The following is a 136,398-nucleotide window of genomic DNA, read 5'->3' as shown; positions in this document are numbered from 1 at the left end:
TGCGTGCGTGCCACATGCGGTGTGTGTGAGTGTATTTTATATAGCCTTTCCTAAGTATTGCACATTCTGCCATTTGAAAGTTAAAAGGGAAATGGCGGGAAAGGGTTCCCGGCGGGAGCCTCCCATGCCAGACAGCTTGGCAGAAGAAAGCCTGGAGTGTCTGCAGAATAGAAAGGAGGCCTGCGCGGTGCCATGGGGCAGAGAGGGAAGGAGCAGACTGGATGAGATAGGGGGGCAGAAAGGACAGACAGGTCATGGTAATGTGCACGGCTTTTACTTGGATTTTACTCTAGATGGAGTGAAAAGCTATTGGAGGGTTTTGAGCAAGAGGAGAACATGGTGTCGTTTGTATTTTCAAAAGTTCTCTCTGGCTGCAGGGTGATAAGTGGATTAGGGCAGAGCTAGATGGGAAGCTGGGCATGCAGTTGGGGGCACTGAGCAAGTCACTTTGTCTCTCTGAGCCTCAGTTTCCCTACCTGCAAAATGAGGTGAAAACAGGAACCAGTGCAAAAACTTGTTGGAAGAGTTCAATGAAAAAAAGCTCAAACAGAACTTAGCAATGTGCCGAGTGTGGTGACCTGGGCCAAGCAGTGGACATAAAGGGCAGTGGATAGATTTTAGATATATTTTGAGAGCATAGGCAGGACTTACTGGGTGCCTGTCTGCCAGTAAGCAACTGTGTTATCAATGCAATTTGTCACTTCTTTGTGTAAGTCACACTAAATGTTTTCATTTGGAACTTCTTTATGAGAGTATATACTGTTACTTCTGTGCGATTCACAGGATTCTAGAGACACTGACTTTCAGAGAAAAGCAGGCATATATTCAATGTACTTCTAGGATAGTGTTACTGTTACTGTTAGAGTTTCAGCTTCGGGATAGGGTTAGGATTTCACTCTAGTGTTATTGTTAGGGTTAAGGTTTTGCCTTAGGGTTAGGTTTGGGATATGCATAGGGTTAGAGTTTCATTGTAGGGTTAAGTTTAGGTTTTTGTCTTATGGTTAGTTTCAGGTTAGTAATAGGGTTAGTGTTAGGATTTTGGGCTAGTGTTACAGCCAGGATTTTGAGCTATGGTTAAGGTTAGGGTTAGAGTTGCATGTAGAGTTCTTTAGAAAGAACATTAGGTTTGTTGTATCAATGTTACCAGAAACTATAAACACTGCTTCAGTTGACAGGGAAAAACAAGTTGTAGTCAACACCCTTTGTCAGTTCTTTGTGTAAGTAACTAAATTGGTATCCTTGGAGTATCTTCATGGTATAACTTATTCATGGATGTTTTCTAGTAAACTGTACACTCTTTTTCTATTCTCGGAGAAAAGCAAGTGTGTAATTGATGTACCTTGTCACTTCCCTGCGTTAGTCACTGTAAATATTTACCTTTGTAAGTTTTTTATTTAATAATCTTATTATCTTTGTAATAATCTTATTATCTTTGTGCCCTTCACCATTATATAATGACCCTCTTTGTCTTTCACTACTTTTGTTGGTTTAAAAACTAAATCGTCTGAAATTAGAACTGCCACGCCAGCCTTCTTTTGGCTTCTATTTGCTTGGAATATTGATCTCCACCCTTTTACTTTTAGTCTATATGCATCCTTGCAGGTTAGATGTGTTTCCTGAAGACAGCATATACTTGGCCTGTATTTTCTTATCCATTCAGCCATCCTATGTCTCTTGAGTGGAGAGTTTAAGCCATTCACATTTATTGAGAGAACTGATAGGTAAGGTAGATTACTGTTCATTCTGTTGGGTTGGATGTTGTTGCTATGATTTCTGTCTTGAGCCATTGTAATATCTGGCCTTTAATATCTTTGGGTTTTCATTGTTTTTATATTCGTGGGTTATTATTATGATGTTCCGTGCGTAACGCTGTTTTAAGTACTTCTTGTAGGGCTGGTCTTGTCTTGGTGAATTCTCTGAGCCTTTGCTTGTCTGAGAATGTCTTAATTTCTCCTTCATATATGAAGCTTAGTTTTGCAGGGAATAATATTCTAGGCTGGGCATTGTTTTGTTTCAGAAGAGTGAGAATGGGGCCCCAATCTCTCCTTGCTTGTAAAGTCTCATTAGAGAAGTCTGATGTTATTCGAATTGGCTTTCCCTTGTATGTTACTTGCTTCTTTTGTCTTACAGCTCTTAGAAGAGCCTCTTTAGTTGATACTTTGGTCAGTCTGATGACTGCATGTCGTGACGTCTTCATGTTTGCATTGAATCTCCCAGGGGTCCTCTGAGCTCCTTGAACTTGTATATCGAGATTTTGAGCAAGGGCTGGGAAATTTATGCATCCTTGCAGGTTAGATGTGTTTCCTGAAGACAGCATATACTTGGCCTGTATTTTCTTATCCAATCTTATCCATTTTCTTATCCATTCCTATGTCTCTTGAGTGGAGAGTTTAAGCCATTCACATTTATTGAGAGAACTGATAGGTAAGGTAGTTTACCGTTCATTCTGTTGGGTTGGATGTTGTTGGTTTGATTTCTCTCTAGCCATTGTATTATCTGGCTTTAATCTTTGAATTTTGATTGTTTTTATATTCATGAGTTTTTATTATAGTGTTCCATGTATAACACTGTTTTGAGTACTTCTTGTAGGGCTGGTCTTGTCTTGGTGAATTCTCTGAGACTTTGCTTGTCTGAGAATGTCTTAATTTCTCCTTCATATATGAAGCTTAGTTTTGCAGGGAATAAGATTCTAGGCTGGGCATTGTTTTGTTTCAGAAGAGTGAGAATGGGGCCCCAATCTCTCCTTGCTTGTAAAGTCTCATTAGAGAAGTCTGATGTTATTCGAATTGGCTTTCCCTTGTATGTTACTTGCTTCTTTCATCTTACAGCTCTTAGAAGGGCCTCTTTAGTTGATATTTTGGTCAGTCTGATGACTGCATGTCGTGACGTCTTCCTGTTTGCATTGAATCTCCCAGGGGTCCTCTGAGCTTCTTGAATTTGTATATCGAGATTTTGAGCAAGGCCTGGGAAATTTTCCTCTATTATATCTTCAAATAGCTTGTCCAACCCTTGAGTGTTGTCTTCTTCCCCTTCTAGTAACCGTAAGACCCTCACATTAGGTTTCTTCACATAATCCCACATCTCTTGTAGGCTTTGCTCTTTTCTCTTGTTTCTTTGCTTTATCTCTGTTACTGTTTTATTTAGTTGGAGGGTGTTATCTTCAATCTCTGAGATTCTTTCTTCTGTTTGACCTACGTTGTCTTGAGACTTTCCACTGTATTTTGTAGTTCCCTGAATTGATTCTTCATTTCCAGGAGTTCGGTTAAACTTTTCTTCATTGTGTCTATTTCTTTAGTGAACTTTTGTTCTAGGTCCTGGAGGCTTTTTGTGGTTTCTTTGTGTTGGTTATTGAGCTGTTTTTGCAGGTCGGTTAGTGTTCTTATGATCCCCATACGAAATTCCTCTTCTGTCATTTTGGTTGCCTGATTTTGGTTGGTGTCCGTTTCTAGGGAGCTGGTGCTCCTCTTTGGGGGTGTGTTTTCCATTTGGTTCTTCATATTTCCTTAGGTCCTTAGCTGATTTCTTCCCATGTCGATCAGTTGTTGTTTCTTTTCTTTAGGTTTTTGTTTGGGTATTCACATACCTTGTTTAGTTTCTGAGCCGGTAGGTGGTGTCTGTGGGTGAGATTTGACCACTCCCTGTATAAGGAGTCAGTAGGTGCCATGAAAAGGGTGTGCAGGATGTCCTCCCTGTCAGTAGATGGTGCTTGGTGGGAGGAACAGGCTAGGCTGTTATTTTTGTGTCCTGTTATCAGCTCTTGTTCCTGTAGAGAGAACTCTAGTGCCTCAGGTGGTGGGTGGGGCCCTGGGACTTCCAGGTGTGTACTTTTCTCCCCTCAGTGAGGGCTGGTCTAGGAGAGAGTCTGGGCGGAGCTGGGTTGGGTAAGCCTGCCCTCAGGCACCATCAATGCCATTAGCAGGGGTCATAGTTCTGTTCTCTGCTTCCAGGAAAAGCTGTCAGGTAGGGGTTGGAATGGCCCCGCTCAGTCAGAAAGTCTACATGTGGGGGTGGGGCTGTCTGAGACCCGCAGTCTGGAGCGGGCCTGGCTTCTTTCCACCCTCCCCAACTCCGCAGCTACTCCTGGGCCTCTGCCAGCAGGCCAGACCACACGCCACCAGGCCTCCCCAGACTGTGATGCCGGCTGGGAGGATCCCTGCACTGGAACGCCACCTGGGTTGGGCGTACGGCCTCCTTTTGGGAGGAGGGTTGCCCTCTAGGATGCTGATCTGCCCCTGGAGGCACACACACCTCAGTAGGCTGTTCACGTATAACCCTTCTGTTCCCCGGGCAATGCGAGAACTGGGTGTACAGGATCTGGTCTGTGGGTCTGACCTCTGGGCCCCAGAGTTTGAACTATATCGCCACCAGGGAGAGGAGTGCCGGTCCCAATTCGCCCACAGGGAGCCCAAGCTGGGTCTATGTCTCTCAGCCTCAGGGTCTGCACCGTTCTCCTGGGATCACCGTGCCAGCAGCACCTGGGAGGGCTGTCAGGTAGGGAGCTCACAGTCTGAGTTCCCCTTAGTCAGCTGTGGGTTCCCAAAAGGGAACATCCCATTCCCTGGAGGTGCCTCCGGCTGGTGGCTATATTGTCTCTTGGACAGCTGCGGGTAGGGTCGGGGGAGGGGAGAAGGAGGCAATATGTCGCCTGCCGCACGGCTTGGGTCTGTGCACATGGGGGTGCCCCGAGGGATTTGGGAGCCTGGTGCCGCGTCCGCTATAGGGTTACCCCTCTCTGGTGGCGGCCATCTCTGGTCTGGTATCTGCAGGTCTCTCCACCCACTGGGGAGCCCACCAGCAGTCCAAGATGCAGGGGAGAGGAAAGGTGACTGATCCACTCACACTTCCCACTGGTCTCTGGGCTGCTCCGGCGGTCTCAGCTTCCAGTTCTCCTCCGCAACCCCCTGCCGTTGAGTCGCCCATGGTCTCAGGTACCCCTCCTTCCAGCCCTCATCCGCTGTAAGCTCGTCTTCTTGCTTCTTTTTTCTAATTTCTGCTAGAATCTGTCTTTTCTGCAGAGACACTGTGTCTGGTGGTGTTTCTCGTCCGCCATCTTGATCCTCCACCCTGCATTGGAGTTTTAGAATCTAATTCTATCTTGTACATTATAAACTTCTAAGAGGAGAAAATAAGGTATTTTAACAAGAATAATGTAATGTTAGAATGGAAACATCTTACCTGTGAAAACACTACAACTCATTGAAAGAAAGCAACTACATGTTCACTTGTTTTCATGTTTGCTTAACTCTGAACTGAAGCAGTATATTGTAGGGGACTGACATATATTTTCCTAGTTTAAGAATTAAAGTTAGTGAGTAATGTACGTGTTCTGCCCAGAGCGTTTGAAAGTAATCTGTTATGGACAGGCTCCCTGTGATAAACAACGGTGTTGCCTAGAGGCATAACAAAGTGTCCCGACCCGCGGGACCTTGTTACTCGCGGGGGCGAGGGGGACCGTGCCTGAAAGAGATGAGCGAGAGAAAGGAACGAGACCAAGCGAATGATTGTCAAGGTCTACTTTACTTGGATTTTTAGTAGGTTTTATATACAGAAAACAAGGAAGTAGAAACAGAAAAATAGAGTGGGGGAATAATGAGGCTTTCCTGTGGGCTAATCAGCCCCAATCAGCATCCCAATGGCACCGGAAGCTCTTTGTGATGGATCTCTCAACCCCAACCTGGCAGGGGGTTGGGAACAATTGCAGGTGGCATGCCCTGGAGCAAGCATGGCATGGAATGCATTCTTCTTGGAACTACAGCTGGGGAGCTGGGTGCTATTTTCCAGGACGAGGAGGCCCGTGCATAGGGCAAGTCGTTGGAATATGAAGGGTCTTAGTCTCCAACATCTCCCCCTATCTTTATTAATATGAGGGAGATTTACGCAGGTTGGTGGAGAGCCTGTCTTAGGCTACGCGATGGGCTTCCGCGACCAGCACCCCAAATATAAGATCGATATGGCGATCGAAATGTCGGTGAGGCCTCTGTCTTAGGCTATGTAGGTGGCATCCAGCTCCGGCACTTCTGATTATGAAGTGTGCCTCCGGGCATGGACCTACAATATTCCCGTCATGGAGTTACCTCACAGCTGGTGGGGTGTGCACCTGGTACGCGGCATCGCGATAATTCCGTCATGGGCGTCTCCACAGCCTTTGGAACCAACTGCGTTCCATGTCTGAGGCAAGGTCTGAGAAATTTAGACCTTCAGTGGGTGTGTTGGGAGACTCTTCATGGAGGTCTTCTCTGGAGCCTCTTAGTTCTAGCCGTTGGTAAAACACGGAGACCGATTTTTGTGTGGCTGCGTCTACCTGCGACTTGACAAAGTTGGTTAGTTTTTTGAATGCCCAAGGCCCAAAAGTGAGAAGCAACAAAAAACCTATAAACGGCCCTAAGACACTGGGAAGCAATGTGGATAGCCAGGGGGATGTGGAAAACCAATTTTGATACCATGCCTCACTTTGTTCCCTCTGTTTCTTTCTATTTTCAAGGCTTTGTCTAACTCTCTTAATGCTATCTTCTACCAGGCCTGTTTTGTCTGCGTAGAAGCAGCATTCTTCTTTGAGTGCTGCGCACAAACCTCCCTCTTGGAGGAACACTAAATCTAAGCCTCTTCTATTTTGTAACACTACCTCAGAGAGTGAAGCGAGGGACTCCTTAAGATATTTTAGACCTTGCTGCAGCTCTCGGAGGTCATTATCGATGGCTACAGAGAGCTGTAGGTATTGTTGATTGGAGGTGACCAGAGAGGCTATGCCTGTTCCAGCCCCTGTGGCACCAAGGCCTAGAACAACTGCGAGTGTTATGGCCGTGATGGGCTCTCTTTTTTCCCGGGGCATTGTGGTGCCTCGCTCCCAAAACTGAAGTAACTCATTAGCAGGATGTACAGTGAGTCTGGGAAAGAGCATGACTAATACACAATACTCTCTATGCTCAAGAAACGTTGCAGAAACTACATACGGGGTAAGGCCAGAAGAACAAGCAAAATAGGAGGTGTTAGATGCCTGAATATACTGAAAAGTGGAGTTGACAGTAATTGACTGATTGCATATTTTCTCTAAGGGTGCGGGAGGGAGCATCCTTGGGCTAAGAAGGCAAAGACCTAGGCCTGTGACTTGGCTGAGCGTCAGGCCATCATGGGTCTCTAGACCCCATCTGAGTCTGCTGGTGTCATTAGTAAATAATGGCTCACCAAAAGTAGCGACGCCTTCATAGAAGGGAGGCCGGGGGGAGTAGCATACCCAACATTCCTGATATTCTGAATTATTGGCCTCTCGGATGGTCCTGACAGAGGCGTTGACTAAGGAGAGAATTAGTTCTGCCGAGGAAGGGGGCCCCTCGGGCAGGGTAGGTTGGTATAGGGAGGTGCTGAGCGGAGGAGGGGACACAGTTGGGGAGGAGGGTAGGTCCCTGGAGGGACCGTGAGGTCGAGGTGGGTGAAGGTTGTTATTAGGGCCTAATGCGACTGTAGGACCTCTGGGGAGGCTTTTAATTAACTTGATTTTAAATGTGAGACCAATATCTCTCCCAGATATGTAAAGTCTGAGCCCCCATTCAAATCCCCTGGACTGGTCCCAAGAAGCCTTTTTTCCAGCTTCAGTGAATGAAATTAACAGGGGGTTGCACCACTGGTTGCTACACTCTTTTTTAAAGGGGACCGGACCGCTGTTGAGGTGGTATGGGGAAGGGGATTTTCTTTTAACTGTTATATAGTCCCAGGAGGAGGAGGGGCTCCAGTAGGTATCGCCCGTAGTCTCACAGCCCCAGGAGGCACAAAAGAAGTCAGGGGCATAGCCACATGCTTCAGCAAGAGAACGGTCTCGATGAGCCCCAGGGCAAACATATATAGGGGCCATGGTTAGATAGGTTCTTCGAACCCCAGAGCTACAGCCTGGCCGAGAACTGGTGTCTGGTTCTCCCGTGTTAATGGGTTTTACCTGTGGTGCAAAATGTGAGGACGTGCCCCAATAGTCATGGGCTCCAAGGGCCAACACGCATAGGTCAATTTCTAGTGGATCCCATGGCGTAGTGGCAGAGAGGTGCGAGGAGGAATTGGCAACGTCTCCTGCCTCATTAATTATTTGCCATGTATAGTTGTAGACCTGGTGGATGTTGGCTGCGGTGGTGTTCTTGACCGTGGCCAGAACTAGGCACAGGAGGATCAGCGTCTTCTCTCGGGGAGTCATTGTATTTCTGGAAGAGAACAGAATTAAGAATTCTTCTCAGGGGATTCCCTGGGTGGGTTATATAACTTAATTACTCTTTCTGGTAGCCATCTGGCATTTCCTGCCTGGGTATCGTAGATGCAGGCATGACCTTTTCCCCATATGAGGACAGGGTCAGGCCCCAGCCATTTGCCTGTAAGCGGCTCCTTCCATAAGGCCTGTGCATAAGTATCCGTGGTGGATGGGTGCCAAAGGCGGTCGGCAGCTGTTTTGCCGGCAGTGTCAAAGGTGAGAAAATTTAAAATGAACAGGGCATGATTAAGCAGGGTTTTGGAATTACCTGTCAAAGGGTACAAAATTCCTCCTCCCGATTGTAGTTTGGAGAGCATATTTTTTAACGTCTGATGAGCTCTCTCTACAATACCTTGGCCCTGAGGGTTATATGGAATGCCTGTAATATGCTTAATGCCTAACTGAGCACAAAAACTTTTGAAGTTGGAGCTGACGTATCCCGGGCCATTGTCAGTCTTAATAACTTTAGGCTGAGGGAGGGAGGTGAGACAGGCTATAATATGGTTGATAACGTGGCGGGTGGCCTCGCCTGTTTGTAGGGAAGCAAAGATAAATCCACTGCAAGTATCTATAGAGACATGTACATATTTAAGCTTTCCGAAAGGGGGGTAATGAGTGACATCCATCTGCCAGAGCTCCCCAGGGATCAGGCCGCGAGGGTTGACTCCTAGGTGTGGCTCAGGAAGAAGGGTAAAACAAGCCCTGCATTGGCGGACGATTTCTCTGGCCTGTTCTCTAGTAATGGAGAATTTAAGCCTGAGGGTATGGGCGTTGAGATGGTGTAAGTCATGAGCCTGGCGTGCAGCGCAGACAGGATCAACAGTGATATTGTGAACAGCACCTGCAACGCGAGTCGCCTGATCAACAAGATTATTTCCAGCTACTAGAGGCCCAGGAAGGCCAGTGTGGGCGCGAATATGGCCTATAAAAAAGGGCGCAGAACGGGAGTGAATGAGCCCTTGTAGTTGCTGGAACATTTGAGTGGTATTGTTGGAGGGCCGAATATGAGGCACAGTTTCCAAAGCGGCGACAGCATGAGCAACATAAGAACTATCAGTATACAAGTTAAATGGTGACTGATCTACGTATTTGAAGACTGCGACTAAGGCTGCTAACTCAACGAGTTGAGCAGAGGAGAATCTGGTGGGAAAACTGCGGACCTGGCCATTAATGCTATAGGCCGCGGTGCCTGAGGAGGAGCCGTCGGTAAAGACTAAGACGGCTCCTGGAATGGGGGAGACTCTTGTTTTCCTGGGAAATATTACAGGTGTCCGATAGAGGAACTGAATTAATTTATCAGGGGGGTAATGATTATCTAGTTTGCCCTGGAAAGACGTACAGTTAACCGCCCAATCATCATCATTTTGTATTAGCCACCGAATTTGAGAAGCATTATAAGGGAGTATTATGATATCTGGATCCTTTCCAAAGAGCTTAAGGGAGTTTTCTCGCCCCAGGCGAATAATCTTAGCTACTAAGTAAGGGTAGGTGGGGAGGACTTTAGGGGAGGAAGCCGATAGGTGAACCCAAAAAAGAGGCTTGCCCTGCCAAAAGAGTCCCGTGGGTGAAAAGGGGGTGGGGAGGACAATAAAGTACAGGTGGGAATCTGGGGAGAAGTAGCCAATGGCCTGGGCATTTATGGCCTGCTCGACCAAATTAAGCGCTTGCTGCCCTTCTTTAGTTAGGGAGCGGGGAGAGGTTGGGTCAGTATCTCCCTGCAGGATGTCAAATAGGGGTTTTAACTGTCCTGTGGTGAGTTTTAAATATGGGCGAAGCCAATTAATGTCGCCTAGAAGACGCTGAAAATCATTAAGGCATTGAAGAGAGTCTTTCCTGATCTGTACTTTTTGGGAGAGGACCTTATTGGGGAATAATTCAAAACCTAGGAACAGGTGAGGGGGACAGACCTGAATCTTTTCGGGGGACAAGCGGAGGCCTCGAGCTTGTAAGGCCGAGACAACCTGCATAGTAACTTGATGTAAAGTTGCCTCGTCGGCTCCAGCAAAAAGAATGTCATCCATATAATGAATTATATATATTTGAGGATATTGAATTCTAAAAGAATCAATTGTCTGAGCTACATATTTTTGGCAAAGGGTAGGGCTGTTGGCCATGCCTTGAGGCAATACTCGCCACTGGAAACGCGGGGAGGGTCCTATACAATTTACTACCGGAAGACTGAAGGCAAAGCGCTTACAGTCATCTGGGTGCAATGGTATGGAGAAAAAGCAGTCTTTTAGGTCAATGACTATCTTATAGTAGCCTCTGGGGATAGCTACGGGCGAAGGCAAACCAGGCTGGAGTGCCCCCATGGGAACCATAGTTTGATTAACAGCCCGCAAGTCTTGTAGCAGCCGCCACTTGCCAGTCCTTTTTTGAATGACAAAAATAGGGGTGTTCCATGGTGAAGTAGAGGGCTCTATGTGTCCAGCAGCTAATTGTTCCTGCACCAACGCTGTAGCTGCGGCTAGCTTGTTAGATGGGAGGGGCCACTGATCGATCCAGACAGGTGAGTCACTTTTCCAAGTGATTTTATCTGCCTGAAGTGCAGGGGGATCAATGGCCCTTACAAAAAATGTTTTTTGAACCCTAGTCCTGATCTGTCTGATTTAGGGGGGGTGGTCAGGGGTGCTCTTAGTCCCTGACCCTCCTTGCCTAAGCCCTGTCCTGGGAGGAATCCCTGTTTAAGCATTTGGCTGGCTACAACTTCATTGGGGCTACACATAATGACATTCATCTGTGCAAGGATATCACGCCCCCATAAGTTAACAGGCAGGTTTGGGACTACAAGGGGTTGGGTGGTGCCTTTATTTCCCTCAGGGTCTTCCCATGTTAAAATTTTTGAGCTCTGGAGAGTATTATTAGACTGTCCTATACCTTGCAAGTGCGTAAGGGAAGGCTGTAGTGGCCATGATTCGGGCCAGGCGTCCTGGGCAATAACTGTGGAATCGGCGCCAGAATCAAGAAGGCCTTCAAAAAGTTTACCATCTAACTTTAACTGCAGGGTGGGTCGTTTTTTGGTGATAGCTTGGACCCAATAAAGATCAGAAGAGCCAGGGCAGGAAGCACCTCGGTTAGAGGTGATGGCTGGGAAGGATGTATTAAGGGGCAAGGGCAATGCCTGAGCTAAGCGCTGTCCCTTAGAGACACACACAGGGCCAGTAAGCGCGCTGGCTAAGATGTTAATCTCCCCGGTAAAGTCACTATCTACTATGGAAGGGTGAACTATGAGCCCTGCAAGAGTGGAGGAGGCTCGGCCTAGAATAAAAAAGAACATGTTAGCCGGTGGGGGTCCAAATGAGCCAGTAGGCAAAATTTGAACACCATCTTCAGGTTTTAATATTGTGTCGGAGGAGGCACACAAGTCCACTCCGGCACTCCCTGTGGTGGCTCGGAGCAGTCTAGGGGCTGGGGATCCTCTTGTCGGCTGTTCCCCGAGGCCGACTGAAATTGAATAGGACGAGGGGCCCGGGGCTGGCCCCTCAGGCCGTTTCCCGAAAGGGGTGGCAAGGGATTTCTAAGGGCATTGGTCTTAGAACGGCACTCACTAGCCCAATGGTATCCCCTCTTGCAGCGAGGACAGAGGGAGGGGGGCCGAGTTGGCCTGCCTGGTGGTCCACTGAGGCTAGGGGCAGCAGAGGAGGTGGCTAAGGGACACTGTCTCACAAAGTGCCCTGGCTGACCGCACTTAAAACAGCCTCTCTGTGCTGCAGTGCCTTGAATGGCAGCCCCGACCGCAAGCTGCACAGCCTGCGACACCTTATGGGCGAAGGGGTCAGCATCATTACACATTCTAATCATGTCATTAAGGTCTTTGTTTTTAAGTTTGCCCCTGAGGATGGCCTTGCAAGCGCTGTTAGCATTTTCATAGGCCAATTGTTTAATAAGTTTATTATCACCACCCTCCTGTCCGAGGGTCCTCTCAGCAGATTCTAAAAGCCTACCTACAAATTCACTAAAGCCCTCTTGAGCTCCCTGGGTGATTTTTGTCAGGGGAGTGAGAACAGATCCCGTAGAGGGAAGTGTTCGCCAGGCGCCGAAAGCGGCTGCGGCGGTCTGAGACAAAAGCCCGATTGGGAGTCCCCTTTGGCGCTGTTCAGTGGCAAACTTCCCTTGTCCGCTAAGTTTTTCAAGGGTCCAAGAGGCAGAATTGGGGTTTTTTAAATTATTATTAGCCGTAGTTTGACAACGGTCAAGAAAATCGGCTTTCCACGAGAGGAACTGTCCGCGAGAGAGGACTGCCTGAACCAGCCTGGTCCATTCTCCGGGGAGCAAGTAGCCGCCTCCCGAGGCTGCCTCTAGGAGGGAGTAGGTAAAGGGTGCATTGGGCCCATATGTCCTAACAGCGGAATTTAATTCTTTTAAAGTCTTAAGTTTTAGTCTGCGGAACTCAGTGGGCTCTGCAGTGGGCCCCGGGACTGCCTCCTCTGGGGGGTCATCACTATCACTTTCCCTTTCCCTCCCTTCCGTATCCTCATTATCTGAATCTTGGGGCGGGGACTGGCTCGAAGAAGGGGCGGTAAGGTCTCCTCGCCTATTAGACCTGGTAACTACCGGGAATGCTAGGGCTTTATGGGAGGATTTTAAGGATTTTTTATTTAAGGTGGCGTGTGACTGGGCGGTCTCCTGACGTGGGTGGCTAATGAAGACCGACTCTTTAAGCGTATCTTGGAGGGAGGACAAGTCTTTGGAAAGCTGGGCAAACTCTTTTTGAAGTTGTAAAACATCCTTTAATTGCGTAACCCTTTGACTTAAGTCTTCTTTGGTACGCAAAAGTAAGGGCATTGTAAGGGGAGGCATTAACGAAGGTGCGCAAATCTGGGGCGCGTAAGGAGGAGGCCATTCGGGATTGTGATATCGGGCCGCTTCCTCTCTGAGGGTTGCCTCTTCTGCGGGGTCGAGGGACTCTCGGAGGGGTTGTTTTTTGAACACCGGGTAATTAAATGCATGAGGGGCTGTACCCTCCGGTAAGGGAGGATAGAGGGTCTTGGTGTCTGGCCTACTAATCGGGGGCTCCTCTCTAGATGTTTGGAGCTCAGCTGAGGGGTCCTGAGGGGGCATATTAATACAAACTGAGGGGCAAGGGGAAGGACATGTTGGTCTCTTGAAATTATTAGGAGAAACCGGCCCTTCGGCTGTCTTTAAAGACGTTCTCGAAGCGGACCGCGACACGGGTCGGAGGCAGAATTCTGCTACTGAGAGCAGCTGCTTTTTATTGGGGTCTGAATCTGCCCCTTCAACAATATCTCTGATTAGTCCCCAGTACGAAAAAACAGATACAGGGACGGCATCTGGGCCCTGACTTAGAAGTAAATCATTTAAATCTCTACCTACTTTTTGCCATTTGTGTGGGTGAATCTCAGGTCCACCAATAATAAACCAAGGACAAGCACGATCAATGAACGCAAAAAACTTTACTAGATCCTTTTTCTTAACTCTAATTCCTCTCTCTCTGAGTGAGGCCTTGAGATCCTTAATAAAAACGGCCTCTTTAGACAATGAATGGCCCATCTCGATGGGGTGACAATGTAAAATTTTACTCACCAGACCGTCGACTCTGTGAGCGGCAGAACGAGGGTCTCTGTAGGGTTTCCTTCGGCCGAAGAGCACTCCGTGGCGTCACCCGACAAAAGTCCGTACCTCGAGCCCCACGTTGGGCGCCACTTGTCCCGACCCGCGGGACCTTGTTACTCGCGGGGGCGAGGGGGACCGTGCCTGAAAGAGATGAGCGAGAGAAAGGAACGAGACCAAGCGAATGATTGTCAAGGTCTACTTTACTTGGATTTTTAGTAGGTTTTATATACAGAAAACAAGGAAGTAGAAACAGAAAAATAGAGTGGGGGAATAATGAGGCTTTCCTGTGGGCTAATCAGCCCCAATCAGCATCCCAATGGCACCGGAAGCTCTTTGTGATGGATCTCTCAACCCCAACCTGGCAGGGGGTTGGGAACAATTGCAGGTGGCATGCCCTGGAGCAAGCATGGCATGGAATGCATTCTTCTTGGAACTACAGCTGGGGAGCTGGGTGCTATTTTCCAGGACGAGGAGGCCCGTGCATAGGGCAAGTCGTTGGAATATGAAGGGTCTTAGTCTCCAACAACAAAGGACCTGAGCTGCAACTAGCAAGAGCAGCCCCACCCTACGGCATTGGGAATCTGGAAGCCACACGATAAACATATTGTTCCTGTGATTGCTGTGTACACCCTATAAGATGGCTGGTTAGTGAATGACAGGTAAGACCCCACAAGGGAGGGGCGACCCAAGCCAGGCACAGCCGCCAGGTTTCAGCCGAAGATCTTAGGGGGTCACCCTAAGAGAAGCTGGGGATGAGAAATGCCCCCTGTGGCTCACCTTGCCCATCCTTGCTAATCTCGGTCCTTTATCTATGCCTAGTGCCTAGAGCAACCACCTTGAAATTCTGAGTCAGGGGATATCTGCTTCCCTAAGGCTATTCCAGAATTTACAGCTATCGCTGCCACACCTGGGCGGTTGCATACAAGGAACTAACTTTAATCTTTTAGAGTATAAAAATAAAACAGACCTGGTGTATTATTACTCGAGTCAACCGTTTGTACATGTGTCTGTGGTTTTCTTTGTGTTCTGTGCATTTGTGTTTTATGTTCTGTGTTTATCCTCCATCCTGCAAATGGGCCACGACAGTATATTCTGTTTTCTATCAAACTCCTCCATTTAGTAAAAGAAGTTACAGAGATGGATCTTTTAGGAAGTTTGCATGCATTGGCATTTTAGATCCTGACTCTCTCCTGGGCCTCATAAGCTTCTAAGAGGAGAATAAAAGCATTTTTGCTTAAGCCAGGCTAAAGACATTTGCAAGTATGTAAAAAGGCCTTCTCTTCTCACTAAATATTTTTTGTCTTTGAATGTATCATTATTTTTCATGAAAATGTGTTACCTAATATATAATGGGTTTATTGTTATTTTTTAAACATTTCATACATATTTTAAGCATCTTAGTTTAATTTCTAATATGGTAAATAATCATAGGTATAATTTCTATCAGGAAAATTTGGAATCTCTAATAATTTTTAACAGTGAAAAATAATCCTGGAACCAAAAGGTTTGAGAATCATTGCTCCATGGTGTGGCAAAAAGACTTTTTTTTTTTCTTTAGCACTTAAAGCCTTATGGTCACAGCAACACCATAAACACATTAATAATGCATTGCACTATGAGTTATGATGGCTGTGACATCAGTAGGCGACAAGAATTTTTTAGCTCCATTATAATCTTATGGACCACCATTGTATGTGGTCTGTTGTTGACCAAAATGGCATTACGTAACATATGACTGTATTTTCTTATTCTGGATGTTTTATATAAATGAATCAGACAATATGTGCTGTTTTGTAACTGCCTTCTTGCACTTAGCATTTTTTCAAGATTCATCCATGTTGTAGCATGTATCAGTAATCTGTTCCTTTTTATTGCTTAATAATAATCCATTATATGGATATACCACAATCTATCCATTCATCAGTTGATGGACATTTAGGTTGTTTTACTTTTTTGCTATTATGAATAATGCTGCTATGAATGTTCATATACAAGTTTTTGTGTGAATTTATGTTTTTATTTTTCTGGGAGGGAATTTATTTGTCAGCTAGGAGGGAATTGTTGAATCATATGCTAACTCTGTCTTCAACCTTTTGAGGAAAATACCCAACTGTTTTCCAAAGTGGCTGCACCATTTTACATTCCCCACAGGAGTGTATGAGCATTCCAATTTGTCCACATCTTCTCTAACATTTGTTATCTGTCTTTTTGATTACAGTCATCTTAGAGGGTAGGAAATAGTATCTCTTTATGGTTTTGATTTGCATTTTCCTGACCTCTAATGATAAGCCTTTTTTGACCACTCCTATTTATTTATCTTCCAGCTAAGTCTAACTTTATGTTTTAGTTACAGGACACTTGTGAGTGTGGGTGTGTGTGAATCCAGAACCTGGAGTCCAGGGTGTGCTTGACCCAAGACGTATGGAGACGTATGAATGTGTGGATGACGTCAGAAAAGACTGCTCTATAAATAAAACTGGAGGAAGCCATGGAGAATAGGAAGGAAGTGACAGCCCTTCCTCCCTATTCTCCATGGCTTCTTCCAGTTTTATTTTTCTGTCTACTTATCACCATCTGACATACCATGTATATTTCATTTGTTTAGTTATTGTCTGTCTCCTCCCCTAGAGGGTAAACTCCAGGAGGACGACAGAGGTTTTTGTCTTTTCTGTCCTCTGCTCTATTCTCAATGACTATAGAAGCTCTGTCCAATGGAAATATAACACAAGTCACATTTATAATCTTAAAATTTTTAGTAGCCACATATTGAAAAGTTTAAAAAAGGTGAAATTAATTTTAATTATAGTTTTTAAAATTATATATATCTAAAACATTATCATTTCAATAAGTAATCAATATAAAATATTAATAAGGAGCCATTTTACATTATTTTGTTCCAAATCTTTTGAATTCAGTGCACATTTTACGCTAAGCACACATCTCAATTTGAACTAACCACATTTCATATGCTCAATAGCCACATGTGGCTTGGCTAGTATGCTTCAGTATTGGACAACACAGCCTAGAACATTCATTCAATGACTGTATGGATGACTTAGAGACGGCTCACTGCCCTGGGGACAAGGAGGACTTTCATAAACATATTTACATATGGTCTAGGGTGTAAATGATAAGCCTGGGCTTAGGTTTCCAATCCCAACTTGCTCACAGGACACTTGCTTTGTCCTTGGGCAAGTCATTGTCCCTCTCTGAGCATCCACTTCCTGCTTCTTTAGCTGAGAAATAATCTTTATGGTCCTTCCTACACTTTCAGTATTTGAGAGGAAGGTGGAGTGTCTTTAGGGGTGAAAATAGCACCTCAATGCCTCAGTTCTCCATACTTTTTAAGAGCAGGTTGCTTTCACCTTGGCTGAGAAGAGCTCTTAATCAGACAGAAAGATGGTTCCAGAAGGTCTCTGGGAGAACCGCAGTGAGCTGGGGGTTTTGTGGTTGTAGAGGTGGCCCTTGGCATTATGATTTACATGAAAAGAACAAAAGAATCTATCTTGGAATCCCTCACCCTTCCCAAGCTTCATCACAAGGGCAACGTCAGTGCCTCCAAAGAATTTACCCTAACATGAACTACCTTCCAGAATTATCTTTGTAGCTCTCCCAGGTGACTCTGGGTTCCTCAAAGGCAGACTTTGAATGATTAGATATTCATTTCTGTGTTTAGAGGATTGTTCGGAAGTCTGTGTTGAAAGGATTCTAATTTAATTCATTTCCCTGCATCTTTCTGATTAACCCGAGAGAATAGGGGATTCAGCAGATTTTTTTGCCATTACATTAGCTTCTGCTTGCTCAAGCATGTTTAAAGACATCATAAGGTGTCACTTATATTAATCATAGAATCTTCAGAACATTCTGCAAGATGTTAAGTCCATTTTACAGGTGAGGGAATGGAGGTTCAAGTTCACACATGTCGAGAGTCTCAAAAGAATGAGAATTGGGCCCCACATTTGCCTGAGGACCTTCCACTATTGCTCTGGCACCTTCACTGAGAATGGGGATTATCCTTTTGAAAGTGGCAATGAGTTCCTCTGTCCTCTCCAGAGACTTTGAAAATAGTCTTTCAGGTGTTCGCTCCATTAACCTTTCAGCCTGAGGCTCAGCTGCTCTAGGAAGAGCCAATCCCATTGGCTGGGAGTCATTATCTGCTTTGAGGGAGGCTTTATGACTGTTTATATACCGTCCCCTGAACTTGACCTGTGGACTCAGGCAGACAGAGCAAAGCATGTGTCAGATGGTACCCCATTACCTCCCCAGAACAGAGTCCAAGCAGCTTAATGTGATAGATGTGTGAGGGTCTGGACTCAGCCTTTCCCCAGCCTCTTCCCACCTGGCCCTTTGCTCTCCAGCCCTTGGTTTCTTCACATGCTGTATGATTGTCATTCACCTACATGTCTTTGCTCACACTGCCCCTTCTTCTTGGCACCTTTTCATTCCCTGATTTCTGTCTGGAAAATTGGCCTCCCTTAAGTCTTGTCTGCTTGTGACAATCTCTGTCTGCTCTAAGCCCGATGTTACTCTGTCCCCTCACCCCTAGTTCCAAAGTTATGCCAGGCTTAGAGCACCTGCACACCCTGGAGTCCACATTGCAGCACATGTTACAGTGGATTGGAATCAACTGTTTGAATATTTGCCCTCTAGACGAGTGTTCTAATGGAAAGGATACTGCTCCCTACAGAATATTTTGAATGGTATAGGCTGTTTTGTAGATGCAATGACAAAAGGATGCTATTTCCATTTAGTGGATGGGGGCTGGGATGCTGGGTGTCCTGCAATGCTGGGACAGTCCTGCCCAGTGGAGAATGTTTTATGTCCTGCAGAACTTTGTGAAGTTCAACCATATACTCACATAGGTAACACACCTGTTTATTATGATCTGAGTTTGGAACCTGTGTTTTACAAATAAACTCAATACTTTTTGCATTATTTTAACATATGCTGAATTGTCCGGGAATACAAATATTATATAAATTAAAGGAAAGCTATATTTTGTTCAAAACTTTAGCAAGGGTTGGAAAATCACATCAGTGATGGCAACATGACTTGTGATTGAGAAAGAAGAAATTAACTCATATGCCTGCTGGCAACTGAGAATTTGCTTGACCATGGTATAAATCCCATGCAATACACCTATATCCATCTGCATTTCTGGATACTGCCACCACTGTGATTCATGGTATGATAAAATTTACTTTTTTAGCTCTTATTTTTAAATGCCAGAGCCAAGGCACAATGGCTTATACTTGTAATCCCAGTGACTTGGAGGCTGAGGTGAGAGGATCACTTGGGGCCAAGAGTTTAAGACCAGCTTGGGCAACATAGTGAGACCCTGTCTCTACAAAAAAAATTTTTTTTAAATTATAGTGAGGCACAGTGGCTCAAGCCTGTAATCCTAGCACTTTACCAGGCAGAGGTGGGAAGATCATTTGAAGTCAGGAGTTCCAAACCAGCCTGAGCAAGAATAAGACCCCATCTTGACAAAAAATAGAAAAATTAACTGAGTGTCATGGTATACACTTGTAATCCCAGCTACTTGGGAGGCTGAGGCAGGAGGATCCCTTGAGACTAGGAGTTTGAGACTGCAGTGAGGTATGATGACACTACTGCACTCTAGCCCAGGCAACAGAGTGAGATCCTGTCTCAAAAAAAAAAAAAAAGAAAAGAAAAGAAAAGAAAAGAAAGAAAAGAAAAATTAGCCGGGCATGGTTGTGCCTACCTATAGTACCGGCTGCTCGGGAGGCTGAGGCAGAAGGATCACTTGGGCCTAGGAGTTTGAGGTTACAGTGAGCTATGATTGGACCACTATGTTTCAGCCTGGGCAACAGAGTAAGACCTTGTCTCTGTCTCTCTGTCTGTCTGTCTGTCTGTCTCTCTCTCTCTCTCTCTCTCTCTCTCTCTATATATATATATATATATATATATATATATATATATAATAAAAAATGTGGCCTGAATATTATCATACCTTTCTTAAATCCAAAGTTATATGCACGTACAAGCATGGGGGTGCTTGATTATGTCTTTTATAGTGTTAGACCCGAGCATTTACATATTGAAACAGATATTATAGCACTCCTTTTATTTCTCTTTCCTATTACAGTTGCAGTATTATGTTGATTTTGTTTTTGCATTATGTGTATAGTGGGTTATATTATCCATGCATTTCATTTCAGGATGGTAAAGAAGATATTCAAAATATTTACTATAAAAAGGGGCATCTGACAGCACTGAGAACCACTCAAAAGTTCAAGAGGCGGGGACTTCACCTCCCCTGTGTCACTACCTTCTCTCTTGTGCCTAGCATAGGGCCTGGAATATAGTAAATGCACAGAGAATTATTTTGAATTAATGACGAGCTGAGGATGATATCCTGGTTTTAGGTTTGGGCAACCAACTAGGTAGGTGATGGGGCCCTTTCTGGGATGGGAACATGGGAGAGAAAGCAGTTGTGGGAGAAAGTGATGAGTTTAGTTTTTAGTGTGAAAGTTTGGAAGGCTTCATCTGGATCCATTATGAAAATAGAGCTGATCTCCAATCTTTTGGCCTGAGCAACTAGGAGGCTGAAGTCAGATTTTAAGGAATGGAGGAAGACCGTGGGAGGGAGCAGGTTCCCTTCTATTCCTTGTTCACATACAGAAAGAAGTTATAGCAGAGGATAGATAACATTTTAAATTTTGATGTTCTCTTCTGAACACAAATATTTACCAAGATGCTAAAGTCCTCCTAATGATCACTTTTGAGGGCTGTGTGGTAGTCCATTCAGTTCATTTACCCTGAATCACATAACCATTTCCTCTGTTAATCATTTAGACTTTTAATTTTCAAAATTATAAATAATCCTATAATGAATATCTTTGTGTTGATGGCTTTTTTTCTTTCTGGATTTTTGGAAGAGATTAATTCTGAGGAATGGATTTACTAGGTGAAAGAGTAAGAACATGTAATAGCTCCTGAGACACATTGCTGAAGTGTTTTCTAAATGACTGTAGCAATTTATAGGGCCAGAAAAAATTTAGAGTGTAGAAGTTTCACCATAAATTAAATTGTATAGAGCATTAACACATTATTAATATTTCCTAATAAAATGGGTTAAAAAGTAATTTTTTAAAATGTACATGTATTTGATTACTGTTAAGGTTGAACTTTTTTTCAGTTTATTTGTTTCTTTGGGTGTGAACTGATTGTTCAGATCTTTTTCCCATTTTTTTACTAAAGTCCTAATATCTTCCTTACCAAGTCATAGATCTTTTTGTAAAAATGAGATAGCTATGAAACTTTTGTCAATCAAATTTTTAATGAAAATAATATTTTAAATAAACTAGGGAAACTCTGTTGAAAAGAATTTGTGTTTCTTTTGTAAAAAAAAAAAGCATTTGCTATGTAAATAATTATATTCTGTTTTGCTGATTTATTCATTTAAAAATTGCTATCTTTAGCTGGACACAGTGGCTCATCCCTGTAATCCCAGCAGCTAGGGAAGCTGAGGTGGGAGGATCACTTGAGGCCAGGAGTTTGAGACTAGCATGGGCAACATAGCAAGATCCCTGCCACTACAAAAAAAAAATAGTTGGGTGTGGTGCACGCACCTGTGGTCCTAGCTACTCAAGAGGCAGGAAGATCATTAGAGCCCAGGAGTTTGAGGCTACAGTAATCTATGATTGCACTACTGTACTCCACCCTGGGTGACACAGTGAGACTTGATCTCTAAAAAAAAAAAAATTTGCTATTTTTTTCTCTTTTAAATAGGCACAGAACCAATGCATAAAAATTGCTATCTTGATGATAGTAATTTTTTTTTCCCAGAGTGAAGCACATCTGGATTGGATAGTGCTTGTAGTCACGGGATGAGGGTGCATCTTCTAGATCCTTCTCAGTGGCAAAGTTTTCCCAGTGTAATCCAAACATACCTGCTGATAGTATCTCTGGACATTACACAGTGCAAGAGTCAAAGACAAAGGGTTTGTCCAGAGGAGAGACCTGCATCCTGAAGGAACTGGGGGCCTCTGGGGCCTGAGGGCTGACTCAGGGAATGAGCTCAGAATGAGGTCACTTGGTCTTCACTCATGTTCCTCCAGCTGCTGACATTTTACCTCTTCAAAGACAGATTCAAATGCTATCCCCATTGCGGAATCAACACCCTCCCCAGCTGCCCCCTCCCCATCTGAAACTTCCTCTCTCACTAGACCTGGAGGACAGGGCTTGGTCTTATTCATTTCTTTGTTTTCACAGTGCACCTGATAGGGACTCGGTTTGGCAAGTCTTTGTTGAATTTGGCTCCATGAACAAACACAAAATGACCTCTCTATATATGATTTCCCTGTAGCTTTTGGTTGGTTTTTTTGTTTCTTTGTTTTGGGTTTTGTTTTGTTTTTGAGACAGGGTCTCTTTCTGTCGCCTGGGCTAGAGTACAGTCTCTCTGTGTCATCGTAGCTCACTTTAGCCTCAAACTCCTGAGTTTAAGCGATCCTCCTGCCTCAGCCTCCTCAGTTGCTGGGACTAAGGTACATGCCATCACACCTGGCTAATTTTTCTATTTTTTGTAGAGACAGGGTCTTGCTCCTGCTCAGGCTGGTCTCGAACTCCTACCTCAAGGGATCCTCCCACCTCTGCCTCCCAGAGTGCTAGGATTACAGGCATGAGCCACCAGGCCTGGTCCCTGTAGCTTTCTTACTGTAACTTCCTTATTGTAGCTTTCGATGCTTTGGATTCCCAGGCCAGTAGGGATCTATGACCGGGACCAGAACATTTAACTAACATTTTTACCTTTCAAGTTGTTTTCCAGAAACAGTGGATTCTTTGCAGGATAACAATGCCAAGACTCACCATTTATCACTAGCTTGTGATTGACTTTTTTGGAAGGACAGTGTCTCAGAGTGTAGTGATGTCATCATAGCTCACTGCAACCTTGAATTCCTGCTGTCCCGAGAACCTAGGACTATAGGTGCATACCACCATGCCTGCTAATTAAAAAAAATATATTTATAGAGATGGAGTCTCACTATGTTTCTTAGGCTGGTCTTGAACTCCTAGTCTCAAGGGATCCTCCTGCCTTGGCCTCCCAAAGTGTTAGATAGGATTACAAGTGTGAGCCACTGAGCCCAGTCTAACTTGTGATTTCTGGATTAGACTCCTGCATGTGTTGATTTCAACACAACCTGCTGCACTGCACATAGCTGCCTTCCTGAACCCCTTATAAAAATCCCTACCCTCAATTGGTTAGAGTGATGGATTTGAGGCAGTTCTCCAGTCTTCCAGCTGATGGTATTCATAATAAATTCCCTTTCTTCCTTGGCATTCCTCCTTGTCTCAGTAACTGGCTTTCTGTGGCAAGTACCCAGACATAAGCCGGAACTCCCTTGCGGGTTCAGTAACAGCTGTACCTCAGTCTCCTTATAGAGTTGTGAAGATTGAATGGAAATTGGACAGTGTTTATTTTATAATCCCTGAGCAGCAAGTATTCTTAGTGTACTAGTCTCTGTTCTAGAAATACATAAGAGATCATCTCTGGGCTTGAGGAATATCTTCTCAGTGGCACACAGCAGGAGAGAATATGAATAGATTTCCAAGAGAGCTTGGAGCCAAGTACTAGGGGACTCTGAGTAGAGAGAGAGGACACATGGGTAGGCCTTGGGGCTTCCCACAGCAATCAACATCTGAGCTGAGTCTTGACAAGTGGCTGGAATTTCAAAAATAGAAATGAGGCAAAAGGGCATTCCAGCTGAGGGAAGGGCATGAGCACAGGTGGAGGGGCAAAATATGGCAAGCATTTGGGAGCTGTCCAGCAGCCCTGGTTGGCTGGGGCTACAGGTCTTTGGGGCTGGAAGGAGTGGTGCGAAATGAAGCCAAAAAAAAAAGACAATGGTGTGGGAGGAGAATGCAAGGGAAAGCCGGGATGAGTGAGCCCTGGTCAGAGATGTGCTTGAAGAGGAGAGGGGGCTGTAGGGAGAGAGGACGGGGAGGGGCAGATTGGCAGGGGAAGAGGCTGTTGTAAGAGTCTGGGCGGGTGGTCAGGCCTGAAGGAGGGCAAGGGTGACAGTGGGGGTGGAAGGACCATGGGAGAACACTTCAGGGTGACACTGCCAGGACCTAATGGGGGGAAGGGCCCCAACAGGAAGAGGTTCAGAGAGCCCTCCTTCCTGACAAGGCCACAGATTTAGCCGCAGTTTATTATTTTATTTCATGAAAGCCCTTGGCACCACTTCTCCACTGCACTCAGCTCAGAGGTGGGCAGCTCCTCTCTGGACTGAGCCCTTTCCAAGGTGGGATGAAAGGGATCTAATCTAAATCAACCAACCTCCCCCTGGCACCTAGCTAGGGGTCTGACGATCAGTAGGAGCTCAGGACTGTCTGTGATTGATAAGGAGAGGATGAGGGGGAAAGTGAGTATGGTTGTTATTTCCTCAGAAAAGCCTTCCCTGGCCTCCAGGTTAGGTTTGGATCAGGTTGCCTGATTTTGCTTTGCCATAGCTCTTTTTTTTTTTTAATTTAATGTTAGCTTTAATGAAATAATGCACAACAGTTTGAAAAGTTTGTTATAATAGACTTTGCTCATAAGCAGGGCTTCCAGAAATAGCTTTTGTCTGCTAAGTCACAACCTCCAAGCTGGCGAAAAGGTCCAGGCAGTCTGGCATTGTCCCGAGTGAAACACCAAGGAAAAGTCAAGATAATTATTGCTTTTAGAATTGAAACGTGGGCTGAGGCCACCACTTCTGGGATGCCTCCTAGCCAGTTTGATGTGTTGGGGGTAGTGGGGGGGAGGCTTGGTGGGGTCTTCCTCAGGCAGGTCCTGGGAGCTGAAAATCCAGCCCTTTCTTTGCCATCAATTATGTGCCAAGGTGCCCACACAGAGGAGCCTGGCCGAGGAAGGATGGACTCTGGGGTGGCTGGGACCCCAGAGGAGCTAGTGGGGTGGCTCTGGCAGCACAGATGGAGCTGATCCTCCACAGGGGCTTGAGCAGGTAGGGCAGGGAGGCTGGGACTCCATGACCTTGTCCTCATGGGGTTAGGAAATAAGCTTTCTGTGGAAGGCAGTGCTGAGTCTCACCAACTGGGTGGACTGGTGGGGCTTCACTGTGTGTCTGACTCTAGGCCCAAACCCTGGGGAATAATCACTGGACCTCCAGTGCCTGTTGCACGTTGGCGTTATACCATAGAGCTCCTTGCTCTTTTTGCTTCTTGACACAACAGTTTTAATGACATGTATTTGTGTGATACTTGATTGACGCCTGTCTTTCCCAATGGGCCGTAAGCACCAGCACTTAGAACAGTGCCTGGCATCTAGTTGGCACTCAAAAATATTTGTAGAGCTACAAAGACAGATCAGTAGTTGCCTGGGACTGAGGATGGGAGGATTGAAAATGGGCACGGGCACATTTTTGTATGTTCAAAAACTGGATTGTGGTAATGGTTGTGTACTGTTTACATATACTAAAAATTATCCAACTGTACACTTACAGTGAGTGAATTTTATGATATATAAGTTATATCTCAATGAAAGTGTTAAAAAATCAAAATCGGATTCAATAAGGGCCAGATCAAAAAACTTTTTGTGGAATGAGAAATTATGTCTTCCTCCACGGCACTGTAAGCTCCGTGAGAAGCGCTATATGCCCTAACTCTAGAAAATTACCGGCCACCTAGCAGGCGCGGAGCAAACGTCTCGGCCTAGAAGCAGGTCATGAATGCAGGAGAGGAAGGAAGCTTCCCGCGGATCCCAACCAGGCAGCTTCCGGGCTGCAGCCCAGCAAGTCGCCGCGAGCCGAGCCGGGCGATTGGCCAGCGGGGAAGCGCGGGCCCGCGGGGGCGGGCTTCAGGGGGCGTGGCCACGCGGGGAGGCGGGGTTCCGGGGACTGGCCGGCGCTTGCGCACACTGCCGCCGCTGTAGCCGAGGTGAGCCGAGGGGACGCGATGGCCGTGCCCGCGTGGATCTCCAAGGTGAGCGCTGGCAGGCCGGCGTGTGGCGGGCAGCTCGGGCGGGCGAGCAGGCCGCGTGCTGGACGGGGCCGAGCGCGCGGGCCGGTGGGGAGGCGGTGGCGCGCGGCCCGCGGGGACAGTTTGGGAGCCCGTCCTGGTCGCCTTTGCGGCGCACTCCGTGGCCGGCGCGCAGTACGTAGGAGCCCTGCCTGGGGACAGCGGCGCCTGAGGCCGGGACGGCGTCAAGGTCAAGGCGGAGGCGCCGGCCCTGCTCCTAGTGACACCCGAGCCACTCCCCACGTCCGCCCGGCCAAAGGCCAGGCCTAGCGCAGAGCCAGGGACGGTCCTGGCAGTCTCCCCCGCCTCTGCCATCCGGCCGCCTTCGAGGCTGGGGCCCTGTTGCCGTGCTGATCGCGCGGACAGGCCCCCAGCACGGCGCAGGCCTCTCCTCCGGTGGCTGGTCGCTTGACTGAGTAACTGCAGGGACCGCGGGCGTTGGGTTTGGCACGATTTATCAGGCGAGGGAATGCCGGGGCCCCTTTTCCTGCCAGATATTTTTCCTCTTGGAGCTCTTTCCAGTCTGACCTCTGGTGCTCTTGTAGCTGTTTCCCTTTCAAAGGACAAAGGGCATCTTACATCTTGGAATTAACCATCCGAACCCTTGGGAGGGGATTAACCAGCAGCGCCTGCCTTCTTCCTTCTATCCGTGGGAATCCTGCGATATAGAGAGCTTTAGCTCTCCTCGGCAGCTCAACCGAAACTGGAAAGGGTTTCAGATTATCTATGCTATTTCTTGGTTTCTCTGAGGAGCTAACCTGTGTCTGTAGACCAACTTGTTCAAGGTCACACAGGAAGTCGGTGCCAGAGTTGGTAGAGGAACCCAAGTGTCTTGTTTCCCAGTTCTCAGTTCTGTTCTGCCTGCTGTCTGGCCAGAGTCCCATAGCACATTATGGGTACAGGGGAAAATAGGCCTAGGGTCTCCTTCCTGTTGCTTTAATCTATCATAAGCAATTTAATTTTTTTCTGTAAAGTTTTTTTTTTTTTTTTTTTTTTTTGAGACAGAGTCTCACTTTGTTGCCCAGGCTAGAGTGAGTGCCGTGGCGTCAGCCTAGCTCACAGCAACCTCAAACTCCTGGGCTTGAGTGATCCTTCTGCCTCAGCCCCCCGAGTAGCTGGGACTACAGGCATGCGCCACCATGCCCGGCTAATTTTTTATATATATATATCAGTTGGCCAATTAATTTCTTTCTATTTATAGTAGAGACGGGGTCTCGCTCTTGCTCAGGCTGGTTTTGAACTCCTGACCTCGAGCAATCCGCCCGCCTCGGCCTCCCAAGAGCTAGGATTACAGGCGTGAGCCACAGCGCCCGGCCTTCTGTAAAGTTTTATACTACTTTTCTCCTTGGTTTTCAATTTAAGAGAGGGCCAGAGATGCACTGTTATTTAGTCAAAAGATCTCTTTGCTGGAATTTAGGAGTCTCAAATTTAAATCCTGTCAATGCCACCACTGATTAGCTGTGTGACCCTGAACAAACTACTTAACATCTAGAGAATCCTCAGTATGCCTATCTGTGAAATCTGTATGCTTGTGTCATGGAGTTGTTTGAGTAGTAAATAAAATAATGTATGTGGGCTGGGCACAGTAGCTCACGCCTGAGGCAGAGGCAAGAGGATTGCCCAGAGTTCAAGACCAGCCTGGGCAACATAGTAAGACCCCATCTCTAAAAATAAATAAGTAAGAAAACTTAGCCTGTGTGATGGTGTGCACCTGAAATCCCAGTGCATTGAGAGGCTGAGGCAGGAGGCTCAACTGAGCCCAGGAGTTCAAGGTTGCATAGACACAGGGTATCACCACTGCACTTTAGCCCGGGCAACAGAATGAGACCCTATCACACAGACACAGAAAGTGATGTATGTGAAAGCACACCTAGTTCAGAAGGAAGACAAAAATCTGGAGCTTTCTTAGCTATCAATATATTTATCTTTGTGGTCGTCACACAGGCAGTGATTCTTGAGCACCAATAACTGGAATTTTTGCTCAGTAACTGGATTCTAGTTTGTCACCCTCTTGAGACCAGATTTTTTTTTTTTTTTTTTTTTTGTCACAAGTTAATAGAGGCAAGAGACCAGATTTGCTTAAGATAGTATCTATGTCACATTTGCTCCCAAAGGTAAGGCAACTTCTGTGTGACTGAAAACAGAAATCAATCCTTTAATCACTGAGCTTTCACTTAACACCTAATTCATTTTTGGTAGATACATTAAGCCTTCAGAATGAGGGACTATGGACCGGGCGCGGTGGCTCACGCCTGTAATCCTAGCACTCTGGGAGGCGGAGGAGGGAGTATTGCTCAAGGTCAGGCGTTCGAAACCAGCCTGAGCAAGAGCGAGACCCTGTGTCTACTAAAAATAGAAAGATATTAATTGGCCAACTAAAAATATATAGAAAAAATTAGCCAGGCATGGTGGCGCTTGCCTGTAGTCCCAGCTACTCGGGAAGCTGAGGCAGAAGGATTGCTTGAGCCCAGGAGTTTGAGGTTGCTGTGAGTTAGGCTGATGCCATGGCACTCAAGCCTGGGGAAGAGAGTGAGACTCTGTCTCAAAAAAAAAAAAAAAAAAAAAGAATAAGGGACTAAAGCAACACTGTTAATGAATGTGCTGGTAAATTTGTTTTACCTTTAGTGTGTTCTACAAGAAAAAAATATCTCATAGTAGGTGTTCAAAAAGGGTTGGGTTGTAGAGTCAGAAGATGAGGTTCTCTTCTGGCATGGACTTGCCATGTGACCTTTGGCAGAGTCATTTGACTTCTTCTGGGTCAGTTTCTCATTTTAGAGGTTGGAACAGAAGGTGCCTCAGAGGCTGACCCCAGGATGGTGGGGATGCTGAGCCAGATGCCAGTTTCAATCACAGCAGTTCTTCTATTGGGTCTCCATTTAAGATTTTATTTGGGGGACGGGGGAGGGGGAATAATCTGCAGCTTTAAAAAGTTTTTCATGGCCGGGCGCTGTGGCTCACGCCTGTAATCCTAGCTCTTGGGAGGCCGAGGCGGGCGGATTGCTCAAGGTCAGGAGTTCAAAACCAGCCTGAGCAAGAGCGAGACCCCGTCTCTACTATAAATAGAAAGAAATTAATTGGCCAACTGATATATATATAAAAAATTAGCCGGGCACGGTGGCGCATGCCTGTAGTCCCAGCTACTCGGGAGGCTGAGGCAGCAGGATCACTCGAGCCCAGGAGTCTGAGGTTGCTGTGAGCTAGGCTGACGCCACGGCACTCACTCTAGCCTGGGCAACAAAGCGAGACTCTGTCTCAAAAAAAAAAAAAAAAAAAAAAAAAAGTTTTTCATGTAGAGAAAATAGTGAGTTTCTAAAGACTTCTGCCTCTAAAATACAATAATTATAACGAGCCAGTTCCCCATCAGCAAGGATGTACTGAGTCCTGACATACATCCAACACTATATTTATACGTTTTTAAGTTGGAGTCTGAAGGTAAAAAGGGAAATGAGGAACTATGGATTAAGATGGCCCAGAACATAAAGTCAGAAGTTTGGGGTTTTGGTCCCGGCTCTGTGACCCTGGCTTCAGTTTCCTCATCTGAAAAGGGCCACTGATACCTGTCTCTCCAGATTTTACAGAAATATAATGATACATGTATAAGTACAATATAAAGTAGGAAAGAGCCTATGCTTTAAAAATTTTGACTTAAAATTCTGGGTCTTTCTAATGACTTAGATGTAGTACTACTTTATTCTAGGATCATGGAGGAGAGATGACAAATATGGAAAAAACTGGTTGCTAAAGAAAATCATTGCAGGTATTAAGGCTGTTTGTTAGAGTGGACACTCTCTTCAGATAGAGATATGATTGAGGCTGGACTCCATGTTTTCAAAAACTATCGAGTACCTACTATGAGCCATGCACTGTTCCAGGCACTGGAGATACAACAGTGACCAAAACATAAAAATCCGTGCACTTGGGTTTGCCTTTTTCTTTTTTTTTAGAAAAAAATATATAGTCTTTTATTTTTTTATTTTTCACCTTATATTTAGTTCATGCATGGATTTGCATTGTAAATCATTTTTTTTGGTCAGGTCTTCTGTCACAAGGACATGAATCTGTTTTGTGTGAATGTCTTTTCCCTACTTGGGGGTGAAGTTAGCAGAAGGACTCCTGTCAATTTTATACTCTGCTTGTCACAACATAGCCTTTAAATGGCCTCCCTTCCATAGCCCATTTGCTGGTGGATGAATCATGTCCTAGTATTAAGATTTTGGCTAATGCTTTTGGCATGGAATATTCTTTGGGGTTTGGCCCTTTTATTTTGATCCGGAGACATGACTATAGATACCAGAAGATTAGAGAGCACAATTTGTTCATACGTTTTTTGCCTGTTGGTTAGTATCTCATTATTAGCAGTAGCCACTGTTTCAGCAAAGGTTCAGGCCCCAAAAAGGAAGACAGACAGGACATAACAGATGTATCTTTGCTCATGTATCTAGCATGAGAAAAAGTTACCTTTAAAATTGTCAATGAATATTAATACTTTTAGTTTATATACCTAATTTTTTAATATTATTATGATATGGTATGACTTTAATATAATATGACTTTGTACCAGTTCTCAAGGACTGAGTTATTAAAGTTCAAAATACCCTTTTAAATTTATTTCTGGTGTATGCTAGTATTCATTGGGAGGAAAAAAAAAACAAAAAACGTACCAATGGTAATATCTTGGGATGGTGGGATTATTGGGTAGTTTTTATTTATGTCTTTCCCCAGTCCCAGCAAATAATGACCATGTTACCTATATTATCAGAAGAAATAAATTATTTAAAAAATCTTCATTCTGTATAGCATAGGCATTAAGTGGTATTAAATGAACTTTCTTAGATTTTTAGTATAAAAGGTAATTTCTTAATATTCATGGGAGAAGAATAAACATAATGTGTTATTGAAAGAATGCTGAACTAGGAGTCAGAAGACCTGGATTCTGGTTTCCATTTTGCTTGTTAGTCACTGTGTGACCTTATGCAAATTCTTACTCTTTGAGCCCAGTGTCTCCACTTACAAAATAAGTGAGGTGTGCTCTGGATTTCATAAGAACCTCCTGGCTCTGAAATTCGTATTTTCTTGAAGTATGTGTTACCCCCAAATTGATCTGGTAGTCAAGAATGTTGACATAAAACCTTCCAGATCATCCAAGAAAAGTCCAGTGTTTGAGCTAAAAAGTATCTTTTGCTTGACATCTTTGTTTGACAATGCATATTCTTAAAATAGACTTTGAAAATATATAGTACTTAAATTCTCAGATCAAAAGTAAAAAACTGGGCTGAGCGCGGTGGCTCACACCTGTAATCCTAGCACTCTGGGAGACTGAGGCGGGAGAATCACTTTAGGTCAGGAATTCGAGACCAGCCTGAGCAAAAGCAAGACCTTGTTTCTAATAAAAATAGAAAATATTAGCTGGGCATGGTGGTGCATGCCTGTAGTCCCAGCTTTCGGGAGGGTCAGGCAGGAGGATCACTTGTGCCCAGAAATTTGAGGTTCTTGTGAGCTAAGCTGATGCCACAGCACTCTACCAAGGTGACAGCAAGATTCTGTCTCAAAAAAAAAGTGAAAAACTGAATGTTTAGGTTTTCAAATCTGAGATAGCTTGCCACATGGAGCTAATATGTGAGAAAAGTGTTCCTGTCATGTTCCTGAATATATCTATGCAGATTTGTAGCATTGTCAGCTGTCAGCATGGTTTCATCTTCATCTCCACTGTTTGGTGTATGTGGTTTAATTCTATGCATGACATTTCTCTGTTGATATTAATACAGGTCTCTCGGCTGCTGGGGGCATTCCACAACCCAAAACAGGTGACCAGAGGTTTTGCTGGTGGTGTGAGTATAATTATGTCTTTTATTTTTTCGTTTTAGAAGTTTCTCAAGAAAGATGCTCTAATACATTTATTATCTAGCATTTTATCTCCATTTATTTAAAACTAGGGAAAATTGGCCTTATAATGTGTATTGAAATTATTAGCTAACATGCACAAATCTATTAGATCACTTGCATCTGTAAAAGAATTATATTATAGCCATCTATGTAAACTTATTGCATTAATATCTTGGAGGAGCCATGTTAAAAATAGATAGAAATGCCACTTGTGTCTGTTATTTTATTTCAGTCTCCTTTTGGTGAGATAGTTTTTTTAAAACTAGTACAAGTTGAAAGAAAGTTGTTGAGAAGCTTCAAAACCTGCTTTGCATTTTTATTTTGTGAGCTTCCCTAAAAACAGTAGATTGATTGCCAATTGGGAATGCTTGAAACATCTATAAGCCCTGTAGGCTTATACAGTCATTATAGAGTCTCATGTTAGTGGATCATCTATTGCTCATTAAATCTGCTGCTTTTAGAATTCCCAGCATTGGATTTCTGTGCTTTCAAAGCTGATACCACATTATTGGAACATTCTAAGACTGTGGGTCAGTGACTTCCTATTTGTTTTTGTTTTACCCCCTATTTATGGGAATCTGATTTGGATTTCATAATTCCTGTACTCCCATATAACTTCTTAGGCCATGAGGAATTTATTAGCCCATAGTACATTTTTTCCCCATTTACTTCCTATACTGTGGAAGAAAAGTATTAATAGATTTTCTGGTAGTTTGATGACATTCATTATTACATATTGGGAAAACAGGAAGAAGTAGCCAAAGGGTTCTTTTGACTCCTCTTATGCAAAAGAATGTGGAACAAGGCTTATACTTCAACTGAAGGATAGCAAAGCTAGCATTTCAAACGCATTCCTAAAGCTGATGAAATAATCATTGCTCTCTACTATAGTTTAATTTTCAGGCTTTTCGTTAAAAGAAAAATATTAGCCTGGTAAAGGAGATTATTTTTGAAGAAATAAGAGGAGATACTAATTTTTACAAGGGTTTCTTCAATTGTACAGAAAAATTCAGAAATAATTAGTCCACCTGTCCAAGGGATATCATTAGAAGGGAGAGTACCAGGAAACTTGAATTAGTGATTTTTAAAAAATGTAGCTCAAGCAACTGGAACTGAAAAAGGCCAGGAGCCATTGTCTGGGCCAAACTCCTAGGTGGGAGAAAGTCCCCAAATAATAAAATGTATAGTTCTCAAATGGAGAGAGGAGGTCTGAAAATTATCTTACCTCATTTAAATCCTCTGATCTTTTCCCCTTCCATATTTTTCATTTGCAATGCTGGTTTCATTTTGCATGAAGCCTTTGAAAGAAGTCATTGATGTTATATTGTAAATGTACTTACTGTCATTCTGAATGTGACTCGGGCTTTGCAGGTATGATCACATATACTATTCTTACAAATCAACTTTGCTGAGCTTATTTAGATTACTCTTATCTTAAAGGAGTCAATTTTATAGAGAAACAAAAAAAAAGGAGGTTTCTCTCTTTGATGTGAAGTCTGATTTTCTCTGAGTACTACAGCAGACCTCAGTGATATTCTGGAAATGTATCTGAAAGTATTTTGTAAGTCTAAAGAAGTTGCACAAAACACTTTTTAGGATCAATTGGAAAGGAAAGCACTTGCCTTTATGAGAAACTGTCTAAATTTTAGGTAGAGAACATTGTTAATATTTTTTGCTGTCTCTGCCTTTAATGATTTGAATTAATTGGTCTTTGTATAGCTTCTCTGAAAAGAAATATCAGTTGGGAAGTCTACTTGGTAATCTAATTTATAAAGAACATCATTTGAATTCTTTTTAAACCTTTGAACTCAGGTAAAGAGTAGAATTGTGGAATCTCTTATCCATGGATTCCTCCCTCCCTTCAATGATCCTGGGGGAGGTAGGGCTGTTTTCTTAACAGCATTTGAATCTTTTTGAGACACCCCATACTGTGGATTTCTCTGTCAATAATATTCTTTTTTTAAATTTTCAAAAATAAGTTCTTATTGTCTTCTTTGGTGATTTCTTATATTCAGGTTCAGACAGTAACTTTAATTCCAGGAGATGGTATTGGCCCAGAAATTTCAGCTGCAGTTATGAAGATTTTTGATGCTGCCAAAGTAAGTGGGCTTAAAAAATATGTTTAGCAATAATTCCTTGAAAAGTTTTCTTAGCCACTTGGATTCTGTGAACTCTTACAATGAATTATACACATTTCTATAAAAGTTGGTAAGGTCTGTCATTAAAATCCACAGATTGTTACTTTAACAGCATGTGTCTCAGGGCTGCTTGCTATTGCCATTGTTGATAGTTTAAGCTGTTACTTTGACATCAGTTACATATAAAGTAATGAAAGCAATACTGCAGTGTTTGTGGCTCTTTGAGCCCTGCTTGGGTTTAGGGTCTTTGAAATCCTTCCAAATTACCTCATTCTACCTTTTTGTCTACCTCATTCTACCTTTTTGCAAAAAGAGAATAAAATCAAACAACTATATAGGAGCTTTTGAAAGAATCTTTAAAAAAACCTTCTGATATATTATCAAAAATGAGGTGTTATTGCTTCTAACAGGTAGATATTTTTAAATATTTTTGTTTTGGGGATTTAGGGCACTTGGCCTTTGTTTGACATGATGCTTTGTTGTTATTTACAGTCGTTAGGTGAAATAACATGTAAGATTAAATCAGTGATGGTTATGACACCAATAGCTATAAGTTGAAGAACGAAATTTATTTAAACTATATGAACATTTTTTGTCTATATGAGTTTCTAATTGAAACTGCTACAGAGGAGATGATATTCGTCAAGTGGCAGATTCTGCACGGGAACTGCAGTATGATTGTTTACTCGGTTGTAAGCTCCTTTTGAACAGCACTGTATCTTACCCTGCGCTTCTGTTCATAGAACATGCTCAGTGTGCTGGCTGTCAATGTTGCAAACATACATGAAGGATGTAGGTTGAAAGAAGGGGGACACTATACCTTAAACTGGTACCTTCATAGATTATATAATATTTGTTTTCTAAAATAGCTTTATTGTGATATAATTCACTCATTTAAAGTATATGTTTCAATTCAATGGTTTTTAATATATTCACAGAGTTATGCAATCATCATTGAAATCTAATTTTAGAACATTTTCATCACCCAAAAAGAAATTCCATCCCTCATAGCAGTCAGTCACTCCTTGTTCCTCCTCCTACCCACCCCTCACCCATTTCTCTGCCCAGCCCTAGACAACTAACCAGTCATCTACCTTCTGTCTATATAGATTTGCCTGTTCTGGGCATTTCACATGAATGGAATCTTATAATACATGGTCTTTTATGACTGGCTTCCTTCACTTAGTATGTTTTCAGGGTTCATTCATGTATCAGCACTGTGTAATGTTTTCTATGAATCATATTTCTCTGCTTCTTGTGATAATTTAATTATAGCCACCTTAAGAGTCCTTGTGAAAAAAATAAGTGGGCAGGTGGTGGCTAGGAGTGATGGCTGGGTGTGTGTAATGTGGTAAAGAGGAGAATGACCTCTCCTCTTGCATGCCAGGAACTTTCTGGACCTTCAGTGTACCTGTGTTTACCAGTTGCATCCCAAGTTGAAGAAGTTTGTTTATCATCATAATGTGAATGTCAGTCTCACTTAAGTCTTTCCAGCTCACTGTGCTCTGTGGTGGCATCTAGGCGCCTATTCAGTGGGAGGAGCGGAATGTCACAGCCATTCAGGGACCCGGAGGAAAGTGGATGATCCCTTCAGAAGCCAAAGAGTCCATGGATAAGAACAAGATGGGCTTGAAAGGTAGCATTGGAGGGAGACGATGGTTATGATTTATTTCTGCCACAGGTGTTATATTTTTGAAAGTTTATGCATTTAAGCTAAATAAGGCCTGGGCCATGTGGGATGATGGTGAGGATTAGATAACATCAAGCACATGATCTTAATACAATGCTTGGTCCTCAGGAAGTTGTCAAAATGAGAAATGCAGTTAATGTTCCAGAAAGCTTCCATGAGGAAATTTCCTCCTTCCTTTGATGGAAAGGGTGAAGTTAGAATACATTTTGCAAAGTAGCCCAGGTGGCTTGGTAGGTCACACACAAGACCAGAATGCATTCTGTTGTCATCTGGGTATTCTTCTTTATTACAGGCCCTTTAAAGACCCCAATAGCAGCCGGTCACCCATCTATGAATTTATTGCTCCGTAAAACATTTGACCTTTATGCGAATGTCCGACCATGTGTCTCAATTGAAGGCTATAAAACCCCTTACACGGATGTAAATATTGTCACTATTCGAGAGAACACGGAAGGAGAATACAGTGGAATTGAGCATGTGGTATGTTCACCTCAGATACTTCAGATACTTCTGTTGCTTTCTGTGCAGTTGGGACAGTTGTTCAAACTCCCAGTGGAAAATATCTCCCAAAGACAGATTGTTTTTACCTCTGTGAGGAGTTGTGTGTGTTTGTCTTGTTGCTGAGTCTCTGGCCAACAATGCTCCAGTAGATACCAGGAGGATCAGGGTGTTGGTGGTTCAGGACACCGGCCTGGGAATACATTTTTTGAATTTTGATTTTGAATCTCCTACTTCACAGGTATACTCTTGGGCCAGTGACCATCCCTGTACTTCAGTTTTCCTTATCTGTGCAGTGGAACTTACAATACCTTCCTCATGGGGCTAGGGTTAATATAAACCCCATTGATATACTGTGTGGGTGATGCTAGCCATGCTAGCTGGCACTGTATAAGCATGCCACAGATGACACCATCTGCACACCACCAGCTGTCTCAAACTGAGTTGTTGCCATAACCTTTCCAGTGAAGTGATTCTTCCTCTCTTTGAGATCGTTGATGGAGTCGTGCAGAGTATCAAGCTCATCACCGAGGCGGCAAGCAAGCGCATCGCTGAGTTTGCCTTTGAATATGCCCGAAACAATCACCGGAGCAATGTCACGGCTGTGCACAAAGCCAACATCATGTGAGTACCTGCAGGGGCTGGCGCCCTGCCTTGCTTTATTGTGGGGAGAGCAGTGACGGAGCCTCCCTTTTTTCTCACCAGCTCGGTCATTGATTCCTGATATCTCTGGAAAAGAACCTCGTGACAATCAGAGAGTCTGGCATTTCTGTCATCTCCTTTCTGTGCTTCACTGGGTGAATGACAGGAGCAAATGAGGAGGGGCAGGAATTCAGGTCTTGGAAATTTCAGGAGGGGACCGAGGGTTATCAGAGAAGGAAGCTGGAGACTCTGGGTCCCCAGATACTGTGGCCAGCAGCCACATTAAGAAACAGGTTTCCTAACAAGAAAAATGTTGAACATGCAAAATAATAAAGTAATTTAAATTAAGTTAACCTTTTAAAGCAAGTTTAATAATATTAATGCATATTTCTTAGTTCTTGCTAGATAACACTATAAAAATATAGTCTTTAATGATCAAACTATTTCCATGCTTTTGCTCTTTTATGCTTTAAGAAGGGTTCCAAAACATTTTCAACTTGCAATTTATTAACTACCTAAGAAATAATTTTACTGTAATTGAAATCAGACACCTTGGCTTCTGGAATTTTAATTTCTTGAGCTTACTTTACTTCTTTGATTTGATTGTCTTCTTTATGCAAGTCTTTGTTCTCAGCAGTTTTTATTTGATTAAATACAGGCGGATGTCAGATGGGCTTTTTCTGCAAAAATGCAGGGAAGTTGCAGAAAACTGTAAAGATATTAAATTTAATGAGATGTACCTTGATACAGTATGTTTGAATGTAAGTATATATGCACTTATCTGCTACTTTTTATGGTGAATAGTATGTGTGTACTGTGCAGTTTTTGATTGCTAAATACACAAATGTATTCCTTATAGATGGTACAAGATCCTTCCCAATTTGATGTTCTCGTTATGCCAAATTTGTATGGAGACATCCTTAGGTGAGTCTGACTGCATTCTTTTTAGTCTATGGTTTATTTATAAAGATTCCTAAAATATAGCTTAAAATTTTCAATCAAGTATTTATAAAGTATAGCATTTATTATAAGATATGAGTTGAATTTTAACAATTCAAGTGGTGATATCAATTATTACATGTTGGGCAGGTTGTTCGTTTATTTGGAAATCGATGCTGGGCTATTTCTGCCTATAATTAGTTCACTCTTCCTGTTTTTCAGATATTTTATTGATTTATTAATTTCAATGTTTTGTTTTGTATAGCTAGGTAGATGGATGGTCATTTATAAAATTTTTTATAACTTTTGACATAATTTCAGACTAACTGAAAAGCTGAGAATAGAACAAAGAATTTCCTTACACTCAGCACCCAGATTCCCCAGACATTAATTAACATTTCACCACATGTACTTTGTTACTTCCCTGCTTTCTTTCTTTTCCCTTTCCCTCTCTTCCATCTCTTTCCTTCTTCTTCCTCCTCATCCTCCTCCTCCTTCTTCTGCCCTGTCTCTCTCTCCTCCCTCCCCTCCTACCCCCAACCCGGACATAAGGTGCTGGCTAAATGGTGATTTTTTTCTAGGCCTGTCATTCCTTCTACATTTATTGTTGGCAGTCTACCGTAAGGATAAGATCTTCTTGTTTATTTATTTGTTTACTTATTTATCCATGTCACTATAGGCTCGTGGTATTCTATTTTATTCAGTGGTATATCCATCACTATTATCATTTATATTGATACTCAAGTTACCCCAACTTGGCCAGTGGGGATCCCTTCACTGTCCCCTGTGTCCTTTTGACAGGGCCCTTAATTCTTTGAGCTCCTCCTTGCTTTCTGGCCCAGGTTGATGCTCCAGCCTCATGTGTAATTTCCTAACCTTAGCCCTGGAATCAGCCATTTCTGCAAGGAACCCTGGATCCTTTTAGTGGAGAATGGTATTTCAAAACTAAAATCTGGGTGCTAGGTGAGATGTTTTATTTCTCAAAGTATCCTTTGAAATGTGTTTCTGTCCCTAGTGACCTGTGTGCTGGATTAATTGGCGGTCTTGGTGTGACACCAAGTGGCAATATTGGAGCCAATGGGGTCGCAATCTTTGAATCGGTAAGGACCTTGACACCTAAAGTAGAATTCAGGTCAGAAAAGCATGAGAACTCAGGAGGAGTTATCTGTATAAATATGTTTTAACTCTTGAGTTTTTCAAATTGTAAAAGAAAACGGTGCTTTGTTTTTTTTTTATATAAAGCATGGTTTGTTCCTTCATTTCCCTCCAGATATTTCTTTATTATGTATACTTCCTTCCTCATTAAGATACTTTACCAAAAATTGACTAGAAAAGATTGTTGGTCCATATTTTTATACTTCTCGTAGGCTTCATTTCTAAGATCTGTGTCAGATGAATTGCACACAGTAGCTTTCAGTAAATATTTCTTCTTAGAGAGCAATTAGTTCTTGTCTCCCTCCTGAGGCTGAAACTTTTCCTGGTGCACAGGTTCACGGGACTGCCCCAGACATCGCAGGCAAGGACATGGCCAACCCCACGGCCCTCCTGCTCAGTGCTGTGATGATGCTGCGCCACATGGGACTTGTTGACCATGCTGCAAGAATTGAGTCTGCCTGTTTTGCTACAATTAAGGATGGAAAGGTAATGGTAAACTTGACTTTCTTATGCTGGGTAAAAATACATTTCTTCCACATGTTTTATCTGTGTGGCAGGGACAGATAATAGTTCTCAAGAGAGCCAAGGATTTGATGTTGAACAAGGATGCTTACTGTGGGCTCCCCTATTGAACTGGATATGCGTGCACATGTCTGTGTTTTCTGAGGATCAAATGTTCGTCCAAGAAAGCTTAAGCACTGAGCAGAGACATCAGTGTGCAGTGGAAAGCAGTGGTTTGGGAGCCAGAGTCATGTGCAGGCCCAGTTATCCTGTTGTTAACTGTGTGATTATGGCCAAGTTTAGTAATATTTATAGGCAGCTTTTTCCTCCTCACAACAGACATCTATTGAATGTACATTATAAGGTGTGAAAAATGTAATAAAATGATGAGTAAGATAAGGTCCTGGGTCTCAAGAGTCTTGGAATCTAGTAGCAGATACAGATGTGGATGTGTCTATGGTACAATATTCTTATATGTTATACTATCTGCATTTATAATACAAAAGCAATACAGAAGTTGTATAAAAGTAATAATCATGGGGGTTTTTTGTTGTTTTTTTTTTTTTTTTGAGACAGAGTCACCCAGGCTAGAGTACAGTGGCATCATCATAGCTCACAGCAACCTCAAACTCCTGGGTTCAAGCAATCCTCCTGCATCAGCCTCCCAAGTAGCTGGGACTACAAGCACATGCCACCATGCCTGGCTAATTTTTTCTATTTTAGTTGCCTAGCTAATTTTTTTCTGTTTTTAGTAAAGATGGGGTCTCACTATTGCTGATCTTGAACTCCTGACCTCAGGTGATCCTCCCGCCTTGGCCTCTCTGAGTACTAGGATTGTGGGCATGAGCCACCACGCCTGGTCAATGGCTAGTATTAATTGAATACTTACATGATTTTAAGTTATATATATATATATATAATCTCAGCAAATCTTTTCTACTACTCTGTGAAGTAGATACTATTATTAATCCCATTTTATCAATGAGGAAACTGAGGCACAGAGAGATTAAGTAATTTGTCCAAGGTCTCATAGTTCCTAATGACAAAGTTGGTGTTCACACTCATTCCAGCTCTTACCTAACAAGCTTCACTGCCTTCATAGCAGTCGTGGCCTGTGGAAGGAGTGTGGTGGATTATTCTCAAAGTGAGGGGGGTCAGAGGAAGTGATGGCTTCACGAGTCTGGGCCTCAAAGATCCCTCTGATCCCTAATTTGACATCCTTTTTTAAAATTGTTAAAAATATATATATACACAGACACACAATTTTCCATTTGAGCCATTTTTAGATATACCGTTCAGTAACATAGAGTATTATTATGTCATCATCACCACCAATCGTCTCCAGACCTTTTTCATTTCCTGTACTGGAACTCTGTCCCCATTAAACAATAACTCCTCCTTCCACCTCCTCCCAGCCCTGGCAACCACCGTTCTACTTTCTCTCTCTATGAATTTGACTACTCTAGGTGCCTCACCTAAGTGAAGTCAGACAGCATTTGTCCATAGTGTCTGGCTTATTTCACTTCGTATAATGTCTTCAAAGTTGGCTCCTTCTTTTTAAAAAAATTCTGTAACTTGAAATTAAATCTTCTGGCCAAAATGCAAGAAATCCAGGCTTGTTTTTGACAGCCTTATAATTACAATACATTAGAGGGCATAAGATTTCATTTTCATTCTGAAGCTATACTTGGAAAGTTATACTCTGGAGCCTAGCAGAGAGGTACTTGAATGACACAGTGGGCCCTTTGAATTATGTAAGGTGGGAAAATAAAGACAATTAAATATATTGAGGTCTGTTTTCAGTAAAGAGAGGATAAACTGTCAGAACAGTTTGGTTGTATGGATGACTTTCTTTCCTAAAGAGGGATGTTTAGGCCGGGTGTGGTGGCTCACACCTATAATTCTAGCACTCTGAGGGGCCGAGGTGGGCAAATTGCTCAAGGTCAGGAGTTCGAAACCAGACTGAGTAAGAACAAGACCCTGTCTCTACTAAAAAATATAGAGAAATTAATTGGCCAACTAAAAATATACATAAAAAATTAGCCGGGCATGGTGGCACATGTCTGTAGTCCCAGCTACTCAGGAGGCTGAGGCAGAAGGATTGCTTGAGCCCAGGAGTCTGAGGTTGCTGTGAGCTAGGCTGACACCACAGTACTCTAGTCGGGGCAACACAGTGAGACTCTGTGTCAAAAAAAAAAAAAAAAAGAGGAAGGTTTCAGAATTAGTGATTTAATTCTGTGGTATTTAGTATTTGTTTACCAGCCACCAAAAATAAATCATAGTCTTAAGTTTTTTCACCTTTAAAAATTCCCCAAGGACTTTATGAAACCTTTGGTTTAGATTTGCTTTCAGTTAAGTGTCCACAATCAGCCAATTTTTCTTAGGGTCTATTATATGAACAAGGAGAAAACTTCCCTGCTTCCCTTTCCATCGAGAACACCTCGTTCTTTTTCAGGGTGTTCTGTGTACATTATCTTATTGGATTTTCCTGATCCAGGGGGTGGGCAGGTGGGGGGTAGCACTTCACTTTGAAATGAGGCACTAAATGAAAGTCAGAGCAGCCCAGTAACTTCCTTGGCTGGCAATCTCCTTGAGGGCTTTAAATAAAATTACCTTTGGTTTAGTTTAGCATGTGAATACATTTTTATTTTCCCTTTTTCCATTTCTCAGAGCTTAACAAAAGATTTGGGAGGCAACGCAAAATGCTCAGACTTCACAGAGGAAATCTGTCGCCGAGTAAAGGATTTAGACTAATGCTTCTACAAATGGTATTCATGTCAGTCACTCCAAATGGACACCATATAAACCTCTATTTAGAATACCTACCATTACATATGCATTTGGTCTGCTTGTTTCTTGACAGAGTACATTTTTAGATCTGGCCTTTTCTTAACAAAATCTGTGCGAAGGATGCAGGTGATATCCATAGGCCTGCTTTCAAAGGACTTTTTCCAAGTGCTTGTGTTATTTATTAAATGTCTATCCGATAAACATTTTTTTGTAAACTCTAAGTGAACTGTATCATTTGCCATTCTTAACTATTTTTCACTTCAGTTAAAATAGTTTTTCCTCAGCTGTAAATATCATGATACAGAATTAATAAGAAAAATATCTAACTTTTTAAAGAAAAACCGTATGTTCCTTGGTTTATGAAAAACAATGGAAATAGAATAGGATATCGACATGATAGCACAAGAGGACACTCTTATAAAACAGGCACAAAATAAATTTCCTGGGAAAGTGCAAATCAGAAACAGTGAATGTGGTATATTTCCTGATGATGTGGAAAATAGAGACAGATTTGTCCTTTAAATGAATTACTGAGTATGAATAAAAACTTCAGATCCAAGAAATATATAATGAAAAATGTAATTTTTGTTAATAAGATATAGGTAATATATTAGGTACAAATACACATGCATTGTGTGTTCAGTTATTTTGTTATCTTGAGATTTTAATACTCTTGGAAGAGCTTTTCATAATGCAGAGGAGCAGTACCTCCTTTTTTCATTGGACACATTTTAAGCGTCATGAGTTGTCACAGCCTCTGAGCCCCTGTCCTTGATGCTCTGAGTCAGGCCAGGGAAGCTGACTGTGTTGTGCATTTATTCTTGCATTTTGCTATCTGGAAATAGACCCACTTCAGCTGGTACTGCTAGGTATGATACTGCTGAAAGACCTAATCACATGTATTTTTGTTGCAGTTGAGGAACTTGGGATGCTGGCTATTAATTTTATGTTTCAGTGACTGCCCTTTTAGGAAACCAAAGCACTGCCCTCCACCTCAGCTATAGCAGCACAGAATGACATTGCAGAGATGAGCTGACTCGCCCAAGTTGATTTACAAATTGCACCACCTCAGGGCTTGGGCTTGAGCTCAGCTTCTGACCTTCAGGCACCTCCTACCCACCCTCCCCTCCCCTCTTCTGCAGCATGATTTTTCTTAATCTTCAGATACAAGTCACTATTTTCATGAACTATTACCTCTTGGCCCCACACCAAAGGCAACTCATGGCCTCCCTTGGCCCTGTGAAACATTGCAAACCTGTGGCAGTGTACCCAGGTCTCAAGGGGATTTCCTAACAGCAACAAATATCCCTGTCTGGGTCATTTTAAGCTTGTAACCAGACTTACAATCTAACATGTATTTTACTTTGTTTAAGCTGCTGCTTCCTCTGTTTTATTGGATTGTGCTAATTATCAGTGGTTCTTGGGTTCAAAATAATAAATAATTCCAAAAATGATTGAGATGAATGCTTTTTCTACCTGTTTTGCTTAGTTGTTCCTGGCCTAGCTTGCTTTTTCTGGTGGAGTGGCCTGGTGGCAACAGGCTAACTCCACAGTTGGCTGCTTTTACTAGAATGCCCCACTTGATACCACCCCCCTGCACCTTTGTTTATTCCAGGGCACTAATGATTACTTATATTCCCATTGCACACAGTCCTGTGGGTTAAATGCCCACTAGTCTCTGGACTGGTCCCATCTGCTCGATTGGCCAAAAAATCAGGTCTTTGTTAACAGTTCTGTTAAAAGGTTTAATATTCAAATTACACATTAAATAGAATCAAATAGGCAGCAGCAATTTTATTAAGCATCAAGTCAGTTGGCATGTGCGTGGTGGAGGAGTGCCTGGTAATGGGATAATAGAGTCAGCAGTGTCCAGCAAGATTCTGAAGTAAATCAGGCCGCTAGGTGAGTTATAACTGTTTGCTTTCCCTGTGGGACACACTAGTAATACCAGCTGTCTCCCCCACTTCCCTCCACAGCCTGCTGCTGGCTGGCCCATTAGGTGAGCTAGCAGTGTGTTAATCTACCTCAAACTAAGGCCAAAAGTTATCTGCGCTTTAGTTCTGGAGAGCTGATCTCATCTATTACCTGAATGAAAAGCAGTACTTAATAGAATTAAAACCATCCACATGTGAAGCTTCTCAGAATTGTCAGCTATTGTTGGCCTAAGACCTGGCAAACAGGAGCCAGTGCCACCCCTCACCTGGTGACCTAACAGGTCTGCCAGAGGAGTGCCCATGCCCAGACTGAAGAGACCCGGGGCTCAGGAAGACACTAGGGAAGCCTGCCATCCATCCTGAAGGAACTTCAAGCATGGCCCCTGGTTACATTTTCTCTTCTTAGTAAAAAGAGTCAATGATATTTTTGTACTTCTCCAAAACTGTGAGCCGCTTCAATTTCATTGTGGGACCTAAAAGAGAAAATGGAAGAAATGAGTGAGGCCCAGGCTCTGAGAATTTTGAGGAGTGTGTCAAAGACCCACATTTCGGGGAGTCCTGCAACTCTGGAATGAAGCTGGACAGTTAGGACAGACAGTAGCCAGCCTCCAAGACAGAGCCCTCCTGGCATTCATGCCCCTTGTGTAGTCCCCTCCTATGTTGTGCCATCGTTGGTCGTGTGGCCCACAGAGAGGAAGCAATGGTGTGATACTGCTGAGAGTTAGGTTATAAAGGACTAAAGTGGTGTAAGCCACGTCCACCTTCTCCTTGACCTACACCCATTCTTGGTCTTTGATCCATTTTCTATTCTGCCCCTTGAATGAATAAATGATTTGAGCAATCAAAAATAAAAAGACTACAGTTTATTCCTTGGGCTCCCTCTTGGATCATTCTGGGGTAAGCCAGCTGCCACGTCCAGAGGACACACGGGCAGTCTATGGAGAGTCCACTGGCCAAGAACAGGTCGCAGGCCAACAGCCAGTGAGGAGCTGAGGCCAGCCCACAGCCACATGAGTGAGCGTAGGGTGGCCCTCCAGCTCCACATGCCTGCTGGCCCAGCCCACACTGACTGCAGCCTGAGGGGGGACCCGAGCCAGAACCACCCACCTCAGCTGTTCCTGAGATGCTGACCCACAGAAATGTAGATAGTAAATGTTTCCGGTCAGGCTGGTGGGTCACACCTGTAATCCCAGCACTTTGGGAGGCTGAGGCAGAAGGATCACTAGAGCTCAGGAGTTCAAGGCCAGCCTGGGCAAGAGTGAGACCCCGTCTCTACTAAAAATAGAAAAAGTAGGTGCCATGGTTGTGCACCTGTAGTCTCAGCTACTCGGGAGGCTGAGGCAGGAGGATCACTTGAGCCCGTGAGTTTGAGGTTGCAGTGAGCTACGATGACACCATTGTACTCTACCCAGGGTGACAGAACAAGGCTCTGTCTGGAAAAAAAAAAAGGATATTGAATCCCCCTCTCCACTCCCCACTTCATATAAAACAAATAAACATTTTAAGCTGCTACATTTGGGGATAATGTGTTACACAGCAACAGATGACTAATACATCATGTCTATTTTTGTGAAAGTTCCTACAATGTTGGACATTATGCTTTTTTATGTGTGTGTGTATGTGTGTGTGTGTGTGTGTGTGTTGTTTTGGGGTTTATTTTTTAAAGAGAAGAGGCCTCATGCTGTTGCCCAGGCCTGAATGCAGTGGTGGGATCACAGCTCACTACAACCTCTCACTTCTAGGCTCAAATAATCCTCCTGCCTCAGCCTCCCAAGTAGCTGGGACTATAGGTGTGCACCACCATACCTGGCTAACTTAAATTTTTTGTAGAAATGAGATCTTGCCATATTTCCCAGGCTGGTTTTGAACTCCTGGCCTCAAGCAATCCTCCAGACTCAGCCTCCCAAAGTGCTGGGATTACAGGCGTGAGCATCCATGCCCAGCTGCCATTATGCTTTGATGGATTGTGATGGGGCAAGAGAAAGCCCAAGTTAGGGGAAGCCTCTGCCATGGTCTTTACAAGAGATTTTCACCAAATCTCTTCTCTTGCCCTTGGTTTCCCCCCTCTAAAGCGAGGTTGAAAGGGTTCTCATTTGAGGTCCTGGGTAGCTTAAAGTCATTTTTGTGCTTAACTCATTCTTGACTGTGTAACTGGAAACTTCAGAATCAGTCATTACTGTTAACTGCTTAGAGAGGACTCCTGTCTGATTGTGCATTCAGTGTGTTGGCACCAGACAACCAAACAGGCTCCGAGTCTCTGCCTGCAGCTCAGCATTACTGTAGATAGTTGCATCTGGGTTCAGCTTTGTTGGGTTTGAGGGAATCTCACTGGAGAAGCCATTTTCACCTCCACATCCCATGAGCACCACAAGATGCTACAGCTGAGAACCACCTCATCCAACCATCTGAGGTTGCATCAGAGTTTTTTTCTTGTCCTGTGGGCTGTGGTCTATAATGGCCTCATCCCCTTACCTGTCATATGAGTTGACTTACTGAAGATTACTGTAGTCTCCCACCTAGAGCCAGGTGACTCCAACCAGAACACCAGCAAGGCCTTGGTGTTTGACTGATAGTTCCACTGGTTTTAGGAGAAAATGGTCCCATAGTCAAGGCAAAATTAAATGTCCTGTGTTCAAATTAGTAAGTTCTTGCACATATACATTCAGCAGGCTCTACACATTGACAAGCCCATATCCTGAGCAATCAATGTGTGCCCACAAGAAGATAGGTGTCTCCCAAAGCCCTGTCTGTGACCTTCTCCTTGCCATGGCAGCTTCAGAACAGGTGCCTCCCAGGTCCTGCCATGGCCTCTGCCTTCCTGCACAGCCCCTGGAATAGTGAAAAGAAAAAAACCTACCGAACTCTCCACCTGAAATGGAGAAGTCCCTCTCAAGAATGGCCCACTTCTGGATGTGGTAGGGTCGGGCTGCCGCATTCAAGTTGACCCTCTGGATGCCCTCTTCGATGGCCTGGTACACGGCCCCATCCTTCTTCCCCACGATCTCAGACACTGTGGTGGCTTTGCTGCCCACCCTCTGGCAGAACTCCACAGCTTGTTCGGTCAGATTATCAGTTGGGTCAGAGGTGTCTGGGTCCAGAGTGCACTGAAAAGCCAGAGATAAGATGAGGGCCAAGACTCACCCTGTAAGACACAGCCCTGGTCTTGGTGGAAGTCTTACTGCTGCTAATGGTAAGGTGTGAATCATGCCAGCTATGTTTCAAAGAGATGGTTCTAGAATGAGTAGGGTGCTACTGTATTGAGCCCCGTGGTGTGGCGGAAGGAGCAGTGGTTTGGGAATTAGAAGACCTCAGTCATGAAGTCATTATCTGTAGCACACCCTGTAACTCCCACCTCTCTGCTCCCCAGGGGCATGAGCATCTGTGAAGGCAAGGGACAGTGGGGAGCAGCACTTTGTGAGCTGGCATGTACTGGTAACGTCACAGCTGCATACTGGGGACAGAGGGAATCTGCATGTGCTACAACTGTCCCCACAGTGCAGACAGCACTGACTGCACTTAATCCAGAATAAAGCCATGAGACCCAGGTGTGCCCTGGGCCAGACCCCCAAACCCCCACTCCTGGCTGCTCCTCCAGAGCCAGAGTCCCCTGGACACACCTTCAAGGTGAGCAGCATGGACAGGAACTTCCTCTGGTCCCCGATCAGCATGGCATTGCTGACAATGGGCAGCTCCATTTTCACGGCCTCCTCGATGGGCACAGGGGGCACATTCTCCCCTCCAGCTGTGATGATTAGTTCTGGGGAGGCAAGGCCAGGCCCCCGGCACAGGCTGTAGTCCCAATGCCCCGGCTGAACCAAGACCCAAGCTTCAGCAACAGCCTGGGAGCCCAGAAAGCAGGCGTGCTGCTAGAGACGCCCCTTCTCTGGGAGCCAAGAAGCAGTGCCACGCCCTCTGAAGCACTTCACACCTGCTGGGGGCGGTGGCAGGTGCCAGAGGACAGATGCTCACTCAGTGCTCCCTCGCCTCCAGTCATCCGAGACAGCCTGCTCAGATGTCTCATCCATGGCCCCCTTCTGCCAACTCGAGTTCCTCAACAGACCTCCCACCCTGTCCCCTGGATAGCCTGGTGGCTCCTCCTTCTGCCCTTGCTCATAGCCTCCATCGCCATCACTCACACAGCGCTCACCACCACGCTGAGTGCTTCACATACAGTAATGTTTAATCCTCACAACAATTCCAGAAAGAAACAGGCGCTCATTGCTTTGCAGATGAAGAAACTGCAGCACAGAAAGGTCCAGTAACTGGTCCAAGCTCACACGCTAATAAGTAGCAGAACTAAGATTTTAAATCCAGCCCAGTTCCAGAGCCCATGCTTTTATCCGCACTGCTGTGGCACCTCTCACCTTGTTTGTCTGTCCTGCTGGAATACCCCTTCCACTCATTCCCTCCTTCCCACACACTTTGGGAGCTGGCCTGTTCTAGGGCCAGCTCGCTTGCCTCCTTCAGGAAGCCCTCCTTTCATTCAAATGTTTATGGAATGTCGCTGTGCAATGCCAGGTGGTAGGCACTCAGTGTACTGGTCTGCTGTTCTCTGGATGATGGCTTACTTCCAGGCTTGATGGTTGTAAATTCAATAAAATAAAGTGTGTGTGTGTGTGTGTGTGTGTGTGTGTGTGTGTGTGTGTGTGTGTGTGTGTGTTTGAGAGAGAGAGAGAGAGTGTGTGTCTCGGTTGCCTAGGCTAGAGTGCAGTGGCATCATCATAGCTCACAGCAACCTCAAACCCCTGGGCTCAAGTGATCCTCCTGCCTCAGCCTCCCAAGCAGCTGGGACAACAGGTACATACTAACATGCCTGACTAATTTTTCTATTTTTTGTAGAGATAGGGTCTCCCCGTGTTGTTCAGGCTGGTCTTGAACTCTTGGCCTCAAGCAATCTTCCTGCCTCAGCTTACCAAAGTGCTGGGATTACAGGTGTGAGCCACCATAGCAGCCATAAATAAAATTTTTAAAATTTCTATACTAAAACCTATGCAATACACTACTGAGAGAAAATTTTTAAAGACCTAAGTAAATGGAGGGATGGATATACCACGTTTATGGATTAGAAGAGTTAATATTGTAAAGATGTACATCCTCACCAAATTAATCTGTAGATTTAATGACATCAAAATCAAAATTCCTACCAATTTTTTTGGGAAATTAATACGATGATTCTAAAATTCACAGTGAAATGCAAATGGCCAAGAGTAGCTAAGGTCATCTGGAAGATGAAGACCAAAGCTGTAGGACTTACACAAGCATGTATCTAGCTTTATCATAAAGCTACAGAAATTAAGACACTGGAGTATTGGTGCAAGGATAGGCAAATAGGTCAATGGAACAGAATAGAGTCCAAGAATAGACTTCTCAGAGACAGTCACTTCATGAATGACACAGGTGGCACTGCAAGGCAACAGGGAAAGGCTGGTCTTTTCTATACGTGGTGCTGGGTTACTTGGATATGTATTTGGAGAAAAGGTATCTGGACCCTTACCTCTCACCATACTAGTTCTAAGAGGAGGGCCAACTCTGGTTGCACTGTCTGGCTACTGTCCTCGCTGTACTGGGATGTCCGTCCCCTCACCTGCTGTTGCAACGGGGGACGCTAGGCGGCGCCCGTGCGCCCGGCTGCCCCCGCCGTCGCCGGCAGGGCGCTAGGAGCCCTGCACTCCTGGCCGCGTCCGCAACTCCGTGCGGGTCGGTTAGACCCTCGGCACGCCGCACACCGCCCGCCGGGGTGGTTTCCAGGAAGCCGTTTCCCCACTCGCGGAGCCCCACTATCCCTGGGAAAGCCGGGCCTGATTCCCACGTGGGTGCTGCGGCGATTACACCCACTTAGGCACAGTGAGCAAAGTATCTTTCCACGGAGGAATCCACAACTAATTTCCTGTCTGTGCAAGCAATTTCTCTGAAATTTTGTGTGTCATTTTTAATTTTATATCTAATGTGCATTCTGTTCTTCATATCCGTGTTTGCATGTAAAAATATATATTTATGCCCTCAAATTTTCCAGAAAGATTTGTGTTGTTTAGGGGATTTGAATCCTAGCTTCATCATTTACTAGCCGGGTGACCTAAGGCAAGTTACTCAGCCTGTTTGGATGCCCTCACTGGTAAGTCGGGGTAATATCAGTACCTGCCCCCCAGGAAAGTAGAGTAAGTGAAACGACGCAGTAAAGGTGTGTGACACTGGCGGGGCATGAATAGCGGTGGGAGTCGAATTCCTCCTGTGCCCCACTGTAGTCTCCAACCCCCCCCAGCAGGCCAAGGCACTCACCTTTGAGGCGCCCAGTGATATAGAGGAAGCCATCGGCATCCAGGCGGCCAGTATCACCTGTGTGCAGCCAGCCCTCCTCGTCAATGGCCTCACGTGTCTTGTCCTCCATGTTTAGGTAGCCCATGAAGATGGTGCGGCCCCAGAGGCAGATCTCACCGATGCCCTCTGCATCCTGGTTCACCAGCCTCACCCGGCAGCCTGGCACCACTTTGCCTGAGCTGGCCATGAGGGGGAGGGGAGGTGTGGTCACAGGGGGCTGTCCCCCTAAGCCCAGGATCAGCCTCCACTGGGGAGCCGGGTTCCCAACCTCTCAGTCTTTACTGATGACTAGAAGGTGTCCCCTCTCTGGGTTTTTGTATTTTAATAGGGGACTTCAAGCTGAAAGGTAGAGCTAATTAAAGGGTTTTTGGTGACGGGAGGTAGGGAGGGAGGGAGGAAATGATAATGGTAGAACTTGGAGCCTGTGGTAGGCTGGCGGGGAGGGGAGGTATTTAAGCACAACAAATGATCCTTCAATCACTCCCCAGAGCTGACTGTCTTCCCCACCCACTAGAAGGCTGACCTGGTTACCTCACTCCCACCAAAACCGGACCCTGGGCCATCAGCTATCCTGGAACACCTTCTAATACACCCCACCCTACCATAGGGGTAGGACAGAGGGAAATTGCTCCATCAGGAATCAGGGTACCCCTAGGCTGTTCAGGCTGTTTTCAACTGCAGTCTCACATGACAGAGTGGCAGAGACCACCCCACCAAGATGGCAGTGTTGGCACTCAGGGGCCCCACAACCCAGTGGCCAGGTCTCTGGGATCTGATCAGTGTGCAAAGAGGTGAGAGTCCCCAGGGCACTCAGCAGGGGGCACAGGTGGTGCCAGCAAGGGTACATGGATGTGCACATGTGCAGCAGCCTTGGGCCTCACCTGTAGAGCCGGTAGTTGCAGGGGCTGGACATGAAGTGGGGGCCTGAGGTCTCGCTGAGGCCATAGCCCGCATACAAGCGAATGTTGAGGCCCAGGAAGAAGTGCTGTGTCTCTGCAGCCATGGGCGCCGCTCCATAGAAATTCTTCTGACACTTGGCAAAGCCCAGCGCCTGGCGGACCTTGGCTAGCACCAGGTAATCTGCCAGTCTGGTTGTGAAGGGCTTCAGGTCACTAGTGGGAGAGGGAGAATGGTCCATGGGAGAAAACACACATGTACACATACATTAAAAGAATTGGTAGTCAATGGGGACACATGGGCACGGCCATGCCAGTTGTCTATTCTGATTGTTTGGAGCCAGTGCTGAACATGCTGAATTTTGAATATTGGACCTGCCTTTGAACATGCATGCAAACGTAGGGTGTGTAGGTGATGCACATAGTATGTCTTGAGCCAGGAAGTTAGACAAATAGGTTCAGGTGTGTACAGGTGCACAGGCCACACAGATGCATGCCAGTTTGCACATGCATTACACACATGTGCAGAGACTTGAAGTATGTATTCATGGACACACATGTGTAGAGGTATATGATCCCATTGAAGCCCAGGAATGTTTTGTTCATGCATATCTGTCTGTGCAAATGCAGCTGTGGGTGCACAAATGTATACACGTCTCATGAAACATACTGTTTCACAGACACATGGTAATAGAAACTACTTCCAAATGGAAACCAGGTCAGATTCATGTCACTGACCCTCCCACAGTGCTGTGTGGGAGCTTAAAAGGCAATCAAAAGGGTGTGGGGAGAGAGCCGAATGGCTGCTTGGGATGCTGGAAAGGCTGGTCCCCATCGCTATGGCCCCTTCTCCGGCCCCTACTGAAGTCAGAAGACCTCAGGAGACTGGCAGGAACTTCTCCCAAGGAGGTGACTTCCACCTCAGAGGAAGTGAGTCAGTCCTGCAGTCAGAAGGAAGAGGACACCCAAAGACGGAGTGACTGTCCTCAGCAGGGTCTGGGAGGAGGAGAGGGGCGCAAGCCCAGCCATTGACAGGGCCTCTGCCCGGGGAGCCCGGGACCGCCAGGCCACTGGAGCCGCGGCAAGCCTGGCCTGTCAGACCCATGGTGTGTGCTGGGTGGGACCCAGCCCTGCTGCATCCCCAGGCCTGCTGCCCCTGGGTCCTCTGTACCTGGCAGAGCAGGTGAGGTTCTGCTCCAAGGTCACCGACATAGCCCACAGCAGCATCTTGCGCCGGATGAAGCCAGACTGAGCTGCCACTTCCTGGATCCGCTCCATGATCTTCTCCCACACGCGTGGCACGCCCATGTGGGATGTGGGCTCCACCTCCCGCAGTGTGTTCACCAGGCTCCCCTGTTCACCGCAGGGAGAGGCAGGCCTGCTGGTTCAGGGCCCACCAGGGTCCAGGAGCCCCTCTCACCAGAGTGAGTTGTGTACACACCTCACAGGCATGCCCGTGCACAGATGCTCAGACAGTGCGCGCACACACACACACACTTGCGTGTGACGTGCAGCACATACTGTCGGCTCAGTGGCCGTTGCCTTGCTCTTCTTTGCTGACAGAACCTGATGGCAGTCAGATATCAGGTGGCCAATGCTTCAGAAGCACCTGGGTCCCTTCCCAGCCCTGAGCATGGTGACCCTTCATTAGTCTAACTCAGACATGATAATCCCATTCCCCTAAGCAGCATTTGGTTTAGGAATGGACACGTGACACTGTTTGGGCCACTGATTTGTGGAGTGGGGAAGACTGCTGGGGGGTTTCTTGGAAAGTTTTTCTTACAGTTAAAATAAGGAACCAAAGAACAGGTGTAGTCTGTGAGGATGGGATGCAGGGAGGGGCTGTGGCCGCCTTGTGACCTTTTGTGAACCTACTCTGAGACACCCGTCATCAAGGGTGTTGCAAACCTAGCAAACCATTGTGACTCGACTCTATGTAATGTCATCATTTTCCCTTCTCGTCTGGTCATTTAAGTTGGGCTGTGTTAACTGCACCTGACAGAATTCTGACTGATAAATGCACAGAAAACCAGCACATGCATGAATGTACATGCACACCCACAGACACGAGTACACACAGCGCCCTTGCACACAGACAGGGACAGCCACCCGGTAGAGAGGCAGACAGACCTTCAGAGCGTCAGGCTCAGCAAAGCAGACCTGGGCTCCCCACTGGATGCCTGTCCACAAGTCATAGATCTGAGCGGCAATGTGGCTGAGGGGCAGGTAGCTGACCACCACCTCCTGCTGGACTTCTGCTGGCTGGATGTCACCGGCCTGGCTGCCGTACCTTGCTGTCCACGTGATCTGGAGGACAGGTAGATGGGCCCCAGCAGTGTCCACGAGACAGCCACGGCAGTACTCACAACTGTCGTACTTAGGGCTTCTTCTTTGGGGACCCCCAGAGTGAGTACCCTTCCTGGCATCTCTGGGAAATCCCCAGGACGGGCCTCCTCTCTCCTTCCCCCCCTTCGCTGGCTCAATCTTGACCACAGACCGAGGGGCTGTTCTGCTTATCCCAGCTCCCTGAGCTATACTTGCCAGAGGAACTTCTCCAGGGGCTGTTCAGTTAGGGCCACGGCCCAAATCCACCCACAGCCACCCCGGCCCTGGGCATCTGTCCTACGTTGTCTTGACTCAGCATCACGCCCTTGGGGGTTCCAGTGGTGCCTGACGTGTAGACCAGTGCGCAGCACTGGTTAGGCTGCTGGGCATTGATGATGACATCCAGGGCCTCCTCGGGCACTTCATTCCCCAGCTCCATGAATTCCTCCATCTGTGGCCAGGTGGGGCAGAGTGGGACATCAGGTCAGCAGGGAGGGCCCAGACAAGCCCTGCAGGGCTCCCAGGGCCCCACTGACCATACCGTGTACACATTGGCCATCTTCTGTGGAGGAGGTTCTTTATATATCACTACTGCCTTTAGATGTGGCAAATGTTTCCAGATCTGCATTGATGGGGAAAATGAATCAGTTTCAGCAAGAAGAAACCCTGAAAAGAACCCCATCTCCTGGTGTTAGGCTGCTTGGCAGGCCCTTTGTGGCAAAGGTCTCTGGATTCTGCATCTCTGACCTTTGACCTTAGCAGGACAATTAGCCACCCTTCATGAGAACATGGGTGCAGCAGAAGTGGGGCTAGGAAAGTGGCAGGGAACAACTTCCTACTAAAAGAAAACCACCAAATGACCTGGGGCTTGGCCAAACAAACTATGATCCAGCCACACAGTGGAGTAGTACTATGTCACTGTAGATGAGAGGGACAGAGGTCTACATACTGACATAGAGTGAGTGGTTTCTAGAACATAGTATTAAGGGAAAAAAGGAATGTGTACAATATACATATAATATGCTATCTTTGAGTAAAAAATATTCACAATGTGAATAAATATAAATACATGTGTATATATGCAAACATGCATTTATTTATATTTACAAAAAGGAACACTGGGGCACGTCCAGAAGATGGCGGATGAGAAACACCGCCAGACAGAGTGTCCCTGCAGAAAAGACAGATTCTAGCAGAAATTACAAGAAAGAAGCAAGAAGACGAGCCTACATCGGATGAGGGTCAGAAGGAGGAGTACCTGAGACCACGGGAGACTCCACAGGAGGAGGTCACGGAGGAGAAAGGGAAGCTGGGACCCCCGGAGCAGCCCGGAGACCAGCGGGAAGTGTAGGTGGATATGCCGTTTCCCCTCCCCTGCATCCTGGACTGCTGGTGGGCTCCCCAGCGGGTGGAGAGACCTGCGGACACCAGCCCAGTGACGGCCGTTGCCAGTGAGCGGTAAGCCAGTAGTGGACGCGGCACCAGGCTCCCAACTCCCTCAGGGCACCTCCATGTGCACAGACCTGAGCCACGCGGCAGACGCCATATTGCCTCCTTCTCCCCTCCCCCAACCCTGCCCCTGGCTGCCCAGAGAGGCAATACAGCCACCAGCGAGAGGCACCTACAGGGAACGGGACCTTCCCTTTTGGGGCCCTAGAGTTCCCTAAGGGGAACTCAGACTGTGAGCTCTCTAGCCCTCCCCGGTGCTGTTGGCACGGTGATCCCAGGAGAACGGGGAAGACCCTGAGGTTGAGAGACATAGATCCAGCGTGGGTTCCCTGTGGGTGAATTGGGACTGGCACTGCTCTCCCTGGTGGGGACATAGTTTCAACTCTGGGACCCAGAGGTCAAACCTGCAGACCACATCCCGTGCACCAAGGTCTCGCATTGCCCGGGGCACAGAAGGAATATTTGTGAACAGCCTACTGAGGTGTGTGTGCCTTCAGGGGCAGATCAGCGTCCTAGAGGGCAACTCTCCCCCCAAAGGGAGGCCATGCGCTAGGCACAGGTGGCGTTCCTAAACAGGGAACCTCCCTGCCGGCAGCACAGCCAGGGGAGGCCTGGTGGCGTGTGGTTTGGCCTGCTGGCAGAGGCCCAGGAGTAGCCGCGGGGTTGGGGAGGGTGGAAAGAAGCCAGGCCCACTCCAGACTGCGGGTCTCAGACAGCCCCACCCCCACACGCAGACTCTCTGACTGAGCCGGACCATTCCAGCCCCTCCCTGTCAGCTTTGCCTGGAAGCAGAGAACAGAACTTTGACCCCTGCTAACAACATTGGTGGTGCCTGAGGGCAGGCCTACCCAGCCCAGCTCCGCCCAGACTCTCTCCTAGACCAGCCCTCACTGAAGGGGAGAAAAGGACACACCTCGAAGTCCCAGGGCCCCACCCACCACCTAAGGCACTAGAGTTTTCTCTGCAGGAACAAGAGCTGATAACAGGACACAAAAACAACAGCCTAGCCTGTTCCTCCAAGCAAGCACCACCTACTGACAGGGAGAGCATCCTGCACACCCTTTTTACGACACCTACTGACTCATTATACAAGGAGTGGTCAAATCTCAACCACAGACACCACCTACTGGCTCAGAAACAAAACAAGGCATGTAAATACCCAAACAAAAACCTAAAGAAAAGAAACAACAACTGATCGACATGGGAAGAAATCAGCTAAGGAACTCAGGAAATATGAAGACCCAAATGGAAAACACACAAAGAGGAGCACCAGCCCACTAGAAATGAACACCAACCAAAATCAGGCAACCAAAATGACAGAAGAGGAATTTCGTATGGGGATCATAAGAACACTCACCAACCTGCAAGAACAACTCAATAACCAACACAAAGAAACCACAAAAAGGCTCCAGGATCTGGAAAAAAAGTTCACTAAAGAAATAGACACAATGAAGAAAAGTTTAACCAAACTCCTGGAAATGAAGAATCAATTCAGGGAACTACAAAATACAGTGGAAAGTCTCAAGAACAGGGTAGGTCAAACAGAAGAAAGAATCTCAGAGATTGAAGATAACACCCTCCAATTAAATAAATCAGTCACAGACATAGAGCAGAGAAACAAGAGAAAAGAGCAAAGCCTACAAGAGATGTGTGATTATGTGAAGAAACCTAATGTGAGAGTCATAGGGATACCAGAAGAGGAAGAAGACAACACTCATGGGTTGGAAAGCTATTTGAAGATATAATAGAGGAAAATTTCCCAGGCCTTGCTCAAAATCTTAATATACAAATTCAAGAAGTTCAGAGGACCCCTGGGAGATTCAATGCAAACAAGAAGATGTCATGACATGCAGTCATCAGACTGACCAAAATATCAACTAAAGAGGCCCTTCTAAGAGCTGTAAGACGAAATAAGCAAGTGACATACAAGGGAAAGCCAATTCAAATAACACCAGACTTCTCTAATGAGACTTTACAAGCCAGGAGAGACTGGGCCCCCATTCTCACTCTTCTGAAACAAAACAATGCCCAGCCTAGAATCTTATTCCCTGCAAAACTAAGCTTCATATATGAAGGAGAAATAAAGACATTCTCAGACAAGCAAAGGCTCAGAGAATTAACCAAGACAAGACCACCCCTACAAGAAGTACTCAAAACAGCGTTACACATGGAACATCATAATAATAACCCACATATATAAAAACAACCAAAACCCAAAGATTAAGGGCCAGATATTACAATGGCTCAAGACAGAAATCATAGCAACAACATCCAACCCAACAGAATGAACAGTAATCTACCTTACCTATCAGTTCTCTCAAAAAATGTGAATGGCTTAAACTCTCTACTCAAGAGACATAGGCTGGCTGAATGGATAAGAAAATACAGGCCAAGTATATGCTGTCTTCAGGAAATTCATCTAACCTGCAAGGATGCATATAGACTAAAAATAAAAGGGTGGAGATCAATATTCCAAGCAAATAGAAGCCAAAAGAAGGCTGGTGTAGCAGTTCTAATTTCAGACGATTTAGTTTTTAAACCAACAAAAGTAGTGAAAGAGAAAGAGGGTCATTATATAATGGTGAAGGGTACGGTTCAACAAGAAGAGATAATAATTTTAAATATATATGCACCCAACTTAGGTGCACCCAGATTCATAAAGCAAGCCTTACTGGAGCTAAGCAAACGGATTAATAGCAACTCCATAATCACCGGAGATTTCAACACCTCATTGACGTCACAAGACAGATCCTCCAAACAGAAAATTAATAAAGAAATAATGGACTTAAACAAAACTCTAGAACAATTGGGTCTGACTGACACTTACAGAACATTCTACCCAAAATCCACTGAATATACATTCTTCTCATCAGCACACGGGACATTCTCTAAGATTGACCATATCCTAGGACACAAAGCAAACCTCAGCAAATTTAAAAAAATAGAAATCATACTATGTATCTTCTCAGATCACAGTAGAATAAAAGTAGAAATCAACCGTAACAGAAACTTACATTTCTACACAAAAATGTGGCAATTAAGGCCAGGCGCTGTGGCTCACGCCTGTAATCCTAGCTCTTGGGAGGCCGAGGCGGGCGGATTGCTCGAGGTCAGGAGTTCAAAACCAGCCTGAGCGAGACCCCGTCTCTACTATAAATAGAAAGAAATTAATTGGCCAACTGATATATATATATAAAAAAAAAAATTAGCCGGGCATGGTGGCGCATGCCTGTAGTCCCAGCTACCCGGGAGGCTGAGGCAGAAGGATCACTCGAGCCCAGGAGTTTGAGGTTGCTGTGAGCTAGGCTGACGCCACGGCACTCACTCTAGCCTGGACAACAAAGCGAGACTCTGTCTCAAAAAAAAAAAAAAAAAATGTGGCAATTAAACCACCTCCTACTAAATGATTACTTCATAAATGAAGAAATCAAGATGGAAATAAAAAAAATTCTATGAAGAAAACAATAATGGAGAGACAAGTTATCAAATCCTCTGGGACACAGCTAAAGTAGTTCTGAGAGGAAAGTTTATCTCCATAAATGCCTATAACCAAAAGTCCAAAAGATCACAAAGACAATCTGATGAAACGACTCAAAGAGCTGGAAAAAAAAGAACAGACCAGCCCCAAAACCAGCAGAAGAAGTGAAATCAACAAGATCAAATCAGAATTAAACGAAATTGAAATCAGGGAAGCTATTCAGGAGATTAACAAAACAAAAAGTTGGTTCTTTGTAAAAATAAACAAAATTGACACGCCATTGGCTAAGCTAACAAAAAGCAGAAAAGAGAAATCTCTAATAAGCTCCATCAGGAACAAAAAAGGAGACATCACAACTGATCCCAAAGAGATACAATATATAATTTATGAGTACTACAAAAATTTTTATTCACACAAATTGGAAAATGTGGTGGAAATGGACAAATTTCTAGAAACACACAGCCTCCCTTGGCTCAACCAGGAAGAAATAGATTCCCTGAACAGACCAATCTCAACAGCTGAAATAGAAACAGCAATTAAAAATCTCCCTAAAAAGAAAAGTCCAGGTCCAGATGGCTTCACACCTGAATTTTACCACACTTGCAAAGAAGAACTAGTACCTATCTTGCAGAAACTATTCAACAACATCGAGAAGATTGGAAACCTCTCCGACACCTTTTATGAAGCGAATATTACTCTGATACCAAAACCAAGAAATGATGCAACAAAAAAAAGAAAACTACAGACCAATATCCCTAATGAATATAGATGCAAAAATTTTCAACAAAATCTTAGCTAACCGAATCCAGACGCTTATCAAAAAAATAATCCATCACGACCAAGTGGGCTTCATCCCAGGGATGCAGGGATGGTTCAACATATGTAAATCTACAAACGCAATTCACCACATAAACCGAAGCAAAAACAAAGACCACATGATTCTTTCAATAGATGCAGAAAAAGCTTTTGACAAAATTCAACACCCTTTCATGATACGAACACTTAAGAAAATAGGCATAGAAGGGACATACCTAAAAATGATACAAGCCATATATGACAGACCCATAGCCAACATTTTACTGAATGGGGAAAAACTGAAAGCATTCCCACTTAGAACTGGAACCAGACAAGGCTGCCCGCTATCTCCACTTCTATTCAACATAGTGCTGGAAGTCCTGGCTACAGCAATCAGACAGGAAAGTGGAATTAAAAGTATCCAAATAGGGGCAGAAGAGATCAAACTTTCACTGTTTGCTGATGATATGATATTATATTTAGAAAACCCCAAAGATTCAAGCAAGAAACTCCTCGAACTGATAAATGAATTTAGTAAAGTCTCAAGATACAAAATCAATACACAGAAATCAGAGGCATTCGTATAGGCCAACAACAATCAAATTGAGAACCAAATGAAAGACTCAATACCCTTCACAATAGCAACAAAGAAATTAAAGTTCCTAGGAGTATACTTAACCAAAGAGGTAGAAGACCTCTACAGTGGGCACTATGAAACACTGAGGAAGGAAATAGCAGAGGATGTAAACAGATGGAAAGCCATTCCATGCTCGTGGATCGGCAGACTCAACATCATTAAAATGTCTATACTACCCAAACTGATGTACAGATGCAATGCAATACCTATTAAAATCCCATCAGCATTCTTCACAGATATAGAAAAAATAATTTTACGCTTTGTATGGAACCAAAGAAGACCCCGAATATCAAGAGCAATTCTAGGCAACAAAAACAAAATGGGAGGTATTAATATGCCAGATATCAAACTATACTACAAAGCTGTAGTAATTAAAACAATCTGGTATTGGCACAAAAATAGGAATATTGACCAGTGGAACAGATGTGAGAATCCTGATATAAAACCATCCTCATATAGCCATCTAATCTTTGACAAAGCAGACAAAAACATACGCTGGGGAAAAGAATACCTTTTCAATAAATGGTGCTGGGAAAACTGGATAGCCACTTGTAGAAGGCTAAAGCAGGACCCACACCTTTCACCTCTCACAAAAATCAACTCAAGCTGGATAACAGACTTAAACCTAATGAAACTATTAGAATTATTAGTTTGAAACTGTTAGTATGAAACTATTAGAATTCTAGAGGAAAATGTTGGAAACACTCTCCTAGACATCGGCCTAGGCAAAGAGTTTATGAAGAAGTCCCCAAAGGCAATTAAAGCAGCAACAAAAATAAATATATGGGACATGATGAAACTAAAAAGCTTCTGCACAGCCAAAGAAACAGTCATGAAAGTAAACAGACAACCTACAGAATGGGAGAAAATTTTTGCATCCTACGTATCCGATAAAGGGCTGATAACTAGAATATACTTAGAACTCACATATATCAGCAAGAAAAAATCAAATAACCCTATTAAAAAGTGGGCAAAGGACTTGAACAGAAACTTTTCTAAAGAAGACAGAAGAATGACCAACAAACATATGAAAAAATGCTCATCATCTCTAATCATCAGGGAAATGCAAATCAAAACTACAATGAGATATCACTTAACTCCAGTGAGAATGACCTTTATCAAAAAGTCTCCTAATAACAAATGCTGGCGTGGATGCGGAGAGAGAGGAACACTCCTACACTGCTGGTGGGCCTGCAAACTAGTTCAACCTCTGTGGAAAGCAATATGGAGATACCTTAAAGCGATACAAGTGAATCTTCCATTTGATCCAGCAATCCCATTGCTGGGCATCTACCCAAAAGATCCAATGACACTCTACAAAAAAGACACCTGCACTCGAATGTTTATAGCAGCACAATTCGTAATTGCAAGGCTGTGGAAACAGCCTAAGTGCCCATCAATGCAAGAATGGATTAATAAAATATGGTATATGTATACCATGGAGTACTATTCAGCTCTAAGAAACAACGGTGATATAGCACATCTTATATTTTCCTGATTAGAGCTGGAACCCATACTACTAAGTGAAGTATCCCAAGAATGGAAAAACAAGCACCACATATTCACCAGCAAACTGGTATTAACTGAGTAGCACCTAAGTGGACACATAGGTACTACAGTAATAGGGTATTGGGCAGGGGGAGGGGGGATGGGGGTGGGTATATACATACATACATAATGAGTGAGATGTGCACCATCTGGGGGATGGTCATGCTGGAAACTCAGACTTGTGGGGGGGAGGGGCATTTATTGAAACCTTAAAATTTGTACCCCCATAATATGCCAAAAAAAAAAAAAGGAACCCTGAAAGGTAAATCAAAAACTGATTAAATTGACTATCAATAGGCAGAAAAAGGGAATAAAGGTAAGAAGAAAGGGATGGAAGCAAAAATTCTTTGAGTATATCATGTAATTTTGATGTTGGAATCACGGACATGTTATAATCATTTGAAAAATAAAGCTATAGGAAAAAAGCTTTTTTAAAACTTGAAAAGTCTGAAAGAAATAAATTAGACTTTACACCACGTTGGTGTTACATAAACATACAAAGAGTTACATCAGGGGATTTTATAATGGTGCACTTTGATTATTCTTTCTCAGTGACATATACTCAAGGGGCAGAAGGGAACTCCAAACTTCATTCAATAGTCTTATTGTTACACCTAATATTGATACTATTATTTTAAAGTTACTTGATGTATATTACAAGAGTAAGTTAATATTACTAGGAACTAAGATTTTAAGGTAAAATAAAAGAAATGCAAGAAGAAATCAAACAAATCAAAGAAAGTAAGCTAAAGGCCCACAATGTATCATTTGAATCAGAAATATCAGTGTGATTTTTGTTAAAGTACATATTGCTGAGACTTCCTATCCTGGCCACAAGGAAGTAACACTTATCCCCCCACTGTAAATACTAGGAGACCGACAAAACATGTAGAACAATTGATTTCAGATATTGGACTACAGGCCCAGAACTGTCATCCCTGAGAGATGAGCCTCTGAGTGCCCCAGGTTTCTTCCCACAGGCAATTCCTGGGGAATGGGGCGGGGGTGGGGAGGGGAGGGAGAGAGAGAGAGAGAGAGAGAGAGAGAGAGAGAGAGAATATAAAACACAGTTGTCTCAGTTGTCTTGCTGAATTGAGGTGACAAAGATCAGAGTTAAGGAAATTGAGGTGGTAGAATTTGTAAGACAGAATACTAGAGAGGAGAGACCTATGTAGACAAATAGAGAAAGAGTTCTATAAACCCTTTTAGGGGTCCTTTTGAGTCTTGGCTGAATATCCATCTGCACATGCACAGGGTGAAACTTCATGAAGCCGCAAGAAGATCAAGGACGGGGGCTGGAAGTCTAACAAGAGCTCCTATAGGAATTGCTCCTATGTCCTTCAGCTAGCCTGAGGGCACCTCAGTAGGCATTAAGCAGAGACCAGAAGAGCCAAGACTTAGCAGTGGGGCTAAATTAGCCTTAGAGCAAAGGCTATTCAGACATGCCCCAAAGCTTTAAACACAAGCCTCAAAATGAAGTTCAGAGAGGAAAAAAGAAAAAAAAAAAACTGGAAAAAATTACCTCTGGGATAATATCAAGAAATATGAGCTGGGTGCAGTAGCATACCCCTGTAATCCCAGCTACTTGGGAGTTGAGGTAGGAGAATCACTTGAGGCCAGGAGTCTGAGACCAGCCTGGGCAACATAGTGAGACTCTTGTCTCATAAAAAGGAAGGAAGGAAGGAAGGAAGGAAGGAAGGAAGGAAGGAAGGAAGGAAGGAAGGAAGGAAGGAAGGAAGGAAGGAAGGAAGGAAGGAAGGAAGGAAGGAAGGAAGGAAGGAGAAAGAAAGAAAGAAAGAAAGAAAGAAAGAAAGAAAGAAAGAAAGAAAGAAAGAAAGAAAGAAAGAAAGAAAGAAAGGAAGGAAAAGAAAAGAAAAAGGAAGAAACCTAATATATATATAATTGGCTTAAAAATTGAAAAACATGTCTGAAGAATTTCCAAATTTAAATTGGTGGATTAAAACTATAAATCCACAAATTCAAGAATCTCAGTAAATTCTAAGCAGGATACACACAAAGAAAACTACCCCAAGACACAACAGAACCAAATTGCTGAAAAGCAGTGATAAAGAAAAAATCTTAAAAGCAGCCAGAGAAACAAGATACACTATGTGGGGAGAAACAAAGATAAGAAATCACAGATTTCTTGTCAGAAACCATGCACATGGAAAACATTGGAATGAAATCTTTGAAGTGCTGAAAGAACAAAAAAACAAACCCTGTGAACCCAGAACTCTAAACCAGCTGAAATACCTTTTTAAAAATGAACATAAAAATAAACCCTTTTTCAGACAAAGAGAAGCTGAGAGAATGTGTTACCATCAGACCTGCACTACAAGAAATGTTGAAGAAAGTTCTTAAGGCAGAAGGAAGATGATGCCATATAAAAACTTGGATCTAAGCTGGGTGCAGTGGCTCACGCCTGTAATCCTAGCACTCTGGGAAACCAAGGCAGGAGGATTGCTTCAGGCCAGGAGTTCAAGACCAGTCTTGGCAAAATAGCAAGAACACATCTCTACAAAAAATAGAAAATTAGCTGGGCATAGTGGTGCATGCCTGTAGTCCCAGCTGAAGAACTACTCAGCCTCCCAAGTAGCTGAGACTACAGGAATATGCCACCATGCTCAGCTAATTTATTTTTTATTTTTTCAGGAGGCTGAGACAGGAGCATTGCCTAAGCCCAAGAAGTTAAGGATGAAATGAGCTATGAACTTGCCACTGCACTCCGGCCTGGGTAATAGAACAAGACCCTGTCTCTACAAACAGGCCGGGTATGGTGGCTCATTCCTGTAATCCCAGCACTTTGGAAGGCCAAGGAGGGAGGATCACCAAGGAGGGAGGCCAAGACTTCAAGACCAGCCTAAGCAACATATTGAGACCCCATCTCTACAAAAAATAAAAAAAATAAATAAGCTGGGCATAGTGGTGCACACCTGTAGTCTCAGTTACCTGGGAGGCTGAGGCAAGAGGATTGCTTGAGCCCAGGAGTTCAAGGTTGTCCTGAGCTATGATCACCCCATTGCACTCCAGCTTGGGCAACAGAGTGAGACCCTGTCTCTAAAAAATAAAAACAGTAACAAACAAAACAAAATAAAAAACTTGGATATACATAAAAGAAGGTTAGAATGTTAGAGTGTTAGAAATGGCAAAAATGTGGGTAAATATGAAAGGCATTCTTTCCTTCTTTTAAAATTCCTTTGAAAGATACTTGACTGTTTAAACCAAGAATAATAACAATGTATATAGGGTTTATAGCCTGTATAGAAGTAAAACGGACAATAGCACAAAGGATGTGAGGGGTGTGGACATGCACTGCTATATGGCTCCACATTACATATGAAGTGGTCTAATATTTGAGAGAGATTGTGATAAGTTAAAGATGCAAACAGTAAAGTCTAAGGCAAACACTGATACAGTAACAAAGGATAGCTAATAAGCCTGTGGAGATCAAACACAATATCAAAACAAAACTCAACCCAAAAGAAGTCAAGAAGGAAAGAAAGGAATGAGACAGAACAGATGGGACAAATCAGAAACAAATTGAGTCAAATGGTGGATTTATAGACAGTTTTGTCTTATTGGATAAAAGGGAAAGACCCAGATATATGCTGTCTATAAGAAACTCACTTTAAAGACACAGGTTAAAAGTAAGAAAATACAAAAATATATACATGCAAACATTACTCATAAGAAATCTGGAGTGGCTATATTAATTTGAGGCAAAGTAGACTTGGAGCAATAACTATTACTAGGAATAAGGAGGGACATTTCTTAATGACAAAGGATTAATTTATCAAGAGAACACAATAATCTAAATATGCATATGCTTGATAACAGGGATCCAAAATACATGAAGCAAAAACAGAGAACTGAAAGAAAAAAATAGATAAGTCCACAATAGTAATTGGAGATTTTAACACTCCTTTTTTTCAGTATTTGATAAAACAAGTAAACAGAAAATCAGTAGGGATATAGAAGATTTAAACAGCATTATAACACTACCAACAAACTTGACATAATTAATGTTTATAAAACATTCTGCCCAACAACTGCAGAATATACATTCTTTCGAATATACATCGAACATTCGCTGAAATTGACCATTATTCTGTCTATCACACCTGCTCTGTACAAACAGGTACCAAAGAGCCCCAGATCATGAGGGAAATATCTTCCTTTGGAGAAGAATTCTAGCCAATGAATTATAAAATCAACCTTTTTCCACCCCTCAAAAAATAAATAATTCGGACAAAGATCATCAATGGATGCTAAAACCATTAGGAGAAAGGTTGATGTGGAACTTCTCAATGGAGGAGCAGGTGATCACCACCTGAATCCACTGATGACTACCATCATCACAGAGAGTGGGTACACCTGACATCACGAGCCTCTTAAAGCAGTGCACTACGAAGTACACAGGACCACGTATGAAGTGTTCATGCCCAAAAAGATTTAATCTGAAATGCATCAAGCCTTTAGATCTAACAGGAAATACAGAGTTTAGAGGGACAAGTAAGTTCAACAACAGCAAGAGAAAGCAGTTAGACAAATACAGAATCCGGCAACTTTTTTTTTTTTTTTTTTTTTTTTTTTTTTTTTTTTTTTGAGGCAGAGTCTCGCTTTGTTGCCCAGGCTAGAGTGAGTGCCATGGCATCAGCCTAGCTCACAGCAACCTCAAACTCCTGGGCTCAAGCAATCCTCCTGCCTCAGCCTCCCGAGTAGCTGGGACTACAGGCATGCGCCACCATGCCCGGCTAATTTTTTCTATATATATTAGTTGGCCAATTAATTTTTCTATTTATAGTAGAGACGGGGTCTCGCTCTTGCTCAGGTTGGTTTCGAACTCCTGAACTCAAACAATCCGCCCGGCTCGGCCTCCCAGAGAGCTAGGATTACAGGCGTGAGCCACCGCGCCCGGCCAGAATCCGGCAACTTATTCAAGACAACTAGCGCGGTTTCTGCAGAGTGTCTGTGGCAGAGGCTCTCACACTTGGAAGCGCGCCAGAATCACCAGAGGGCCTGTCAGACACGGGCGCTGGCCCCACTCTGAGGTTCTGATTCAGTAGCACCGGGGTGGGGCTTGAGAATTTGCATGTCTGACAAGTTCCGAGGTGATACTAATTCAGGAACCACTCTGTTCTATGGCAGGGCTTTGTTCTGAATTAGAAGACACTTAAGAGACACTAGTCACATGCAACATGTGGGCCTGGTTTAGATCTTGATTCAAATAAACCAACCATACAATGACATTGTGGCCATCGAGATAGACAGGAGAATGGTGGTTGCCAGGAGGGAATGAGGAGTTATTGTTTAATGAATACAAAGTTTCAGTTATGCAAGATGAAAAGAGTTCTGGATGGATGGTGGTAATGGTTGCACAACAACGTGAATGCACGTAACACCTCCGTGCACTTAAAAATGGTTCCATGGCTGGGCTCAGTGGCCCATGCCTATAACCCTAACATTCTGGGAAGCCAAGGCAGAAAGATTGCTTGAGGCCAGGAGTTCAAGACCATTCTGAGCAAAAGTGAGGCCCCATCTCTACAAAAAATATATATATATACAAAAAAATTAGCCTGGCATTGTGGTCACAGCTACTTAGGAGGCTGACACAGGAGGATTGCTTGAGCCCAGGAGTTTGAGGCTGCTGTGAGCTATGATGGCGCCACTGCACTCTAGCCCAGATGACAGAGAGAGACTCTGTCTCAAAAAAAAAAAAGAGAAAAGGTTAAATGGTAAATTTATGTTATGTGTATTTTACTACAATTAAAAAATTGGGAAAATGACATTATATGTGTACTAGATGATATGGAAGAATTCTTTTACTTGTGCTAGATATAACATAGTTACAGGGATTATTTGAGAAAGATTTAGCATGTTTTAGAGATGCACATTGAAGTATTCAGGGAATGAAATGACATGATGTCAGAGATTTACCTTCAAATACTTTAGCAAAAAAGTGAATAGAAGAAGCAAGTGTGATGAAAACATATTATAGTTATTGAAACTGATGATAGATATATGGGGATCCTATTTTTGTTTGTTTTGAAAACTTTCATAATACAAATTTTATTTAAAATGGTCACCATTATTTAAAATGGTGACCATTTCCTAGCTCTGGGCCTTAGTTTCTTTAGCTGAAAAATGGGGATGGGGATGGCATTTGAATTAGATCAACAACCTATGCAAGGGACCTCCCTGAGGGGCCTGGCAAAATCTACTGGGGGCTTTTAAGTTCTCCAGCCCTCCCCAGCCTGGATTCTGACATGAGCAAGAATGTCGAGGACTGTCTGACTCCCTCAAGGGAGGCTGAGGAGAAGGGATAACTACTAGGAACTGGGCAGCTCAGGCCCCTGCCAGCTTGGCTGTCATGAAAATCTTAGCCTGTCAAGGCCTCAGGATGAAGCTGACCTGGGGGAACCTGGGGCAGCTATTGGCTGGGGCTTAGGAAGCAAGGCTCGGGAACTGATTCAACGACCCATGTGCCTCTGAAGCCACTGGGGGTCTGTGAAGCCTCCAGACCTGAGTAAATCTGGCCCACACCAAGTGCTAGGGTGCCTGGGCAGGCCAGTAGCGGGACATCCCTACTGAGGCCAGCAGAGACAGGGAGGAAGAGGCACTGAGGACAGCTCAGGCTCTCTTCTCCTTGGTCTCCCTGAACAACTCATTTTAGGCAGCATAATCTGCTCCCATGTGTCCTCTCACAGTCTCAAGCATTTGTCTGACCCAGACAGAATGGAGACATTCAGAAGGAGAGATCCTGAAAACACAGGGTTCAAAAGGAGGCGAGACAAGCCCGTTGGCGGTAAAGTGAGCCCATTTGATACACCCTTCACAGTAAAACAAAGTGGGCCCAAGTGCCCGTGAAAAAGAAGGCTTTCAAAGTAACCCTAAAACGGCATAAAAGAGGGTGCACTCACAATGATTAGAGAAACCCTCCAAGGGTCTGGAACCAACCAGCCAAGTGCAAAATGCAAATGTGCGGTCCCTTGTTCAAACCTTTTTAACCACTTTGGTACCAGCGTCAACTATAGTCGACAGCCACAGATGAACACGCACAGAGACTTTAGCCCACAGCCATGATAGGAAGGCGCACAGCCAAGCGTCAACTTTACCCAACAGCCGTGATATGACTTTTCTAATTTTTCATTTATCAAAATAAAATTGCGAACATTTAAAAATAACGTAATGAAAACATATATGTATATGTTACCTATTCTGATTTACAAGTAAAGCTGCCTGTAAAGTAAAACAAGCTTTCAGTGCTTTAAAGCTTTCCTCATCACACGAGAGCAAGACGGATCCGTCGTCCGTGCACAGCACAGACTACCATGTGGACTGCGAGTGCGGCTGTGGGCGAGGTGTCACAGCCGGTGGGCGCCGTCCCGAAGTCGTTAAGAATTTCAAGACATGACAGTAGAGCATTAAACGAAGCTTGTGCCCTGTGTGAAGTGAATCCCGGGCTGTGCCCCGCAAAGCCAGCCCTGCCTGAGGGCCCATTTCCCTGCCCAGACTCCAGTGGGGCTGAGGGGCCTCCCTCCATCACCCGCCCACAGTGGGTCTGGGCTCCAAGGGCTGTAAGGAGCTGGGCACAGCTATCCATTTCCTTCTTGTCCTCACAGGGCACCCTGACCCCTCCCCAAGGAGGAGGGCATGCTATGGCCCAGCTGCCATACTGGGGTGTTCAGAGCAGGCCCTGGCACTTCGTAAGCTCTCTTCAAATCATGCCCTGTAGAGAGATGTGGCCCGCTTGGTCTCGCTCACAAATGGTTCCTAGGGTTCCCCATGAGGACCTGCAGCACAAAGGGTCTGAGCTTGAGTCTCTCTGCTGCCCTTGCAAGGGATGGGACCTTGAGTAAGCCATACTCCACCGCTCTGGCCCTTGGCTTCTTCCTTGCCTGTAAAATGGGGCAATAAGAATCAGCTCTCAGGCTGCCGAGAGACATGGGACGCACGTGCAGTTAGCACCCCATGAATCGCATCTGCATGCCGTTGGCGCTGCGAGGCTGTGGAGCCGCCTCCTGGGACCCTCCTTGTCCACTCTGGGTCCGTTTCTTCGTGTCAGGTGGAGACGGGAAGGTATCAGGGCAACGCCTCTGCCAGTGCCTCCACGCTCTGCCAGTTCCCTAAGTTTTACAAAGAACCCCTCTCTCCTTTTACAAGTCAAAACTTTAACAATCTAATAGTTTAAAAGCATTTACGTGGTGCTGCTATGGGATGAATTTTGTCCCCCAAAAAAGATATGCCAAAGTCCTAACCTCAGCACCTCAGAACGTGACCTTATTTGAAGACAGGTCTTTACAGAGGTAATCAAGTTAAAATGAAATCATTAGGGTGGGTCCTAATCCAATATGCCCAGTGTCCTTATTAAAAGGGAAAATTGGTCAGAGACATGCTAGAGAAGACAGCATGAAGACACACAGGGAGAACACTGTGTTAAGGTCAAGGCAGAGATCTGGGCGATGCTTCCACAGGCCAAGGAACATAAAGATTGCTGCCAACCGCCAGAAGCCAGGCAGTGGGTGGCACTTTGTTACAGTAGCCTTGGCAAGCTAATACAGGTGCCATCAGGGGCCAGGCATTGGGCCAAGAATTACCCTCATAACAGCCCCTGGAGGTGGCCACTGTTGCCATCACCATCCTGCTCCAGGCTACTCTGTGAGCTCTGGCAGCCCAGCCCCAGAGCCTGTGTGTCCAGCCACTGCCCTGCACTACCCCGCAGGTTAAACGCTGTCAAGAGACCTTTGTGCGTGGGCGATCTGAGGTCTTCCCAGGGTTTCTTTTTATTTTACCGTGAGCCAGAAGTCCTTGGCCTGGGCTGCTCATAGCGTCACTTACTCTGATTTGGGGACACCCTCCAAGAGACTCTGCCTCAATGGTCTGGGCTACAGCCTGGGCCTGCCCCAGGGAGTCTGATATGGCCCTGTTAGGATCCACTGGCCCAAGCTTGCTCTTATCTTTCAGTCTAAAGGAGACTTCTCCACTAAAGATGAGAGAAGATGCCTGCTCTGGGGCCTCGGGGCATCCAGGTCCCACAGTCCTAGAGGGCGGGAGACCATTTGTCCTGTCCTCAGGCACAGAAGGGGAGCCGGAAGCCAGGCGGCACCTTCAGAAGCACAGTCAAGCCAGCAAGTCAATCCCAAAGGCCTCCTTTGGGATGCAGGGAGCCCTGGAGGACCTTGCAAGCTGTTGGGTGAAGCTGGGACAGAGAGGTGTCCCAAGGCCACCACACCGCAGCATGGTGCATGTGGGGACAGAGCCAGGCAGGAGTGGGCCTTTAAGGAATCAGGAGGCATCATCAATGCTCCGGAAAAGACCCAACTTGCTTGAGAGACACTTCTGAGCTCCTGCTCCATGACTACTGCCTCCGACCTGGCCCAGCCTCACCCCGAGGCAGCCTAAACCTGTACTCCCCACCATGACTTGAGTGTGCAAGATGTCATGGCCCTGAGCCACCCCTGCACCCTCCCACCAGCAGAGGACCCAGCCCCCAAGCTCTTGCTCCCTTTCAGGGGAGACCCGTTCTAAAGAGAAAGCCATGGGAGGCAGCAGGCTGGACAGGAGTCCTAGTTCAAGGCCCTATCACCCACTTCCTAGGTGACCGCATACCCTTCTCATCTCAACTTCCTGACCTGTCAAAAGGGTAGGCAGCTATTGCCCTGCCTTGCTCGATGTATGCATGGGGCCAGGGGCTTGCTGTTGAGCATGGCAAGAGACTGCACGGGAGGGCGGGAAGGTCCTGTGCAGGTTGGGGTGGAGGTCCATGAGGGCACCCCTCTTACCCCATGCCTGCCACCCTCTCCCCAAACCTTCAGGATCTTTTCCAGCTGCTTCTGCGTGTCGACCACGATGATGTTGGCGCGGCAGTCATGGGAGATGTACTGGCAGGCCTCAGGGGAGCTGGTTGTGTAAATGCCGGTGACAATGCCGCTGCAGGAGACCCCGGAGGATTTGTGTCAGGGCAGGTGCAGAGGGGCCACCCCTCCCCCCACCCCCAGCCCCTGCAGCCCCAGCCCCAGAGAGCTCCCATGGCTCAAACAGGCCAGGCTCCCACACCAACCATCTGAGCACAACTGCCCCAGCAGGGGGTGCAAAGACAGGTCTGAGAGAAGGCCCCAGGAAAGAGGTGGGACGTTGGGCAGTGGAGGGGGGTTCTAAAAAGAGTTATCGACCCTTTCCTACTCCCTGTCCTCCACCAACCCACTGGGGTTCCCACCCCCAGCCCAGCCACTCACCCTGCAAACACCGTGCCCACTGCCGAGAAGAACCATTCCGGGGCGTTGAAGCCAAGGATGGCTACGCTGTGGGCCCGCTCCAGGCCGAGCTCCAGGCCAGAGGCAAACGGGCCAGGTCAGCCAGGCAGAGAAAGGACCTCTCAGGCCCCACATGCCCCTCCAGGTTGCAAGGGACCGCCCCCACCTCCCAGGGTCCACCCAGAGAGTCGGGAACCCGGCCCCTCAGCCCAGCACACTGGGCTTCCCAACCCACCTTGAGCGTGACAGCAAATGAAAAGCTGGTGTCAAGTGCCCAGCACATGGTAAGGGCTCAGCAAATATAAAATCCTCAGTACAGGGCCCAGCACATAGTGTTGGCTCAGTGAACAGGCATGGTTCAGGCATTTACAGCTATGGTTTCTAAGGGCCTTTCCCGGTGGAGAGTGGAGGAGGAGGCCTGCAAGGGCCCTGGAGCTGGAAGGGGGGTCTAGGGGAGGGAAGGCCATGTTTGGCGGGGCCCTCACCTTCAGGAAGCCCTTGGCAGCCTTGCGGGCGAGCAGGTAGTACTGGGAGTAAGAGATGTGCTCCCACGTTTCCTGGCGCTTGAAGCCCAGAGCCCTGAGGTCCCCATACTTGTCCAGAGCCTCGTAGAACATCTGGTGCACAGTGTAGGGAAGCTGTGGGCAGCTGGCGTCCATCCGCAGGCGCACCCGCCCATCCGCCTGAGTCGTCCACAGCACCTCCTCTGCAGGGGGAGACCGAGGCTTGCATCACGCCAGCCTGGGGCTGTCCTCAAGGGATCCCAGTACTGCCCTGGGCAGAGCTCCCAGCCTGCACGTCCTGACAATGCCTTGGGCACTAGACCATGGGGCTGACAGGCAAGCCAGAAACTGGGATAGGCTGGGAGGCTGCCTGGAGGAGGAGGTCTGACTCGGCCTTGAAGGATGAGCAAAGCTTAGGAATGCAGCAGGGAAGAGGGGAGAGACCAGCTGGCGAAGACCGGGAGGCCCTAGAGACACAGAAGCTTCTGGACTTGGTTCCGCATTTAGCCCAGCTGGGATTTGCCTCTCGAGGTTAGGCAGTGAGCTCGGTCAGATCTCCAGGTGCCTTCATGGTTCCCATCCTTCCCCTGCCTGTTGTGAATGGATGGGACAGACCCACTGAACAGAAGGTCAAAGGTGCATGTGGGGACAGCCAGGCAGGAGTGGGCCTTTAAGGAATCAGGAGGCATCATCAATGCTCCGGAAAAGACCCAACTTGCTTGAGAGACACGTCTGAGCTCCATGACTACTGCCTCCGACCTGGCTCAGCCTCACAGAGAGTGACCCTCCTAAGGATCTGGAGGAGACAGAACACCAGCAGACCCTGATCTCCAGCCTGAAAAGTCTCCAGTCCCAAGAAATACCACCAACAACAGTCTTTGTTTATTCTCCCTCACAAGAGGCCTCTCATTAAGTCTTCGCAGAGCAGGTCTGGACAGCCCCATTTCAAGGTGGGGCTCCTGCAGGTCACAGAGGTTTGGTCATTTTCCCAGGGTCAGACATCGGGAGGTGCAGAGTCAGGATTTGCACTCAAGTGTGTCTGATGCCACAGATCATGCTGGGAACACTTGAAAGCTTACTCTGTGTGCAGTGGGTAGCAACAGAGACTTGCCACTTAGTGTGCAGGACTTGGGGCAAGCCACCGAAAGCTGAGTCTGTTTCCTCAGGGAAAGATGAGGATTCAGCTCTCAGGGTGGATATGAGGATCAAAAGAAATAGTGTATATGAAAGAACCCTGGCATATAGTTGGTGCTCAATAAATGCATACTTTTCTTCCTTCTCCCTTTTCCAAGTTCTCCAAATTGTTTGCAAAGGAAGCTTAGAAGGGTGGTCTGGACACTTTGGGGACCTGGGGCCTCCTTCCCCTGGGGCAAGGGTGGTCATTCTAAGATACACCCTCAGGAAAGGGGGTGGCCAGGACCAGTGGGGCTGCACTGCCACCTGCTGGCCAGACAGACCCACCTCTTCTGCTGTTCTGTCACTGGCTCTTCCCTGAAACCAGCCAGTGGACTAGATGGCCTTATTCCTCTCCTTTGACACTCTTAGATTGCACGCAGACTCTGAGGTTGGCAGAAAGGGGTGACTATCTTGGGGCTGGGACAGGAGAGCCCCTTCTTCCCCCTGTGGAAGCCCAGGGGGTGGTGACAAGAGCATGTACCCAGGCCCAAACAAAAGAAGGAAAGATATGAGGTAGGAACATGACAGCCTTCTGGAAATTCAGGCTGGGGCAGGAGAGGGTGCCAGAGAGGCCTTATGTATTGGTGGAGGCCAAGACCATGCTGGGGGGTATCCACTCGTCGCCCCAGGATGCATGCCCCTGCCACCAGCCAGGCTGGAGCCCCTGCTCTAGGGTGGAGGTGTGAGCCAAGGAGTGCGAGCCCCCCTCCATTCACTCCTCATACTTCTCCAAGCCCTGTCCCCATATCTCGGGACCCCAGCCTGGCACGCGCCACTGATCCACCTCTTCAGAGCTTTCAACCTCTGTATTTTGCTAAAGTCCATACCCAAAGCAGAAAGTCAAGTGCACCTAGGTTCAAAACCTCGATTATGTCACTACCTATGGAGTGAGCTAACAGGTCATTCTCCTCTCAGCTGCATTCTAATCACCTGCAAGTGTGAGGGGTCAGTGAGTACATGGGGACAGTGGGGATACAGGGCTGGTGGAAAAGTGAGAAGGTACAGCCACATTGGAAAACAGTTGAGCAGTTTCTTAAAGCACTAAACATGAATTTACCATACAACAGAACAACTCCACACTTAGGTACTTCCCCAAGAGAAATGAATAGACGTCCCCACAGAGACTTGAAGACTTGTACATGGATGTTCTCAGCAGCATTTATAACAGTCAAAAAATGGAAATAAGCCAACTGTCCATCAACTGGTGAATGAAAACCAAATTGTAGTCTGCCGTGTGATGGAATACCATTCTTCTCTTAAAGGGAACAAGTGCTGACACAGGCTACGACATGGGTGAAACTCAAAAGCATGTTCCGTGACAGAAGCCAGATGCAAAAAGACCACAGGCCATGTGATGCCATTTATACAAAGTATCTAGAAAAGGTAGCACTGAAGGCTAATAGCTGCCTGGGGCAAGCGGTGGGAGTAGAGAGTGCCCACAAAATGGACACAAGGGATCTTTGGGGGTGACAGAAGCATTCTACAATTGGATTGTGGTGATGTTTGTGAAACTCCATAAATTTGCTAAAAATCATTAAACTTTGCATGCAGAATGGTAAATTCAGTGCCATATGGCACTGCTCAATAAAGCTGCTTTAAAAAAAATGAGAGGAAGAATGTTGCCCTCCCAAAGTGTTGCAAGGACCCTGTGTGCTGCACGGTGGCAGGCCCAGGCTGGGCAGACAGCCGCTGCTCTTCCCGCCTGCATAGGGTTCCTCAGGGCCTGGCCCAGAAAAGGTCTCCTCTGGGCACTTCCGAAAGCTCCTGCTTGTCTGCAGGCAGCCCTTCTCCCAGGTTGCCAAGAAGAGCAGAGGTAAGTCTTGTGTGATCTGTTGGCATAGCTTCCCTCAAGCCAAAAGTTTTAACTTGAACATTTATAATCTCTTTTTTAACGATGAAAATATGCACACTTTTGCTAAGAGATAGGAAACAGTTTAGAAGTCTATGCTGTGCCAGTGATCGGCCCTCCTTACACAAACATATGTACAGGGAGTTAGGGTTTATGTTGCTGCTGCTACTGTTGCTTTAACAAAAAGGGGGGGTAGAGATCATGTCATTGATATTAGTGTCTTAATCAAGGGTGGCAAATCCCAAATGCCAGTGGGACCAGGTAGATGATGTGTCAGGATCATAATAAATAATGTATAATAATAAATTAATGAAGTGCCCCAGGATTTGCAAGTGAAACCCAGAGATATAGTCTTTTCCACAGGGAAACAGGCTCCCTCTCATTTTCCTTGAGACACGTGGCACTTGGAGTCCACCCTTTGTTCCTATGCTTTTGATGGAGACCTGCAGCAGTGTAATATTTTTCTATTATAAGAAAAGCTACAAAGTTCCACAGATCTATCGTATGACATGGTGACTATAGTTAAGAACAATGTATTGTAGTCCTGAAAATCGCTAAGAGTAGAGTTTGTGTTCTCACCACAGAAAAACATGTGAAGTCCTGCATATGTGAATTAGCTCTATTTAGCCATCCCACAATGTCTACATGTTACAAAACAACATGTTGTACACAATAAATACATCCAATTTTAATTTGTCAATTAAAAATCAATTCAAAAAAAAGAAAAGCTATACTAGGAGGGCAGTGATAATTGTACGGGCTCTGGCCTCAGCGTCAGGGAGGCCACAGGGAGTGGTGGGGTCTGGGGTGGGCGAGAGCATCTTCATCCAACCGGTGGCTGCTCCCACCTCTAGGGCTAGTGCCCACCAGGAACAGAAACCAAGCACTACCGGAAATCTGGGTGTCTGTGTTTAAAAAAGTATTATGTGGACCAAATCAAACACAGCCCTTAGCCAAGGCATGCACATCGAGTTTGGGCGGCATTAACAAGTCTCTGTCACCACGTGTGCGTGTTGCGCGACTACTCAACGCTCCATTGTCGGTGGTGTCATAGTTCACTCTACCACTTCCCTATTGAAAGACACCTGGTGATTTCCAGCCTTCGGTCCTTGTTCTAGGCTTTCCAAGAGATAGATTTCTAGAAGTAGGTTTACTGGATCAGAAGAAAAAGGTGCTTAAAACCTGATGGACATTTTGGACAGAGTTCCTCAACTAATTTCTCTTTTCCCATTAATGACGTGGTTCTGCCTTTTTCCTATTTTTTTTCCCTCATGGTCTGCAAGGTCAGTCTCCTCCTAGCCCAGCTGGAGGGAACTGAGACTGACGGGGACAAGAGACCTGGCCCTGGAGGACCCTATGCCCCTTGAGAAGAGCGATAAGGCCCACTGGCCAGCCCACGGCCTGGCCCTTTCTCTCCACAGCAGGACCTGTCTGAGTGTCTCCACCAGCCAGGAGATAAGACCCTGTTGGGAAAGGGCCTGACCCACTCACCCTGAGGCCCCCATCGTCTCCAGCCTGCTGAGCACCCATCATGGCCAGCGGGACCCTGTGCCGGCCGTTCTTTGCCCATCACCTCCTAGCTAAAGCTCTGAGACTCAGGGGGCTGAATGAGTGCTGGCAGAGCTGACCAGCAGAAAGAGGATGGAAACCCACACCACCTGATGCCCAAGTCCACGCTGCTCCCATCAGGCATGTGGCCTCTTAGAGTGGGCTTCAAGACAGGCCTGGGCACCATATCTCCTCCAGGAAAGGACCATCGTGCCCCCTTCCCAAGTTCTGTGCTGGGGCTCAGCCTGGGTGACCTTGGGCAGCCACTGGCCTTTTCCCACATTGCTGAGGCTCCCTGAGTGATCTTTCTAAACCCAGATCTGAACTGCTTAAAAGCCTCTGACAGCTCTCATTGACCACAGGGTAACATCTACACCATGGCTTCTAAGGCAGGCGCTCCCAAGAGGGGCTCACTTACCATTCCCAGCCTCAACCTTCCTTGCAGCCAACCAGAACTGCTTCCATTTTCCCTTGGTTTCCTGCCTCTGTGCCTTTGCCTGTGCTGTGACTGCCTGGAATGCCCTTCCCTCCACCACACATCCACACTCCACCACACTTCAAGGCCCTCGTAGTCCCTCCTCACCAAAGACTTCTGTGTCCACGCCTAACTGAGGGGTGGGTCATGGTCAGGGCTGCCTCTCCACCAGACTGGAGGCTCCTGAAGCAGCAGCCCAGCCCAGAACAGAGGCCAGTGGGGAAGAATGAGTTGGCCTCTGTCCCATCCCAACCCCAGGAGGGCTGGACTGAGTGACTGTGTGTCTAGTGGACCCAGGCCTTCGGCCCTCCCCACCTCACCCTTGTCCCCAGGATGGCCTGATGACAAGGCAGGACACACTGCTGCCCAAGTGCAGAGTGAGATGGGCCCACACAGCAGGTGATGCCCAAGTGGGACACATCAGGCTGCATCCCCACCCTACATCCCTAAGAGCCCCAGGTGGGACCCAGCAAGGTCCTGCTCTGCTCAGGGTCCTCTCAACCACTGGGGCCAGTGCCAAGTCCACCCCTGGATTGAGAGTGGAGAGAAGGCAGCCCATCTCCCAGCCCCGTGCCAACTCTCCCCACCCTCCTCACACATGTAATCCCACCCTTGGCTGGGTACTTTCCAGACAGACTTCACATGTCAAAGGGCTTACAAAAGGAGTATCCTTTGATCCATAAATCACAGTTTTAGGAAGTTACTCATGGGAAACAATAGTGTACAGAAAGAATGTGGAGACAGATATCTTTAGAGCGCCTTTTCTATTAGCAAAGTCATTGGAAACAACCCAGATGTCCAACAGGGGCTGGTCAAGTTCATCAGGCTGCAGCCATCATGGATTCCTGTGTAGCCAGTAAAATGTCTAATGATGTGAGGAAATGATCACAGAGTAGCACCAAGTGGAAGAGGGAGTGAATGTAAGTCCACATAAAATGCACAGACATGATGTCACTGCACTCTAGCCAGGCTGACAGCGAGACTTTGTCTTTAAAAAAAATGCAGACAAAACTGAAAAGATCTACATCAACATATTATTAAAAGACTTAGCACATTTTGGGCACTCAAGACATCATTCTCTACCAGTCTAACTAGGAAACCTGAGTGTCCTCGTTAGAAGCTTCTGAGTTTCTGGTGCAAGCATCAAGCTTGCAGCAAATGTTTGCCGGAGGAAGAGCTCAGGTGAAGCCTGCGATGCCCATAGTGGCGGCAGGAAGACTGGCAGGTCCCAGCCTGGCAGGTCACCTGGGAGGCAGAGGGAGTTCCCACACACAGCGTATCAGAGGCAAAGGGTGCTTTTACAGAGGAGGAAACCGAGTCCCAGAGGGGGCAGGGATGGCCAAGATCATAGCAAGTTAGGGACATAGTTGGGACAATATTTCAGTTGGTCCTGGCAGCTACCTTATGTCCAGTAGCTGGCTGAGGAGGGGCGGCTCAGTGAGTGGGTTGCAGGCTCGAGAGTCCACAGTCTTTTACCTCAGGGATGGTGTTGGGGTAGAGGAGGGTGGCGCCTGAGTGCCCTGACTCTGCCACATGGTGGGCTGCTAACAGCCAAGCAGAAGGGAGGGATGTGAGCGGGGCCCAGTCTGCCTGGCACCTCTCGGCCATCCTCTTTTTAGATAGTCACCCATGGGTAGGAGACACTTATGAAATCAGGTTGCATTCCCAGTCCTTAGAGTAGTCCCCATGCCCCATTGCAAAGTTCAACAGAGGCACAACCATCAGTCTGTCCCATATCCAAAGTAAAATCACTGCTGCCATGACAGCCAAGAACACAGCCAGGATCCAGCAATTACTGTCTCCCGGCAAGGCAACCAGATCCCAACCCAAACTGACTCCAAAAGGCAACCAGACCAGATCTATGCAGTGGAGACCCAGCTAGCCTGCCAGCAACCCCAGCACACAGCCCTCCAAGAGCCAAGTCAGCTGAGCCTGGGGGGTCTGGGCAGGGTTTCCCAGGGCCAGTTTGCACTTCCTGCCGCATCCCTCTCCCTCCACTGTCCTCTCTGTGGCCACTCCTCTTGGCTCAACCCTGGCCTGTGTCTGATCAATCCGCCCCTTGTGCTGCGGGGGCGGGCGGGCAGGGAGCTGTGCTCTCTGGGGTTCTGGAATAAAGGCATTTGAACAGCAGAGGAAGCCGCTCAATTAGCTGGGAAGGACAGGAGCAAGCACAGAGAGTGTGAAGACTGGGGTGTTTTCTGCAGTCTGTGGAAAGATGAAGCTTATTGTGAAGATGGAGGGCCATGCTGGTCCTGAGGAAAGGCGGCCCTCAGGCCTGGGACAGATCTCTCTCCAAGACATTCCCTCGGGACACCAGGCCCACAGCCCTCCTCCACTGTCCAGTCTGAGGGCCTGCTCCAGGAGGGCCCTCTCCACACAGGACCCTGTGCTGAGGGCCAGCCCTGGGCCAGGCTCTCTGGAGACACAGAGGAAGGAGAGGCCAACTTGGCCTCCGAAAAAGATGAGAAGTAGAGACAAGGCCTGGGACAGAACAGTCTGTGGTGCCTTGGCCAGGTGGTGCAGAACCTACTTGCCCAGGCGCCAGCGATTCCCGCTCCTCTGTGCCTGAAGGAAGGGGGGCCTGCAGCTGCCAGCCACTCCCAGGCTTGCTGCTGGGCGGTCAGGAGCTCTGAGCTCAGGCCACTACAGCAGAGTGGCCCTGGGCAGACCCTGCCCTCTCTTGGTCTCAGCTCCCGATCCGATTTACAATCAGGATGGGCAAGAGGGTCTCTATAAGCTCCCACGGTCATTAAAACAATGGCCAGCTTTTCTGTCCTGCCCCAAAGATGTCACTCGTCCAGGCCTGAGCCACTGGGGTGAGGGGTCTGAGACGGGCTCTCCCTGCCCTGTGGCAAGCGCTCGGGACACACACGGGAGACCTCAAGCTGGGTCTCCACCCTCAGCAAAGAAGTCGGGTTGGGGAGAGTGCGTGGGCACCCTGCCCCAGGGCCACGGGGCTGATATGCCCCACAGCAGGGCCCCAGGAGGAGGCAGCGGGCAGGGACACCTAGGACACCCAGGTCAAGTCTGAAGAGTGGATGTCGAGGCAGGGGTGGGGGGTGCCGCTGCCCTGTGGAGAAGACTTCTCTAGGGACTCCCAGAGGGCCGCTTGTTTCGGCTGGCAGGGCCAGGATTACCACCTGTTCCCATTTCATAGACGAGGAGCCATCTACACTCTTTATTTCTCACCTTTGGGGAGCCTTTCCTACCTTCCCCCAGCCCTACCACAGACTGAAGTGACAATAGGTCCCCTTGGGCCTCCTCCAGCCCCCAGGCTCAGGCCGTGGGCTCCCTGAGGACAAAGGTAGTATCCAGCCCCTGTCTCGTGCCCTCGCTCGAAGCTCGGCCTAAAACACCACCCATGCCCTGGGAACATTTGGCAAGGGTGGGAGCGAGGGACAGAGGAGGCCCAGCAGATCCTTCCACCCATGAAGGGGCCTCTCAAGCTGGGCTGAGCACCCAGCTTCCCCGTCTTTAGTGAAAAGCTCCCCAGTGGGTGTGGGAGTCTCCTGGAGAAAGTGGGGTGGGGGGTGGGAGGACCAGCACCCCCACCAGCTGCAACCCGGCAGCTGCCCTCCCCTTTTCTGTGGCCTCATTGCTGCCCTTCTCCACTGGGGTCCATGCACAGCCTAGAAAGGGATAGAGAGAAAAGTGTCTCCCGGGCCCAATACAAGGCTGCCTTTGTGTGGTTGTCAGATTCCAGCAGCTCAACAGCCGGACTTGGGGGGCTGTTCCCTGGGAGTACAGCCATCTGGGCAGCTCAGAGCCCTCAAGCTTCTTGGGAGCTCAAGGACGGCCAGGAGCCTCCGAGGGCTCCAAGGTGAACCCTGGTTCCTGTATGTAGGACTCAAAGAGCTCCTCAGAGGGACTGCCAGCTCAACAGTTAGTGGAGGGGAAGCAGGGCCTGGCCAGGCCTGGAGGGAACCAGACTGTGCACAATGCCATCTAGGTCCCAAAGAGGCAGTGTGGCCAGTTAAGAGGTGTAACTCTTACTAGCTGTGTGACTCTGAGAAAATCACTAAACCTCTCTGAACTCCATTTCCTCTATCAAATGGTAATGATAAATATGGCTTCTCCACTGCCACTACGAAGATAAAGTGAAGGAATACAAGAAAGTTCCTTGGCACGGGGCCTTGCACCTGGTGGGTGTTCCTGGTGGGAAGTTTGCTCTTCTTGTTAAGGGGGCCACTGTGTGGAGAAGGCCTTAGGCCTTAAGGCCTCTCATAATCCCACAGATCCCTTCCCCATGAGTCTTTGACACGGGCAGCTGCCCCTTCTCAATCTTAGGGAAAAGGCAGTTTCCAGATCCCTCCTAACCTATGACAGCCCCAGTCTCCTCCCTTGTATTGAGTGTAGGGCCCAGGGCCCCAGAGCTTCTGGGGGACCAAAAAGATAGAGGAGCCCGAGCCCCAGCTCAAGGCCTGACCCACAGAGGACACACAATCCACGCTGGATCTGGATCCCACCACAGCTCCAGTCCAGAGCCTCCCCCACTGCCGTGGACAGCAGGGGCTGCACGGGACAGGGCCGGGCAGAGTGTGGCCCACCAGCCAGGCCTGAGAAGCCTGCTCAGCACTGCACTGGGCAGCACTGCAGAGACCTCTGCCCTGGTACCTGCCGATAGCCATGGTGTCGAGAGGCCCCTTGGCCCTTCCCAAACTGTCCCTTCCTCCTTCCTTATCACCAGCCCTAGAAGCTGAGCTCCCAAGGGCCGATCATTCAGCCTAGACTGAGGTCCAGACAGAGCTTGCCTTTCTGAGGGCAGCTAGAGGTCCCCATCCTCCAGGAAGCCCACCCTGATCCCTGGTTCCCGATAGCACATCTTCCTTCCTCAGCCTGTCCATGCTCTTTACCAAGGGCCTGTCTGCCTCAGACTGGGGCTTCTCTGAGGGCAGGAAAGAAGACTTGCCCATCCCAGTATCTCCAGTAGCCCAGCACACAGGATGGAGGGGCCTGGTGCATGCCCAGACTGGCTGTCCCTGGGAGCTTCCAAACGTCCCGATAAACTAGACAGTGGTGGCCCTGCCATCTCCACTGCAGTGCCTGCCCAGTCCCCACCCCTCCATTAAATCCAGTGCCATCCCCTTTCCCCCTCCTGGCCCCTGGCTGCTCAGATGTCCCTCTTCCAGCCCACTCTGACAGGACCCTCTCTGGGAGTCCCTGCCCTACTTGTTTAAAGCCCGCCCATTCTGTGTGGCCCACTGCCGCAGGGGGCTAGGTGACAGCCATCCAGATTAAGCAGTTGAGGCCCACAGGGCTGAGGATTGATTAGTCCTCCAGGGGAGTGCCAGATGCTTTTCTTGGGGAGAGCCAAGGTGCTTCCCCCACACTGGCTCCGAACTGCAGGAATAACAATGCTGCCATCAGCGCGCTCAGGACTTCCAGAGCTTCCGGGCTTCACCATGCTCAAGTTTCCTGATGTTGACACCAGCTCTTTGAGCACCCCGAGAAGGGATTACAAAATCTGAGGCATCTGAGGCTGAGCAAGCTGGTGGAACTTACTGAGAGCATGGCAAGTAAGGGAGGGGCCCTGGCCCCTGGGAGGACAAATGTGGGAGGCCACCTAGGCCCAGCCGGCCCCTTCCTGGCCTCTCTCTCAAACCAGTCTCAGAAATCAGCTAGCCCTTCCCCCAGCCCAGTTCTTTCTCCTTTATTTCTGAGGAGGGACATGAGAGGCACTGTCCACCCCTGGAATGTGCCCTACCCACCTCTCAGGCCAGGTCCCTTCCAAGGCCACCCAGAGACACCCAGCCTGGAAGAGGGGCAGCTTGATCCAGGGAGAGGATTGGCACTTGACCTCCAAGGAGCCAGGTGGCCTGGGGACTGGAGTGCCCAGAGCCCTGGCCAAGTATCTCCCCTCATTACACTTGTTTAGGCCTCAATTTCTTCACTAAACATGGGCACAGTGCCCTTTGCCCTGCCTCCTGACACCTCACCCACAACCATGCCACGACAAAGCAGAGAGCTGGGCCCTGTGTCTGTCCTGTGGCTTCCTTCCCAGAAACCCCAAGGGAAGAAGACTCAGAATAAAGGCCCAGTGCAGCCTCCTCCCTCCTCCTGTCCCCTGGGCCTGGCCTTGTCGCCCTGCTAGTTCAAGAACTCTTGAAAATGGCCTCTTCTGCCCCTTCCTCCCCAGCTGATCCCACTTCAAATCTACCACCTACTCTTCAAAACCCATAAGCCCCAACCAGGAGGAAAACAGGCAGATCCAGATAGAAGGCCTTCCTGCCAAAACACGGGCCATTCAAACACCACCACTGCCCAGCCTTCACCTCGCCCTCCCCAGATGCCAGGGGAGCGGGTGGTCCTGGGGATGGCGGCCTGCCCACCCTGGAGAAGGGCCTGCAGCTGGGAAGTCACCACGGGGAAGATCAGCAACCCAGGGAAGTGCTTAGCCCATGAGAGACGACCCAGGCCAGCCACAACCGTGTATGGTCCCAAGGACAGCACCGATCTCAATCTCGGGAGGCTGAGAACGATTGTTGCCTTTCTGTTTCTTAACTTCTATTGTTGCTACAATGTTGTGCAGTCAATACACGTGAACAAAAGCTGCATTATTATTATTATCATTGTAAGGACTCCTCAGAGTCAATGATAACTCTGTCTTCTTTAAGGCACAATTATCTGAAGGTGAAGATCATAAAAGAGCAGCCCCAAATGAGGTCATAGCTGGCTCCCTGTCCCTGGCCTCTCTCCTTCCCAACTTTCTTGAAGAAGGAAGCTCCCTTCACTGCCTCCCATCATGCCTGGCCCTGATGGTGGCCATGGTGGCCATGTGGGAAGGGGCTTGGCAGGGTCCCTGAGAGTGTGTAGACCAGCAGGATCTCCCAAGGATCTGGGCTCCGTGCCCCTCCTGCGTACCAGCACTTGCAGCCCCGCCAGCACTTGCAGCCCCGCACAGCAGCCCCCAGCTGGCTCACCTGGAGAATGCAGCGGGCTGTCCTGTGCCTTCTCTGGGCCCGACAGCTGGAGAGCATGGCTTGGGGACTCTTTGGAGAGTGTCTGCCCGTCAGTCAGGGAGCTGTCGGGGACCAGAGAAAACATTGGTTAGAACATGACTCTGACCCAGCACACATCTCAGCACCTCAGGGTGGTGCTGCCATCTCGACTCCTGCAGACTCCTGGGGCCATCCACAGAGGGGCTCCAGGGGAAGTCAAGGGGACAAGACTTCAGTGGTTCCAGGGGCTGACCCTGCCCCCACCCCAGACTCTCCGTGCAGGTTCTGAGGGCTCAGTAAAAAAAGAAATCAAGTCCTGCTGTGCTCTAATTTGCTGTGTGACTCCATGCAAATTCATGCCTTTTCTGGGTCCCAGCGTCCCCATCTGGACAAGGAAGGGGTTGAGGCCTGGCACTGGAGGGTTCTGGGTACCATCCCTGTAGGGAGCAGGCTTTCAGGGCTGGGAGGAGCCCCCACCCACCAGTCCTCAGCCATGCTTAGAAACTCAGAAGGGGGCTATGGATATTCCTAGGGCTCTCAGGGGTCCTGAGCAGGTCCCCAGATGAGGCCTCCCCTCTTCCACAGTAGTTGCGGTGCACCCCATGTCTGTCCACCCCATGGAGAGAGCAGGCATGTGAGCAAGGAGACGTGGGACTCAGTGCCATCTGCCGTCACCCCTGGCTCAGACCTCCCTTGCTTCCCAGGCTTGGCAACCCTGTATAAAAGTCTCCTCTTCCGGCCAACCCAGGGATTACTGGGCTCCCATGATCATCTCAGCCTATCTCTCAGCACCATTTTTCCTCAGGGTTCACCTAGCCAGACCTCACCTTCCTGGGTCACTGTGCAGATACATTTCCGTACACACCTCAGGACAGTGCAGGGCTGCCAGTTTCCACAATCCAGGGACACCTTGCACAGTCATTGTCCATATAAACGGAGCCCACTGGAGTGGTTCAGTGTGCAACCTGTGCAGCTAGTCGTGGCAGCCCTGAGGGTAGGATCTTGGCTCCAGGGAGCCCTGTCTGTCTGTCAGGGTGGGGTTAACCCCGTCCCTGCCCAGTCCCCAGGAAGCTGAGCCAATTACCTGCTTCTCACATTCAGCCTTACTTCTTGCCGGTACTGCAGGTTCCGAACAAAACTAAGTTTGTGAACACACCCAGGCCCCCTTGGCGGCAGTCTGCTTAAGAACCTGAGATAGGTTTTAAAGCAAAAGACATCAGGAGGTTATGAAGGGAGGGGGAGGAGGGGAAGGGGAACGAGTGGGAAGCTGAGCTGGCCTCCTCTTGGGAACTTTGTGAGCAAGCCACCAGCCATGGGGCTGGAGCAGCCCTTCTGTTGCTATGGCAACTTGCTCCAGGGAGGTTGCAGAAGGACTAAAAGGATGACAAAGCATGGTTCTGGGATGAGGCCTACTGTCCCAGGCAGAGGGAAACAGAGGTTCCTGAATGCTGTGAAACTTGTCCTGCCGACTTGGGGTCATGAGCTATGGCCACGGTTTTCTTCGGTTGTCAGGTTGAAGCTGCCTCTACTTTGGGACAAAGAAGACTGTAATGTTCCCAGTTGGCCCTGAGCTCTGGGCTCAGGCAATGAGAGGGCGAACTAGACTCAGGGTCCTACACTGTGGCTGTCTGGGGAGGACCGTGAGGTCGGCTAGCGTCCGTGCTCCATCTCAGCCTGTGTCCTCAAAAGACGGGGCTGACAGCAGGACAAACTCAGTGCTCGGGGCCGATCAGCATTTGGTGTCACCAGCTGGTCAGCCACCTCACACCAGGCCAGGCCACCGTCCCATACTCTCCTACCATTCTAATCCCTTCCTCACAAACAAGTCTGTTTAAACCCCTACCATCAAAAGGTATAGGCAGCCTTTCTCCCCATCAGTAAAATTTACATAAACTGGTTCTGGTTTTAAAATAGCTAAACAAAGACTAAATGAAAACACAGCCACCTAAAGAAGCCGAGCGCCAGGCGTACCCCTGCACACTAGCGGGGGCTTCCTGCCGCTGTCCGTGTGTGGCTTCCAGCAGCTCATCTCCCTACTGCCTTGCCGTTTCTTTCCATGGTGGAACAGAAAACGAAACGTCCAAGCTTGTTAGAGTTGTAGGTCAAATCAGAGGCGATGTTTCAAGGTGGAACCTACCATGTTGTGCTCAAAGAAACATACCTAAGGTTTGGGGAGCAAACCCTACCCTACTTTGACTCCTGAAAAGCTTTTGGGGCCCTTCTGATTCTAGCTGTTATTCTGGGAAGGACAGATGGCCGATGAATGGTCCCAACAGATGAGGCGACACTACTGTCCTCGTGACCCTACTAGCCTGTTGGGTGTGATTGACTCATTCCCGTCATTCTGGGAAAGTGCGCTGGTCCTGGAATGCGGTGCTCAGAGGCTGGCAGAAGTCCCAGACGCGGAAATCACTCAACATAATAGAATGGCAATAATGGTGGGCAGTGGCCAGGGGAAGTGACTGCTTCTGTCTGCATTTCCAATTCCTAGGAAGAGGAATACCCTACAAGGGCCTTCCCCTAAGGCGGACAAGGATCGTTCTCATCCCTGGCTCACATAGGCACTCTACAAGCACATTGCCTCACTCTCCTTTCACAAGACACACACGCATAGCTTTATTAGTGCCTGCCCAGTAGCATGAGAGCAAGTAAACAAAAGGCATGTTTGAGCAAACATGGTTCGAGGTGTGTGGGGGCAGAGGAGCCTGGGAGAGGCCGCACCGTACCTTTCTCTGCAGTATTGCTTGGTCAATCTTGCCAGAGACCTTGCCAGACAGAGGTTCAAGTGGGAACCATCTGAGCACATAGCCGCCTTCAACTCTGCCTTCAGGAAGCCCTCCTAGATTTTCCCAATACCCTCTCAACCCCATGGCCCTTGGACACTCAGGTTTGGGCTCTGAAGGCCACATGTGCTTGGGAAGCTCCTTGAGAGCAGAGGTCACCCCTGATTCAGTTTTGTCCTCTGGCCATGAGCACTCACCACTGGAGCTCATAAACATTGGTTGGACCTAACCCTTCTCAAATTGTCACTATGTGTGTGACACACAAATCAAGGACAGCCTTCATTTCTCATGAGAAACCCTCATGGATGAGTATCCATTTCCTATATTCCTGTTGCTCTTTCTTCCCATTTAGCCCTCAGCTGTCAGGCCACTGTTCTATATGCAGTAGGTGCTCACTGAATGCTTTCTTGAAACAGCATAGCATTGAAGTTCACCAGAGACTGTCTGCCTGCTTGGGTTCAAGTCACTTTACTAGCTGTGTGACTGTGGCCAAGTTGCTATACCTCTCTGAGCCTCAGTTTTCTACCTGTGTCCTATGGCTATTGTGAAGAGAAAATGATATATGAAAAGCGCTTAGTACATAGTCAGCTGGCATCATTATTATGGGTGGGTTCTCCCGGATCTTTTGGGGAGCAAGAAGATCCTTGGGCTCAACTGGGAGGGTGACTGAGTGGGGCAAAGACCCTGACCCCAAGTCTGCGGGCCCAAATGCTGTGCCAACTTCTCTGCCTGGAAGACGGGCTGGGGCCTGGAGGTGGGAGGAAGGTAGGGTCCTTGTTCCTTACACGGTCCTCAGGACGGAGCTGGCAGACCTGAGCAGAAGCACCTTTGGCATGGTACCTGTGGGGTGGCTGCACCCCGAGAGCTCACCCGGGAGAGAACAAGAGTCTCCGAGGACGTGTCACAGCGTCCCCCAGGGAGAGCCACAGCAGGCCCCGCCAGGCCCAGCTCCACCAAACCGCCCTGCAACAGAGACACAGTGTGAGTCACGCCCCCACAGCCTGGCTGGGTGAGGGGACAATTGCCCTCCTTCCTAGGCCTGACTCATCTGTCCCTGGGGCTGGGCACCTGGCTATAATCTGCTGCCTTGGAAGCCCACACCCTCAGACGGAACAGGGAATGACACTCACTACACAGGAGGCGGCTGCCTTAGGGCTCTGGTCTCTATTCCCCAGGGCCTATCGCTCACCAGGATGAGAAAATAAATACAATTTCCAGGACTCCTGCTTTGCAAAGACTTCTGACTCCCCTCCCTGCCCTCCCTATAACTCGTAGTTCTCACCTCTCCCTCTCAGGGGAGCAGTCAAAGAACTATCTTCCAGAGGATGGAGAGAGAACGTTCTCAATGGAGGGTATTGCCTAAATATTTCCCCATATCTAAAAACCCCAAATAGGGAGAAAAGCAGTGCCTCCTCCAACCCCGCAGTGCTGGCCGCGCAGGCTTGTCCCTGTGCACAGCCTGGTGCTCCCAATGACAACAACGTCATCTGCAAGGAGGGCTCCACGCTGGCCTCCCCTTGCCCTGTGTGGCAGACCCCACGCCCCTGCTTCTCTTCAGTCTGCGTGGACTGCCTCGCCGCAGAGCTATGGCCTCTGGCAGCTCCCTCCTGACTCCCAGTTCCAGCCCGAAGACCCCCGCAGTGGACTCACAGCAGAGGGCGTGGCTGAGAGGGGCCTGCCGCCCCAGGGTGCTCACCTTCCTCTTCTTGCAACTGGCAGACGCAGGGCTCAGCATCCCCTCTGCTCCCACAGCCAGGACATGGTGCATATGGCAGCCCTTGCCTGTGGGTGCCCCGGGTTCCAGGCGATGAGGCAGCGGGGCTGGGCATGAGTGGGGACCCGCCCCATCCCGCCCCGGGGCTGCCGGTGAGGTGTGGCCCCAGATACCTCTGACCCACATGGCAGAGGCCCCAGCTCCCCACCTGCGCAGCTCTTACACAACAGGGCGGGTGTCAGGAGAGGCACCTGCCCGTGCAGGTGGAGAGTCGGTCTGTTGGCTGTCATCCTTCGAAGAGCCTTGGAGGACATTTCTCCTGCCACTGGGCCCCAGGGTTAGGTGGGAAGGTTGACTTTGTTGTTTTCTTCTGTTTTTTACTTTTCTTTACTAAGTGTATACACTATGTCAAGTGCTTTATGTATTTGGTGCTTGCATCCTCTCCATGGCCCTGCAATGTAGATTTTATTCACGGTGGCATTTTCCAGAAGAGACTATGGAGGCCCAGAGAGCTCTGGACTTGCTCAAGTTACTCAGCCAGCAAGAGGTGGAACCAGCATTTTAAACCCAGGTCTACAGCTGGCTCTGAAGCCAGGATACCACGCACTCTAGGTTTACCCATTATTTGCATCATAAAACTCAACCTGCCACTTCACCTCTTCCCCATCCTACCTCTGGAGAGCCCCTATTCCATGGTAATGGATATCCCTGAACTTTGTCCTCTGCCTCTAGTGTTCTCACCCCACCTCCTCTGCCACTCCAGGAACTAGCAGGTTTGTGGCAGCAGCACCTTCCTGCTCCCTGGAGAGCCCCTCCCCACCCACCATGCTGTCCTGCCTCCCCTGGGGAGACTCCCCCAGAGCTCCCTGGGGTCCTTGGTGGTGCTCTGCCCACCTCTCAAGCCCCTTTCCCCCTTGGGGAACTCACTCATCCTTTTCACCTTTAATTACCACCTCGAGCTGCAACTCCCAAATCCTCTGCTGCCTCTGGAGTGAGTGGGGGTTGGATGATGTGAGAAAATGGAGGCAGCCCTAGATGGTGTTGGGGGACATTTTAAGCCCCAATTTTGAGGCCAAGAGGTCAGGCAGCAATGGGGTTAAGGGTTTGTTTGAAGGCCCTCCACCTAGGGAGATGGCAAACGACCGTCAGATTGCTACTGAGCTGGTAGGTCAGTGCCAGCACCCCAGCTTCAAGAGAATTCTACTTTATGTACTTGGTCCTTGCATTCTCTCCATGGCCCTACAATGTAGATTTTATTCACAGTGGCATTTTCCAGAAGGGGCAATGGAGGCCCAGAGAGCTCTGGACTTGCTCGTGTTACTCAGCCAGCAAGAGCCAGAGCCAGCATTTTTTTTTTTTTTTTTTTTGAGACAGAGTCTCGCTTTGTTGCCTAGGCTAGAGTGAGTGCCGTGGCGTCAGCCTAGCTCACAGCAACCTCAAACTCCTGGGCTCAAGCAATCCTCCTGCCTCAGCCTCCCAAGTAGCTGGGACTACAGGCATGCGCCACCATGCCCGGCTAGTTTTATATATATATATCAGTTGGCCAATTAATTTCTTTCTATTTATAGTAGAGACGGGGTCTCGCTCTTGCTCAGGAGAGCCAGCATTTTAAACCCAGGTTTAAGCTGGCTCTGACCAAAGTCCACTTCCATAAAGGCCTCTTTTCCCAGCGATCCTTTCCCATGGATAGTCTTGAGTCTCTGATGGGAAAGGAGCCCTTTTGAGAACCTGCTGGAAGCCATCCCCTCACCACCACCACCCATCAATGTACTTCTGCACCCAGATGCTCTCTTGCTATTTCAGGTTCCCGTGGGACTCCAGAAGCCCATGCTATACATTAACAATCCAACCCTAGTTCAGACCTCTCCCCTGTCTGAAGAGCTTAAGATGGAATTGTCTTTCTCCTTGTCCCTCTGTCCTGGTGAGGGCTGAGCAATGATGTTAAAGATGGGAGTTGGCACCGGTGCTTGACATGGTTGGGGGAGGCAGTAGAAATGCCCCCACCTCAAGGCTAGCAGGAGCCACATGCCCAGATCTCTTGGCCCTGTGGGCAGCTCAATGGCCACTCTGGATATAGAGTTTCCAAATTGATGAGGTTTTCCAACCTCAACAGTTAGAAAGCCAGCATGTGGCTCACTCCAGGATCAGGAGGGCTTGGGAAATGTGTAACTTTCCCTTGCCATCCTTCCACAAGGCCCGCCAGCAGACCTGCCCTGGCAGAGACTCCTCCTGTGGGGAGCCCTCTGGGAGGGGCCTCGGCGCTCACACTTCTTCTCGGAGCTGCCCTGTATGATCTCTTCTCAGGGCACATAGTATTTAGAGTTTGGGTATTGCTTTAAAAAAAAAAACCATAATTGTCTGCCATTAAATAAAACTATTAATTAAATCCTCATTCCCAGAGTTGGAAATGATCTCTCCCTGCCCCAGTGACTGACTGCTCCACCAGGATCCTCCTTCCATCTGTGCATACTGACCTAGCACCTCCTCTGTGCCAGGCGCTGCGTGGGCCGTGGGGTAGGGTGAGCGGAATGGACTGGGTCCCAGCCTCAGAGGCTTAGAGATGATGGGACCGATGCTCAGTTAACAAAGAGGCATTCACTGTGGGCCACCTGCCCAGGCCTGGGGAGGACACAGTGAAGTTAAAGCGAGAGAGCTGATAAGGGGTGAAGGTCTGGCTACTTCATGTGAGGCAGAGGACAGGTGCCCCAGGTGATGGGGCAGTAGGGCAGGCTGGTGCAGACAGGAGCCAAAGCCTAGGTGACAGACCCAGGCTGTGGGCCATCCCCAGCCTTCGTCCCCCAGCTCACAGGGGTAGGGACTTGGGCTGAGGCAGAGATCTGCTCAGGACTACTCATACTCTTTCAGAAAGGGTGTGGGCAGAGCAGGGATATGTTTAAGACATATCCCCCCAGAATCCACCAGAAAGAACATATTTGGAGCAGGTATCCAGAACCCTTGACTGACAGAAACTCCAGTCCAAGGCCTACACAAGTGTGTGTTTACTAAGAGCCTTCCACCCCAACAGGCTCATCCTGCCTGGCTCCTGCCTTGGCGGGTGGGGCGATACAGCCAGCCAGCTCACTTTTAGCCCAGTTGGCAGTGCCCAGAGTGTCCAGCCCTGCCAAGCCAACTCCAACAGCTTGCTGTATGGAGATAAGTGTGTCAGATATCAATTCCCACTGCAAAGACCAGAAGGACTCTGCAAGCAGTTTGGTCATACCCAGAACAAAATTCTCTGGGCAATGGGACATCTGGCTTTTCACCCAGGCCCTGTCTCTGTTGTGTGACCTTGGGCAAGTCCCTGGTTCTCTCTGGGACTCCATTTCCTTCGATGTCACAGATAAAAGGGCTTCCAATTTTCTATTTGAGATTGGTCACCTAGGGGCCTAGGCTGAAATTCTGCTGCACCAGGTACCGACAACTCTTCAAGGTTGGTGGTTGTGAGGCTCCCAGGCCCGAGGGGGGAAGCCAGATGAGAATAATATTAATAGTACTAGCTAGTAATTAACACATACCTAGCACCTACCGTGTGCCAGGGAATGTTCCACGCACACATTTCCATTTATATATATGTTCCATTTATATATATGGTCAAAGTATACATAAATGTATACTTTACACGTATATTAACATGTCCAATCCCCATAACAGTCCAATGAGGTGCTATCACCATCCCCACTTTACAGATGAGGAAACAGGTACAGAGATAACCGAAATTGTCCAAGGTCTTTTGGTTAGCAGAGTCAGGATATAAACTCAGGAATTGGGCTCCAGAGTTTATGCTTTTAACCAACCAGCCATTCCCAATAGCCTCAGGCCTTTTGGGTGATTAGGGTGGGGTGGGACCTGAACAGGGATGGGGAGATGCAGAGAGTGAGGCATCTCAGGGTCTTCTAAACTCCCTTCTCCCACCATTCATCATCAGACACTTTTGAAAACTGTTGTATATAAGTAACATGCATATATTAAATCATAATTAAGGCATTTTCTTATGTTGTATTGATGACAAGCACAGAGAACTGCCAACTGGTGGTTTTGAGCATCATGGGGAAGGCAGTATAAAGCTCAGAGATGACATAATTCAATCCCCAAGTGGAGACTACTAGAAAATCACTATCTCACCATCACTCGCCATTTTTATTTGCAGTACCACAAGTGTGAGTTTGGGCACACTCCTTCTCCTATTAGGGCCTCAGTTACCCCATCTGTGAAATGGGGTGGTGGATGAGATGGCCTCTACATCCTAGTCTAATGATAGATGATTCTCCTCCTTTCTTCTAGGGACACTAGAAGAAGGATGAACGCTGCCTATTGCTCAGGCTCCAGAGAAACTTCACGAGGTGGGGGTGGGGTGAAGCTGGGGGGAGGCTTCCACCAATGAAGGCCCTGTGTCCTACAGTGGGCTGATTCTGCTCACAGACTTGGTCCCTGCCCTGGAGGAGCCCAGGGTCTAAAGAGGGGGATGAAGAACAGAAACATACACATGTCCTGTTCACGTGAGAGGCATCTCTGCACATAGCAGGGAAAGGGGCCATGCGTGAGGGCACAGAGCAGCAGGAGGATGGTCTTCTGGGGAAATTTATTTCACTTTGGCATTTAGTGTGTTCCAGTTGCTCTATATGTATTAACTCATTTAATTATCTCAACAATCCTATCAAGTAGGTACTGAATTATAACCCCCATTTTATGAGGAAATGGAAGTATAAAAGGATGAGATAACTTGCTGACGTTTATACAGCTAGTAATGGGGACAGTTGAGATTCAAATCTAAGCACTCTGACTTCAGACTTCATGTTCTTAACCATGATATGCACCACCTAAAACTGGGCAAGGCTCTGCGAGGTCCCTGGCACCTCACCACACACTTCTACAACACAAGATTTCCTAGGGAACAATAGACTAGAAAGGCAGAGCACTGTGGCTAAGCCACTAGTTTCATATGCATGTGTATTTAAATTATTTATACCAACATACTATTGACTCCGTTCAACATATCTTTCAGGATATCCAGCATACAAGGAAGAATGAGTAAACATCTGAAAAAGTAGGAAAATGTGAGCCAAGATCAAGAAAAAAAGCAGTCAATAGAAACAAACCCTGATATGAGACAGATGTGGGAATAAGCATACAAGGTAATCTATGTATACAAGGTAAGCTATTAATACATGTTTAAGAATATAAGGGAAAATTAGAGCTAATTGATGAACAGATGGAGAATCTCCACATGAAAATGGAAAATATAAGAAAAATACAATCTCTAACATGAAAAAATCACCAGATGGGCTTAACAGCAGATTAGAAACTGAAAAAAATGTTAGTGAACTTGAAAATAAAGTATAGAAATTATTCAATTCAAAGTGTAGAGAGAAAAAATATTTTTAAATTGAATAGCACAAAACATTCTTGAAGGAAATTAAGGAATACCTGAGTAAATAAGAAAACATCTCAGGATCAACAGACTGAACATTGCTGAGATGGTAATACTCTAAAATTCATCCACAGGTCAACACAACTCCCATCAAAATCCCAGCTGGCTTCTTTGCAGAAATTGACAAGCTAGTGCTAAAATTTATATGAAAATTCAAGAGACCTAGAAAAGCCAAAACAATCTTGAAAAAGAACAAAGTTGGAGAATTTACACTTTCTGATTTTAAAACAGATTGAAAAACTGCAGTAATCAAGGCAATGAGGTACTTGCTTAGGATAGACATATAGATAATTAGAATGGAATTAAGAATACAGAAATCAAATTCACATTTACAGTAAATTTACAGTGAATTGATTTTCAACAAGGGTATTACAGTAAATTTATAGTGAATTGTATTTCAACAATACAATCCAATGGGAATAATCTTTTCAACAAATTGTGTTGGGACTAATGAATATCCACGTACAAAAAATTTTTTAAAAAATGAAGTTGGAGGCCGGGCGCTGTGGCTCACGCCTGTAATCCTAGCTCTTGGGAGGCCGAGGCGGGCGGATTGCTCATAGGTCAGGAGTTCAAAACCAGCCTGAGCAAGAGCGAGACCCCGTCTCTACTATAAATAGAAAGAAATCAATTGGCCAACTGATATATATATATAAAATTAGCCGGGCATGGTGGCACATGCCTGTAGTCCCAGCTACCAGGGAGGCTGAGGCAGGAGGATTGCTTGAGCCCAGGAGTTTGAGGTTGCTGTGAGCTAGGCTGACGCCACGGCACTCACTCTAGCCTGGGCAACAAAGCGAGACTCTGTCTCAAAAAAAAAAAAAAAAAAAAATGAAGTTGGACTCCTTCCACACACCATACACAAAATTAACTCAAATTTATCAAAAATATAAATGTAAGAGCTAAAACTATAAAAATACTAGGAGAAAAAAATGGGTAAATCTTTGTGACTTTATGTTAGGCAAAGATATATCTTAGATATGACACCAAAAACACAAACAACAACCACAGCAAAACGGATATATTGGACTTCATCAAAATTAAAACTTGTTTTTCTTCAAGGGAAACCATCAACAAAGTGAAAAGTTAACACACAGAATGGAAAAAGATATTTGCAAATCATATATGCAATAAAGGAATTGTATAATGTATAAAGAACTCTTAAAACTCAATAATAAGACAAAGAATCCAATTAAAACTGGACAAAGGATTTAAATAGACATGTCTCCAAAGAAGACATGCAAATGGACAACAAGAACATTGAAAAATGCTGAGGCCTGGCGTGGTGGCTCACACCTGTAATCCTAGCACTCTAGGAGGCCAAGGCCAGAGGACCACTTGAGGTCAGGAATTTGAGACCAGCCTCCGTAACAGTAAGACCCCGTTTCTACTAAAAACAGAAAGACATTAGCCAGGCAACTAAAAAAGAAAGTAGAAAAAATTAGCCAGGCGTGGTGGCGTACACCTGTAGTCCCAGCTACTCAGGAGGCTGAGGCAGGAGAATCACTTGAGCCCAGGACTTTGAGGTTGCTGTGAGCTACGCTGATGACATGGCACTCTAGTGTGGGCAACAGAGTGAGACTCTGTCTCAAAAAAAAAAAAAAAAGAAAAATGTTACACATCATTAGCCATCAGGAAATGCAAATCAAAACCACAATAAGATAACACCTCACACCTGTTAGGAGATTGTAATAAAAAAGATAATCGCAGCATTGGTTAGGATGTAGAGAAATTGGAACCCTCATTCACTGCTGATGGGAATGTAGATACTTTAGAAAACAAGCTGGGAGTTCCTCAAAATGTTATGTATAGGGTTACTATATGACCCACAATTCCACTCCTAGGTAAACCCAAGAGAAATGAAAACAGTCCACACAAATACTTGCATGTAAATGTTCACAGCAGCACTATTCATAATACCCCCAAAATGAAAACAACCCATCAACTGATGAATGTGTAAATAAAATGTGGTATATCCATATAATGAAATATTATTCAGCCATAAAAGGAATGAAGTACTGATACATGCTTCATATTACAGTATGTCTCAGTTTTCATGTAACATGGATGAATCTTGAAAACATTATGTTAAGGGAAAGAAGCCAGTCACAATAGATCATATATTATATCACCCCATTTAAATGAAATGTCTGGAAAAAGAAAATCTATATAGAGAAAAGTAGATTAGTGGTTTCCTAGGGCTCGGGGGATTGAGGAGAAATAGGAAATGACTACTAATGAATGAATATAGGGTCTCCTTTGGGAATGATGAAAATGTCCTAAAATTGGTTGTGATGATGATTGCCTAACTCTGTAACTATACTAAAAACCTTCAGTTATATACTTTATTGTTAAAAATTTTTAATTTTATTTTTAATTATTATGGGTGCATAATAGTTATATATCTTTATAAGGTACGTGTGATATTTTGATACAGGCATACAATATGAATTAATCAAGTCAGAGTGACTAGGATTTTCCTCACTTCAGGCAGGTATCATTTCTTTATGTTAGGAACATTCTAATTCCACACTTTTAGTGATTTTAAAGTATGTCCTCATTATTGATTATAGTTCCTTTGTTGTGCTATCAAATATTGTTCATTCTATCTCACTAACTATATTTTTGTGCTGATTAACTATCCCCACTTTATCCCCCCCTCCCCACTGCCCTTCCCAACCTCTGGCAACCATCGTTGTGAGACCAATGGTTTTTAATATTTAGCTCCCACATACAAGTAAGAATATGTGAGATTTGTCTTTCTGTGCTTGGCTTATTTTATTTAACATGATGTTTTCTAGTTCCATCCATTGGAACTAGTTGTTGCAAATGGCAGTATTTCATTATTTTTGTGCCTATCTAATGTTTCATTGTGTATATGTACCACAATTTCTTTATTCATTCGTCTGTTGATGGACAATTAGGTTGATTCCAAATCCTGGCTATTGCCAATAGTGCTGCAATAAACATGGCAGTACAGATATCTTTTCGATATGCTGAATTCTCCTCCTTTGAGGGATTTCTGGGTCATATGGTAGTTTTATGAGGAACATCCGTACTGTCCATCATAGTGGTTGCACCGATTTACACTCTCACTAACAATGTGTGAGCATTTCCCTTTTTCCACATCCTCACCAGCATTCATTATTGCCTGTCGTTGTATACTTGAAATGGGTAAATTTTATGGTATGTGAATTATATCTCAGTATATAACTGTTTTGGTTTGTTTTTTGAGAAAGAGTCTCACTCTTTTGTCTGGCCTAGAGTGCCGTGGCGTCAGCCTAGCTCACAGCAACCTCAAACTCCTGGGCTCAAGTGATCCTCCTGCCTCAGCCTCCTGAGTAGCTGGGACTACAGGCACATGCCACCATGCCTGGCTAATTTTTTCTATATGTTTTTAGTTGTCTGCTAATTTCTTTCCATTTTTTTTAGTAGAGATGGGGGCTCGATCTTGCTCAGGCTGGTCTCGAACTCCTGAGTTCAAATGATCCACCTGCCTCAGCCTCCCAGAGTGCTAGTATTATAGGCGTGAGCCACTGTGCCTGGCCTATATCTCAATATAATTGTTATATTTTTTAAAAATGAACAGAGACTCAGTGATCTGTGAGACAATATCAAATGGTCTAACATATGTTTAATTGAAGTCCCTGAGAAGAACAAAGAGAGAATGGGGCCAAAAAAATATTTAAAGATATAATGTCTAATTTTTTTTCAAATTTGGTGAAAAACATCAACCTACAAATTACATATTGAAAACCTGGAAATTACATAAGATCACTGAACATAAGCTGGATTGAAAAAGAAAACCACTCTTAAATCCATCATAGTCAAACCACTGAAAACCAAAGATAAAAATAGTATTTTAAAAGCAACCAAAGCAGGAGTGAGTGGGGAGAGTGGGGAGGACACATTACGTGAAAGGAAGCGATGGTAGCAGTGATGACTGACTCTTCATAGGAAACAATGAAGACCAAAAGGTATTGGAACTATATCTTTTTAAAGTGCTAAAATAAGTATATGGCCAAGCAAGAATTCTTTCCCAGTGAATATAGCCTTGAAAACCAAAGCAAAATAATGACATTTTTGTTAAATGAAAGATGTGAGGATTTCTTACCAGGAAACTGCTGTTTGAGAGCCTGAAATCTTGAAAGTTTGTCTGCAAATTCTATAACACTCCTCCCATCAAGAGGTGGAGTTTAACTCCCCTCTTTTTGAATATGGGCTGGCCTTACTGAGTGGCATCTACCAAATACAACATATGGAAAGTAACATTATATGGCTTCCAAGGCTAAGTCATAAAAAGTGATACAGTTTCCACTTGATAGCCTATTGAGTCTTCCCATTTCAGGCACAAGACATGTGAGTAAAGAGGACTTTGAGATGGCCCTAGCCTCAGCCACCAGCTGCATGTCATGAGAATACTCAAGTAGCTTATGGAGAGGCCCACTGGTGAAGAACTAAGATATCTGGTCAATAGCAGAATGATAAATTGAAAATGTTCCCCCAAAGTTATCCACATCCTAATTTCTGAAACCTGTTAATATTACTTTATATGGCAACACAAAAAAGGATTGTGCAGATTTTTCGGATGTGAACTAAGGATCCTGAAATAGAGAGATTATCCTATATTATCCAAGTGGACCCCAAATGCAATCACATGTGTTCTTACAAGAGAAAGTAGAGAGATACAATATACGTAAAAGAGAAGACAATGTGACCACAGAGGCAGATTGGAGTGACACAAATACAAGCCGTGTGGGATGCTGGTGGCAGCAGAAGCTGGAAGAGTCAAGGAACAGACTCTGCCCTAGAGCCTCTGGAGGAAGCACAGTCCTACTGACACTTCGATTTTAGTACAGTGAAACCAATTTTGAAGTTCTACCCCCCAGAACTGTGGAAGAATAAATTTCTATTGTCTTAAGCCACCGAGTTTGTGGTAATTTTTTATAGTGGCAATGGGGAATTAATACAGCCAGTGAGAAACAGAGGCCTGCCAACAACTGCGTGGGTGAGGTTGAAAGCAGGTCCTCTTGCTGCAGATGGCTGTCATGCTGGCAGACAGTGTGGCTGTAACCTCATGAGACCCTGAGTCAGAACCACTAAGCCAAGTTCCTCCTGAACTACTGGCTCATAGAAACTGTGAACAACAATAAATGGTCGTTGTTGGTTGAAGGTACTATGTTTTTGAGTGATTTGTTAATCAACAATACATAATTAGAACACCTTCATCACAAGAAATGTTACAGGAATTTATTTGGGCTGAAGGGACTTGTACCAAATGGAAACATGAGTCTATAGGAAGGAATGAAGATCACTGGAGATGCTGAACATATTGGTAACAAGCCAAGGGTATCCACTCTTACTGTCTCTATTCAACATTATATTGGAGGTCCTAGACAATACAATAAGGCAAGAATTAAAAGGAAAAATGACTGGAAAGGAAGAAGTAAAATTGTATTAATAGATAACAAAATTGTGTACATAAAATCCTAGGGGAATCTACCCAAAAAAGTACTAAAACTAATAAGTGAATTTAGTAAGACCACAGGATATAAGGTCAATATTTAAAAAACAATTGTATTTATACTAACAAAAAATGATGGAAAAATTAAACTAATAATACAATTTACATAGCAACAAAAACATAATTTTTGGAATAAATTTAAGAAAAAATGTGCAAGACATCTATACTAAAAACTATAATCATAGTTTAGAGATATCAAAAACCCTAAATAAATGGAAATACATACCATGTTCATGGATCAGAAGATTCACCCCAATTTTAAATACATAGTCAATTCATTCCCAGTCAAAATTTCAGTCTTTTTTGTAGAAATTGACAAAATGATTCTAAATTTTACATGTAAATCCAAAGGATCTAGTATATTAGTAATCTATGTTTACATAACAAATATCTCAAAATGTAGTGACTTAAAAAAACAAACATTTATTATCTCACTGTTTCTGTGGGTTGGGAATCTAGGTGTGGCCTAGCTCAGACTCAAAGTATCTCATGGGGTTACAGTCAAACTGCCAGCCAGGGCTGAAGGCTCAGTGGGGGAGGATGTGCTTTCAAGCTCACTCATGTGGTTGGTGGCAGATCCAGTTCCCTGTGGGTTGTGGGCTGAGGGCCTCCATTCCTCTCTGAATGTTGGCCAGAGGTATCCCTCAGGCCCTTCCAACAAGGCCTCTCTCTCAGAGTGAGCAAGTAAGAAACTGAGAGGAAACAATCACAAAAAAATGCACAATCTTTTTAAAAACTAATCTCTGAAGTAAAATCCCATCACTTTTGCCACATTCTATGTTAGAAATGAATCACTAGATCTAGCCCACATTCTAAGGTAGGATTACACAAGAATCCAGAAGGCAAGAATCACTGGGAAGCATCTTAGAGGTTGCCTGCTATACCTAGGATAGCCAAAACTATCTTGGGGGAAAGAAATCCACAAAGTTGGAAGACCAACACTACCTGATTTCAAGACTTAGTATAAAGCTATAGTTATGAAGACAGTATGGTTATTGATATAAAGACAGAAGAAGGCCCATACATATGTGGTAAATTTTTGACAAAGGAGCCAAGGCAATTTAATGTGGGGAAAAAATCATGTTCAACAAGTGGCACTTGAACAACTGGATAAATATGTGGAAAAAAGAAAATTCTAATTCAAAATGGATCATAGACCTAAACGTAAAAGCTGAAACTATAAAGCTTCTAGTAGAACACGTAAGGAAATATATTTATGACCTTGGAATAGCAAAGTTTTCTTAGAGAGGGTATAGTAGTACCAACCATAGAATTAAAAAATTAGGTAATTTGGACTTTATTAAATAAAAAATATTTGCTCATCAAAAGACACCACTAAGAAAGATAACCCACTAAGATAACCCAAAAGCTGGGAGAAAATATTTGCAATACATGTATTTGTTCTCTAGTGGCCCTCACAGGCCCCTTTGCAAGGAGCCAGTTGATCTGAGGAAGGCTGAGACCAGGAGTCTCTCACAGAACCCAGTGTGAGATAGGACTTTCTTCTGCCACTACTGTCCCTGGATGAAGCCGTGCCTTTGTAGCAAGTCCCCTTTCCCTGGAGATATTCAAGTCAGAGCAGATTGATAATATATGTGAATGTTGTAACCAAGTAGACTGGACTTTTTTATTGTGGTAAAATGTATACAGCATAAAATTTGCCATTTTTAAGTATATAATTCAGAGTATTGATTATGTTCCCTCCATATTGTTTTTATTCCAGCAACATTCACATTATGGTCATTCTTCCTAGGCTAGCACACTCCAGAGATGGGGAGCTCACCTCCTGTCATCTTTGGAAAGGTTTGTCAATGAGAACGGCCTTGCTCATGGGGCTTGTAGCAGCCTGCTGTGACTGTCCCACATCGCTGGCTCTGAGGGGGCTCCTTTCTGTATGCAGTCTCTGGGCAGGCGGCACTTGGAGAGACAGCTGGGAACCCACGGTGAGGGTGGTTAATTCAGAGCCTGTCATCCTTCCCTGGGCCAGACAGGACCCCTGGGACTCCTGTCTCCAGCCCACCCCTAATGCTGCCTGTATTCATCACTGCCAGATTCGCCTCCCCCAGACCAAACTCTGCCCAGGCTCCTGCTGCTCCCACACCTCCTGGGGCTCCCTCGGCCTCCTCTTCTGGCCTTGGCAGCCCCATGTGCCTGGCTGCCTTGGTCTGGCCTCGTCAGTCTCGCTAGACCCAGGGGTTAGCCTGGCCACTACCCCACCAGCCTGATGGCCACCTGTAGCTCCTCCACAACCACACCTTGGTCAGCACAATGCCCCCTGCCAGAGATCCTGGGCATCTACAACCTTTCAATTCCAGGATGAATGGGATGCCTCTCAGGTTCCTTCCTCCCTAATAGGCTTCTTCAGGCTCAGGGGCACTGGTGCTTCTCCTGGACACTCCTTGATGGGTGGCATGGCAAAGGGAGCCGGATACAAGCAGCAGAGCAGTGCTAGACCCAGATCCCAGCAAGTGCTGCCTCTCCTGGCCCTGGCCTGGTGGCAATCTCCAGACAACTGCCCACACCACTGGCTCTAGCTCTGCAACTGGTGTGGCACAAAAGGGAATTCATGTGGGTCAGGCCAGGGTGCAAGCTCTCCCCTGGCTCTCAGCCTTCCCCTTCCTCCACCTCCAACCTCGCCTCTGTAGCACTGGTGGGGCAGTCCCCCTCAGGCTGTTGAAGGAATGCAGGCCCGCCTTTGGCCTCAAGGTCAGGGCAGGTGGGCAGGCCTGAGGTGGAGCCCTTCCTAGCTGCAGTTGGCCTAGGAAAGCAGAGAGGTGGAAAGGTGGCACCGCAGAAGCAGCAGGAGCTATGTCTCTGATTTGAGAACAGTGTTTAACAAGGGCTCAAAGTTCTTTCCTCACAGCTACTCTGCAAGGCTGACAGAGGTTTATTTTCCCATTTGACAGATGGGGAAATTGAGGCTCAGATGTGTCTTGCCCAGGGTCATAGAGTAGGTCAGGACCAGGGCTGGACTGGAACCCAAGGCATGGGCCTTCCAGCCTGCTGCTAAGAGAGTTCCAGGGTGTTGCCATGAGGGTTACTACACCCATGATGTGTGATCTTGTGCTTCTGAAAGCATTTCAATACACGCATTGATACAATTCACCTAACTTTTCTATAATGTCAATGAAGTTCAGGCAAGTTCATCTTCATTTGCATAAAGGATGATATTAGGATCAGAAAGATTAAACCACTTATCCAAATTCACTGAGAAAGAAAGTAGTGGAACTGGTATGCCAACTCTGGGTTTTCAGCCCTTCTCTTGCTCCATAGGGCTTATTTGCCCTTCCACGAGGGAGTCCTGCCCTGCGCAGGCTGGGCCCTGCCCCAGGTCTGGCCACCTCCCTTCAGTGATGTCTACAAAATAAGCCCAGCACTCTGTGAGCCTTACTGGACACCCAGGACCCTCTGCTGCCCCTTCCCGCCATGGACTTCCACAAACACTGGGTTCCTGAGTGCCACACGACCCCTCACTCACAGCGGTGGCAAACCTTGGGACCCAGTAGATCTTGCTTTTGTTTTCAGTGGCTCCTCTGGCCTGGACTGTCCTCCTGCCGGGCTGCCCCTTGTCTGGTCACATTTTGAGGCCTGCCTATGAGCGCCTCATGGGGCAGGCATGCCCGGCCCTGCTGCTGTCTGAGCCTGTGGTCCAGGGAGGAGAGGAGGTAGCAGTACAGTGGTACCCAGAACAGATCCTGAATGAGTCCCTGGGTGAGGAAGTCAGGCCAGCTTTCCTCCAGGGGTGTGCAGTCCACGTCCACAGAGGGCCTGGCCCTCTCGCTCTTGGAGGCCTTGCAGATGAAGAGCCCCTGCTTCTGGGAAGCCAGGAGTTCGCTCTGGCTTAGCAGGATCCCAGGGAGGGGCCCTGCGTCTCTGAGGAGTGTTAACATTGCTCCCTTTCTCGTCCATCTTTCTTTCTCAAACCTCCCCTCAGAACAGTGGCCATGGTCTCTGTAGCTCAAACACTAAAAAACGGCAATTTCTCCCCTTTCCACAGACCCTGGCATTTAGGCCCTGTCCTTGCCCATTCTACGCTCCAGCCCCAGATCTCTCCTTCCCTGAACTTCCTGCCTTGCACCGTCAAGCTGCTCCCGTGCTCTCGGCTCTGTCTCCACTCTGACTGCCAAGGCCCCAGTCATCCGCGGTCTGGCTCAAGTGCCCGCAGTCAGAAGCCTCTCCCCTCCTCCCCTTCGCCTCTGCCCCTCCTGGGCATGGATCACGCAGATGTCTGGGCCCTGGAGCTCTGTGTGGTGGCCTTCTCCCTGCCTCCTGGCTGGGGAGTCTGGGCTGGGACTGGGTCCCTTCTTCCCAGGGTCCCCCACTCCTCGGATGGGCAGGGCCTAGGCCAGATTAACATGGGTGAGTGCCAGATAAATTGAACTCACTTCCTCCGAATCAGAGACTAGTCGAATATACACAGCGGAAGGGCTTTAAGGAAACTTCAGCCACTGTACTCATGTACAGACAGGGAAGCTACAGCCCAAAGAGGGCCATGGACTAGCCAAGGTCACACAGCAAGCTGGAGCCAAAACCTCTAGCTCCCCCTGAACTTGTCTGTCACTGAATCTCCCCCACCCCGAAAGACATAGGTCCCCTGAGGAGACAGGGAACAGTCATATTGACTGAAGAATTCTTCCTCCATCCAACTGCAGCCCACAACTCACACTCCTGGGCTGTGACTCATTCTTTAGTTGAGCCTCTCTTGGCCACACCAGGGAGCAGACACACAAGGTAGCACTCCAAATGACAAGTTCTTATTCCATCTTAAAGATCATCCAGACCCTTCCCTTCATTTCCCAGGCAAAGAAACCGAGCCTGAGAGAAACGTCTTGCCCAGGTCCACACCGTGGAGTCACGTTTAGACATTGGCCCACAGGCTCAGTGTGCAGAGACCTGACCACCAACTTACCTGGTTTTCGAGTTTTCTTGGGTGGTCTCCAGGATCATGCCCGGGCGGTTGTCCTGTGGGACCTCTCTGCTGTCAAGCATGCTGGGGTCCCTGTGGGGGCACCCGTATCCAGCTCCCAAACTGCGTGGCATCTGCCTCAGGCGTCCCCAAAGAGCTCCGTCACCCACTGTGAGAGGCTGGCCTTGAGCGAGTAGTGGGGACAGGCAGGGGGAGTGACTAGAGTGACCCAAAGAGGCCCATTTCCTTTCTATTTTTAGAAGCTAAAAAAAAAAGCAAAAAAAACCAAAAAACAAAAACCCTCTACTCAGTGGTAAAGTTGCTTAGAATTAAAACTGTCCTTTTCTTTGTGGTTTGTTCACCCAAGATGAGGAGAATTTCAATGAAGCCAGTGTTCTTTTTGATGCAAATTCACTCCAGTTCTGCCAGGGGTTTGGCCAATAAGTTCAGGGCTTCTGGGCCCCCAGAAAATCTCCTCACTGGCTTTAAAAGGCCACAGTGGAGCAAAAGTGGCACAAACCCAGACCCGGATCCTGCGGTGGCTGCTCGCGCTGCCTGCCTGCACTTTGTAGCCTTGACCGGCTGTGGGCTGGACGCAGCCCGGAGAGGGCGTCCATCCACTCAGTCTGCCTCCCCCAGGTCCTGCACTGGACGCTGGAGCCTGGGAAGGCCCCACAGCTCCTGCTCGCACAGGCAGGAAGGAGAGAGACATTCCCCACACTGAGAACTACAGTGTAATTCACAGACACATTTCCACTGAAGGGATGTGACAGAAGAGACCTAGGAACTATCCAGTGACTATCCAGGGAGACCTAAGTAGAAGCGTGGATCTATCTGTTCAGCTAAAGGAAAGAGCTGTGTCAGTGGCAGGTTTTCGTGCAGCCATAAAGAGATGTGGGAGATTCACATAGGACAGCGGTTGTCCCTGAATACCAGAAATCTTCCCTTAAGAGTAACTGTGCATTTATTCCCTAGGACTGCCATGGCAGAGTACCACAAACGGGGTGGTTTGAAACAACAGAAATGTATTTCTTCACAGTTCTTGAAGCCATAAATCCAAGGTCAAGATGTGAGCGAGGCCATACTCTCCCCCAAAGCTCTGGGGGAGATGCTCTGCCTCTCTCCTAGCTGCCTCTGGCCACTGGCAGTCCTTGGTGTTCCTCAGCTTGTAGCTGCATCACTCCAGCCTCTGCCTGCCTCCTCACACTGTCTTTCCTCTGTGTGTCTATCCTAGTTCATTTTCTATTGCTATAACAGAATACTTCAGACTCAGAAATCTATAAAGAAAATGAATTTATTTCATACAGCTATGGAGGCTGGAAGTCCAAGAGCATGGCGCTGACATCTGGTGAGGGTCTTCTCATGCATCACAGCATGGCAGAGGGCATTGCGTGGCAAGAGGGCAAGAAGGAGGTTGTCAGCTCAGGTCTTTCTTATTCTTCTTATACAGCCTCTGGTCCCATCATGGGGCCCCACACTGATGACCTTATCTGATCCTAATCATCTCTAATTTAGGGATTAAGTTTCCAACACATGAAATTTGGGGAACACATTCAACCCATAGCATTCTACGTCCCTATTTTCTCTTCTTATGAGGACACCATTCATTAGACTGGGGCCCACCCTAATTCCATATGACCTCATCTTCACCAATTATTAATACATCTGCAAAGACCTTATTTCCAAATAAGGTCACATTCTGACCTTATTCATGTCCTCTGGGTGGACATGAATTTGGGGTGAGGGGACACCACTGGATGCAACAGCAGGTGCTGGTGGGGATTCCTAAAAGACATCCCCAAGAAGGGGAAGTGGGTCCAGCTGGATCACAGGTGATGCTGCCCTGACTGGTGAAGGCAGGTAACTGAGAAAAAGTAGGGCTGTCTCCTAGCAAATTCAGGACACAGGCCCTTGAGCGCTGCCTCCCCAGTACTGTTGAAGATGCAAAGGGCAGGAGGCCTGGGGTCTGGCTTTAAGGCCTAAATCTTCCACTGACCCCCACCCCTGTGACCTTAGGCAGATCTCCATCCTCATAGGGTTTAGTTTTAACTGTCTGGATCATGAGGGTGATGGCCTGGTGGCTGGCCAAAGTGGCTGCCAGCTCCACCTGGACACAAGAAGGTGGTGGGGAGAGCTTTGCTCATGAGCTAACTGATGAGCCATGTGGGCGGAGACTGTAAGTGACAATTCAGCACATCCCCACCCGAGAGGAAACTGAATCAGAGAAAAAGACATCAAATTATGAGCTTTTAAGTTTGAAAGCCTTGGTCAAGATGAAAGCGTGGAATGTTTGGAAAGATACTGAAGAGGAGGGAGAAGTTCTTCCTCCTGCAGCCCACTCCCCCTCCCACCCCTCAGATGCTCACGGGTCCTGGGAACTGGGAGGGCATAAAGAGTGCGAAGGGAAGAAAGAACCCAGGATGGTCATGACAAGATCTCCTTTGGGCAGATCTTCCAGATCAGGGTGGAGATGTGAGGGTAATGGAGACCTGTGGTCAAGAAGGTGACAAGGCCCCACAGTGCCCTGCATGCACAGGCCACAGAGGAGAGATGGCTCCAGGGCACCAGGACAAGAAGGCCGGGGAAGCTACCACCTCAGAGCAGGCAGTGAACCGAGAGCTGGGGACCACATGAGGAGAAGTAGCCGGTGGGCTGGTGAAAGAGGCCGATGGGCACACGGGACCCAGCAGTCACTGCTGGGATGATTGGCTCCACCAGGACCAAAGATGCCTCTCAGAAGAAGCCTGAGGCCAGGACACAGTGCCGAAAAGGACAGGGAGTGGTGGAGTCTGCTTCAGCTTAGCTTTTACAATGGCTCATTTCATTTTGAAAAACAAATACAAACAACATGCCAGTTGTTCTCTGTTTGCCCCCAGATTCCCTCCCCACTCTCTCCTCTGGCTCTGTCCCCAGGGCTGACCTGTGTGAGCGTCACTCGGCTCCTGGCTTGTGCCCTCTGGTTGTGTGCCGCCAATGCTGTGGCAGGAGAGCAGAGGGTGGGCAGGAAGTGAGGCTGGGACTTTACTCCTCCTCCTTCCCTGCCGGCCACACCTGGGGCAGCAGCTCCTGTGGGCAGCCCCTCTCAGCCAGCTCTGCTCTGGTGGGACAGTTCCTCCCTGGCTGCCACAGGCTCCTGGCATTGCCTCGCCTCCCTTGTGGCTCTGAACCCTGCCCTCACCTCTCCAGCTGCCCCTTCAGTAAACTCTTCCCGTCCCCAGCACAGGCCGGCTCTTCTGGCAGCCGCACAGGGCGTGTGGGCTGCACACGGGACTGACCGCGCAGCGGGCCAGCGTCTCCTTTGGGCACCATGGCAGGGTATCGAGACCAGGCAGATGTGATAGTCGCACAACACTGTAAATCTACTAAATGCCGTTGAATTGTATACTTTAAAATGGTGAATTTTACCTCATTCAAAAAACATTTTTTAAAAGATGCAAAGGTCTTCAGAGTGAAAAGTAAATTTTGTCCTACTCTCTGCCCTCTCCTGTCCCTCACCCATTTCTTCTCCCCAGAGCCACCACCATTAAGTTTCTTTTTGCGTCATTCTAGAAATATCCCAGGCATATATCAATGGTAACACACAGCACACATAGTTTTGTACCTTGCTTCTTACACTTAACAATATTCCCTGGAGGACTTTTCATATTGTTGCCTGGGTCTCTATCGGTGTGCAGGTGCTGAGTCCCAGTGGAGGGCTGCACAGAGACATATTTAACCAGTTCTGTGTGATGAACATTTACGTTGTCTTCAGTCTCCTGTTGTTACAGACAGAGCTGCAACAAATAATATTATTCTTGCACCTTCCCCACTCGAGCTAGTCTATTTCTAGGATAAATTCCTAGAAATGGAACTAACTGCTGGAACTTTAAGTTTAAACTTGAAAATGACAGAGTTTTGTAAAATGAACAGATTAAAAGTTCTATCTGTAGGAAGAAGGAGAGAGTGCTGTAAATATATTTTTTTCCACTGAGTTACAGAAAATAAAGCTGTAGTTTTTTTTTTTTTTTTTTTTTGAGACAGAGTCTCGCTTTGTTGCCCAGGCTAGAGTGAGTGCCGTGGCGTCAGCCTAGCTCACAGCAACCTCAAACTCCTGGGCTCCAGTGATCCTTCTGCCTCAGCCTCCCGGGTAGCTGGGACTACAGGCATGCGCCACCATGCCCGGCTAATTTTTTTATATATATATCAGTTGGCCAATTAATTTCTTTGTATTTATAGTAGAGACGGGGTCTCGCTCTTGCTCAGGCTGGTTTTGAACTCCTGACCTTGAGCAATCCGCCCGCCTCGGCCTCCCAAGAGCTAGGATTACAGGCGTGAGCCACAGCGCCCGGCCTAAAGCTGTAGTTTTGCCTACCTGAATTTGTTGACTGCAGAAGTTTGTGTCTGCGGCGTGTGTAAGGGCCAAACGTTTCCGCACCGGCCGGAGGGCTGTTCGCTCTGCTCTGGCTGCATGTGGGGAGGTTGAGTGAGGAGGCTTGTGAGCTGCAAGCAGGACGTTTCCAGGAGGCTCCAAGCCTGGTACACTTTGGTAAGATGGGGCCCGGCCAAGATAAGGCTCTCCAGAGAGACAGCCGAACTGATGATGCAGATCTTCCCGCCTGGAGTCTGGGAACCTCCTGAAGTCACAGGCAATTTGTATGTGTGTCCATCATTTGTTTGCATTTTTCTAGGGAGAGCATGCTGGTTCTTTGTGGATCCTCTTAAACGTCTGTATCTGACAGTGAGGAACCAGAGGAATGGTACAAAACCTCAAGCTTTGGAGTTACACAGACCTGTGTTCAATCTCATCTCTTCTGCTTATGAGCTGAATGACCTTGGACAAAGGACTCCACCTCTTCGAGCCTGAGTTTTATCATAGTGAAGTGGGTAAGTAGTAGCTACCTGGAGCTGTGGGTTGGAATGATCTAGACAGCGTGGAGCTGGGGGCTGGCAGGGACGCCCTCGTGACACTGTTGCACCCTGCTGTCGTGCCGCCTGCTTGTGTGGACTTGCCTGCCTCCTTGCCTCTCACCAGCACTCCGAGGCGGCTGCTTGGGTCCCTACTTAGGCAGAAAAAGTGATGCCCAGAAACTGCTTCCTGGAGTGGATGGTGCAAACATGCAGGCGGAGTCTGCTTCCCTCTCCCAGAGATCAGCTGAGGAGGGATTTGGACAAGAAGAGAGAAGGCAGGAGGGAGAATGAAAGGGAGAGTGGGGCATATGGGCTCAGGGAGGATGAGGAGTTCTCAGAATGGGAGGGAAGGGGGCTGGAAGGGACTCAGAGGACGGCAAGTGCTGAGGGCGCTGTGGGTGACCGGCTGCTGTAGTCCAGAACCTGTGTGAGCTGTCGGGAGCAGACTGAGATCCAGGACCCCTGCACAAGGATGAGGCCATGAAGAACCGAAGGCCAACTAGAACAGAAGTCAGAGAGCACATTGCTCCTTTACCAGAACCTTGCAAAGCCTTCCCTTCTCAGAATAAAGCTGAAGTCCTTACATTGGGCCACAGGGCCTCTGTGATCTGGCCCCACCATCTTCTGCCCTCACCTCCCACAACTCCCCCTTCCGCACCCCAGCCCTGCTGGCTTCCGCTGTTCCCCCACACCAGGCTGGGCTATGGTGCTGGCTGCTCCCCGGGCCTGAAGCACACTTTCCCACATCCAGCCAGCTCTCTCCTTCACTCTCCCAGCCTTCACTCAGGCGTCACCCTCCCAGTGAGGCCTTTGCTAACCAGGCCATCTAAAGCCACACCTGACCTGGCACCGCACCCACTTTCTATTTGGTTTTCTCCATCGCCCTGACCCTCATCTCATCCTAATGTGCTGTGTGTCTTGTTGTGCATGTGTCTGTCCACTAGAGCGCCTGCTCCTTGAGGGCAGGGATTTTGCCTCTTTTGTTCCTTTCCTATCCACAGCACTCCAAAACAGGGCCTCGCATGGAATCAGTGCTTCATAAATGCCAGTGAAACACATGACCTGCTACCTGCGAGCATGGAAGAGACGCAGCCGTGGACTCCGCCCACCTTGGAAACAGGTCCTGGGTGTCTCCCAGCAAAAAGGGGGGCTCTCTGTAATAAGTGCTATGACTGAGCTGACACCTCCTCCTGAAAATATGCTATTCAGTCATAAGGGGAAAAGGGTGATTAGAAATACCAAGAAAAACAGCCTGCAAAAATAAGTCATGGCACAAATATGAATGCGGCATGACTGTAAACAACCAATTGCAAGAAGATGGAGTCCATGTGTGCTCACTGGACGCATTGTTTCTCGGGTAGCCTGGGTCCCTGGCACTGGCCTCTAGGGAGGGAAATATCATGGTAGCAGTCTGCTTGGTTCAGCAGTAGGTGACATTGACTGTCACAGAAGTGATTGCTGTGCTCACTGGTTTTCAACTTTGAGAATCAAGACCGCTGTTGACTGTTCCATTTCTTAACCACTGGTATGAGTTTTGCCATATCTGCATTCCTCTTGTATATCATTTAATGTTTTTCTTCACCTCAGACTCACTTTTTAAATGCATTATTTATTTAGAGACAGGGTCTCACTCTGTCACCCATGCTGGAGTACAGTGGCACAATTGTAGCTCCTTGCAGCTTCAAGCTCCCTGGCTCAAGCAGTCCTCCCGCCTCAGCCTCCTGAGTAGACTACAGGTGCACTCCACCATGCCTGGCTTCACTTTTTTGGTTTTGGGGGTTTGTTTATTTATTTATTTATTTTGAGACAGAGTCTCACTCTGTTGCCCAGGCTACAGTGCCGTGGAGTCAGCCTCGCTCACAGCAACCTCAAACTCCTGGGCTCAAGCAATCCTCCTGCCTCAGCCTCCCCAGTAGCTGGGACTACAGGCATGCACCACCATGCCCGGCTAATTTATACATATATATATATTTTTTTTTTGGTTGTACAGCTAATTTCTCCCTTCTTTTTAGTAAAGTCAGGGTGTCGCTCTTGCTCAGGCTGGTCTCAAACTCATGAGCTTAAACGATCCGCCCGCCTCAGCCTCCCAGAGTGCTGGGATTACAGGCATGAGCCACCACGCCCAGCCCTGGCTTCACTTTTAAAATTTAAAAATGTACTCTAGCAAGCTAAATCATCGTATTGCAGTGTCATTTATAGTGAGTAAATGAAGATCTAGAGAGCCAGACATATGTTTTAGAACTGTGGAGCCCCCACAGGAAAGAGGCATTAGAGGCAGAAATGTGAGGGTTTTTTTCTGTTGGGGATATCTGCTCCATAAGAAATGAGGTTTTGTGTTTTATCTTGAAAAGGTGCCCCTAGGGCTTGGGTGGAAGGAGCATTGCTGTATATTTTCAGCATCAGCTATCCTGGGCTACTTTTTTGTTATGTGTATATATTACTAGGATACAATTTGTTTTTCTTTCTAAATTTCAAAATACTGTACCTGAGGCCCTGGCTGGAGGCTCCACAGCACTCTCTGTGCGCAGGAGGAGCAGGAGGACAATGGGCCTCTGCTGACCCCTGCCGGCCACAGCACCTCCCACCTGCCCTAGTGTCCCCAGAACCTGGGGTCTTGGTGCCACCAGCAGCCCAAAAACTGCCTCCTGCCACCACCTCCTGTGCTCCTGAGGGCGCTGAGGTCCTGGGCTGCGTTTGTGTCCTCTTGAGCACCCTGTCTACACTGCATGCTTAGGGTTTGAGTCCCAGGATCAGAGTGAGTTTCCTCCAGCTCTAGATAGAACCCAGAGAATTTAGAGCATCAAACTCCTCTCCCAGGGACTCAGATTCTTGGAGGATCAGGCTACCCGAGCAGAGCTTTTCTGTGAGAAGGGCATAAGGACATGACACATAGAGGATTCTAACAAGTAGGTACACAGCTGGAGTGGGTGGTGGGGACCACCGAGGTCAGTCCCTCTGGAGGAGGAAATTAGGGAAGAAAAGAAGGGAAGGAAACAAACTCAGATGCCTGCCCAGCCTCTGCAGAAGAGCCACTTTCTCTTCTCACCTGGAGAGACCTGGCTCCATGGCCACGTGACCTGCATGCTCAGGATCTGGACCAAGCAGGGCAGAGGCTGAGCACACTGGTCTTTGAATTAGCTACATGACCAAGTCACCCCATCTCTCTGAGTCTCAGTTTCCTCATCTGTAAAATGGGACTCTTTTTTTTTTTTTTTTGAGACAGAGTCTCGCTTTGTTGCCCAGGCTAGAGTGAGTGCCGTGGCGTCAGCCTAGCTCACAGCAACCTCAAACTCCTGGGCTCGAGCGATCCTTCTGCCTCAGCCTCCCAAGTAGCTGGGACTACAGGCATGCACCACCATGCCCGGCTAATTTTTTTATATATATATCAGTTGGCCAATTAATTTCTTTGTATTTATAGTAGAGACGGGGTCTCACTCTTGCTCAGGCTGGTTTTGAACTCCTGACCTTGAGCAATCCACCCGCCTCAGCCTCCCAAGAGCTAGGATTACAGGCGTGAGCCACCGCGCCCGGCTTAAAATGGGACTCTTGATTGAAACCAGCTCAGGCAAAAAGGACAACGAGATGACTCATTCAATCCAAGACAGGGTTAGCAACCAAATATGGAGGGTCAGGGGTGGTCTGCCACTGGACAGGGCCCACCTCTCTGCCCCTGGCCCCATCAGCCTCATGGCACACTGTAGACTGGCTCCTTCCTGTGGAGACACAAGAGAGAGGAAGGAGACAGCAGAAAGTTCCCCTGCTCTCTACTCTGAGCAAAATGTCCAAAGTGCAGAGCACAGGACCTGTCTGGGTATCCTATGTGACATGGCAAAGAGTTCTGTTTTCTTGTGCAACAATGGACAGCTCAGAAATTCTTTCCCTACCTTGCATTTGCTTTCTCTCTGTTCTGCCTCACTTCCTTTTTCCCTCACTCTTGCACACGAGGGTTGCACTTCCAACAAAGCCTTAAGACATAAACTTTGCCTTGGACTCTGTTTTTTAGGGAGCTGAGGATAAGATAGCTGCTTACAAGCTGTGTGACCTTGGATACATGACTTAACCTCTCTGTGCTTAGTTTTCTCATCTGTGAAATGGAGTCATCATAATTATTATCCTATGGGATTGTAGTGAGTTAAACACACAGATGGCACTCAGCAGCAGGTAAGCTTTCAATAAAAGTTCACATTTGCTATTGTTGTACCCTGGGGTCCGAGAAAGCTCTGGACACTGACAGTCAGGTCATCAAGAAGAGACTGGATGTTTGAAAGGCTTTCTCCAGGGCTCTCACCAACGACAGAGCCTGGGGGCGGAGGGTGCTTGTTGCTGCCCAGGCTGCACCCTGCCTGGAGCCAGCTGCCCCTGAAGTTGGGGGAGTGGCCTGGGGCTGGCAAAGGAGCACTGGACTGAGAGTCAGCAGGATTTGGTTCCAGTCTGCATGACCCCAGGAGAGGCCCATGCATCTCAGAACCTCAGTTTCCTCACCTGTAAAATGACTACATTGATTGAACAGAACCTCAGTGAGTGCTTACCCCAGGCAATGTCTGTGACTGTCAGACCTGGAAGGGCTTAGAGACATTCCCTCCAGCCCTCGGCCTTGATTTTACAGATGAGGCAGCTGCAACCCAGAGTGAGGAAGTAGCGTGGCCAGGGTGATGGAAAGGGCTTGTGGTATTGGACAGGGACAGTGTGGCATGTGAGAGGAAGGGTGTGCATAAGTCCTTCTCTCTGAGCCTAAGAGCTGGCCTGGGAATACCTTCCTCTGGCACAGACTTCCAACATCAGGGATCCTAAAAGGGGCATCTGCTCCAAGTCTGGGACTCTCCAGCCTCTGCCGGGGCCTGTGGATGTGGCTGGGAACGGGGGCCCCAGGCTGAGTCCTGGCACGTGGCCAGGTAGCCAGCAGCCAAGGCTGAGGCGGGCTGGGGCAGATCAGCTCTGCTCACCGTGGGGGCTGAACACCCAAGCCCAGAGAACTTGCCACCCTGCTCAAACCCCATGTCTTACTTAATGACAGACTTCTAAGGCCAGGCCGTGAGGGGTGAAGGGAGCATCTTTAGCTGAGCCAGGCTGGACCCACTCAGACTCTAGCTTACATTTCAGCCCCACCCCCTGCTCCTTGATGTCCAGAGGGCACTAGTTGAGAAAAAAGGCAGTGTCCAGGTGAGTCCACACTCAGGTGTGAGTGGCTGCTTTCTGACCTTCCAAAACAAGGAGGGAGGGGAAGGAGGCGATACTGGTGCCAGTGTGCCCAGAGCCATGCCAGCCACTCACACCAAAGGTTTCATGGCTGCCTCGTGACAGTTCTGTCAGGAGGCACTAGCTCAACCCTGCTGAGGGGCTGAGACATGCCAAGGTTCCCCAGTAAGCCAGTTACAGACATGGGACTAGAATGCAGGTGGGCTGACATCTGACCCAGGCCTCACTGCCAGCGCCAACAGCCTCCTGAGCTGTGGGGCAGGAGCCCAGCGGAGGCCCTGCAGCCTCTGACAATGAGTGCGTGGTGGCCGCACCGCCCAGGGGCTGGGGCCTCCCTGCGTGTTCTCAAGGAGCCCAACAGGACTCGCAGTGCAGGGCACGGTTCCAGCTGAGCACACTGGTGCTCTTTTCTGTAACGTTGCCCAAAACTCAAAAAAACACATTTTTTTTCTTTGTCCAAATAGGAATCTGATCACTTCAATAGACCACTCTTGCCTGGTAGGACTTTGGGGGCTCCATTTTTTATGATGTTCTCTCTTAGGCAGAACCCAGACATATCTTGCTCCCATTCCCTAAGAAGGTAGAGGGAAGCCCCTGTCAAAGAGTGGGAAAGAGCTGCCCATTCCTGGCTGGTTGGGAACAAGTAGGGTTAGCCTTGATCAGCCCTTTTTGAGGATCTCTGGGTCACAGAAGAGTCACTGCAGACCAAGACAGAGACCTTCTTGGCATCTGTGCCTGACTTCCCTTGGGGCTTTACCACCATTAGCAAAAACCATTCACACTGCAGGGCTGTGGAAAGCTGAAGACAGTGTTGTAAAGGGACAGAGGGGTGGGGAGAGCCCTCTGTTTGCTACCTTTGAGGGGTGGAAGAGAGTGCAGACAACCCACTGCCTTCTCCCCTCTGGCTTCCCATGTTTACCCTGCTGGCAATCCTTTCTAGATATCCTCCGTTCTCTGACTTCCTCATATATACCATGAACATTCCCACAGCATCACTTTCAGCTAAACTGCCACTTCTGCTTGGCCTGGGGCCATGGAAGCTTGGTGTTCCTGCTGGCCCCATGGTCTGACAACACTCAGCTAGAGGAGCACAAATAAATGTGACCATGTGTCCATCCCTCTGTCCACCCATCCCTGCAACACCAATTTAACAAGTGCCTATGATTATGCAGGGGACACCTTGGGGACACCAGGATAAGTGACACTGGTTTACTTATGTGGAATCACAGCCCAGCTAGGAATCAAACATTAGACATCGATAGTGACAGAAACAGCACCGTTTTCTAAAATAAGCTTTTATTGTGTACTAGGCTCTGTCCTAAAGTATTTCATGCACATTTTCTTATTTAATCCTCATATGACCTTCTCAAACCACTATTCTTACTATTATTACATAGATAAGGACACTAAAATACATAGACATTAACTTGCCACATGGGTGGAAAATGACAGATCCAGGTTTTGCACCCCAGCAATGCTACCTGTCAGAGCCACCAGCGTGTGCAGGACTAAGGAGAGGAGGCCACTCTCACCGGGAGTGCCAGGAGGTTTCCTGGTGACTTGTCAGTCGGGCCTGGATTGTAGGCACTGAGACTTGGGCCATGAGAATTCTAGGAACAAAGGTAGAAAAGTGCAAGGCATGTGGCGTGACCAAGGAGGAGTGTGCAGGCCAGAAGAGGAGGTGTGGATGTGGACTGAGTGGAGGGAAACACAATTTCATAGGCTTGAGGCCCTGCTGCCAGGGTAAGGGTTTGGGGCTTATGGTAGGAAGAATTATGGCCCCAAAGATGTTCATATCCTAATACCTGAAACCTATGACTATGTTAGCTTACATGGCAAAAGAGATATTGCAAGTGTGATTAAGTTAAGGATTTTGAAATGGGAAGAGTAGCCTGGATTGTCGAGGTGAGCCCAGTGCAATCAATCATGAGTCCTTATAAGAGAGAGGCAGGAGAGTCAGAGTGAGGGAAGGAGATGTGATGGGAGGGGCTGAGTGGGGGACTAGAAGCAGCCTGCCCACAACACTTTCTGTGGGAGGGGCCCTCCATCACAGGAGGCCTCAGGTCTGGTACAGGGAGCTGACTAGAGTCTGTGCAGCAGCTTTGCTTCAGACAGAAGGTACAGTGGGGTCCTGCTGGCTTATGAACCCTGGGCACTGTGGCTGGCACAGTTTTGAGGTCCCATTCCCAGAGTGTTGCATCTACTGGGAGTCATATCTATTGCTGCCACCTTCCCATCACCCCTGCTGAGCCAGGGATGGAGTGGGGAGGCCAGGTGCTCTCATGCACCCTGTGGGCAGGTGCTGCATGCCCCCACTGCCACTGGAGGACCCAGGCAGAGCAGGCATCCATGGACCCAGCGCCTGCTGCATCACCTGGGTGCCCTCCCCCAGCCACAGCTGCCATGGGACCTGGGTGGAGCATGGACTTGTGGCCCCCAGCACCTGCTGCCACGACCTGGGTAGCGCTGCCACTGATGAACCTGGGCATACCTATGCCACTGTGCACAGACCACCCACTGCACATCCACTGCTAACCACTTCCTGCCACATGCCCACTGTGCACTTGCCCACCTGTGACAACAGGGAACAGGGAGACACAGAAGAGCAGCAGTGTTAAAGGCTCACAGTGCATCCACCCTCTCCTCCCCAGTCAATCTTTTGGAGTAGGACTCAAGCATGCCATCCCGGGACCTCTCCATCTCTTCACTGAGAAGCAGAGTTTCCAACAGAGGAGAACAGGTGTACTGCAAAGCTATCTGTTTTGAGCTGAGAGAAGAAGTACCAGATAAAAAGAAACCAGCATAAGAACTAGCAGAATGAAAAAAAAAAAACAGGCTGTTTTGACACCCCAAAAGATCATACTAGCTCTCTAGCAATGGAATCCAAGCCAAAGGCAATTGTTGTAATGTTGGATATGGAATTCAGAGTATGGATCACAAGTAAGGTCAATGGAATTGATATGAAAGTTGAAAACCAACACAAACCAAAAAAATTATTCAGGACATAGCTGAAAAATTCACTAAGTAAATAGATAATATAAGAAAAAATAGAACTTCTAGAAATGAAAGTCACTTAAGAGAATTTCAAAAAATACAGCAGAAAGTTTTAACAACAGACTAGACCCAGCAGAAGAAAGAATTTCAGAGCTTGAAGACAGCCTTTTGAATTAACCTAGTCAGTCAAAAATGAAGATGAATGAACAATCTCTCCAAGAAATATGGGACTATGTAAAGTGAACAAACATATAAGAAGCATATATCTTCTCCCCTAATGGAGTAGAAGAAAAAGCAAAAAGTATAGAAAATCGATTTGAGGGAATAATGAAGAAAAGCTTCCCTAGTATTGGTAGAGATATAGACATCCAGATACAAGAAGTCATCAAATACTTGGAAGATTCAAGGCAAATAGGACATCACCAAGGCACATAATCATCAATCTGGCCAAAGTGAAGGAGAAAATCCTATAAGTTCCGTGACAAAAGCATCAAGTAACTTACAAAGGAAAATCCATCCCAGTCCCAGAGTGCTGCATCTACCCAGAGGTCAGATCCATAGCTGCTGCCTCCCCAAGACTAATGGCAGACTTCTCAGCAGAAACCTTATAAGCCAGAAGGGATTGGGGTTACACTTTTAGTTTTCTTATTAATAGAATAACTTCCAACCAAGGATTTTGTATCCTGAAAAACTAAGTTTTATAAATGAAGGAGAAATGAAGTCTCTCCCAAACAAGCAAATACTAAGGGAATTTGTCACCACTAGACCAGCCCTATAAGAAATGCTTAAAAGTGCTCTGTACATGGAACAGAACATTCAATACCTGCCAGTGTAAAAACACCCAAAAGTTAAAACTCACAGCTGTTATAAAACAGTAACATCAGAGAGAAAAACAAAGCAACTATGTAACAATCAACAATGGTCAGAATAGTATCTCACATATCAATATTAACATTGAATGTAAGTGGTCTTAATGCCCGACTGAAAAGATATAGATTCGCTGAATGGATAAAAAAAAACAAACAAAAAAAACCCAAATACATGTTGTCTCCAAGAAACCCATCTAACTCACAAAAATTCTCATAAACTCAAGGTAATAGGGTGGAAAAAATATCACTCAAATGGAAATCCAAAGCACGCAGGAGTAGCTATTCTTGTATCAGATAAAATAAGCCTTAAATCAACAATGGTTAAAAAAAGACAAAGATAGCCATTATATAATGATAAAGGTATCAATTCAACAAGAAGATATAAAAATTCTAAATATATATGCACCTAACACAGGAGCTCCCAGATTCATAAAACAAACTTCACTAGATCTAAGGAAAGAAATAACAGCAACATCAAAATAGCCAGGACCCTCAACACTTCACTACAGAACCAGACGGATCATCAGGGCAGAATATCAACAAAGATACATGGGACTTAAACAGAACTCTAGAACATGGATCTAACAGATCCATGTTAATGGATCCATGTTAAATGTATCTAACACATATTTACAGAACATTCTACTCAAAAACTTCAGAATACACATTTTTCTCATTAGCACATAGGACATTTGCCAAAATAGATCATATGTTAGGCCACAAAACAAGCCTTGACAAATTTTAAAAAATTGAAATTATACCATGTATCTTCTCAGACCACAGCGTAAAACTAGAAATCATTTCCAAGAAGAATTCTTAAAATGACACAAAGGCATGGAAATTAAACAACCTGCTGCTGAATGATCCTTGGGTCAATTATGAAGTCAAGATGGAAATTTAAAAATTTTTTGAATGGAACAACAAAGGTGACACAAGTTTCCAAAATCTCCAGGATACGGAAGAAGCAGTGCTAAGAAAGAAGTTCATAGCCTTAAATGCTTACATCAAAAAGAAAGAAAGATCACAAATTAATGTCCTAATGTCACACTTCAAGGAACTAGAAAAAGAAGAAAAAACCAAACCCAAAGGTAGCAGAAGAAAAGAAATAACAAACATCAGAGTAGACCCAAACAAAATGGAAGCTAGAAAAGCAATACAGAGGATCAATGAAACAAAATGTTGGTTCTTTGAGGCCAGCATGAAGGCTTATACCTCTAATTCTAACACTTTGGCAGGCTGAGACAGGAGGATCACTTGAGGTCAGGAGTATGAGACCAGCCCGAGCAACATAGTGAAAGATTATCTCTTAAAAGAAAAAGTTGGTTTTTTGAAAAGATAAACAAAATCAATAGACCACTAGCTATATTAACCATAAATAAAAGGGAAAGAGCTGGGCGTGGTGGCTCACACCTGTAATCCTATCACTCTGGGAGGCCAAGGTGGGTGAGTCCCGCAAGGTCAGAAGTTTGAAACCAGCCTGAGCAACAGCAAGACCCCGTGTCTACTAAAAATAGAAAGAAATTAATTGGCCAACTAATATATATAGAAAAAATTAGCCAGGCATGGTGGCACATGTCTGTAGTCCCAGCTACTTGGGAGGCTGAGGCAGAAGGATCACTTGAGCCCAGGAGTTTAAGGTTGCTGTGAACTAGGCTGACACCACGGCACTCTATCCCGGGCAACAGAGTGAGACTCTGTCTCAAAAAAAAGAGAAAGGATTCAGATAAGCTCAAACAGAAATGAAAAAGGAAGCATTATGACTGATACCACAGAAGTATAAAATATCAGGCAAGACTACTATGAAAACCTCTACACACACAAACTAGAAAATCTAGAGGAAATAGAAACATTTTTAGAAACACACACCCTCCCAAGCTTGAATCAGAAAGAAATAGAAATCTTGAACTGACCAATAATGAGGAGTGAGATTAAAACAGTAATTTAAAAATCTCCCAACAGAATAAAGCCCAGGAGCAGATGGATTCACAGCTGAATTCTACCAGTTCTACAAAGAAGAACTGGAACCTATTCTGCTCAAACTGTTCCACAATATCAAGAAGGAGGGGATCCTTCCTAACTCAATCTATCCATGATCACCATGATACCACTATCACCATGATACCAAAGCCAAGAAAGGATACAAGAAGAAAAGAAAACTATAGACCAATAAACCCAATGAACATAGACGCAAAAATTCTCAACAAAATACTAGCAAACCGAATCCAATAGTACATTAAAAAGATAGTCCACCATGACCAAGTGGGTTTCATTCTATAGATGCAAGGATGGTTCAACATACACAAATCAATAAATGTGATTCACCACACAAACAAGAATTAAAAACAAAACTCACATGATTACCTCAGATGCAGAAAAAGCATTCAATAAAATCCACCACCACTTCATGATAAAAACCCTCAACAAACTAGGCATAGAAGGAACATACCTCAAAATAATAAAAGCCACATATGACAAACCCACAGCCAACATCATACTGAATGAGGAAAAGTTGAAAACAGTACCCCTATGAACTAGAACAAGAAAAGGATGCCCACTGTCACACTTCTATTCAACACAGAATTGGAACTCCTAGCCAATAAATCAGGCAAGAGAAAGAAATAAAGGGCATTCAAACTGGTAAAAAGGAGGTCAAACTATCCCTGATTGCTGACAATATGATATTATATCTAGAAAACTCTAGAGACTACACCAAAAGACTCCTAGAATTAATAAATAAATTCAGTAAAGTCTCAGGTTACAAAATCAATATACATAAATTACATTAATTTAGCTGACACTCAAATCAAGCACTCAATACCATTTATAATAGCTGCAAAGAAAATAAAATACCTAGGAATATATTTAACCAAGGAGATGGAAGATCTTGACAAGGAGAATTACAAAACACTGACGAAAGAAATCATAGATAACACAAACAAATGGAAAAACATCCCATGCTCATGGATTGGAAGAATCAACAATTGTTAAAATGTCCATACTGCTCAAAGCAATTTACAGATTCAGTGCAATTCCCATCAAAATTCCAACATCATTTTTCACAGACCTAGAAAAAACAGTCCTAAACTTCATATGGAACCAAAAAAGAGCCCAAATAGCCAAAGCAATCCTAAGCAAAAGGAACAAATTTGGAGGCATCGTATTGCTTGACTTCAAATTATACTTCATGGCTGTAGTAATCAAAACAGCATAGTTATAGGGTAAAGGTACACACATAGAACAATGGAAAAGAACAGAAAACCCATAAATAAAGATATATAACTATGACCAATTGATATTCAACAAATCAGACCAAAACATACAGGGGGGAAAGGACAACCTATCAATAAATGGTGCTTGGAAAATTGGATAGGTACATGCAGAGGAATGAAACTGGATTCCTATCTCTTACCCTAGATAAAAATTAACTCAAGATGGATTAAAGACTTACATGAAAGACCTGAACCCATAAAAATTCTAGAAGAAAATGTAGGAAAAACTTTTAGACATTGGCCTAGGCAAAGAATTTATGACTAAGAGCCTAAAAGCACATACAGCAACAAGAAAAATTAATAAATGGGACTTATTTAAACTAAAAAGTTTCTGCACAGCAAAAGAAAAAAATCAACAGAGTAAACAGATAACCTACGGAATGTGAGAAAATATTCACAAACTATATATCTGACAAAGGACTAATATCCAGAATCTACAAAGAACTCAAATCTAAAGAGAACTGAAATCGGCAAGAAAAAAAAAAGAAAACAAATAACCCCATCAAAAAGTGGGGAACTTCTTCATAAATTCTTTGCCTAGGCCAATGTCTATAAGAGCTTTTACAATATTTTCTTCTAGAATTCTTACAGTTTCATGCTTTAGGTTTAAGTCTGTTATCCACCGTGAGTTGATTTTTGTGAGGGGTGAAGGACATCAACAGAAACTTTGCAAAAGCAGATAGACTAATGGCTAAAAAACATATGAAAAAATGCTCAATACCTCTAATAATCAGGGAAATGCAAATCAAAACCACAATGAGATATCACTTATCTCCAGTAAGAATGGCCTTTATCAAAAAGTCCCAAAACAGGCCGGGCCCGGTGGCTCATGCATGTAATCCTAGCATTCTGGGAGGCCGAGGTGGGCAGATTGCTTGAGGTCAGAAGTTCGAAACCAGCCTGAGTAAGAGTGAGACCCTGTCTCTACCATAAATAGAAAGAAATTAATTGGCCAACTAATATATATAGAAAAAATTAGCCAGGCATGGTGGCGCATGCCTGTAATCCCAGCTGCTCAGGAGGCTGAGGCAGGAGGATTGCTTGAGCCCAGGAGTTTGAGGTTGCTGTGAGCTAGGCTGATGCCATGGCACTCACTCTAGCCTGGGCAACAAAGTGAGACTCTGTCTCAAAAAAAAAAAAAAAAAAGTCCCAGAACAATAAATGCTGGTGTAGATGGGGAGAGATAGGAACACTCTTACACTGCTGGTGGGACTGCAAATTAGCACAACCTCTGTGGAAAGTAATTTAGAAATACCTCAAAGAGATACAAGTAGATCTACCATTTGATCCTGCAATCCCATTTCTGGGCATCTACCCAAAGGAATAAAAGACACTCCATACTTTCGGTCCCATGTTGAACTCGAGTTGGAAGAGGCGAGTCTGGTCTCAAATGGAGGGCCATGATCCAAAGGAACCAGAGCAGTTGAGAAAATTGTTGATTGGTGGTCTGAGCTTTGAAACTACAGATGATAGCTTAAGAGAACATTTTGAGAAATGGGGCACACTCACAGATTGTGTGGTAATGAGAGACCCCCAAACCAAACGTTCCAGGGGCTTTGGTCTTGTGACTTACTCTTGTGTTGAAGAGGTAGATGCAGCAATGTGTGCTCAACCACACAAGGTTGGTGGGCGTGTTGTGGAACCAAAGAGACCTGTTTCTAGAGAGGATTCTGTAAAGCCTGGTGCCCATCTAACAGTGAAGAAAATTTTGGTTGGTGGTATTAAAAAAGATACAGAAGAATATAATTTCAGAGACTACTTTGAAAAGTATGGTAAGATCAAAACCATAGAAGTTATGGAAGACAGGCAGAGTGGAAAAAAGAGAAGATTTGCTTTTGTAACTTTCAATGATCATGATATTGTTGATAAAATTGTTGTTCAGAAATACCACAATATTAACGGGCATAATTGTGAAGTGAAAAGGCCCTTTCTAAACAAGAGATGCAGTCTGCTGGATCACAAAGAGGTCGGGAGGTGGATTTGGCAACTTTATGGGTCGTGGAGGAAACTTTGGAGGTAGTGGAGATAATTTTGGCCGTGGTGGAAACTTTGGTGGCAGAGTGGGCTGTGGTGGTGGAGGTGGTGCAGCAGAGCTAGTTACGGAGGAGGTGATGGTGGATACAATGGATTTGGAGGTGATGGTGGCATCTTTGGCGGTGGTCCTGGTTATAGTAGTGCAGGGGGCTGTGGTGGTGGAGGTGGTGCAGCAGAGCTAGTTATGGAGGAGGTGATGGTGGATACAATGGATTTGGAGGTGATGGTGGCAACTATGGCGGAGGTCCTGGTTATAGTAGTAGAGGGGGCTGTGGTGGTGGAGGTGGTGCAGCAGAGCTAGTTATGGAGGAGGTGATGGTGGATACAATGGATTTGGAGGTGATGGTGGCAACTATGGCGGAGGTCCTGGTTATAGTAGTAGAGGGGGCTGTGGTGGTGGAGGTGGTGCAGCAGAGCTAGTTATGGAGGAGGTGATGGTGGATACAATGGATGTGGAGGTGATGGTGGCAACTATGGCGGAGGTCCTGGTTATAGTAGTAGAGGGGGCTGTGGTGGTGGAGGTGGTGCAGCAGAGCTAGTTATGGAGGAGGTGATGGTGGATACAATGGATGTGGAGGTGATGGTGGCAACTATGGCGGAGGTCCTGGTTATAGTAGTAGAGGGGGCTGTGGTGGTGGAGGTGGTGCAGCAGAGCTAGTTATGGAGGAGGTGATGGTGGATACAATGGATGTGGAGGTGATGGTGGCAACTATGGCGGAGGTCCTGGTTATAGTAGTAGAGGGGGCTGTGGTGGTGGAGGTGGTGCAGCAGAGCTAGTTACGGAGGAGGTGATGGTGGATACAATGGATTTGGAGGTGATGGTGGCAACTATGGCGGAGGTCCTGGTTATAGTAGTAGAGGGGGCTGTGGTGGTGGAGGTGGTGCAGCAGAGCTAGTTACGGAGGAGGTGATGGTGGATACAATGGATTTGGAGGTGATGGTGGCAACTATGGCGGAGGTCCTGGTTATAGTAGTAGAGGGGGCTGTGGTGGTGGAGGTGGTGCAGCAGAGCTAGTTACGGAGGAGGTGATGGTGGATACAATGGATTTGGAGGTGATGGTGGCAACTATGGCGGAGGTCCTGGTTATAGTAGTAGAGGGGGCTGTGGTGGTGGAGGTGGTGCAGCAGAGCTAGTTACGGAGGAAGTGATGGTGGATACAATGGATTTGGAGGTGATGGTGGCAACTATGGCGGAGGTCCTGGTTATAGTAGTAGAGGAGGCTATGGTGGTGGAGGTGGTGCAGCAGAGCTAGTTATGGAGGAGGTGATGGTGGATACAATGGATTTGGAGGTGATGGTGGCAACTATGGCGGAGGTCCTGGTTATAGTAGTAGAGGAGGCTATGGTGGTGGAGGTGGTGCAGCAGAGCTAGTTATGGAGGAGGTGATGGTGGATACAATGGATTTGGAGGTGATGGTGGCAACTATGGCGGAGGTCCTGGTTATAGTAGTAGAGGGGGCTGTGGTGGTGGAGGTGGTGCAGCAGAGCTAGTTATGGAGGAGGTGATGGTGGATACAATGGATGTGGAGGTGATGGTGGCATCTTTGGCGGTGGTCCTGGTTATAGTAGTAGAGGGGGCTGTGGTGGTGGAGGTGGTGCAGCAGAGCTAGTTACGGAGGAGGTGACGGTGGATACAATGGATTTGAAGGTGATGGCGGCAACTATGGCGGAGGTCCTGGTTATAGTAGTAGAGGGGGCTGTGGTGGTGGAGGTGGTGCAGCAGAGCTAGTTACGGAGGAGGTGATGGTGGATACAATGGATTTGGAGGTGATGGCGGCAACTATGGCGGAGGTCCTGGTTATAGTAGTAGAGGGGGCTGTGGTGGTGGAGGTGGTGCAGCAGAGCTAGTTATGGAGGAGGTGATGGTGGATACAATGGATTTGGAGGTGATGGTGGCAACTATGGCGGTGGTCCTGGTTATAGTAGTAGAGGGGGCTGTGGTGATAGACCAGGATATGGAAACCAAGGTGGTGGATATGGCGGTGGTGGAGGAGGATATGATGGTTACAATGAAGGAGGAAATTTTGGAGGTAACTATGGTGGTGGTGGGAACTGTAATGATTTTGGAAATTATAGTGGACAACAGCAATCAAATTATGGACCCATGAAAGGGGGCAGTTTTGGTGGAAGAAGCTTTATGGATCTGCTGGTGGAAGTGGTGGATATGGTAGCAGAAGTTTCTAAAAACAGCAAGAAAAGGCTACAGTTCTTAGCAGGAGAGAGATCGAGGAGTTGTCAGGAAAGCTGCAGGTTACTTTAAGACAGTCGTCCCAAATGTATTAGAGGAACTTAAAAATATGCCACAGAAGGAACCATCATTAGTCAGACCATCCATACTCAGAAAAGTTACTGCAGCTTAAACAGGAAATCTCGCTTGTCATAGCCTCTCTGCCATAGCCACAGGTTGCAAAAAGTGCAGCTATTGATTAACGCAATGTAGTGTCAATTAGATGTACATTCCTGAGGTCTTTTATCTGTTGTAGCTTTGTCTTTTTCCTTTTCTTTTCATTACATCAGGTATATTTCCCTATAAATTGTGGTAGTGGTACCAGGAATAAAAAATTAAGGAATTTTTAATTTTAAAAAAAGACATTCTATAAAAAAAAAATCTGCACTCAAATGTTTATACCAGCACAATTCACAATTGCAAAGATGTGGAAACAACCCAAGTGCCCATCAATACATGAGTAGATTAATAAAATGTGGTATATGTATACCATGGAGTTCTATTCAGCCACAAAAACAATGGTGCTCTAGCATCTCTGGTATTATACTGGATAGAGCTGGAGCCCATTCTACTAAGTGAAGTAACATAAGAATGGAAAAACAAGCACCACATGTATTTACCATTAAATTGGTATTAACTGATCAATACTTAAGTGCACATATAGTGGTAACATTCATTGGGTGTCGGGCAAGTGGGAGGGGGAGAAGGGGATGGTATATTCACACCTAATGATGGATTCCATGTGCACTGTCTAGGGGATGGAAATGCTTGAAGCTCTGACTTGGGTGGGGTAGAGGCGATATATGTAAACTAAACACTTGCACCTCCATAATATGCTGAAATAAAAAAGAGAAAATTATCTTTTAAAAAGTGGGGGAAAGACATGAACAGATTGATGTCAAAAGAAGATAGACAAATGGCCAACAAACATTAGGGAAATGCAAATTAAAACCACAATAATAACAAAACGAGCAGGTTATCACTAACTGGCAGCCTAAACAGAACCAGTTCCCAGCCGACAGCTGCAGGGCCTTTGTTTAACTGAGAAGAAACTTGTCTGCAGGGCTCAGAGGAGAGCACTTCCCAGCAGATGTGCTAAGCCAACTCACAGCCACTTGGCTGGAGCAAATTTGTGCCATGGCTGCCACTGCCCTTTCTCAGCAGGGCAGCCTGAGGGTCTTATGGGCGACAAGGCATGGGGGGGCCACCAGGGATTTCTCAAAGCACCAAGAAGGAGTCTCCACTGTGGGGGGGTGCTGGGAGAAGGCAAGAGGGGCATTGAAGTGCCCCCTGAATCCATGAATCCACCCAGCAATTCCACTCCCAGGAGTATATCTATTAATAAGAGAAGGGGAACATACTCATGCCAATAAGCATAATGGCAGCGCCATAACTGCCCCGGACTGGAAACAGCCCAATGTCCACCAACAGTAGAATGGACGGTTAAAGTGGTGTGTTCCTACGATGGAACACTAAACAGCAATGAGAATGAAATAAATATTGCTAAATCCAGCAACACTGATAATTCTCGCCAACTTGATGTTGAGCAGGAGAAGCCAGGCACAGAAGAATACCTATTACATGGCTCCACTTGTATAATGTTCACAAAGAGACAAAACGACCCTCCATGCTAGACAGGTTCTAGAGTGCTGGTGATGTTCTCTTTCTAATTCCAGGCAGGGGTTAAATAAGCATCTTCACTTTGTGATAATTCATTGTGCTGTACACTTAGGAGTTGTGCATTTTCTTTGTGTACCCTATATTACAATAAGTTTATTTTAAAAATTATTAATGAATATACTGGAGTGCTTGGAAGTATTTTGGTGGCTATGTGATATAGAGGACATTGGCTTGGAGTTAGAAGGCGCAGGTTCTAGCTTTAACCTGCCTGGACTAAGATGCTGTGTAACCCTGAGCAAGCTGTGACCCCTTTTTGAGGCCCAGTTTCCTTCACTCAAAAATTGGGAGAGAGGGTGTATATGTGGATTATATGATTTTTGCAGGGACTCAGCAGAATGCTGGACTATAGCTAACCTGAATCGAAAGAAGAAAGAAAGAAAGAAGAAAGAAGGAAGAAAGGAAGGAAGGAAGGAAGGAAGGAAGGAAGGAAGGAAGGAAGGAAGGAAGGAAGGAAGGAAGGAAGGAAGGAAGGAAGGAAGGAAGGAAGGAAGGAAGGAAGGAAGGAGAGAGAAAAGAAAGAAAGAGCAAGCCCAAAACTTTGAACTGGAGATGTTTTCCTGTTTCCTTGTTAGAGTGGCCATACGATGGTTTGGCTCTGTTGCTAACAGCCCAGACCTTGGCCACAGAGACAGGCGTGTGGGACTGGAAAGAACATGATGGGCTTTGGGGCCATCAATCTGGGTTAGGGTTCTGGCCAGGTCCCCATTTTAGTTGTGTGTTAACTTGGGTGAATTATTAATATTAATACTTAACCTCCCTGAGTCTCAGTTTCCTCACTAGTAAAATGAGGGCAGCTGTGCCCACTCCACTGGGCAGATGTGCAGACTAAGCGAAAAGTGCTCCAGCTATAGGCAGGTGAGGGCACCTGGGAGAGGAGGCCCTGCTTTACAGGTCGTAGAGACTTGTCTCAGAACCTCACCTCACGGGGGGGCAGGGGGCAGGGGGCCGGGGGCAGGGGACTCAGGCCACCCCTGCGCTTGAGGCCTGGGAGGTGGGGGCTTGGAAGGAGATCACAGAGCAACAGGGCTGCTCTGCAGCAGAGAGGGACATGAGCGGTGTCCAGGGGCCCTGTCATCACTCCCAATGCCTTGCGGACCTGCTAACGGCAGGCGCCAGGGAAGTCCTGCTGAGCTGAACTGGCGTGCCAGCCTTTCACACTGTGCTCAGCTCTGGGGCCCACGCTCTGAGGGGCTGGTGACAAACTCTGAGGATGGGTCCAGAATGGGGAAGGGGGAAAGATCTTGACACATGAGAGACAGCTGGAGAAACTGCTGGAATTGGGGCAGTGTAGCTTAGAGAAGACTTGAGGGCCCAGGGTCATTGCTTTTGCAAATCCAATGGCTCTCTGCTTTTCCTGCCTTTTGTGTGGAGACTCTTTCTCAGAAAATCCAAACCTTCTTATTTTTAAAGTTGTATTTTCTAATTATATGATGTATACATGTTCATGCAAAAAAAATTTGAAACACATAGAAAAGCAAAATAAGGAAATTAAACTTACACATCATTCCATCATCTGGAGATTGTATTGTTAGCATTTTTTGTGTAGATCCTCGTGGTCTATATGAATGATCACCAGATATATTTTATCAGTCAGGGTTCTTAGTCGGTGGTAACAGAAACTGACTATGGCTAGCTATATTAGTTAAGGCATAATTAGCTGCTGTATTAAGAAAATACCAAAATAACAATAGCTTTATAAAACACAAATTTATGTGTTGCTCACACAAAGCTGTTCCTGCGGCAACTGAACGTGGGGTTTTCTCTCTTGCTTCTGCGCAGGTCCCCTTATGGACTCAGCTGCTCCTCAGTCCTCACTGGCAAAAAATGGTGTGGGGCAGTTCTGATTCACACAGGCCAAAGGCCGCCAGCCCCATGCAATACATGACATCCTAGGTTGCCAGCTAGCATGCGGCCAGCAGACAGAGAAAGAGAGAACGTGGAGGATTGTGTGGGAGGATTCTGTGGGCTTAAAGTGGTGTCCATACTATTTCTACACTTTCCATTGGCCAGAATGCAGAGACAAGGCCACATCTAGGAGGCTGGAGCACCAGGTTTGGTCTCCAAGGAGCTCCAGGCTTCCAAAAAGCAGGAAGCAATAAAAATGGCAATGACCCCATAGCCAGGCCTGGCCTGCCACCATCATCCTCAACCCCACCCCCACCGTGGCTACTAAGAACTTCCTCTGATTCTTCCTTGGCTCCTGGTGTCACTCTTTGGGGATCCAATGTTCTAAAAGAGAGTGTCTCTCTGACAGGAGATGCCCTCATCCCTGGATGCACCAGGGCCAAGAGAGGCTGGGTCTTGCGCCTTAACCTCAGCATTGGGAGGCTCTTCCCTCTGCTGGGCTCCCCCACTCCCTCCCCAGGGGAGACAATTTTGTTTTTCTTCCAGTCTTATTTTGGTAGAAAGGACAAAAATTGTACATATTTAAGGCATACAATGTGATGATTTGATATATATATATACATTGTGAAATGATTACCATAATCAAGCTAATTAACACATCCACCACCTCACAGTCACTTTTTTGTGTGGGTGGTGAGCACACTTAAGATCTGCTCCCTTAGCAAATCTCAAGTATACAATACACTATTCTTAACTATAGGACTTTGCACCCTTTGCCCAACATCTCCCCTTTCCCACTTCTGGCAACCACCACTCCACTCTCTGCTTCTCTGAGTTTGACTTTTTTAGATTCCACTTATGAGTGAGCTCATGCAGTGATGTCAACAGTGACAAAAAGACAATTTTTTGAAGGGTGATGGAGAAAGCAGATTAGGACTAGATAGTCAAATAACAATTTTTTCTATTATCTCACCATATTGTGTTATTGGGCCTGGGACACTGCCATGTCTTGCCCCATGTGGAGCTACCCACCTGCCCACTGAGTGGCCATAGCTGTTCCAGGGTTTCTGCAGCAATGGAGAGAAGTCAAAGCATATGGTAAACAGAATTGCCCAGAAGCCCACGGAAAGGAGCCATGAGGAGTCCAAGACAGCCCAAAGCAGCTACGTCTCACTAAGGTGAGTTAAGCCCCCAAATACACAAGGACAACTTCCCCAGTCCTCCCCATCATTGAAACAACCCATAGCCAATAAAAAACAGGGAGAGGACTAGGAAAGAGAAAGCCTAAAAATGCAAATTTCAATTTGGAGGTGTTTTGTCTTTAGGAGACATCACTCCATGATTGCCCAGGTCCTTGACACACCACATTCAACATTTGAAACAATAAATACACAAAAAGATGCTGACGTTGTTGGTTCTCAGGGAAATACAAATTAAAACCATGGGTTATGGCCGGGCGCTGTGGCTCACGCCTGTAATCCTAGCTCTTGGGAGGCCGAGGCGGGCGGATTGCTCAAGGTCAGGAGTTCAAAACCAGCCTGAGCAAGAGCGAGACCCCGTCTCTACTATAAATAGAAAGAAATTAATTGGCCAACTGATATATATATAAAAAATTAGCCGGGCATGGTGGCGCATGCCTGTAGTCCCAGCTACTCGGGAGGCTGAGGCAGGAGGATCGCTTGAGCCCAGGAGTTTGAGGTTGCTGTGAGCTAGGCTGACGCCACGGCACTCACTCTAGCCTGGACAACAAAGTGAGACTGTGTCTCAAAAAAAAAAAAAAAAAAAAAAAAAAAAAAAAAACCATGGGTTATGACTGTGCATTCACCAGAAATGGCTGAAATTAAAAAGACAGATAATCCCTAGTGTTGCCAACAATACAGAGTGACTGGAACTCATATACTTTGCTGGTAGGAGTATACAGTGGTATAACCATTTTGCAAAACTGCTTAGCAGTTGTGTAAAATAAGAAAAATACATATAAGTCTCTGCTCTTGGTCCTTGGTATGGAGCTACTAAAACCCTTGTATTCTAAGCAATAGAGATGCTAGGAGAATCTTCTGTTCTAATATTTGGTCTTTGACCCAGATTCCTAACACAGAACTCCCTTGGAATTTCCTGGATGATAGGAGTGTCTTTTGTTCTAATTAGGTGACTTTTGGTGGGTTCCTGAATAGCCTCAGGATGGGGGCTGGTTGCCAGGGGAACCACCCAGGTGATCAAAGGGCTGGAACTTTCACAGCTCTCCAGACCCTACCACCTATGGGGAGCAGAGATGGGGCTGAAGATTCAGTTAATCACCAATGGCCAATGATGCAATCAAGCATGCTTGTGTAATAGAGCCTCCATAAAACTCAGATGGACAGGGTTCAGATGGGCTTTCAGACAGCTGAACACTTGGTTTCCATAGGGTAGTGCCCTCAGAGAAGGAATGGAAGCTCCGTGCCCCCTTCCACATGCCTGGCCCTTTGCATCTCTTGTATCTGGCTTTTTGTCTGGATCTTTTGTAATATCCTTTATCATAAACCAATAAATGTAAGTAAAGTGTTTCCCTGAGTTCCATAAGCTGTTCTAGTAATCAAACCCAAAGAAGGCATTGTGGGAACCCCAGTTTATAGGCTGTCAGTAAGGAGCACAGGTCACAACCTGTGCTTGTCATTGGCATCTCAAGTGGGGGGCAGTCTCGCAGGACTGACCTGTGGGATCTGATGTATCTCCAGGTAGATAGTGTCAGAATTGAATGGAATCAGAGGACACAAAGCTGATGCCCAAGGCCAGGCGCAGTGGCTCACGCCTGTAATCCTAGCATTCTGGGAGGCTGAAGCGGGCAGATCGCTCAAGGTCAGGAGTTCAAAACAGCTGATGTCCACTGCAGACTTGCTTGCTTGGTTGTTGGTGCAGAGAAACCCCCACACAGCAGTTAAACAGACTTCTATCCTATGACCCTATAAATCCACTCCCAGGTATTTACTGATGAGAGATGAAACCACATGTTCACACAAAAGTTTGTACAATCAGATGTATTTATGATAGACTAAAACAGGAAACAATCCTAATGTCCATCATCAGAAAAATGGATAAACAAATTGTGGTATAGTCATACAATAGAATACTTGTCATCAGTACAAATGAACTACTGATAACGGTTACAGATAAATCTCAAAACTGTACAGTGAGCAAAAGTAGCCAAACTAAAAGAATACACACTGTATGGTTCCACTGACATGGAGTTCAAGAACAGGCAAACTCAGTCCCTGATGACAGCACTCAGAACAATGAGAGAACTTTCTGGGGTGATGGAAGTATCCTATATTTTGGATTCAGGTAATAGTCACACAGTTATACACATATGTAAAAAGTCATTGAGCAGTCCACTTAAGTTTTGTGCAAGTTACTATGTGTGATTTAGACTTTAATAAAGTACTATGAAAATTTAAAAATTAAAAAGGGTAGCTCCTTTTCGGCTTACAATGGCCCTTTTCAGGAGAATACTGAGCTTTGCCCAGCTCTGGCCCCACCTTCTGGGTGAGTAGGGAGATTTACTCTTTTGTTTCTGAATGTTAGGGAGTGGGACTTAGACCCAACATGGGGACATCTGTCGCTGGTCCCTGCTCTGATGGCCTCCCCTGAGAGGCCTGCGGCAACTGAACATGGGGTTTTCTCTCTTGCCACTGCACAGATCCCCTTATGGACTCGGCTGCTCCTCAGTCCTCACTGGCAAAAAATGGTATCATGTCACTGTCTTAATTTGCTTTTCTTTGATTAGTAGTGAGGTTGAACTTCTAAAATATGGTTACTGGCCATTTTCATTTCTTTATTCAGAGCCCAACATTTTCTAGGGCCTTGTTCCACAAACAACTTGTCAGCTAACCAAAAAGGAAAGATGTGTTTGTGCCAAGCAAGCATTTCTAAAGGATATACATCTTTAAATTTTTTGCAGCAAGATTCTGTTCTTCTCTCGCCTGTGCTTCTCCCAGGGCAGGAGTATCTTTTTAAGGGTTTTTTGTGTTTTTTTTGGTAACAGCAATAATAACAGTAATAAATGGAACTGGGTGCTCATCAAGCCTAGGTAAATTTGGCTCAAATCCCTCAACCATGGCGGCCTGTGGCACTCCAAAGCTCTCCCCTCAGTTCTGTGCCTTCCCAGAGGCTGAGGGTCCCATAGCCTCCTCCAAGCTCTTGTCCCTTCTCTCTCTCTCCTTGCTTCTCATTTTTCTCCTTCTTCCAAGTATAAGAAATTCCTTTCTGGGGCCGGGCGCAGTGGCTCACGCCTGTAGTCCTAGCAGTCTGGGAGGCCACGCGAGCGGATTGCTCAAGGTCGGAGTTCAAAACCAGCCTGAGCAAGAGCGAGACCCCATCTCTACTACAAATAGAAAGAAATTAATTGGACAACTAAAAATTATAGAAAAAATTAGCCGGGCGTGGTGGCGCATGCCTGTAGTCCCAGCTTCTCGGGAGGCTGAGGCAGGAGGATCGCTTGAACCCAGGAGTCTGAGGTTGCTGTGAGCGAGGCTGACACCACATCACTCTAGCATGGGCAACAGAGTGAGACTCTGTCTCAAAAAAAAAAAAAAAAAGAAAAGAAAAGAAATTCCTTGTGATGCCGGGTAATTTTGCCATCACCTTTTAAGGCTCTGACCTTAGAATCTCAAACACCTCTCTAAACTGCTTATCGATGTATTTTTCCAAAGATGGCTCCCATTCTAAGAACAATCAATGCTAACTACTTAAGACGCACATTTTAAAATGCTACCTCACCTTCGTCATGATAAAATCACGGTGTCTGATTCTGAACGGATTCCACGGCTTGTTTTCCCAGCCTCCCCAGCTGGGGACACACCGCACTCCTCTAACGGTAGTAGAGCCATCAGGAGTAGAGCCCTCAGACAGGACTCTGAGTGGGACTTGGAGCCAAGAGAGGTGAGCTGGGTTCAAACCATAGAGGAAATTCAATGTCAAGGGAAGGATTTGGATTTAATTATTCTATTCAGGGATCCATCAAAGGTTCGAGAGCGGATTTGTGACTTGAGCAGAACTGGACTTCTGGAAATGTTATAACCTGGATGCCACATGGGCAGCTGGAATGGAAGGACAGTGATTGGAGGGGCAAGGCAGAGGTGGTGAGGGCACCTCTTAAAGTGGAGGACAGGTCTGGGAGACTCCAGGGAACACTCACACCATTTAGGAATAGAGAAGGAGAGAGGAAGAGATGAGGTGCCTTGAGGTTTGAGCCTGAGTGTCTGAGGCTCAAGTCAAATCTTCTTTCTGGCATGGAATAGTCTGTAGTTTTCCAGGCACCAGACTTAACACAGGCCATGACTGCTGAGATAGAACTGGCCAAGGTTGTGGAAAGATCTGAAGAAACCATTAAGTGTAGCTTTTACTAGTCACACACACAGGACATCCTAGAACAGTGGCACCATTAAGGTAAATGTCTCAGCCCAACTCCCCTGGAGAAGGAAGAGGTTTTTCAGCCTTCCATCCTAGTTGCCTTTTTGTATCTCCAAATACAATACATATATGGAGCTTTTTGTATCAAATAACAACAACGGCCAACAATGGCCAATATTTATTGAATACTGTGCCCAGTACTTAGGGCTTTTTATTGTATAATTTATATTATTGTATGTATATATATTAATATATGCATGTGTATGTGTGTATATATATATATATATATATATATATATATATAATCTGACATATTCCTCATAGCCCTATGAGGTAGGCACTCTTTTACAGATAAGAAACTGAAGCAGAGGCCGGGCGCTGTGGCTCACGCCTGTAATCCTAGCTCTTGGGAGGCCGAGGCGGGCGGATTGCTCAAGGTCAGGAGTTCAAAACCAGCCTGAGCAAGAGCGAGACCCCGTCTCTACTATAAATAGAAAGAAATTAATTGGCCAACTGATATATATATAAAAAATTAGCCGGGCATGGTGGCGCATGCCTGTAGTCCCAGCTACCCGGGAGGCTGAGGCAGAAGGATCACTCGAGCCCAGGAGTTTGAGGTTGCTGTGAGCTAGGCTGACGCCACGGCACTCACTCTAGCCTAGGCAAGAAAGCGAGACTCTGTCTCAAAAAAAAAAAAAAAAAAAAAAAGAAACTGAAGCAGAGAAGTTAAGTAATTTGCCTAAGGTCACAGAGCTAGCAAGTGGCAGAGCAAGTATCACAACCAAGTGCTGATGGGTTTATTTTCTGGAAAAAAACAAACAGCAGACCAGGCCTATGACCCTAGTTTAGCTGCTGATTGGTACAATCTTGAGCAGGTCATCTTTTAAATGTATACCCTCTCATGAGGATTCTTGTGGGAGTAATGCATATGTTCATATCTCTTAAGGTGATGGTTTCATGGGTCTGTATGTATATCAAAACTGATCAAATGGTGGGGACACATGGTCACAAAGAGATATAAAGGACACTGGAAGCCAAGAAGGGGGGAAGGGGCCGGGCGCTGTGGCTCACGCCTGTAATCCTAGCTCTTGGGAGGCCGAGGCGGGCGGATTGCTCAAGGTCAGGAGTTCAAAACCAGCCTGAGCAAGAGCGAGACCCCGTCTCTACTATAAACAGAAAGAAATTAATTGGCCAACTGATATATATATATAAAAAAAAAAAAATTAGCCGGGCATGGTGGCACATGCCTGTAGTCCCAGCTACTCGGGAGGCTGAGGCAGAAGGATCACTGGAGCCCAGGAGTTTGAGGTTGCTGTGAGCTAGGCTGACGCCACGGCACTCACTCTAGCCTGGACAACAAAGTGAGACTCTGTCTCAAAAAAAAAAAAAAGAAGGGGGGAAGGTGGGAGGGGGTTGAGGGATTAAAAACTTAGCAAGTACAACGAACACTGTCCTGGTGGCAGGCACTACACTGAAAGCCCTGTCCTCAGCATTCATTATACAATGTATACATGTAACA

At 46.4% G+C, this 136,398-nt stretch overlaps 2 protein-coding genes across 5 annotated transcripts; one reads left to right on the top strand and one right to left on the bottom strand.

Annotated features, from left to right (window-relative positions):
• Nucleotides 1-25,643: 25,643 nt before the first annotated feature.
• Nucleotides 25,644-43,470, top strand: IDH3A (isocitrate dehydrogenase (NAD(+)) 3 catalytic subunit alpha). 3 transcript variants are annotated; one of them, XM_012739422.2, is made up of 11 exons: nucleotides 25,644-25,744; nucleotides 31,546-31,608; nucleotides 33,679-33,762; nucleotides 35,323-35,437; nucleotides 35,784-35,971; nucleotides 36,480-36,613; nucleotides 37,290-37,392; nucleotides 37,491-37,555; nucleotides 38,586-38,670; nucleotides 39,059-39,211; nucleotides 41,897-43,470. In XM_012739422.2, exons 1-11 carry the CDS (start codon nucleotides 25,718-25,720, stop codon nucleotides 41,978-41,980), a joined length of 1,101 nt encoding a protein of 366 aa, XP_012594876.1. In that variant the 5' UTR covers nucleotides 25,644-25,717; the 3' UTR covers nucleotides 41,981-43,470. The 3 variants fall into 3 exon arrangements, with proteins under 3 accessions (XP_012594876.1, XP_012594877.1, XP_075860720.1); XM_012739423.2 differs by lacking the exon at nucleotides 25,644-25,744 and adding an exon at nucleotides 25,849-25,970; XM_076004605.1 differs by lacking the exon at nucleotides 25,644-25,744 and adding an exon at nucleotides 26,172-26,196.
• Nucleotides 43,471-43,736: 266 nt separating this feature from the next.
• ACSBG1 (acyl-CoA synthetase bubblegum family member 1) lies at nucleotides 43,737-104,759 on the bottom strand. Of its 2 annotated transcripts, XM_020286107.2 has the most exons (16): nucleotides 88,569-88,772; nucleotides 87,789-87,881; nucleotides 85,220-85,324; nucleotides 84,118-84,218; nucleotides 72,132-72,352; nucleotides 71,629-71,717; nucleotides 71,203-71,323; nucleotides 54,028-54,108; nucleotides 53,788-53,937; nucleotides 53,292-53,468; nucleotides 52,333-52,514; nucleotides 51,147-51,377; nucleotides 50,227-50,444; nucleotides 47,568-47,707; nucleotides 46,808-47,054; nucleotides 43,737-44,423 (listed from the first exon to the last, which is right to left on the bottom strand). In XM_020286107.2, exons 1-16 carry the CDS (start codon nucleotides 88,745-88,747, stop codon nucleotides 44,353-44,355), a joined length of 2,406 nt encoding a protein of 801 aa, XP_020141696.1. In that variant the 5' UTR covers nucleotides 88,748-88,772; the 3' UTR covers nucleotides 43,737-44,352. The 2 variants fall into 2 exon arrangements, with proteins under 2 accessions (XP_020141696.1, XP_020141697.1); XM_020286108.2 differs by lacking the exons at nucleotides 85,220-85,324; nucleotides 87,789-87,881; nucleotides 88,569-88,772 and adding an exon at nucleotides 104,494-104,759.
• Between the last annotated feature and the right edge of the window lie 31,639 nt (nucleotides 104,760-136,398).

This window comes from Microcebus murinus, chromosome 6, assembly GCF_040939455.1.
Source record: "Microcebus murinus isolate Inina chromosome 6, M.murinus_Inina_mat1.0, whole genome shotgun sequence".
NCBI classification, from domain to species: domain Eukaryota; kingdom Metazoa; phylum Chordata; class Mammalia; order Primates; family Cheirogaleidae; genus Microcebus; species Microcebus murinus.
Note: the sequence above shows the minus strand (reverse complement) of the source record. Positions and strands in the feature narration are given on the sequence as shown.

Coding starts and splice junctions, on each gene's coding strand:
- IDH3A (XM_012739422.2), top strand. CDS start 25,718: ATGGCCGTGCCCGCGTGGATCTCCAAG. Junction 33,763..35,322: donor AGATTTTTGATGCTGCCAAA/GTAAGTGGGCTT, acceptor GGTGGCATCTAG/GCGCCTATTCAGTGGGAGGA. Junction 36,614..37,289: donor GTGCACAAAGCCAACATCAT/GTGAGTACCTGC, acceptor GATTAAATACAG/GCGGATGTCAGATGGGCTTT.
- ACSBG1 (XM_020286107.2), bottom strand. CDS start 88,747: ATGCCCAGCCCCGCTGCCTCATCGCCTGGAACCCGGGGCACCCACAGG. Junction 53,469..53,787: donor TGATGCTGAGTCAAGACAAC/GTAGGACAGATG, acceptor CCTGTCCTCCAG/ATCACGTGGACAGCAAGGTA. Junction 47,055..47,567: donor CCATGCTGCTCACCTTGAAG/GTGTGTCCAGGG, acceptor CTGGCTTTTCAG/TGCACTCTGGACCCAGACAC.